At 45.4% G+C, this 144,179-nt stretch overlaps 2 protein-coding genes across 2 annotated transcripts; both read right to left on the bottom strand.

Moving 5' to 3' along the window:
- Positions 1 to 29,642: 29,642 nt before the first annotated feature.
- Positions 29,643 to 58,373, bottom strand: PPP4R2 (protein phosphatase 4 regulatory subunit 2). The gene is made up of 9 exons (XM_066596709.1): positions 58,108 to 58,373; positions 47,039 to 47,120; positions 44,260 to 44,430; positions 38,812 to 38,905; positions 38,423 to 38,460; positions 36,696 to 36,770; positions 35,949 to 36,089; positions 33,989 to 34,239; positions 29,643 to 32,360 (listed from the first exon to the last, which is right to left on the bottom strand). The coding sequence occupies exons 1-9, from the start codon at positions 58,139 to 58,141 to the stop codon at positions 32,050 to 32,052; spliced, it is 1,197 nt and encodes a 398-aa protein (XP_066452806.1). The 5' UTR covers positions 58,142 to 58,373; the 3' UTR covers positions 29,643 to 32,049.
- Positions 58,374 to 71,649: 13,276 nt separating this feature from the next.
- Positions 71,650 to 141,745, bottom strand: GXYLT2 (glucoside xylosyltransferase 2). The gene is made up of 7 exons (XM_066596708.1): positions 141,339 to 141,745; positions 108,142 to 108,322; positions 100,566 to 100,697; positions 92,364 to 92,615; positions 85,904 to 86,027; positions 85,383 to 85,555; positions 71,650 to 82,829 (listed from the first exon to the last, which is right to left on the bottom strand). Exons 1-7 carry the CDS (start codon positions 141,602 to 141,604, stop codon positions 82,647 to 82,649), a joined length of 1,311 nt encoding a protein of 436 aa, XP_066452805.1. The 5' UTR covers positions 141,605 to 141,745; the 3' UTR covers positions 71,650 to 82,646.
- Between the last annotated feature and the right edge of the window lie 2,434 nt (positions 141,746 to 144,179).

Raw genomic sequence — 144,179 nt, 5'->3', positions numbered from 1 at the left:
GAGCACAATTTGAAACCCTGGATGTGACAGCATCCAGGGGTTTCACAATCAAAAAACACCGATGCCGCAGTTACCTACGATTTCAGAAACGGTGTCCTATAATTTTCACCGCAGGAGTTTTTCCGCATGTAAAATTCGCTCATGTGACCGCTGCCATTGAAAAGCATTGGTTCTATCTAGTGCGATTTTTTTTTTTACGTGAGAAAAACGCCCATTAAAATTCCTGTGTGACTGAGCCCTCAGTAGATGTTTTTCATCGATCATTGTCGGTATACTCTCCACACTGCTACACAAGGTGGGTAGTGAAATCCTGGCCCCGGCTAGTCTAGCACCGATGACCAGACCTCATTAGAAGTCGCTTAGATCGCTGCATTTTCCCATCTAATGTGGATTCACACTGAAACTGATCCACGGAAAACTTACCACGTGATTTTATGCTGCACTCCATAGTCACAGCTCTGATGTCTATACAGGGAAGCACCAATCGCGAAAGCCCTTCTGTCTGTACCAAAGAGGCCCTTAGTGTATATAATGTTTTTTTTTTAAAGTGGGGATCAGTTTCTGTATTTTTAACCCCTCTAAAGAATGACCCATGGGCATCTTAGTATCACAACATACAATGTAACCTTGTAAAGCAACACGTTTTGATACATTTTCTTCCTTTTATTTCACACAGCATACAACAGGTAAGCAATCATCACACAATGGAAAAGATAAATTCTTATTGGTGTATTTGGCTCCTTTTTGAGATCTATTTTCCACAGCTGAATGTTCACAACCAGAACAAAACCCAGCAGCGAGCAGGAAAGGGCAGTTTATTAAACAAATGTCTGGTCCCCAGTTAATTTTCCGGTATGGCAAGTGAGGATGAGCACAGCTGTCCTCCAGTCTCGTGTCTGGTAATAGGGCCTATTTGGCTTCTGTGGAAATGTCATGTCAGAGGATGAAGCAACCTGTATTTGATGATCCGGCCCCTAGGGCCCTTGTTTATTACGGGGGCCCCCAAAATCTAATAAAGCTAAGATAAAATTAGCATAAACCTCCGGTAACGATGCACTGAGAGAGCGCTATTATAGCATCCATCAAACGGGTCACAATGTAATCAGACAACACGAATGGCGTCACCTGCTGGGAATGTGCCGCTATCTGTATTCATAGACATCATAATGGACCGCCATGCTGCGGGATGATAAACTGCCCTTGAAGTTCTATCGTTCTGTGGAGGAACACAACGGATAATTGGGGACGGGGACCAGAAAGTAAACGTAGATCTCGTCTGGCTCATGCTAATGAGAGGTTCAGAGGTATCTGCAGATTTTAGGGAATATGTGCTTTTGCAGGTCTCCGCCCATCTTCAGAAAGAAACGTGCGACAAGAATTTAAAAAAATGTAAAAAATGCAATATTTTAACCGATGCTGGGTGAGCCTTATATACCAGACACCATCAGGCAGTTTTCAGTACATGTTAGTATCATCGCTATTACATTTTTATTTGCTGAGCTAGCGGCATGACTTTTGCGCCATTTTTTTTTACTAAGACTGTCATTTCATACGCCAGTTTATGTAAAGTATTCATTGGTGTAATTGTGACAATTGTATTAGTCCTTTAACTACCATCCATTTTTCAGGTTTTCATTTTTTTCATCCCCGCCTTCCAAGAGCTCTAACTTTTTTTTTTTCCATTGCCATAGATTGTTTTTTGCAGGACAAATTGTATTTTTAATAGCACCATTTAACGCACCAAATAATGTAAAATGGGTGAAATGGAAAAAAAAAAATTGAAAAAACATTTTTGAGGGGTTTTGTTTTTGTAGTGTTTATGTTGTGGTAAAAATGACAAGTTAAGGGGTTTTTCTAAGGTTTTAATACATTTTTACATTACAACCCATCAGTAGTTTGCAACTGAACAATCCTTTAAATACATGGCAAACCCTGGGAGCCTTCACTAGGTCCAGGGAGACCATGGCAATCATTGACACCACACAATCTCATCATGGGTGGGGTTGATAAGGGGAAGAAGTACACCCCCTGGTGTTCTTATTTCGGATTTGGTGTTACATCGGCTTCCTAGTACTGCTGTTATTAACATCTGCCTATTTGCAACCCCCTTTTCTATCTAGGGACAATCTAGACAGTCCCAGATTTTCATATAGTGTGTATCTCTATGATTTTGGACAACTGATAAGTCCGATTTGGACATCTGGTATTTTTTTAGCGTCCACGTACCAACGGACAGGGAGGAAACATACAGAATAAGGCTTGTACATCTGTCCACCCGCAAATGGGTAGGACAAACAGAACAAGAACCGGGCGTCCAATGACCATTCGGATGTGTGGATAAGACATAAACGGATAAAGATGAGCAAACAGACTTACAAACCGAGAAGGTTCAGCATGGCATATATGCAACAATAACATAACAGACAGAACTGGATCCAGACAGACACATAGTAACATTATGTGTTAGGCTGAAGGGAGACAATTGCCAACCAGTTCAGCTTGTTTCCACCCCCCTTGTTGATCCAGAGGAAGGCAAAAAAAAACCAATGAGTTAGAATCCAATTTATCCCTTATTATTAACCAACAAACTAGAAAAGATTCCTTCACGACTCCATTATGGCAGTCAGTATAATCCCCGGATCAACATTTGAAAAGTTCCTACCTGACTCCAAGACCTGGATCAACAACCCGCTGGTCATTTAATATCCATATCCTGTAATGTTGTAGTGCTCTAAGAAGGAAGCTCTAGTCCCCTCAAAAAATCCTCTATAGATTTTACCATCAACATGTCCTCAGGCAAAGATTTCCACAGTCTCACTGCTCTTACAGTAAAGAACCCCATTCTATGTTGGTAATGAAACATTCCTTCCTCTAAACGTAGATAATGCCCTCTTGTTACCGTTGCAGTCCCTGGTATAAACAGATCACGGGAAAGATCCTTGTATTGTCCCCTAATGTATTTATACAGTTATTTGGTCGCCCCATAAGCATCTTTTTTCTAAGGTGAATAATCCCAATTTTGATAGTCTCTCTGGGTATTCCATTCCTCCTATTACGATTATTTATTTAGTTGCCCTTCTTTGAACCTCCTCAAGCTTGAAAACAGGTGTCCAGAAATGTACACTGTATCCCATGTGAGGCCTGACAAATGCTTTATATAGTGGAAGAATAATGTTCTCATCCCTCACCCCTATACTTTTTTTAATGCACCCCAAAACTTTATTTGCCTTTACCACAGCTGACTGGCATTGACTGCACCAGTTAAGTCTACAGTCCACTAGTACCCCCAGGTCTTTTTCCATATCACTTTTCTCTAGTAGTACCCTATTTAGTGTATATTGTTGACATCTGTTTCTCCTGCCCATGTGCATAATCTTACATTTATCAATGTCGAACTTCATTTGCCATTTTTCTACCCCAGCTCCCAGCTTATCTAGGTCAATTTGCAGTCGTGCTGTTACGTTCAACCTGGATGCACTGGATCTGTCACTCGCAGATCTACTAGAAATGCAAATAAATGACAAAACAATAATGGAACAAAAATACAGGAAGCACTGTCCCTATGCAAACAAACACTGGGAAGGGCCCTGCCTAGAAGCAGGATGATCGCCCTGATAAAGACGGCCCCCAACTGCATACTTCGGCCCCTAGTTGACCCTACATGGGGAAAAGAAACAAAACTAGAAAACCAAAATAACAATGCAAACACATGCAGTACTTAGCTTTTAGCTGCAGGAAGTAACTGAATGATCCAGCAGGAAACTTCTGACTGCTAGCCCAGTCAGGGAGAGACTGAGAATTAATCGCAGTTCAGCTCAGTTTCCAGCCAGGTTAAATAGCCCCAGTAGTCATCCACAGGTGTGACCAAGCACTGAGCCAGAAGATGTAGAAATATCTCCAAAACCAGAACTGGACTATCCGCAAAGTGGCAATCCCAGAACCACAGCAACACGTGCATTGTCCTTCATTTTATTAATTGTCTTGTATAATTTTTGTATCGTCTGCAAATATCAATATTTTACTGTGCAGTCCCTCTATCAGGTAATTGATAAATATATTGAACAGAATGTGGCCCAATACTGACCCCTGTGTCACCCCACTAGCAATGGCAACCCAAACAGAGTACGAACAATTATCACACTTTGCTTACTATCTCCAAGCTAGTTCTTTACCCAGCTACACATGTTTTCTACCAGACCGAGCTGTCTCATTTAATATATTAACATATTATGTGGCACGGTGTCAAATGTTTTAGAAAAATCCAGATATACTAAATCAATAGACACTCCCACGTCTAGCCTAGAACTTACTTCATTGTAGAAGCTGATCAAGTTGGTTTGACATGACCAACTCCTCATGAACCTGTGCTGATGAGAAGTTATACTATTGTTTTCCTTGAGTATGGCGTCTCTCAAAACCCCTTTGAATATTTTTCCAATTATTATTAAAGTGAGGCTTACCGGCCTGTAGTTACCAAGCTCTCTTCTTGACCCCTCTTTGTATATTGGGACCACATTGGTAATGTGGTCCCAACCCAGACTATATAGAGTCCCTGAATATTAGAAATAGCGACCTATCTATCACGTTACTTAGTTCCCTTAGGACCTTTGGATGTATTCTATCTGGGCCCTGCGATTTATCGATTTTAATCTTTTTTAGCCAGCTCTGCACTTAGCTGTTAGGCAGGTGATACTTAGTGGGGGGTTCATTTTATCCCCTTGCATCTCGTGTGACATTTCTTTTTCTCTCATGAATATACTTGAAAAAAAAACTATTTAACAGATTCGCTTTCCCCTCATCCTCATGTATGTTTTTTCCTGCATTATTTGTTAAAGGGCCAGTGCTTTCAGTGCAAATCCTTTTACCATTTATATAATTGAAAAATAGTTTAGGTGAAGAGAACTGGTGACACAGCGCTACTGCACTAGGCAGACTGTCTGCTCCCTACTTCCCATCCCCTTCTGGTCGCAGACCAGAGGGTACAGTGCTAGAACCTGCAGCCGTTGACCACTCTGGAAGCAGCTATATGCCGCTCTACACAGTAAGGGGGAATGCTATAACGTTATCCTCTTACATAAGGGTCATAAGAGCCTTGTTTTACAATTATGGTACATAGTTGTGTATCTAAGTACTTTTGAGATGTTTAAAGGGGTTGTCCCGCGCCGAAACGGGGTTTTTTTTTTTTTTAAACCCCCCCCCCCCCCGTTCGGCGCGAGACAACCCCGATGCAGGGGTTAAGAAAACAACCCGCACAGCGCTTACCTGAATCCCGGCGGTCCGGCGTCTTCATACTCACCTGCTGAAGATGGCCGCCGGGATCCTCTGTCTCCATGGACCGCAGGGCTTCTGTGCGGTCCATTGCCGATTCCAGCCTCCTGATTGGCTGGAATCGGCATGTGACGGGGCGGAGCTACACGGAGCTACACGGAGCCCCATTCAGAAAAGAAGAAGACCCGGACTGCGCAAGCGCGGCTAATTTGGCCATCGGAGGGCGAAAATTAGTCGGCACCATGGAGACGAGGACGCCAGCAACAGAGCAGGTAAGTATAAAACTTTTTATAACTTCTGTATGGCTCATAATTAATGCACAATGTACATTACAAAGTGCATTATTATGGCCATGCAGAAGTGTATAGACCCACTTGCTGCCTCGGGACAACCCCTTTAAGGCAAAATTAAAGGGAACTTTTCACTGGCTATAAGCACCTCCTGGTGCCCACAATGTCAGCCCGAAAGTTGGAGGGCAGACTATGCATTCAAGGTGCAGACTGTATCATTGGACTCAAAGATGCAGGCTCTGTGTGCACGCTCCAATAGAGATCAATAGGAGCGCGCACACACATCCTGAAACTTTCAGTCCGCTGACACAGTCCACACACGCGTAGGTATAAAAAATACCTTCCCGGGCATCTGGGAATCTTTACTTTTGTAGTGGCCCTGAGTTAACTGGGCCAGTTCATAAGTATGAATGTGTTTGTCTTGTGCATTTGTATTGTCACTGTCTTCCATGTGTATAAATTTGATGTCTATTGCACCTCTGCAGGACTGAATGGGTTAATGTCTGGGATATGTCTGGAAAATGTATCTTGTTGTGTGTCGCCTGATCATGTTTCATATATGTGTATGGAAGGATGCAATGTTAGTTAGTTAGCAAGTGAGTCTGCTTCTAGAGATTCTTGCAAACGTTAGTCTGCAAGTTGATTGGAGTCTGGGGAAGTGAGAGACTTTTAGTGAGTAGGACAAACTGTGCCTCATCCTAAGAGTATCCCCCAGGATGGAAGAGGCTGAGCGATGGCCTGATGACGGAACGTGATGTCACGAGTGACAAGGACTTAAGGTAAACCACATTCTGGGTTACCCTGTGAAACTCCCCCAGCAGTAACTTGGTCCGGTCCCGTGCTACCCCTAAGGGAGGAGATGGTAGAGCCCTGTGACAAGGCCTCAATCTAACCTTGCTATCTCCTCGGCTGTGGGGCCGCTCCTTGGACGCTGCACTATTAGCACCATAACATAATTTATGCAGCTTACAAGCCAGCGACAGATTCCCTTTAATGAAGAAGAAAAAGCTGAAGAAATCGAGGAGGAGGAAGACGAAGAAGAAATGACAATTTCAGGGTTCAGTTGAAACAAACCGCCTGAGGTTCAGGTTCACACCAAATGCTTGTAAAGTTCAACCTGAAATGAGGTTTTTTCTGTTGGTTTGATCAACACTAGTTATTATGGTTGATGAGAAGTGGGGATAATTGAACAAGGAATAGAGTGGAAGTCATAATCAGGGGTGTAGCTATAGACGGTGAATAGGTGGGGGTGCCGCAAGTCCCCCCTCTTTTTATAATTACTGTAAACTTTCCATTACCTAATCTTACTTAAGGCCCTTTTACACGCAACGATTATCGCTCAAAAATCGTTCAAACGGCCAAAAGTGAGTGATAATCGTTACGTGTAAACGCAGCCGTGCACTATTCATTCACTTGTCATTAGCCGCGGGTCTTTAGCTGGCATAAAAACCTTCATTCAGCCACTCAAAAGACATTTCGTTTGAATGGAATTTGTCCAGTCTTTTGAGCGGCTGCACAATGGTTTTTGTTTGCCTTGCATACACAATGAGTACATTGTTTACTCATGCTGGGAGAAGATAATGGAATCTGCAAGCCAGATAATCCCTCACATAAATACACACCCATTTGAGCAAACAGCTGTTACTGAGTTAACTTTAGCTAATGAGGGAAAATAGTGATGGTTAGGTGTGAGTAATTTTTTGCAAAAAGGTCGTCAATTCGTGGGAAGGAGATCGAGCCACAGAAGGAAACGCTGAAAGAGCGGTCAGAGAGGTAGGAGAAGAACCAAGAGAGAGCAGTGTCAAATGCAGCAGAGAGATCAAGAAGGATTAGTAGGGAGTAGTCGCCCCTTGATTTGGCCATCATTAGGTTATCAGAGAGTTATCAGAGAGAAAACGTGTGAGGCGGGAATAGACCAGGCGTTTGAATAGTTTGGAGATGAAGGGGAGATTAGAGATGGGTCAGTAACTGGCAGCGTCGGTTGGGTCAAGGGTCAGTTTCTTTAGCAGCGGGGATATGATGGAGTGTTTGAATGAGGAGGGGAAAATACCAGAGGTCAGGGAGAGGTTGAAGATGGTGGTGAGGTGGGTAATGACAGCCAGGTCCAGAAAGAGACCGGAGGGGGTGTGAGGGAAGAGGGTCATTAGCGCAGGTGGCGGTCTGGAGACTTCTTCCTCTGTCATTAGCTCAAGTATAGATACTGAATGTGTGATGGATGCAGTGCTGAAGAGACCGGGATCGAGGCTAGCTGTTTCTTTTTGGATGTTTTTGTTTTTTTTCTTTGAAGTGGGAGACTTGTTTTCCAGCACTGAGGTTCGTCACGGGGGCTGTTCTTTGGGGCTGAGGAGGGAGTGGAAGGTGTCGAACAGTCATTTGGGGTTGTGGAATAGTGAGAAGATGGGGGACGTGAAATAGACTTGTTTGGCATGATGGAAGGCGAGGTTGTAAGTTTTGAGCATAAAGTTTAAGTGGGTGAAGTCTGCGGGCTGTTTAGATTTGTGCCACAGTTGTTCAGCACACCTAGAGCATCGCCAGATGAAGTGCATTTGGGGCATGAGCCAAGGTTGTCGTGGTCTGTGGTGGATGACTCGGATGAAAGGGGGGCCGCTTCATTCAGGGTGTAACTGAGGGTGGTGAGTAGTGTTCGGCAGCCAGGTTGGGGGATGAGAGGAGAGAGATGGTGGACAGGGAGGACTGTAGGGTTTCGGCAAACTGCTGGATGTGGATGGTCCAGAGGTTCATAGAGGTGCAATAGGTGGGCGGGTCTGGGGAGATGTTAGAAGGAGAGGAGGTTGTGGTCTGAGAGTGGGAGGGGGAAGTTAGTGAAGTGGGAGGCAGAGGAGACTTAGGTTGAGTGTTGCTGTGGGAGGAAGGCTGAGGGAGGAGGTAAGTGTTAAAAACTGGGAGGCAGATGGGAGGATGAAGTCACCAAGGTTAAGGAACAGGTGGGTTGGACCCGGGGGCCGGTAGATGACTGTGACACACAGGGACAGGGAATGTAAGAGTCGTAGGGTATGGACTTCGAACAACAAGAAGGAGAAGGAAGGAGCTGGGGGAATAATCTGGAGCTGCAGTTTGGCAAGAGGAGAACACCTATTCCTCCACTACGCCTGTCGTCCGATCTGTGGGTGTTGGAGAACTGCAGGCCATCAATGGACAATGCAACTAGGAAGGCAGAATTGGACTGCTCTATTCACATTTTGGTGAGGGCGAGCAGGTTGAGATGTTTGGAAGTGAAGAGGTCGTGGATGACAGTTTGTTGCACACGGATTGGGAGTTCCAAAGGGCACATTTAAAAAGGGACAGGGGTGTGTGCGGGCTAATGGTTGGGCTTGGGGGGTGTTTTAGTGTGATTGGGGTGTGGTTTTGGCATGAAGCAGTGCGGGGTGGGCCAGAGTTGGGGGAGATGTCCCCCGTAGCTAAAAGTAGTAGGATAGCGAGGGTGAGCAGGTGATTAGGGAATTTGTGAGGGTGGCTGTGGTGTTTTTTGGTGGTGAGAGGGGAATGGAGGCATTTGAGGAGGGTGAGGAGAGCATGCAGGGGCTGATGTGGATGGAGTGTTTATTGTTCTCCTTTTAATAAACAAAATGTGACGAACAAACTAAGATGAGACAGATTCCTTATTCTCAGAATAGGCCAACAATAGTTGATTGGTAGGGTCTGCCACTTGGGATCTCCACTGATCAGCTAATATTGGGCCAGCTGTCATTGCAGACAATGCTGGAGGCAGATAATACTGTCCATAGTGCAGTAACCCAGGTTAGTAATGCTGGCACACCTCCTATTGAATCCAATGCTATACTAATCTGGGCCAATGCACTACAGATAGCGCTATCTGCTTGTGGCTCTGTTCGCAATAACAATAGGCACAGCGAACAGTTGATCAGCGGGGATCCTACCTATCAACTATTGATGATCTAGGCTCTACTACAGTCCTGGAAACCCCTTTAACAAACAAACTTTACTCTGTCCAGAAGGCATCAGATACAGTACAACAGATGAGGCAAACCAGGATGGCATGGCATGGTTTGGTTCTCTCACCAACTACTTGTACAGTCCACATAGTCATATTTCATATAAGGTGTTTTTCACTTACGACCTGGGTGGGGAAGGGCTATTTCACGCAAGCGCTATTGGTTCCATTTTCCTGCTTGGTCTGTCGCACACTACTTCGACCTCCACTAGATATATTAGACCTACCGCTTCGGGCAACATCAGTACTGCTACGATACATACTTGCACTGTGAACCTTCTTATACTCCTCACATGCTTCTCCCATTCAGTGGTCTACTCCTTAGCAATGCATGCTTGCTAGGGTTCACTCTACTATTATCCTAGAGACTGGTTAGTCCAACTTTCTATATGGTCATCATGCTAGGTCGGAGAGCTTAATCTCACATCAGACATCCCAAACCATGCCGCTGCACATTAGTCAACAATAAAAGAAAATGAACCCCCCAAAATTTACAACTCTAAGAGAAAACTATCCCTGATAGACCCCAATTTATTTTTCATTACTTTAGATGACACTAAATCTACACTTTGTTGCTTGCGTATCTACTAGATCTTCTTGCTGTATTGAATGGAAGACTTCACGAATTGAGTGCAACCGATAACATACAAGGTATCTCAAGAATGAGGTTCGTCAATTGAAAAATAATGAAGATGGGACACACAGCTAAGAAATCTCAGAGGGAAATGTCATAGTTGTGAAGAAATCAATATCGACCATTGCATTATCTCCTCGCAGCATCCTGAGTCATTGTGAGGGCACCACTGAAATAAGGTGAATTGCTCCGTCCAATTTGGTGACCTTCCACCTACATCAAATGTCAGGAAACTTTAATAAGAAGATGATGTTCTCTCAACGGGTACATTGTGACACATCCGAGGTCTCTAAAGACACAGCATATTCTTTAGTCCATCAAGAGTCTGACTCAAGGAAGATGGAAGTAATGGAGGTTGAGGACTGAGGTTACCGGCGAGAGAAGTAGAGGAAACATCTGGAGTAAATACATTTATAAAATGTCACATGCTGTCTGCAGTGTTCCACCTAGGGATTGTTTGCTAACTCAATAAAGCAACAATAATGTAAAAACAATATAACAATAATGTAACAACAATGAACAGTAATGTAGCAACAATGAAACAATAGTTTAACAATAATGTTGCAGCAATATAACAATGCTGTAAAAACAATGTAGCAATAGTATGACAATAATGTAAAAATAATTTTGTGACAAAGTAATAGTAATGTAGCTACAATGTAACAATAATTTACCAATAGTGTAACAATAATGCAACAACACTGTACCAATAGTGTGACAATAATGTAGCGACAATGTACCAATAATGTACCATCAATGTAATAGTAATGTAAAATAATTCATGTAAAAGTACTAAAAAAAGGTTTGCTACCATATTAGCCAGTAGAGCAAAATGTGATTTTTCTCAGTCAGAGAAACCAAGTACTCCTGTAGCTATGATACCTTTTAATGGCTAACAAAAATATATGATGATACTGCAAGCTCTCGGATCCTCTTATGATCCTTCCACATGCATAATGAAATAGATTTGCTCTGGGCATATATAAATACAAATTTACACACATGAAAAGGCAGAAATCTAAGACTAATTTCTACATAAAACAACACCAGACAGGATGAGCAGAGAAGTAAATACTTAATCAGTCCACTGGCATTAGTGCCAAGAGGTGACAGGCTTGTGTGTTATCTCTCCTACAGACCTGCACATAAGGAAGATGAAACAATACCTCTGCAGTGCCACCTGGCAGCATTCCTTCAAGTCAATGTATGAATTTTTAAAAATCTTTAAAGCAATAATTTGGAAAAAAGACCCCTACTTGCTGCCTTCCCCCAGGGGGAGAGAGACAATGCCCTCCCTCAACTCACCTACCCCTCAGAGGTTCCGCACATACACCCCGGGAGCGACCTCCCCAAGAATAACCCTCTTGACCTCCTTCAGACCTTTCATATTCTCCACTGATGCAAGAACCCTGCTCCGAGATTCATTTCATTCTTGAGGGTATTAAAAATGGTCCTAAATTTACACTCCCAGATTCTTCTGTGACTTGAAGTTGCCCTTTAGTATGATAACACTCATCTGTTCCATGTTGTGTCCATTACTAGAAAAATGTTTTGCCACAGATAATTCCATCTTTCCCTCTCTAATTGTGTAGCGATGAGAACTCACCCTGGCTCCCAGTTTTTGTCCTGTTTTCCCATTATAAAGCCCCCCAACAGGACTTTCCCTGCAATACACAATATTGGACGTGGAACCTGTGAATGTCCCCGGGATCTTATAGTCCTGCTGTGTGTTGGGGATTTGTATCCTGTCCGTGGTCAGTACATGTGAGCAGGTCTTACAGCTTCTTATATTGCAGGGAGAAGTTCCTTTTTATTTTGTAACAATACTGTAACATCAGTGTAACAACAATGTATCAAGTGTGACAATAATGAGGCAGTAATAGGCTTTATTCACATGACCGTTTGTATGAGGCAATGTACCCGTGTTTCACACCCGGCCAAAAAATGCAACCATCTGAGGCATTGGATTCCAATGCATTCATTCACATGGGCAAAATTGCAGCACGTAAAAACATTACACCATAAAAAATAGAACAGCGGGCGCTTTTACGCATGGCCGGAAAAGATAGTTCTGGATCTATCTTTCGACCGATATATGCTGCTGGCTGCCATAGACTCCTATGCGAACTGAAAAAAAAAGGGGGGAGGGGCAGTTTAGCAGCATTCAACACCGCGAAAAGCTTACAGGTGTCTCTATTTAGGCATTTGAAGGAATTCTGAGGATTTAGGGCTTCTATCCACTAGCACTTTTTTTAGCTCTGCGATATCACAGCGTTTTTTTCAATGGGACTTTCTAATGTTAAAATCACATCGCACAAAAATCGCAAAAGCGATTTTAACGTTAGAAAGTCCCATTGAAAGAAACGCAGCGGTATCGCAGCGCTAAAAAAAAGGTAGTGTGTAGAAGCCCTTCGGGTGCATTCACACGAGCGCATATACGGCGCGTTTTTGCACCCAATCGTATATACGTGACCATCTGAGGCGTTGGTTTCGAATGTATTCGTTCACACGGGCGATTTTACGGCGCGTAAAAACGGCAACCCGAAAAAAAAACGGAACATATGCGACCGAAATACGCGCCAACGCATATTCGATGGCTGAAAAGATAGTTTGCAAAGTAGGAACAAACGATGATACGCTTTCTAGCTCTGGTCATGATCGCCGAAAAACGTTCTTTCTGGCGATTATACGCTGCGGACGTGCGAACGTAAATACGCCTACGTTCGTGTGAATGCACCCTTAAACTGAGAGAGGGATTTCCAGGCAATGTATTTTTTCGCTAATACATTGCATCCAGCTGTGTGAATGGACGAGAAAATGCTAATTAAGCTCGGGACTTGATCGTGGAAAATCGTCCATTCAGGCAAATTCACGGGATGTCCGTGCGAACGTAAAAACGCATATGCTCATGTGAAGGAGCCCATATAGTGACAATGTAACAGTTCTGTAACAACAATGTAGCAATAATGTAACAATAGTGTGCCAGCATTTTAAGAATAATTAGGGATGAGCGAGTATACTCGCTAAAGCACTACTCGTCCGAGTAATGTGCTTTAGACGAGTATCTCCCTGTTCGTCCCTGAAGATTCGGGGGCCACCGCGGAGCGGGGAGCTGCGGGGGAGAGCAGGGAGGAACGGAGGGGAGATCTCTCTCTCCCTCTCTCCCGCCCGCTCTCCCCTGCTCCCCGCCGCAACTCACCTGTCAGCTGCGGCGGCTCCCGAATCTTCAGGGACGAGCAGGGAGATACTCGGCTAAGGCACATTACTCGAGCGAATAGTGCCTTAGCGAGTATACTCGCTCATCCCTAACAATAATGTAACAACAGTGTTTCAATGGTGTGCAAATAATGTAGTGACAATGTAACAATAAGATAATGGCCCGTTTACACGTAACGATTGTAGCTCAAAATTTGTTCAAACTAATGAATTTGAGTGATAATCGTTCAGTGTAAATTCAAACAAATCGCCCACTATTCGTTCAGTTGTCGTTATCGCTGACTTTCACTCAGCATAAAAACTATCGCTGGATTGCTGGCTTCTCATTACATATAAATGCTCCCCGGTCAGTGCTTCACTTAGATGGTGAAGCCCTGAGTGAGAAGCCAGCAAAAAGCCTGTGATATAGCAATACGTTTTTCAGTGTAAACGCTCTGCAGGAGCGCTAATGACCTTAGCGGTGACGTCAGTACTTGTGCAGTTGTTTAAACGACTGTCGTCCCGTGTAAAAGGGCCATAACAATACTTTACCAACAATGTTTAACTAGTGTGACAATAATGTAACAAAAATGCAGTGACGTAACAACAATGTAACAATAGTATGACAATAATGTAACACAAATGTATGGATAGTGTAACAATAATGTAGAAACAATAAATCTATATTGTAACAACAACGTAGCGACAACATAACAATAATGTGACAGCAATGCAACAAAAGCAATTCAGAGGCTTTAAATTTTATTCAAAAAGGTTAAAGAAGAAATTTTTTGGCACTGCGTTCTCTCGTGAGCTGACTGTACTTCATAGAGATTAAATTGTTGGCAGACAATTCTGTTCTCAAGTGGGGATAGATTAGATAGATGGATGGACGTACAGATAGATAGATAGATAGATAGATAGATAGATATGAGATAGATAGATAGATAGATAGACAGATATGTGATAGATAGATAGATAGATGTGAGATAGATAGATATGAGATAGATAGATCGATAGATAGATAGATAGATAGATAGGAGATAGATAGATAGATAGATAGATAGATAGATATGAGATAGATAGATAGATAGATAGATAGATAGATAGATATGAGATGGATAGATAGATATGAGATAGATAGATAGATAGATAGATAGATAGATAGATAGATAGATAGATAGATAGATAGATATGAGATAGATAGATATGAGATAGATAGATAGATAGATAGATAGATAGATAGATAGATAGATACATAGATAGATAGATAGATAGATAGATGTGAGATAGATAGATATGAGATAGATAGATAGATAGATAGATAGATAGATAGATAGATAGATAAATAGATAGATATGAGATAGATAGATAGATAGATATGAGATAGATAGATAGATAGATATGAGATAGATAGATAGATAGATAGATAGATAGATAGATAGATAGATAGATAGATTGCTGTGTGGAAAAATGCTATAAAGTAAGAACACTTCAATATTTGGTCTGACCACCCTTTACCTTCAAAGCAGCATCAGTTCTTCTAGGTACCTTTGCACAAAGTCAGGATTTTGTAGGATTATAGTCGCATGCATGATTAAAGGGGTTGTTCCGCGCCTAAAGAGAAAAAAAAAATTTTGCCCAGTCCCCCAGTACCTGTAAAGGAATACCGATGACATGTGTTATTGAAAAAAAAAAATTCCCTTACCTGAACCCCCGTTCAGCAACTTTAAAAAATCTTCTGTCCAAGATGGCTGCCGCTGGTCTTCTCCCATGGTGCACTGTGGATGTTCTTCTGCAGTCTGCGCTCCACTGCCGATTCCAGCCACCCCATTGGCTGATCGGCACCACGTGATGGAGGCGGAGCTACGCGATGACGCGGAGAAGAGAGAGGAGCCAGGACGCAGCTCGTGAGCCCGGACCATCAAGAAGAGGAATCTTCAGTGCGCAAGCGCGACTGTTCCGGCAACCAGAGGAGAAGTTTGGTCGTCGCCATGGAGACGGGGACGCCAGCACCGGGAGGGGGTAAGTATATAACTTCTGTATGGCCAATATTTAATGCACGATGTATATTACAAAGTGCATTAATATAGCCATACAGAAGTGCATAACTGCACTTGCTTCTGCGGGACAACCCCTTTAGGGCCGCCTGCACACGGACGGGTCGGATTCCCGAAGCAGAGTTCGACCCAGTGCCCAGCCGGTGACCCCAGCTTACCTCTCCACCGTCTTTTCCTCTGCTGCGAATGTGTCGTTGAGAGGTCACTGCGCCATCGCTGTGATGATTGCAAAATGGCCACGGGAGGAACGACTTCCATTGACTTCAATGAAAGCCGGCCATGCGTAGCCTGCACAAAATTGCAGCATGCTGTGATTTCTCCCCCGCGAGCGGAAAATTGCAATAGATTTCCACTTGTGGGCAGGAAATCGTGTTTTCTCATAGCATGCTATGGGCTGGATTTGTTGCAGAATCCAGAGGCAGAGTTCCGCTCCGGATTTCGCAATGCAAATCCGCTTGTGTGCAGGAGGCCTAACCAATTGTACCAGACAGTTGATAATCATCATCATGTAGGTTGAAACACAGTCATTAACTGAAGCAGAAACAGCTGTGTAGGAGGCTTAAAGGAACCGCCAAACCCGGCTCCGAAGGTGGGGTTGTGGAAGACAATTTCTTGTCACAGATCATACACCATGGTAAGACTGAGCACAGAAACAAAACACAAGATAGTTATAATGCATCAGCAAGGTCTCTCCCAGGCAAAGATCTCAAAGCAGTTTGTAGATAGATATGTTTAATGATTCTTTTCTTTTGTCAGAGGTAGAAAAGAGACTTGTTATATCCCATGATGCTTTGTGTTTAATTTTCCTTTACATACTGAAGAAAAAACGTTCTCCTTGATAAGATAAAAGTCTACTTGTCCTCATTTTGATAATTTCTTTCCACTTCAGTGTTATTTCTGAGATCTCTTCACTCCTGAAGTGTTTCCTGAAACATTTCCTTAAATTCAATTTCCTTTCATTGCCATTTAATCTGCACACCCTGTCCTCAGATCCTCCATAAAACATCAGCGTGCAGCGCTCTGCATCCTGCCACACACAGCGTACATTATCATATCACTCGCCTTCTGGCCACAACCAAATATGTTTTGAAAAAAGGGATCATTGCATAGTGTTATAATATCCAGTAATGGCCCAAAGAAGAAATACCCAAAATATAGAACTCAGGGTAAAAAAAAAACATACATAGATTTTTATATGGAATCAATATTAATCTTGATTTAAAGGGTGTGCAGACTTTTGCAACCATTTTTTAAAAATTGGAATACCACTAAAAAAAAAATTCAAGCAACGTTACTAATAGTCTTCATTAAAACCACCAACGGTTTTGTGTGTACAAAATCACTTGACGGACTATGGGAAGATTGTCGGCTGTCTTGAATGTTTTCAGCTTGTGAATAATCTTAATCACCGAAGAATCATGGACTCCAAATTGTTTGGAAAAGGCCTAATAACACTTTCTGGATTGATGAGCAGCAACAGTTGCTTCTCAAAGATCATTGCCGATGTCTTTCCATCTTGTCATTGTGTTAACACACGCCTGAATGCTCCAGACCAGCAAACTGCCAAAACTTCTGCTTTTGTAGATTTGGTCACATTTACTGGTGATCCATTAATCAGGGGCATTTAATTAGCAGCATGTGACTGCTATGTACTCTCTTAATTCCTATGGAAGCTGTAAGTCTGTACTTAATTTTTCACACGTTTCTTCCACATTTTGGCTTAGTTTTTGTTAAATAAATAATGACAGTGTAATTTGTTGCATGTTGTTCTTTATCTGAGGTTGTATTTACCTAATTTTAACACCTTCTAAAGATCAGGTGTGTTTCTTATTATGTCTTGATGTGTAAAATCATAAAATTTTACGAGATTGTATTTAGTTTTCTAATGACTGTAGGTCTGCATGAGGGCTGTATACCCAAAGGCAGCAGGACAGGGTTAAAGCGGTTGTATCAGAATTTCTAGTTATCCTTTATTCACAGCATAGAAGATAACTTGTTGACCGTCCTCCTAACTGCGGGCTTACTGCTCAGGTAGTTCTATCAACCCCATTAAAATGAATGGAGCGCTGACCATGCACGGCTCCATTCAGAGTGATGTAATTGCCAGCAGAGGAGTGACTCCCGCAGTAACAGGAGAGCGGGACACCGGAGTCCTGCTTTCAAGATTGTCAGGGGTCTCAGCAGTGAGACTCCCACCAATCAGCAAGTTATCCCCTATCCACAGGATAGGGGGTAACCTGAAATTCTGGTAGTTCCCCTTTAAGCGGCAAATTCCAGTTAATACGCAGCTCGATGTCTGTAAGCAATGAAGAATCTAGTGTAAATAATTTGCTGTATTCGCATACCCTGCTGGGAATTAGTTAAGAAGTCGTTATATAAGCGCTTACTATTAGATATTTTTTTCAGTTTTGAGAGAGACTTTTGTCAATATCAGAAAATAGTCCCCCGCGCTCCTCCAAGTAGGGATCAAGGTGGCACAAGTGGCACTTCTCATGTGTCACTAAGGACGCCGAATGAGCGTCAGAAGTTAGACCGCCCATGCAGCTCTGCGATCCTTGAAGTATACGGTGTGGACCAATGCCGACTGCGTTCGGGGACAACATGTGTAAGTCAATTGGAGATGATATATAGGTGTAGTTATGTAGAATATGTGTTATGCTTGAGAAAGACGCCAAAGAGCGTTGAAACGCGTAGCATTCGGTACTTGCTATTGTGTATGATATAATAAAAGCATTTATACTAGATACTTGGGTGCCACCTTGATACATACTTGGAGGAGCGCCGGGGACTTTTTTCTGATTCTGGATACATTGGTTTTACTTGCCGCTTCATTGCAAAGTGGGCAACATTCCCCAAGCCAGCTCTCCAGGAACCACAGGATAAAGACGGGTGTCAGAGGTCCACCACGGATCGATAAGTTTACTGGAACTTTGAGGTGCTGGTGGAGTCCTCCTGCCGGAGCCTCCGCTAGGCACCGGGTAAGTACCCCATTTTTTCCTCTTCCAAATATATTTGAGTTTTTTGCTAGAAGCGAGGTTTTAATGTAACTTTCTAATACGGAGCGCTGCAACAACATTGTTTTTCTTGTGCTTTTGTCAACATAACGTTAAATACATGGTGGAATCATGTTGTTTCCAACAGAGGTAGAATAAGAGGCATAAAAGAGGTTGTGCAATAAGATAAAAATCACTATCCAATCACTGTAGATACAACTCCTGGAACCTGTCAGCTACCGTAGTTGAATGAAGTGCTGTGACACTCATTTTTTACTAAGGCACAGCACCATACATTTGGTTGTGGCTCTGCCAGCTACTGCATCTAACCACAGCTGGGCCCATTTCAGTGAATAGGACCGAGGCCGATTTCACACAGGCGACAAAATCGATAGCAAGAGAAAATGCATGTTTGTGAAACCCATTATTTTCAATGGTTTCCTGCACATTAGCGATGTTTTCACTGATGAGATGTTGCAAGAAAAAAAATTGCAACATGCTTTATCTTTCTGCGATGTGCTATTTTTTATCTCCCATGTTTCCCTATGGAGCCTCCTTGTTTATCGCATCTCAAAGCACGACCTTGTGATTTTCGTCCAATGCGTTTTTAACATTAGGAAGTCCTATTGACTTATGCAATAAAAAAAGTCGTGCAATTTTATTGCGGGTAGCAGCGATGTGATGCAAGATTATTCACAAGAAAAAGCATCACTGATGCTCAAAAACCGTGGGAACAAAGCTGCGATATCGCCGCGATTTTCTCACGGCGATATCGCGATCACCGATGTGCAACTAGCCTGAACTGCAGTACTCAGTGCAGCTACTTCTAAATGTGTCTGGCATTGCACGTGCAAGTTAATAGGTCTGAACTGCAGTACCAAACACAGTCAACAGATAAGAGTAGCATATTTTTTTTAGGGAGGGGGTAGGAGACCCTTATTTCAAATTCCAGGCAACCCATTTAACCCTGACATTCTAGAATAAAGAAAGACCCTTGTACAATGCTGCATTCGAGCATGCAAAAGTAATAGAGGGGAGACCCCCATCCCAATGCAGCACCCCTTCCAGCAGTCAACAGCTGCACTTGCTTTGGAGGACCTCTAATGCTTTATTTTAGCTTCACCATGAATATGCACATTGTAGCCGCCATCAATATCTGCTCATAATATGGTGTTCCAGCAAATCAACGTAAACCAGTATAAACCAAGTGGCTGATTATCCATCAGAAGTTTCCTGACCCCAGAGAACGGTGACTTTTCACCTCCAGATTAAGTAATTTAGGATCATGTCAGATTCCAGGTAGACATCCTTGGCAGATGTTGCTGTACTAATGGTAGGAGACATATATAGAATCCTTTGGGGCGCTGCCGGGACATCGACACTCTCCAGAGCGGCACTTTCCAATTGCTTCTATTAAGATAATTTGCAAAGCTTCAAAGTAAATCTAAATCCTAGTTATATACACTTTCCTACCAAAAATAATTGGACACCTGATAAGAATCACAAGTATCATTTATATCCATATGTTAATACTTAGTGGGGGTCCTTTGGCCCTAATGACATCAGATACTCTCTGTTACATACTTTCTACTAACGTCTGATACACTTCAGCTGGTATTTCCCTCCATTCAACTTGCAAACGTCTGACGAGTTCTCTCAAGAGAAGATGGACGCTGTTCATATTTCCTGACCCAACGTTCCAGTTTGTCCCAAAGATGTTCAGTAGGGTTCAGGTTGGGACTCTGTGTAGCCAGTCCAATCGTGAGACATCCATATCCTCAAACTAACATAAAACAGCAATGGATTTCTTCCACAGCCCCCCCAATAAGAGCAATGTGGGTGGAGGAGCTGAACGATCTTATGCGTTTTGACGAGCTGGGAGCGGGGGAGAGCAATACAAGGGGAAAAATTTTAAAACACCTGGCAGGTCTTCAGGGCCTCTGAGAGACTCAGGGGATGGGTGGACTCGGGCCGACTATAGATCGGCGGGAAACTGCCTCTAAGAGATCACAAAATGGGTGTCGCTCCCTCCCGAGACTGGCTCTATCACTGCAGCCTGCCCCCCAGCTTATTACCTACCCTCCCCCTATCCCACCCACACCCTGCGTCCCTCCTGCCCTTTGTCTCCTTGTATGTCAGTGTTGTCCTTGTTCCTGTCCAATTGTTTATATGTTTGGTTGATGACCAATTAACCTGTTAAAAACGTACCGGAGTCCATAGAGAGTGGATACATTATTCTTTATTGTTTTCCAATCACACTCATATATACAAATGTATGTATGGAAATCTGTGAATAAAATACTTTTGAACGAAAAAAAAACAAAAAAACAGATGATGGATTTCTGACAGCACTTGTTGTCTTGTTAGAAGTATGGCTGACCATTCCCAGAGTATTACCACATTGTCGGCAGCACATTATTGTGTAGAATGTCAGGGTACACCGCCGTCTTAATGGTTCTTGTCACTACAATCAACGGGCCGAGACCATAACGGAACCTCCGCTGTACTTACCTGTTGGCACAACACACTCAGGCAGGTGGTGTTTCCCAGCATCCTCCACACCCAGGTACCTCCATCAGATGTGATGATGAAGTAGTGGGATTCATCACTCCATAGAAAATTCTTCCATTGCTTGACTGTCCAATGCCGACTCTCCTTGCGCCATTGTAGACGGGCTGATGCATTGAGCTTCGGGATGGATGGCTTGTGTGCAGCGACATACCCCATATATCCAATAGTGTGAAGTTCCCATCACAACCTATGGGTGCGTTCACACGAACGTATATCGGCTCGGTTTTCATGCCGAGCCGATATACGTTGTCCTCATGTGCAGGGGGGGGAGGCTGGAAGAGCCCAGGAGCAGAAACTCAGCTCCCACCCCCTCTCTGCCTCCTCTCCGCCCCTCTGCACTATTTGCAATGAGAGGAGGCGAAACGGGGGCGGGGCTAAGTTCCGGTAATTAGCCCCACCCCTGTTCCGCCTCTCCCCATTGCAAATAGTGCAGAGGGGCGGAGAGGAAGCAGAGAGGGGGCGGGAGCTCAGTTTCTGCTCCTGGGCTCTTCCAGCCTCCCCCCCCTGCACATGAGGACAACGTATATCGGCTCGGCGTAAAAACCGAGCCGATATACGTTCGTGTGAACGCACCCTATAGCTGATACCTCCATGGGTCTGCCTTTTATGTAGCATGGTTTAGGACACGTGACATGCTAATAAGACACCATGCATTCTACTTCTAGGGATGTCCAAATACTTTTGGTTGGATAGTGTATAATGCAGGCTGCGAATACTGTATGATAACTCCCAGCAAGAGAAACCACTTAATCTTAAGTGCTGCGGAATAGGTTGGCGCTATACAAATAAAGATTATTATTATTGTAGATATGCTGCCGTATATGAACCTGTGATGTCTACTGGCACACTGCAGCATCCTCCGGAGTGCACAGCCAATGGCATAGCAATAAGGGCAGCAGAGGTTATAAGCAGGACCAATTCCTTGCAGTTCCGTATGTAACACCAGCCATAGATGGATGGATATATAATTTAGATACCTGAAATAGTTGCCGGAAAAAGTAAGTGAATCCTTGGGAAGTCTCTAAATACATTTATCTTATTTGGCGGCACCTCCATGAGACAGATGGAAACCTATGCCAGGTACAAGCTGGAGATTTTTGCTTGCTACAATCTACACCAGTTTCTGGCATAGATATAGTAAATGTGATGGGCTGCGCGCAACCATGCCCCCTAAAGCCGAGCCTCACCCACTTTTTGAAAAAGTGATGGGGTGTAGTCTAAATTACCAAAAAATAGCAGTTTTCACATGCGTGCCAAAATTGCGTCTTTCGGATGCCAGAATTTTGGCAACCAAGTCATAATAATTATGTCCCAATGTTCTGATTTGCATAAATTTCCCAGAGGAGCATTGCCTTATAAGTCTCCTTACTTAGCTTTTAGGTGTCCCCAGACCCCTTCTGGGTGCTCTCCTTGGGGAGAGACTATACCATCCCCATATCCACTCACCCCATAGGTGTCCCCACACACTTTTTGGGAACTCTCCTACGGAGACACAACACCACTTCTGACCAATGTAAAAAATAACACACATACAGCTGTATTGTTCATGTCTTTTATTGAGCACATTAAGTAATCAACCACAGTGTGGGAAGAAAAAGTAAGTGAGCCTTTAAATTTAATAACTTGTCGATTCTTGTTTACTTAAATAGGATTTGTACAATACTGAAAAGGAATTTTGGATCATTCCTCCCTGCAAATGTGTTTCAGTTCCTCAATATTTCTGGGATGCCTTCTTCATGTCACCCACAGCCTCTCAATAGGGTTAAGGTCAGGACTCTGACTTGGCAATTCTAAAATAATAATCATCTTTTTCATCTACTCTTTAGCTGATTTACTTGTGTTCTTTGGGTCATTGTCTTGTTGAATCACCGAACGTCTTTTCAGCTTTAGGGCTTAAACACATGAGCATGGCTTTGTCCCGTTATGGGGCTGTGAATTTCATGGCTGCATAATTTCAATGATTTTGTTTCCTCTATTGGGATTCTTAGGCGTTAATACTACACCGTGCAAGAAAGATGGGGCAGGACCCATGTTTCTTGTTTGTTTTTTTTAACTCACACAGAAGAGCGCGGCGTTTGAAAGGTTAAAAAAAAAAAGTTTTTTTTCTTGTTCATGCGCAACTATGCTCCGTAGCCACGAGCGTAGTTGTGTATACACTCATGTGAAGAAGCACTTAGCTCATGGACGGCTGCCCTTGCATTCTCCAGTAAGATATTCTGATCCCCTTTAGAATTTATTGTTCCCTCAATGATCCCAAGACATCCAGGTCCTGAGTTAGCAAAGCAGATCCCCAATAATGCCCACTGATGATACCCTCTGATGCCCCCTCCAGCAGGCTTCATAATTGGATGAAGTTTTGATTTCCAGTGTTCATTTTTCTCCAAACAGCATTGTGCATTTGTGCTAAAAAGTTCCATTTTTACATTGTCTATCCATAGAACATTTCCCAGATGCATTGTGGAACATCCAGAAGCTCTCAAGCAAACGTGAGACAGGACACAATGTTATTTTGGGACAGCCATGGCGTCCTTTGTGGTGTCCTTCCATGGTTTGTAGAGTCTTCTGTAGGTCTTGTGCTGTTCCCTCCAGATTCTTTCTCACCTCTTCCAGGATCGTCCGATTGCTCTTGGAGTGATATCACAGGACACCAACTACTAGGGAGAGTAGAGCAGTCATGAATGTTCTCCACTTGTAGATAATTCTTCTAACCAAGGACTAATATACACCTAGGTCTTTAGCTTTTGTAGCCTTTTACAGCTTCACGAGTCTCCATAACACATATTTTGAGGTCTTCTGAAAGTTATTTGCATGCAGTCATGATTCAGGCTAACAAGTCTTTCTGGAAACCAGCAGATTTATCAGTAACCAGGCTTTATTGAGAAGAACACATTTGTCATTAACCAGGATTTGTGTGCCTTAATTTAATGAGCAAAGCACCTGTGAAACCACCACTTCTAATCGTATATCCTTCATTGAAACACTTCTTGTGAATTAGTGTAGTTCTTGGAAAAGTCATTTACTCAGATGTTCACTTACATTTGCTCCGGCACTGTCGGTGATCACTCAATATGCTCAATAACAGACATGAACGGTGCAGCTGTGTTTGTCTATCATTGTTGTTTAGATAACGCTCAGACTACATTTTATTAGCAATCAGTTCAGAATTTCAGGTTATTTCAAAAGGTTCACTTACTTTTTCTTGCAACTCTAGATTCTGCTGCAGGATATGTGCTAACTCTGTGTGCTCATCCAGTAAAAGATAGACATGACTCCTAGCTCAAGGCTGGACTGGCACTGTTTAGATAGCAGCACTGGTAAGGGTGCTGCAACTGGGACCCCACAAATGTGGGATGCAGGGTGGTCCCAGCTTTTATAAGATAGGTAACTAAGCAGATTATCCTTTCCTCGTTGAAATCAATTGGACAGAAAACTGTGTGTTCTCAATAGTATGGATTTAAAGCAACCCTCCGTCACTGGACAAGCAAAGACGGCTGAACTTCTTCTCTAACTACCTGATGCACATTGCACATTAGTATGCATCATTAGTCTCGTAGGACATGATTTGCAGACCACTCACCAACTTGGAGCAAGTTCATAGAAGAGTTACCAAGATGCTGAGCGGTCTGCAAATCATGTCCTATGAGGAACGGTTGAAGGATCTGGGAAAATATTGAAAATCATTGGCTTTTGTAATTCTGTGTTACTTTCGCACAATTTTATCGCCAGTGTGAGAGTGCCATAAGACACATCATATTGATCTGACTAGCCCGCATGTGGGCAGCATTGGGCAATCAAAGCAGGTGCAGTGTCTTAGACTGATGATGCATACAGTTTGGCCAACTTTGTTTGTCCAGGACCGGAGGGTCACTTTAATGTCACACACATCATTTGCAGCAGCAGATCTAGATTCTTCACATGTTCAGTGCAGATTGCAAGCTCTTCAGCACCAAGATGATAAACTATTTCATCAAATCTGATGTATTGGTTGTGTACTGTATGGTACAATACACCAAGTATGGAAGCCATTCCCAAACCCACAGCACCCCCTAGTGGTGGTAAGTAATGGTGCAGCCCCAGAATCCTAGTAAAAAGTTGCTGGTAGCTTTATTGCCCATTTTATCGTCATTCACATAAAATCCAAACTCTTAAATGTCTGGGCGGTTCAGCTGCACAGTTAGGGACCTTTTACACACTGCTGCTTCTCGTCTAGTGAGCTTACAGTTTAATATAAAACCAAAGTTTTCCAGTCCTTTAATAAATAGTGTTGAGTAAACTGAACCGTGTTTAGGATCAAACCTTGCTAAACGTTCTGCTCAGCATGAACCCAATCCAAACTTTTAGCAAAGTTCTATATGTTCGGCTTGCTCAATGCTAATCCTGAACACTGGTGTACAACAATTCCTAAGAGCCATACGGTACAAACCTTGTAGAATACTCTCAGGGCTTTTATGGCTCTTGGACAGTGGTATACACCAGTTCTTGGAGTTTTAGTGAACTTCCGGTCCGGTTTGAACTAATTCAGACTGAAACAAACTTTTTGCAAAAGTTCGCTTAGCACTAGTAATAAGTATCATGTACATCCTACAGCAAACTGTGCCATGTCCTACCCATAGAGGTACTGCTATAGATGCCAAGTCATCAGCAAACTTGTGGAAAATGAACTATGAACTGGTTTCCAGTCCATGGATATACTGGATGTCGAACAATCAAGACTCCTCCCGATACTAAGGACTAATAATTTTAAAATCTGAGCATATGTTATGCCAACTACTCCTCCCAGCTACCATTTTTTTGTGTCCACCCAGTTTACAAATCCACGTCTTTCCAGCAGAACTACAGCTCCCAGCATGCATACATCTGGAGAGTCACCATTCACAGATGCTCTATAAAGATGACTGCTGAACAGTAAGGCCGCTTTCACACGGCTGAGAAAATCACGAGACTTGTGTGTTGCAAGATGTACAAATCTCGCTCGAATATGAACCCCACTCTTTTGAATGGGGTCATACACATGGCAGCATTCCTATCTTTTTGTGTTCCCTTGGAACGCCTCGCCCATTGTTTTCGCACATTGGAAAGCGCAATATTGGGCTGATTTTCATAGCCTGATATCACACTCGCCCCCATGTGAAATTTGCCTAAATCTATACTAGTCTACTAAAAGTATTTGGACCCCCCTATCAGTAGACTGGATTGGGTCTTATTAGCATGTCACGTGTCCTGAACCATGCTACACAAGATGCAGACCCTTGGAGGAGTCAACCATAGGTTGTGATGGAAACCTCAGGCTGTTAAATATAAGGGTTATGCCGCTGTACACAAGCGCAATGCATCATCTACAATGGTGCAAGGAGCGTCGTTATTGGATAGTTGAGCAAGTGGAGAACGTTCTATGGAGTGATGAATCCCACTACTCCATCTTCATATCAGATGGATGTACCTGGATGTGGAGGATCCTGGGGAATACCGCCTGCCTAAATGTGTGTTGTGCCAACAGGTAAGTACAGCGGAGCTTCCATTATGGTCTGGGGCTGTTTTACGTGGCATGGTGTCGGTCTGTTGGTTGTAGTGACAAGAACCATGAACACGGAGGTGAACCCTGACATTCTAGACAATAATGTGCTGCCGACAATGTGACAATATTCTGGGAATGGTCAACCATACTTCCAACAAGACAACACACCTTGTCACAAATACTACGGCGTATTACATGTTTGGTGGATATGGGTGTTCCACAATTGGACTGGCTGCAAGTAGGAGTCCCGACCTGAACATCTTTGGGATGAACAGTGTCCTCCTTTGGGAGAACTCGTCAAACATTTGCAGGATAAATAGAGGGACATACCAGGTGAAGCGTATCAGGCGTTAGTAGAAAGTATGCCATGGAGAGTATCTGATGTCATTAGGACCAAAGGAGCCCCACTAAGTAGTAATATATGAAAAATAAATACTATTTCTAGTTCTTCCTCAGCTGTCCAATTACATTTGGTAGCATAGTGTAGAAAGCAAGATCTATAATGCTGCAAAATGCAACTATGCCAAATGCTTACCAGAGACTCCTTTACCGAATGAAAAATTCATCATAGGTGGAGGGGTTTCATTTTGGCAGTTTCCCTTTTATTTGCACCCCATGCCTGAAATTCCATTCAGTTGTCAACAAGAGGCAAAGCTGCATTTTAAATGCTAATCAGTCAGTAGTATAAGTGGCCAAGTTACTAGTGTAGACTGCCTATACTCAGTACAGCCATTAGATGGCAGTGTTTAGCCAGAAATCTTATGCAAATATCAGAAATGTTTACAGGCTCGCTGTTTATATCTGCAGCCAGCAAACTACATATACTCCAAGACTATGATGCAGCAATATACATGAAATGTAACAATGTCAAGATTGTACAAGGATTATTTAACCTTTTAAGGATGCAGCCCATTTTTTTTTCTTCCAACTTTTGGTATTCCCTCCCCACTTAATGGAAAAATAAGTTGTTTTTTTTTTTGAGGGAGCTAACTGAGGGTTTTTTTTTTGTGGGACGAGTTGTATTTTTCAGTGATACTAGTTAACCATATAATATACTGAAAAACTTTTAATAATTTCCAAGTAGTGTGAAATGGAAAAAGCAGTAATTTTGTAATTTTGGGGAGGGTCTTGTTTTTACAGTATACATACTGCAACAAAAATGCCATACCTTTATTCTGCAGGTTACAATGATACCCAATCTAGTGTTCACTGTGCTACTTAAAAAAAAATTATACATATTTTAGCCAAAAAATTATTTTGCCCAACCTACCTATTTTTCTGTTGCTGTAGCTGAGGGGGACATTTTTTGTGGGACGTCCTGTAGTTCCCATTTGTACAGATGACTTTTTCATCACTTGGCAATATCAAATAGGTTATGGTCTTTTTTTTTAACATAAATACAGGATAAAGGGTTACAATACCAAAAACAAAAACAAAAAAACCTTCCCTTTTCCTTTTTTTTTTAGTTCTCCTGGGGGGACTTGAACTTGCGACTATTTGATTGCTTATACCATGTACTGCAAGACTTCAGTATTGCAGCATGTGATATTTCTGCAGGCAGTACATTAAGAAAAGCCACAGGCCTGTCTTAATAGGCAGAAATATATGGCAGACCTGGGAACCTTCAGAACATCTGCTACCATGACACCTGGACAGCAACTCAATCTCATAACTGAAGCCCCGAAAAGCCCACTGAAATAAATGAAAAGTAAAATCGTACCAATTTTTACCCAATGTGGCGATTCTCTGATGGAACAGAGAAATAAAAGACAAAACTGGTGATGTGAAGGAGCCCCAGTGTGTATTATAGCAAGTTTTGCTTTTCCTTCTTTCAGGAATAGCACCATGCTTGTACAGAGGTGGTGCCTGGCATTGCAGCTCAGCCCCACTCAAGTGAATGGAGCCCAGATACTATACCAGACGTGACCACAACTGCAAAGGTGGTGCTCTGAGATTAAACTTTTCTATTCTCAAGCAACCCCTTGAAAGAGCCATTATGTCAAAAACCATTTTCATCCCAGCCACCTTCACCTGATTGTCACACTCGACGTATTCTATGTACATTGCAGTCATTCTATGCAGCATAGCCTCCTATCTGATATTTATCATGAACCAGCTTGATCTGTAGATTTCTCCCTGCTTTGCCTGTCACCATTCTGTACTATCAGTGCTATGATACATCAGCACATCATCGTGAGTAACTAGAGCCTGTACCATCTCTGCCTGTAGGGAGGACACTAATCATCACTTTCGATATACATCTAAATAGCTATGGTCCATAATTGTACAGTTTAGAGGCTGAGCGGTGCTCTCCATTATAAAAGCTGGTCTCACACAGGGCGTAAATGCTGAGGAATTTCCGTTGCGATTTCAGCACAAGGCATGTGGATTTTGAAAATTTCCACAACGAATTAAGCAGTATTTTTGAAAATATCTATTTATGCTGTGGAGCTGAACCTTTGATATAATGGGTAAATCCTGCAGCATTTCGGCAAGTCAAAAAAAAAAAAAAAGCATCCAACTCCAGTACCACTTAGTTGCATATTTGTGGCAGGTTTTCCGCTGCAAAAAGCTGCAGCAGATACACTACATGTGAAAGTGGAGCTGCTGATCATCAGTAGTAACTGTGATAGAAGTGTGTCCCCTCTAAAGAGCTTCTGCGGTAGACTCCATGCACTAAATCACACAGGAGTTGTACGGATTGAAAACTGCCTTCCTGAGATAACCAAGACAAGTAATTCCCAGGTGGTCAAAATTCAGATCACATGACCACATCCACCTGAGAAGGACTCCAGAATGGAATAACTAAACAAGGTAATACTAGCCAACATATATACTGGAGGGATAGCTACATAATAAATGCAAAAAAAGAAAAAAACTAACATTTCAGCAAAGTGGCCCATTAAAAGAACCTGAAATGCAATACCAGATATGGCCCCGAGCAAGGGTGGTGCTGGAGAGTAGACTTTCCTATTCTCAAGCAACCCCTTTTAAAATATTCTGCTCTTTACCAAGACCCCAATGCCACTTAAACTACCATTCAGCCCCTCATATAAAGCAGCTTACACTCGCTTCTTAGAATTTCTGACTTTTTTTTATTTTTCGGTGCATTATATATATATATCTGATAAAAATGTACTCCATCACTTATAACATAAATATTTATTGCTTCATATGAATACTGTATTGAAAGCCCAAAGCATTCAGTTTTACACACAGAAATTATACAATTAGATAACGTTCCACAAAGGCAGTGAACACTCGTTACATCCTACAAAATCTACTTTTACCGAAATTTAAAAATTCTAAATATCAAAAAAGCTATTACGTCTGAAGAAAAAACAGGTAGAAACTTGGCAGCCAGGAATTGTGACGCTCCATTATACCGATATTGTTGGATGGCGTGATGTTAAAGAGCGGAGTGAGTTGCTGAGGGGGTTGTGCTTTGAAGCTGGTTGAAAGATGTTCTTCATCCGCTGGCTGTCAAAAAAGGCGAAATTTGAAGAAGAGAAGAGAAGAAAAAAAAAAAATTGACCTTGAAAAATTAAAGTTTTATAAATGATGATCTTGATGGATCTCAGATAGGTCAGCCATTCAGTCCAGGTACATACGGAAAAAAATATTCTCTCTCGCTGCATTCATATACACAGACGATGTCTGAAGTCAAGTGACGAGGAAGATGAAAGTACCTTTTTGAGTGTTTCTGTAAATCAAGTTTCCCAGTATTTACACTACAGAGACTGGTCTGCAACTGCTTCCAGTGCGGCAGCTCACAAGCGCACGTCATCATAAATTAAAAAATATATATATATATATAAAGGCGATTCAGTCTCTTGGAATGTTAAAACAAAAACGGCAAGACCTGCACTTTCCGATGAAGAGTTTCGCACTATTGCAGTATGCCCTGCACTGGCGGCCATTGGAGGGCCCTATCAAATCATACGAGTAGGTTCAATTTTAACCACCACCTTACATTTAGCATATGTTACGCTTTAGTCACATCCAAAGCTGCATTCAAAGTGAGCTGCAAGAACCTCAAAGCTACCAGATGCCCCCTGCTGGTTAAGTGCATGTACAGAGAAAGTTTAGTGGATTACACCAAGTGGAAGGGGTGACTTCTTTACAATGTAGTAGGCATAAAATGATATGTGACAAACTAGAATTATTTTTGGAAACCTGCCAAGTGTGAACAGGGCCTTGTATGATCTCTAGGGACGTCCGGCAGCACAGTGCTGATTATTTGATGCAGCAATGGAGTCTAAGATCTTGTGCACAGCGCTATACAGAGCCATATTATGACTGATAGAAATCTGTAGGGCCTTTACAGCTTCCCGTTACCTCTGTGCACAAGACATGATATAAATCATGTACGTAATAGGTATCCCAAAACAATTTACAGGGTTGTTCAGGTGAGATAATTTTCTCAAACTTGATGCAAGTCTGTGGGGAAAAAAGCCGCTGTACTCGCCTGTTCGTTCACCAGGAGATCCAGTGCTGCAGCCTATCTAGGTCTTTGTTTTGGAACAACCACCAGCTGACAGCTGCAACCAATCAGAGGAAGCAGCAGTCAGGTGCCATTGTCTTGGTGTCATGGCTCCCAGCACCTCAGAGATGCCAGGAGAACATTATCTGACTGCAGCGGTAAGGTGCTAGCAATTCCAAAACAATGACCAGGACCACCGCAGGGCTGCAACATTGGATCGCTGAGAGGGAGTACAGGTAAGTACTGCTGGTTTTATGCTTTTCACAGTTTTGCATCAAGTCTTTTTTGCTTTAAAGTCATGTTGCACCCAGACAACCACATTAAACATTATATGCGGACTGTATCAAAGCAGTAAGATGCTGCTTAAAAGTGAACCAACACATTGAGGATGACAGCGTCTGATAAATTTGTCAGCCGTCCCGATATGCCCTTCATCGTGAACGTAAGTCAGGTATGCTTTTACTTTTGGTTGAGGAGTCGTAAAACAGGTTTTGAGGAGCTCGACGCTAGCACATTCACTGCCAGAGGAATTAGTGTGGAGAGGAAACAAGGTTCCTATGAAATCTTCAAGAAAAAAAAAAAAAAAAGTAAAAAGTTTAGCTGAAATTAACTTCAATAATGAGGGGGACGAGAAGCTAGAGAGAATTCATTTTGCTTTTTTCCCCCCCACTTCTAACCAAAAACGAAAATGTGAGAGAAAAAAAAAAGGGTGGGGTGTGGGGGGGGGGGGGGGTAACAAAATTATAACCTTCCAGTTTAAAAACCTTTCTAAATAAAAAGAAAAAAAAAAATATCTATACACGAACCACTGATCTGACCAAAGCAACAAATCAGCGGGGAACAGAACCTGAAGGGTTGAGAGATTCACAGTTCTGAAATGGGGTGAATAAAGCTCAGTTTCTATTCCAGAAAAGTTTTTTTTTTGTTTTTTTTTTTTTCTTTCATAACCTGCCTTTTGTAAAACTAAAAGGTCCGCTTTTTTTGTTTTTTTTTTATTAAGTAAAATTTGTATACAGTGTAAAAACAGAACTGTCTGGAAAATACTGTGTCTCTAGGTGTCAGTGTAGTTAGTCTTGTTCCATAGGTTCCTCTGCTACATCTGTGGCCCCCTCACAGTTATCCATGGGAGACTCGGGAGGGATTTCAGGACTCTTTTGAAAAGTTTCTGGGTGCTGGGGTTCAGTGCACACCGTGTCAGCTTTACTTGTCGAGGTCATGGTCTCGGATTCGTCTGTACTCAAGTCGCTCTGAGGTTCAGATGCATCCGACTGCTCCATGTGATTGGATTCCTCGGGGGTCTCTTCACTTACACACAAGCTGTTGGTGGTTTCCTTGTCGGCCTCTTCAGCCGCAGATTCACTTGACGTCACTAAAGATTCTGCATTGGAGAAAATACAGTATGATAAGCAAGTATTCCAGGTCCTTCAGGAGCAGCTACAAGTCGATATGCAAGCTATATATTATTTTACATGTACAGGGTGTGTGGCAACATTACAACCCTTGCCCATGCGCCCTATTAAAGGAGATGTCCCGAGGCAGCAAGTGGGTCTATACACTTCTGTATGGCCATAATAATGCACTTTGTAATGTACATTGTGCATTAATTATGAGCCATACAGAAGTTATAAAAAGTTTTATACTTACCTGCTCCGTTGCTAGCGTCCTCGTCTCCATGGTGCCGACTAATTTTCGCCCTCCGATGGCCAAATTAGCCGCGCTTGCGCAGTCCGGGTCTTCTGCTTTCTTCTATGGAGCCGCTCGTGCCAGAGAGCGGCTCCGTGTAGCTCCGCCCCGTCACGTGCCGATTCCAGCCAATCAGGAGGCTGCAATCGGCAGTGGACCGCACAGAAGAGCTGCGGTCCACGAAGGTAGAAGATCCCGGCGGCCATCTTCAGCGGTAAGTATTGAAGTCACCGGACCGCCGGGATTCAGGTAAGCGCTGTGCGGGTGGTTTTTTTAACCCCTGCATCGGGGTTGTCTCGCGCCGAACGGGGGGGGGGGGGGGTTTAAAAAAAAAAAAAACCGTTTCGGCGCGGGACATCTCCTTTAAGGTGCTCTCACACATAGCTGAATTGCTGCGAATGCAAACCAAAAATGGTATCAATATAAGCACCACGCGGTGCGGATCTGTTACCTGATTTTCTGTAGCTGAAAAAAATGTGTAAAGGAACCCCAAGTGCATATGAACATCGGAGCAGGAAGCCCCTTTATAACCCCCCACCCCCCACCCCAAAATCAGCTGTATGCTAGGAGAGGGACCCATGGTGATCAACCGATTGCCCCAAGCTCACATTCTAAAAAAGGGGCTTTGCATGTTGGCAGAACCCCTTTAAAAGTGGTATTCTCTCCCTATAAAGTGATGGTGTATGGCTAAGAGACTATTTTATGATGAGTGGGGGGGGGGGGGGGGCTCCATCTGGGAAAACTAAAAGGGGGCGATAACGCTACATTAACACTGCATCTCCTAAATTTTCCCAGTGCAAAGACATTTCTGGGCACCCACTGTGCAGGGAAGGGAAGAACGGTGAGGGGGTGTAGTGCTAAAACAACGCTGCGGTCCCATCATTCTTCAGTTACGGGTCTCAGAGGTCAGGTCCTACCGACCAAAGTGATGGCATAGCTTAGTGATAGGTCATCACTTTACAAGATGGGAATACCCCTTTAACCTTCAACTGTGAACATGATCTGTGAATGCGATTCTCGGAAATCTAGAATGGGTAGGGGTCTGGGAGATTCCACGTCCACAGTTAAAAGGTTAACACTGATGAACCATCAAAAAAAAAAAATGTAAAAAGGTTATCAAAACGCTCAGGGAAAGGTTAGCAGCTTAATGGGGTTGTACCAGGATCACAAGTTATCCCCTATCCACTAGTTACACCACCCAGTGCAGTGACAGGCAGAGGGCGACAGTGGATCCCCCAGTCATTTCTTGATGGATACAGGCAATACAATTCATGGATGTAAGCAGATTTTCACATAACATTACAGTGCATAGAAAAAACCCACCTTCTGCAGTAAGATCCGAATCACAACTGTCTTTTTCAGTCTCTTCACTTGTGGATACGGCTTCTGCTTCGTCAGCCATTTCATTGGAGGACTCGCTGGAGGAAGGGTCCTGTGGGGCAGGCTGCTCGTCTTCCTCATCTTCGGTGTCAAATTTGAGTCTCTTCACCTCATGTTCTTCTGTGGGATCTTCCTCCATATGCTTATTTTTTACAGTACTTGATGGTGAACTTTCATCAGGAGACAAGGAATCGCTGTAAAGACGCACAGTGTAAAGTCTTTTAATGGTAAGGATGGACCCAATGAACGATCAAGAAAATTAAGCACATCAAAATGCTTTTAGGCGATGACAGTCATAAAAGATCTAATGCATATCACTACCACCCAGTGTCTTAAAAGCTTGAATTGGAATGGATGCTGCACATTCGGACTCATTTTCCAGAAACACGGATAAACCTGGACATTTGTTTCATCTTGAATAATTAAAGGAGTTATCCAGAAAGCGCCCACCGGGATACAGAACTGCAGGCTGGTGTCCCATTGATTTCAATGAGAGCTGCACTTGCAATTATGAGCACCAGCGACTACACACGGGTCAGAGCAGCGCTAACGATCCAACACCGATGTATCCCGGATGCTTCCTGAATAACCCCTTTAAAAAGGGCCATGAACCCCTTCAGTAGATTTTGTAGCTATAGATGCTTCTAACCGTGCATTACACCAGCCTTAGTAAGAGTGTCGTAATTCTTTCTACTATGAGCCCAAGGCAGATTCGTTGCAGAAATTTCTAAATTATGTATGGATGTACAAATGTGCGCACACATACAATAGTCATAGTGATTGAATTGTCAAATAGAGGTGCCTGCGTTCTGCAAGGCAGAAACACTTGTGTAATAGTACACTAACGGCCCATTCAGATGTGCGATTCTCCCATCAGAGTGATGTCTGTATTTCATGCACAGCACTTGGACCCATAATAGTCAACTAGGCTATATGCAAGTTGTTGTTTTGTTTTTTTTTTAAATGCAAACAAATAGCCCGCCTGAAAAAATATAAATTATCCATCAGCATGTCCTATTCTGGTTCGATTCACGGACCAAAATAGGACATGCAATGTCCGCTGCCCCCCGGGGTATTGGACAGCACACAGATATCGAGTTAGAAAGCAGAAGCGATTGTGAATCAGTTTTGCTTGCTTTGGTGCTCGTGAAAGTGGCAACAGGTACACTGGAGAGGCAACAGCAAGATATCCCAAAAAGGAAAACGGAAATAATTAGTCTCTCCTCCTTTCTGACTGATTCTACTCTAGTGTTGCTGGTGTCCTTGTCACTACTGTAGCATGAGGTGCTATCTGCAGCCCTGCTTCTTCAGGATATCACATCCATACATGTCGTAACAAGGTTTATGGCGTCTCCCAATAGTCTCCAGAGCATGGAGCAGATACCAGGATACGGTCGTTAGACGAGGAGAGCTGGACAGGGCGGTAGAGGAGCATCAACCCAACATCAGGAGTGGAGGAACACTACCAGAGATCTACAAAATTACTTTCTGACCAAAATATCAGACTCCTGTAGTGCAACCTGATCTCAAAGCCCAGCACCGCACAGCTTGATTGACATTTGACAGAGAACATCAGAATTAGTAGGTCCACAATTGATGCCCCGTTCTCTTCACAGACGAGAGCAAGTTCAACACTGAGCATTTGACAGATGTGAAAGTATGGAGATGCCGTGGTTCATCCTATGTATGATTTAAGTGTTACCTTATTTTTTTTTGAGCAGTGTTAATCTTTTCTACACATCTAAATTGTTTCAGCATTTAGGTGTGTTGAACAGCAATCCCCCCAACAAATCTGGCTCGCATGAGCGTAGGCTAAAAGCTTCTGCTGCTATTTGGCTGGACACAGGCCGAATACACTAGCTGCTCATATTTAGCACTTTGGTATGAAAAAGTGATTAGTAACCTGTGATCCTCATCTTTCTGTTGCACTTCTGAGTCTTTGTTTTCACTGCCATCAGGCAAACCATTAGTTGTCATGGGAGTGGAAAGGGATAGCTTCGGCCTGCTGAGTGGTCTTGGGGTCCCTGGGCCATTAACGTTTGATCTGAAAGACAAAAGTAATATAAATTTACTTATAAAACAGAGGTTTAGTGCAAAACCATAAGTAGTAAGAAACGATACACATGTAAATGTACCTCCACCACTGACAAGCTGCCATAGTTAAAGGGGGATTCTCATCTAATACTTTTCATGGCATATATTGTGGCTGTGGGTCCTAACTCTGGCACTAACATCTATCTCGTTCTAACTACCACAGCTGAACACAATGGCCAAGAGTTATATAAACAGCCAAGAGGCTGTCTTACACAGTTTCTGTAACTCCCATAGAAGTTAAAGAAAGCGCATAGCACAGTGAGCCACCATGGTCTCTGCAACTCGGGAGCTGCAGAAAAAGCGCAGCTTGCTGTACTATGCAGTCTCCATAACTATCAACAACCCCCAGTCACCACATTCAGCCAAGCCAGCAGCAGTGGGGACCAGAACAAGAGACAGGTTGGGTCCCAGAGGGGAGACCCGCATCTGAAACTTATGGCATGTTCTGTGAACCCCACCCCCTTCCAATCACAGACTATGCGCCTTTCACAAAAAGATGAGCAGGGCAGACAAGAGAGGAACTGATGCGGTGTTTTCCTAGCACGGCTGATAATACCTGTCGGTGTAACTCTGGGAGTTTCCAGGAAACATCACGCCATTCATTCGGTTTATGCTACTTGAATTATTTTTCCTGTGAGGGGAAAAAACAAAAACACATTTTAAACTTTCAAAGCGGATGCAAAAAATTCCCAACTTCATGACTCCTGCAGAAAACTCAAGCTTGCTGCTGAAGTCCAATACTGTCTGAATAGGATTTAGACCGCAATCCTTCAAAAAGTAATCTGCTGATGATGTAGGGAGGCCGTAGGGACTTTCTGTACTTCACTTCCAGGTACATATTTTTAACACTTTCAACTAAGGTAACACAACTGATACTAGGAAGATGTACAGAAAGTTGGTCTCACACTCCACAACATCAGTGGAGAGGAAGCTAAACACCGATCCTATTCAATGCATTTGGATTAGTGTCAGGAGCATCTCAATGGAAATCTGATCACAGTTGTGCTTTTCGTGTGTTATGTTTACATGTTCTTAGTAGGATTCACAATATCACCCTACAGTACTCATGAGGCCTTGAAATATTGTTTACGCATCAAGCCTTATATCACAGGTGCACCATGAATGGTTTTCTACGGACCGGTTGTTCACCTGCTAGACAGCAAAAAACACCTGCTGTTTCCACCGATACGTCTGGTGTGGCCATCTTTGTTTGTCCAGGACCGGTGGGTCACTTTAAAGGGGTTATCAAGTTTGGAATTGGATGTCCTAGCTTCAGGATAGGTCAGCAACGTGTGATTAGCGGGGAAACAACTCCTGGCACACCCACCAATCAATTGTTTGAAGAGGCTCTGGCACTCATGCGAGCACTGCGGCCTCTTCAATGCTTACATGTATACTTTATTATAAAAACAGGCAAAAATGTATAGAAGCTTATGGCTATCCATTTAATGTATGCAAATTTAAAACAAACATACAGGTATGCTTAAAGGGCCACTCCGGCAAAAAAAAAAAACCAAAAAAAAAAAAAAACAATCACATGCTATTGTTGTATTTTCTGTGTTCTCCCATGCCTGAAAGCGCTGCGGAATAAGGTGGCGCTATACAAATAAAGATCATATATATATATATATTTCAGCCACTTTCCTGCAGTGCAGCCCCGTCTAATACTTAGCAACCACATCAGGAATGAGAATTATTTTTTTTTTACTTTTAGTTTCACATCTATCCCATTATGCATCAGAGCAACATTAGCCGAGGCTATACCATTTTGCCTGTCAGGGAACAGTTTAATTATTAGCTTCTATATTCACCTAAACAAGCTACAGCCAAAAGTACACAGTCAAAATGATGAGCTGTGATCTTTATTATACCTGTGTGACAGGAGCTGTATGATGATCATCATTAACAGTTATAGGGATCACGTAATAGTATCAAACTGAGAAATGTGCTAGTTTTAGAATACATAAACCCAGGTAGATCTGAGTTGGTCAGAACTGAGATCACATGACCATCTGAGGCACAAAGAGGCCAGGAGTTTCAGACAGAAACTAACCAAAGTAACAGTAGTTCACATATATACTTGAGAGGATAGTCACATAATAAATAAGTAACTAGGAGTGGCCCTTTAAAATCAGCATACGTGCAACGTATGGTATTTTCATGAACATATAACGTATACATTAAACATACATGAGAATCGTAATGTGAGCAGCCCCTTTATCAAGCTTACAGTGCTAATTCACGTCAAGGCTGTTAATATGATTTTAATACAATTACACTTACTCAGAAGAAGGGTACACGCAGCTTACTACCATGACATTCTGAAAGAGAAAAAAATATATATATATATAAGTTACAATCTCCAGTGCACCCATGCTTCATTCATGTTGGGACCTTCAAAATCCCTGTCCTAGAGATCAGCGTGGGTCCCAGCAGTCAGACCCCTACCAATCAAAGTTATCCGCTATCCTAAGGATAGAAGGTGACTTTATAGCTTGGCACAACCTCTAAGACATTGTTCCTGGTTATCAGCCATTTAAGGCTAAGGAGAGTGATTTTCTCCATTGGCAATCATTCCAGGGAGTCCATACAAAAGTTCTGCCTTCCACGATAAGTACTTTTCCCTCACATCTCTCTAAATCTAAAAATGTTGTCCAAAACACAAAAATTACCTTTTCCACTCCTCTGAGAAATTTGTCAGTGCCGGTGTAATTCCTCCGAGGGTCAGTAACTAATTCACAAAGCCGCTGTATAGTGAATGGTGTCCTTCAAGATAAAAACACAGGTTAGAAGTAATACCCATGTATTTAATGTCACTGACGACAAGTCGAAAACTAGTGACCGAATGTAGCAGTAGATTAGATGACAGTTATGACAAAGCTGACATCATTTTGGCCTTCGTGCAATTTTTTTTTTTTTGCGCTTGTGAACATTGATGGATACAGCATTAAAAAAATTTAAAAAAACACGGATGCAGAAGATTTTGGGAGACAGTGAGACCAAACCAGGGATGTGGTTGCAATACTTTCAGTTGAGGAGTTTTGTGAACATAGTGACGCCACGAGGGAGTGAGCTAAAACCCCTAAACGAGTTTGAACGCCTATGGCCGCCTGCACACGAGCGGGTCGGATCCGGCAGCGAGAATTCTCGCCGCGGGACCCGACCCGAGAGCCTGCAGGGACGAGCACATACTCACCCGCGCCTGGCGGCCCCAGCTCTTTCATGTGCCGGCTGCCGCGCAGCCGGCGCATGTGCAGACCGGAGCCGGCGGCCGGGTGAGTGCGTGCCCCGCACAAAAATAGGACATGCCGCGGTTTGCCGCGCAAGATTTCGCGCGGCCAAACCGCGGCCGTCTGCATAGGAGTGCGTATTGTAATGCACTCCTATGCAAACTTTCAGTGGCGGAAATCCCGCGGCGGGATTTCCGCCCGTGTGCAGGCGGCCTATATCTTTCAACCACGCCCCTTAAACATATGATTTCCAGACTGTACGGGATGCTGCTGTCTCAGGAGACGGAGGGCGAAGACCCTGGGTATGTGGGGGCCTGAGAAAGGGAATTGGATAGAAGCTTCTCGTCTGAAAGCTGGAGCAGAGCGTGGCTCCTGACACAAACTCTCCTTGGCGGGTAGAGTCCAGGACCTAAACTTTAGAATAATGTCCAGGTGGTACAGAACACCAGATCAGCTCCAGAGGATGTTCCCCCAGATCCCCCCCACCTGCTGGAGATGTAATGACAGTAAAGGCACAATGTTACATATCTGGTGGGAGTGTCCTCAGGTGTTGCACCTATGGAGAGAGGTGATAGAGCTATACAATCATGTCTGCCATGGGGAGGTGTCTCCTACCCCAGAACTGGCCCTTCTCTCTATCCTACCAGGATCGCTAAGCAAAATCAAGAAGGGCCTTCTCAGATTCTTCATCATTGCAGTTAGGAGGATTATCCCGAGGCTGTGGCGTTCCAGCGTCGCCCCAACCCGTGTAATGTGGGTTGAGGAGATTCACACCCTAATGCACTTCGAGGAGCTGGGAGCAGATGGGCCAGAAGCTTGGGAGGAGTATCACCATACATGGCAGACCTGGATAACTTTTAGGTCCTCAGATGCGCTGGGAAGGTGGCTAGAAACAGGTACCCTCTAAAAAGGAAAAGCGAGCCCTGGAGAATAGACCAGGGGAGTGTCAACATTTCCAAGGACCACTGGTTCCTCCCACTCCTGCATCCCTTATGTGTCCAACCCCGGGGGTGACCCCACATTTTTGGTGTACAAATTATCCGGGAGCTTGTTATGTTTTATGTTTACATGTTTGTTTTGACTCCAATCCTAAATGTCGCCTTGGTCGAGTAAGAAGGAAAGGGAGTAGGAAGCAAGTGAAGGAATTGGATAAGCTAAATGAGAAAGAACTAGATAATTAAGTCCAACAGTTGGAAAAGCAAATAGATATAACTCAACCCAGTACAGAGAGATTTTTTTAACCAGGTTCAGTGGCAGTGCACTGAACAAGACTATCCTCTAGGTAACAAAGTATAAAGTTTAAGGGCTGGCGATATGTGGGAAACAGCTAAAAGGTTGAACTACCGGACTTTGGAAGCCGACCCAGAAGATGCTCGTACTGTCCTAGCCACATATTGCCATCGAACTCAATGTACTGAATATAGTTCACGACTACCCTCCTGTCCCCCCCCCCCCTTTTTTTCACCGCCCCTACCCAACCCCTCCTCACCCCATCTCTGTTAACCCTTCTTCATTTTGTTAATATATATTTATTAAAAATGCTCAATAAAACATTTTGAACCAAAAAAAAAAAAAACCACACAGAAGCACTACATATACATGTATTGAAAATTGCTTTTTTCGGACCAAAATTGTATGCACCTGTGTGAATGAACTCCAATACATGTGGAGACGCTGTCAGGCCAATACACACACTTGTGTAAGCAAGACCTACAGTTATAATCTGAATGATCATTCTAGCCAACACATTGTGATCGTACCAAGTGACCAACACAATAGTGATAGAAACAACCATTACCACAAGGAAATATACAGGCTTTCTTAATGCAAGAGCAGGATAGAAGCTGATAATATATCCATACCACCAGCAGAAGCTGCAGCCATTAAAAAACCATCTCCACTAAAACCAGTACCGGCGTTTTCAGATTTTGTCCTATGTACATTTCTGATGCATTTTTTGAATCCAATCTCAGGAGTGGAATGGAAAGTACAATGAATGGTAATTTTTTTTTTTTATTATTATTTTTTTTTAAAGAGCCCTCTCATGATTGGCGCTTCGCTGCATGGAAATTCTCCCCGTGACCCCGGAGTGCAGCATAAAGTCAGGTGACAAGTTTTCCGTGGATCAGTTTCAGTGTGAATCCACATTAGATGGGAAAATGCAGCGATCTGAGTGACTTCCAATGAGGCCGAGTCATCAGTGCTAGACTAGCCGGGGCCAGGTTTTCACTGCCAAACTCAGGGGACATCACTAGCCCCAAATCCTCTGCCAATGCCCCAGATCTCCAGGATACAGCAGCTACATCCTCAGGATGCTTCTACATGCCTGCAGCCTACGAGATGCTGGGAACGGTCTCCTACACTAGTTGATGCAATGTTATCATTACATCACATTGGCTCTGCTGAGAGCCTGAGGGCCAGGCAATGATGTGATCAAGGAAACACAGAGTGAAAGGGGATCCTGTGGGCAAAAGCAACTTGTTACCAAAAGGGGTCAGAGGAGGATGTCAGGAATAGTTCTGACCAACAGGAGCTGCAAAGACAACAGCAGCCAAATACAATGCTGGTGCTCCAACATGTCAGATCATACAACTTGCCATTCCTGAGCACGGATGGGCTATAACAGCAGACGACCAGCTCCAGCACCGTTGCTGCGTAAGAGAAACTGAAGAGGTAAGACTCCAGGGGGCAAAAGAGCACAAAAATTTATCACCAAGCGGTGAAAAACATCGCTTGGTCAGATGAATCCACAGTTCTGTTGCACCGTGCTGATGGGAGAACAGAGTTTGGCACAAGCAGCATGTATCAATGACCCAGTCAGGCTGGTGGAGTAATAGTGCAGGAAATATTTGGTTGGCACATGACTAGTCTTCCAAAACCTGTGGATGGACGCCACAATGAATCGTTGCTGTTCTGAAGGCCAAGAGGTTGTACTACATGGGGGAGGTCTCTAACAAAGTAACCAGTGTATACAGAATGCTCACAAACATCTTCGGCCAACAGCTGAGGATCCTCTAGAGCAGGGGCACACAATGTTTTCTGGTCTGAGGGCCACATTGAACAACTTCCAAGGGCTGCAAGGGTATTTCCGTCTAAGACATTTATGGCATATCGTAAGTATATGCCATAATGAATTGAAGTTCCACTTCCAGGATTCCAGCACGCCAGAGAGGACACAATGAATGTGGCTCTCCATTGTAGATGACAGATGTTGATGTAACCGAGAGAGCTGCACGTATGTACGATGCTTCTAACTCATCTACTCATTTCTGGAGTGCCAGAAGGGAGAATAAAGTTTACTGACCCAAACAGATGGGAGATCCAGACATGACTACTCAGTGCACCCTTAGTCCATTCGTGTGAGCAGATATTTCTGGGATGATTGGGGTGGCACAGGATGGCATTGTGGTGCACCCCTGCTCTAGAGCAACAGTTTCCAAAGGTGCGGAAATCCAGCTGTTCCACGACTAGGACTCCCAGCCCTCTCATAGCCTATGGCTGTCGGGATATGGCCAGTATATGATGGGAGGTGTAGTTTTCCACTATCTGGAGAGTCATGGGTTAAATACTACTGCTCTAGAGCCCCATAGTATAAAGCACTGCTGTATACAGCCGTAATCATGTCCTGAACCCCAGAGGGAGGAGCTGAAATAAAACAAACAAGGTTTCTGGCTCCATGCAGTTGTAAACCCTTGGAAACAGCTGTGTCGCTCCTCTGCAGGGATGGAGAGCAGCGTCCTGTGTACACAAGCCGTGTGCAATACTAAGTAATACTGTCAAATCAGTCTAATGTGACCATTACCACACAGATGAAGAGCAGCGATGCATACGTACAGTGGTCTGTAAGTTCAGGCATTCCAGTGGCTATGAAACCCAGCATCATGCTAGGAGTTGTTGTTGCACATCACTGAATTGGTGAGAACATTTATGAAAAGGGTCAAGATTATGGTCTTAGTAAAGAGTCATCCCCATCATAGTAAGTTATCCCCCAACCAGAGGGTAGGGAATATTCTGCCTGATCACTGGGGGTCTGACATCTGGGACCCCACTGATCCCGACATGTCAGCCCTGGCACATTGAGAGTAGAGTCCGTGCATGTGCACCTCTCTTCCCTTCAATGAGCCGCCTTAGATAATGAAGTTCAAGGACTCCGCTACTTCAGGTAGCCCCAGTGAAATGGAGGAAAGGTGCATACTGCCTCCACTGCCAACCTTCTGGAATACGTAGGGGCGGAAATTGCAGGATCGGCTGGACCCCCACTGATCCAGGAACTTATTCCCTATCCTTTGGCAAGAGTACAACTTACTGTGATTGAAATGACCCTTTAAATCTTCTGAGATAGTGGTGTAGAGATAGGAAGAAGAATGCCCATATCCCCAGGATAATAACTCCTGCTGGTATACCACACTAGGTCCATAAGATGAGGTCACCTAGTTATTTCTTACCCTGGCTACAGCTTCTTACTTTCTAAGGGGCCTGGGCTGAACATTTAATAAGGACTTAGTTAATGCACATTCAGTATCACAGTTCATTTGTTCTCTCAGTCACCCGCTGTGCAGTGAACTGCAGCACAACCCTATTCAAATGAATGGGGCCGTCTGTAGCTCCCTGCACAGCCAGGAGTGCGGCAAGGGAAATCAACACTGCAGCCCCTTCATTCTGGGGAGGTCACAGGGCTCAGGACACCCACCCATCATACACTGATGGCATGTCCTAGCGTTATGCCATCACTTTATATAACTGGAAAGCCCCTATAAAATAGTCAGTTCCATAGAAGGGGAGGCACTGGTGTGAGAAACTTGCTGCTTTATTGTTAAAAAATTGTGCATATTTACAGAAAAACAAGTATAAAATAGTCAGCTGTAGCGGTATGAGCGATTTGATACATACCCATTAAAACCAGTAACAATCTTTAGTATTCTTTCCTTCATCTCATCAAAGGGGATGTACTCCACGTTGGGGTTGGGTGGCCCTCTGGGCTCTGGTGCAGATGTTCGGAAGTCGTCCATCACCTTCTCGAGTTTGAACATAAAGTAATCTTTAAACTGGGGCCACTGGACTCTGCAAATAGAAAGATGAACAGCCTTTAATAAAACTGCACACAAGCATCAGTATAGGACAACATAACATGGAGTTTCAGTTACAATAAGAAATAGCAAGAGTTTAGGTAACTTACCAGAACTGCTAAAATGCAAAATGGAGTTGCTGCTTATGGCAATCAATCATGGTTCAGGAAAAGTAAGGGGGTTGTCTAGCTGTCAACTAGCTATGGCCTATCCTCAGAACAGCTCATCAAAAGTAGATTGATGGATGTCTGTCATCCAAGACACCCACTGATCAGCTCTTCACTGGGCTGCTGCACTCCTACAGGAAGCAGGCATCTCCATTCTTACTGCAGTGGCCAGGCTTTGTACTGCAGGCCAAGGTCCAATTCACTTTAGTGCCTAGAATACCAACCCTAGCAACTACAGTAATAATGGAGCGGCCTACTTCCTGCAGAAAGCAGCACGGTGCACCAGCAAACAGCTGAGAGTCTTGGGCGATGGACACCTATCTATTTACTATTGATGACTTATCCTGAGGATAGGCTGTAAATAGTTCACAACCGGAGACTCCCTTTAAAAAACAAACCAAAACACAATCTCATTGTTTGAGCATCTGTGCCACTTTTTTTATAATAGATGTGACAGATCTCTGTCAATCTGTTTTACAGATCCTTTTTACCTGTGCACGGGTGTCAGTAAAGCTGGATTTAAAAGTTTTTAATGACAGGATCAGCTCAGCGGAAAGCAATTTTAAAGACATTTGTAAGCGTTGTGTCACACACGTCATTCCCCACCGTCCAGCTTGTTCATAGTACGGCACTTTTGGGCGAGAGACATTGTTGCTCAGCAATTTCTGGACGGGATCCAGACAAGTAATATTTCACTACAACGAAAACACAGAGCTCAGTCGGAGCCAAGAATCCGGACGGTTTAGGCTTCAGGTTGGGGGGAGCAACAGAAAGGCTCACACATGGAAAGCCTAAGAACAGAGACTTATCCACAAGTTATTGGGGTTGGCTCACAAACACACGAGTCTGATTTCTGTAACCGCCAGCAATTACTTATGGGTGGGATAAGCCGTGCCTAGCCATACATTTCACATGCAGTTGCCCACTGCTGAACAGGGTAGGTTTTATGGTGCCAAAGGTTGCATGTCAGACACTGGCACAGCCTAGATTATGATCATCAATGCATGAGGCGGCCACACAGGTTCACAGAGCTGCAAGAATCTGCATTTAGCTTTACGGAATGGAAAGCGTAGCAGAGAGCACATCCCCATGCCAACTAATGGGTCACTGAAGCCTGCGAGTCATGAACACAACAACAGGCAAGTATAACTATAAAGCATGGAGGCCATTCTACGGCAGCTGTGATAGAAAAGTTAGGATCCAGCGCACTTTTATTACAGTAAATAAACTCCATTTGTACATAGTGCAGACTTCCCGCTACTAGTGAGCAGCAAGACCTGACAGCTCACTACGCAGAAAAGATACTACAGGCATCTAAAGCACAGCAGCACAAACTCACCCAAGCTGAATGATCCTTTTCAGACACCCGCAATGTCTGTATAGCGGATGCTAGATGTTCGTGCATGGAACAGCACCAACACCTGGCTGCAATGGTCAGGATCAAAGATAATTGATCCCCCGTGATTAACCATACAGATGCCGCGGTCAATATTAACAGCAGCATTTAAATGGCTTGACAGAGTGAGGGGCTCCCTCTGTCCCCCAAACAAACCCCAGCAAAAGTGCTGTTCATTTACCATAGATGGCTTCCTAGTAAGTACTGCATGTGGCAGTATTTAATACAATGCCTGCAAGGGTACAAAGCACTGCAATACTCAAAAGTTAATTAACTTTTTTCAAACTTTTGTCATGCTATAGTGACATCCACAGTTTTGCTCAGTGGGGGGGTTGGAAGCTGAGAGCCTCCCCTCCCCCTCCTTACCCCCACCCAATCAATTACTAAAGCATGTAGAAGTGCTCAATCAGCCATTTCTGTCACTGTTTTGAGAAGTATACAGGCTCCATAGAAAGTCCATGGAGCCCATATACCGCTTGCAATGACAGCTGACCAGGCACAGCACTCAGCTGAGTACTACCACGCTTTCATTTTCACAATCAGAGGGGGTTCTAATATTCGGACTCTCTGCAATCAAAACTTCTGGCATGTGACTATGATACTTCAAAAGTTGTGTTATACTTTAAGTATTACTGTATGTTGCACAAGCAAACAAATAATTGCCAGTTCAAGTCCCCTATAGGGACAAAAACAAATAATGAAATAAAATTATTTTGTTTTTTGTTATAAGTAACTTAAAATTGTTGCATAAAAAGACTTTAAAAATAAATAAATGGCATGACTGCTGATAAAAGCCCAACTTAAGTTATCCCACTGTTTTTCCTGCACGTGCTGTTCATTTGCGCACGTTACTGCTCAGCCGATTAGAGGCTTCAGAAACGATTGTCACAAACAGCACCTGACTGCGGCAGCTTCTCTATGTGATGGAAGCAGCAGGGGCTCCAGCGCAAGAATTGCTTATTTTTCCTATTACATTCTTTGCAATATAATAATGAAGTGTTGCGCACATAAAGGATGACCCAATTCCCATCCCCACTTACATGGTCTCTCCTGTTTTCGCCACGTGACACAGAAATTGATCCAGTTCCGGACATACTTCTTTCTTCCCTTTTTTTTCAAAGTCTAAGAAAAAGAAAAACGTTGAGCTGGATACAACAATTCTTTCTTCTAAAACCTTAAACGTGTTGGACCATCAAGTTTCTACACAAGTCCTCCTACCCAGTAGAGATTATGTGTCATTGTCTGTGCGCCACTGCTGCAGAGAGGAGGAAAGTCTGGAGGCTTGATTGCCACAATCTGCCCGCAGAGGAGCCGACCATTAGAGAGATCCTGTCAGCATGTTTGAGTCCCAAACTACATCATGGGGCTCAAATGTGAAAGAGTGAGGAGTCAGGGGAACTGCTTTTTATACTCGCCGAGTGCCTCCGTTCCTGCGCGGTGTCCCTGTGAGGTACGTGCACATCGCTCTGTGCGCATGCTCTCCCATTCATCTCTAGTGCAGAGCATGCGCAGAGAGCAGTCTGAAAAGAGTCAAGCTGTGTGCATTCCGGCTTCCAGGGACAGAGCGCAGGAACGGAGCACCCAGTGAGTATGAGACAGCTCCCTGGACTCCCCATTTCCTCACATATGAGCCCCATAATGCAGTTTATGAGGCTCAAATGTGTTAACAGAATCCTTTTAAAAAGTTGTCCATCTCCTCAGCTATTGATAACCTACCTGGAGGACAGCTCACAACAGCTGATTGGTTATCTAGATTACCGGCCTGGACTTCTGCAATGTGTACATAGCCATCTACTTCCTGCCCTGAACACACTGACAGGCGGCCAGAGAAAAGCTGATAGGCAGAAGCCCCAAGCAGCACATCCCTACCAATTGTGTTAGAAGTGGCATTCCAGGCCATTAGATCTCCAAACTTTCTGGCACGCTCCAACGCAGGAGAAATGCAATACTCACATAAACTTGAAAAAACTCAAACCAAGAAGTCACAATTTTGCAATAAAGTCCCAGATATACGGGCATACGTCTTCACAAGCAAGAAATCAATATGGATTTAACGCATAATCTGCGGTCTGTTCATCTGAACATGTATCCGTGCGGCAGTTTATACGTCGCAGATTCCTACACACACAGGTTTGAAATCCATGTTGCAAAAGAAGTGACATGTGACTTCTTGACACGGAAGCCATGACGGGATGTCTGCATGTGGATTACCACCAATGTTCATGTATGGGGCTAATCCACGTGTGGATCCACAGCTCTAAATACAAATCCATGGAGGAAATCTAAGGCTGAGCCTGGGATTAAGTGGCAGATCCACGTCATCTTTTACTGATGTGGATTATCCCATGTCAGCCTGCCTTTGGGCCTCCAACACACTACTATTTTTTTCGTCCGTGTGGCATCTGATTAAAAACCAGACTCCACACGGACGGCATACAGCCTCATATTAGTCAATGTGGCAACACAGTACAGAGCTTACCACACACACGGACTGCGAGAAAAAAAAAAAAAAACGTCATGTACTATTCTCATCTGATTTGCATTGACTTCAAGTGTACAAAAGAAAATAAAAAAAAACAGACAGCACTGAGAGGCCGTCCGTGTTCTTGCAAGTGTGAAAAACAAGACACTCAAGTTATAAAACGGACATACGGACTGCATAAGGAAGTGCACAATGATGGAAAAAACGCCACTTTTTGCACACAATTTAGTTGTTTTTCTTTAAATGCCAATGTGCACCAAGCCATGGGCCATGTTCTCCCCTGAAATGAAGGTGCTGCGGCACCCGCCGGTACCCTGTGCCTCTTCAGCTGCCTTAGTTGCTTGTTGGCTGCCCTCAGCAGCTGAAGACGGACACATAGACTTCTTTAGACATCCATTCAGCCTACCGTAGCTATCGAGAGAAGCTGACCGGCAATGAAGACAGCCAAAGGGGCACAGAGCTCAGGCGAGTGCTGTAGCCCCTTCATTTCTGCAATCAGCGGGGTCTCAGCACCCAGAGCTCCACTGATGAAACCGTTCGACATGTCAAAAGTTAAGAAATGCAGTTACTCTTCACCAGAATATAAAGTTTATAGCTGGGTTTCATTACATGACAACTTACAGCCGTGTGCAAATCATGGTGAGTGCAGTGATGTCAAAGCCCATGACAAAAACCCTCACCATGTGGTGCAGATTTTGGTATGGATCTTAACGTGGAGTTTGGTGTGAAATTCCCCCCCTCATTGAGAAGGGGTGGAACCCACAGCGTATCTGGTATTAAAATGGACATGCTGCAAACTTAAATTCCACACCACATGTTAATTACTGATTTTTTCTGCAGCGTGGATAAGATTTTGACAACCTCATCCACTGATCCACGGATTTTCCGTGTGCAGGGTCCACCTGAAAAATCCAGAGCAAATGCGCCCGGTGTGAACATGCCTTGAGGTACGGCTAGTGTGCTACCATTTCTGTACCGAAAACTTGCAAAAAGAGAAACATTGGTAGATCAGCCAGGTGGAATATTTTGATAGTTGACAAAAATAAATCTGAAAACTTAACTGCATAAAATACACAAATGTTTTTTTTCTCCCAGTTGTAAATGAAACAGAAGGATCTAAAGCAAAAAGCAGGACTGTGCTGGGAGTGCGGGCACGGTGGCAGAAGACGACAGTCGTCCAACGGCTCGCAAAATGCCCGTATCTCCTGCATGCGGTCCACACAATCACGCCCAGCTGACACTTCTGTACGGCACACCCCGCTCAGTGCCCGGATGCAATTCCCTCCTGACATCTGCCTACCAGCCCTGGCAGGAATGACAATTAAGCCAAACTGTTCTCCAAGTAGGACAGAGAACTAGCTGTGCTGGGCAAGTGAAGAACGCCGAGCCAAACCTTTACTTTGTCATGTGCAAAAAGAATAAAGATAGGAAGCCCATTTTTCTTTTTTGCACACCCATTGACTAGAATGGGTGACTGTCATCCGAGAAGTTCTATTAAGATAGGACCTGCTGCCATTTTTTTTTTAGCTCATGTAAAAAAAAATAAAGGCATGCCTGTATAGCCCCACTGACTGCAGTGTGTCAGCGTGCTGTCCAACTGCAGTGAGATGCAACTATGGATAGTACACGGGTGCGAAAGTCAGCTGGGTAAATAAGCCTCTAAGAAAAAAAATTAAAGGGGTTGTCCCGCGAAAGAAAGTGGGGTTCAGCACTTCTGTATGGCCATATTAATGCACTTTGTAATGTACATTGTGCATTAATTATGAGCCATACAGAAGTTATTCACTTACCTGTTCCGTTGCTAGCGTCCCCGTCTCCATGGTGCCGTCTAATTTCAGCATCTAATGGCCCGATTAGACGCGCTTGCGCAGTCCGGTCTTCTCCCTGGTGAATGGGGCCGCTCGTGCCGGAGAGCTGGTCCTCGTAGCTCCGCCCCGTCATGTGTGCCGATTCCAGCCAATCAGGAGGCTGGAATCGGCAATGGACCGCACAGAGCCCACGGTGCACCATGGGAGAAGACCCGCGGTGCATCGTGGGTGAAGATCCCGGCGGCCATCTTGGTAAGGTAAGTAAGAAGTCGCCGCAGAGCGGGGATTCGGGTAAGTACTAAACCTTTTTTTTTTTTTTAACCCATCCCTTGGGTTTGTCTCGCGCCGAACAGGGGGCCTATTGAATAAAAAAATTAAAACTGTTTCGGCGCGGGACAACCCCTTTAAGTCCAGCAATCTCCTACGTAACATCCAGCCCAGAATTAGTCAACTTGTGGTATCACACAGCAGACTTGTCCGGACCTGTACTTGCTGGTTATCCATAGCACGATGGTAAAGTGCGGGGGCCCAAGAACTACTTGGTACAGCACCCAATGCACAGAAGTGCGCGACTGGATCAGGAACCAGACAGCAGAATGGTGATTTTTGTTCCAGCACCCCTCTAGGACCTTACACAAGATCAGGCACAGCGTATGGATGCTGAACTAGAACCTCCGAGTATGCCGACACAAGTATGTCAGGAACACCTATGTTACTCACCTAGTCGGCACTTTCCCTGTAGCACAATTTGAACTAAAAACTATGGCTTGTCTGTGCAAGGGCCCTTTTACACGGGACGATCTGTTGGGTACAGATGCCCGACAGGTCGTCCCAATGATAATCATCCCTGTGCTTTCACAGTGTAACAATCATCGCTAATGAATGAGGGTGGAGATCATTCCGACCCGCCGCCTCCATTCACAGTAAACAGGCAGTCGTTCAAATGAACAACTGCCTGTTTAAATGGGCCGTTCTGACGTTCAGTTTTCTGCATGCAGAAACTGAATGAATGAGAAGTGAATGAATTCTCGTTCATTCGGGCGTACACTTACCCTGAGAACAATAATCGTTCAGATTATCGGTCCAGGTAAAACAGCCCTAATACACGGATGTGCCGAGTCCTCTGGACCGAGAAACTCGCTTTGTAGGTGCAATCTGCTCTTGCACATCGCAGGGTGTCCAATTAACCCTCTTAAATCTATTCTGGGGTGTGCCCAACATAGGAAGGCAAGCATGCTAACAGTCTGCTTTACTGAACACACTAATTGGTGGGACTATGGAAAACATTTTTGCCACGTGCCAAGTTACATCATGCCCTGCTGCTCCACCACCTCTTCAATCCCAGGAAGCTCCATGCCAACGTTGTACATTAGAGGGAAAATGTCAAACCAAGTGATGGTGCTCTTAGGGCAGGTGACAGGGAGACGGGGGGTATTTTTCATACTCGCCTGCTTTTTGGAGCCCGCTGCGCCCTCTTTGCAGTCTACATTCTGGACAAAAATCTGACTCTTTTCAGAGTCCATGCACACACTCTCCTACAGACCCGTTTACGAGAGCTCGCACACAGGACTCAAAAGAGTCAGATTGTGGCAGGCGGGCACCAGGAAGTGGGCAAGTATGAAAAATGCATCTCCCGGCTCCCTGGCACCTGCCCTAACAGCACCATAAGTTAGTCTGTGGCGCTTTAGACAGGGGACAGCTTTGGTATCTTGGTTAAAGCAAACCTAAGACTATGTTCACACTTTGCGTAGTCCTGAAACACAGCAAAAACTGCGTGGTTTTTAAAAACCCCATGAAGTTTCTAACAATGCACGCAGTTTTAAAAAAAATGCGTTAGTTAATACACTTTTTGCTGTGGTTTAGAAGTGTAAATTCAGCCTGAAACGGCATCTACAGCTGATCAATGTTGGGATAAATTAAAGTTTACTCAATTAGTTTTAAAGGGGTTCTCTGGGTCTGAATTATTGGGGTTTGCTTCTCGGGACCCCCAGCGATCAGCTATTAGACCCTCTGTCAAGATGGACATTACCAGAAGCTGACAGCTCCACACACCACAGCATCCCAGGGTGGTAATGCAGGCAGATCCTATTGAATTCAATACCAACCGCTGCAATGTGAGCAGAGCTGTCAGCGACCAGCGGACCCCCATCAGTTTTTAAGAGCTTTCCTGAGGATGGAGAAGCAATAGCACGGAGTTATGCCCCCTTTAAATGGGATGACCGTTGTCTAAACGATCTGCGTGAGCGGGTGACGTCACCACTGAAAGGGTGAAACAAATAAATTTGGGTTTGTGTTTAGACGTTTTTCGTTCGACCTTTGCGTGATAATCGTCCCATGTAAACGCCCTTTACATCCAGAGGGATGACTGGTGATGATGAAACAAGAGGCTGCAGACTCCACACCAACATCTGTTCTGGGTACAAAGGATTTAGACAGCAAAATAATCTTCCTATCCCGTTAGCCGTCTCTGGGGTCTTCCGACCAATTACATACATCCTGCTGACAAATTGATTAAAGGAGTTGTCCACCTTTGAACTACTGCTGACCTCCCCTCAGGTCATCCATAGTTGCAGACCGCCCCGTAGACGCTGCAGCATCCCGGCTGGTAGAGCAAGCTCTGTTCCCATTCAATTCAGAATGGGTCATCAACAGTTCAAACACGGACACCCCCTGTAAATGGACCGCATTATCTCGCCGCCTCAGGTGTAGCCTTCAAGTCTGTGTCTAATCCCACGGAATCATTTAAAAACAGTTTACAATGGTGCACAATAATAAAAGCAGCCGTTCTGGTGCCGCCTCTTTCCTGTCAGACTCCAAGGATGATGTGAGGACACCACCACTGAAGATGCCATTACACCCAGTGACGGGCCGCAGTGGTCACGTCATCGCTGGAGCAGGAAGAACAGACCAGTGGCGAACGGGCGAAGTGTCAGCACCAGAGTGGCAAATATTAGTGCTTTTGTTATTTTGCACCAGCTGAGAAAACCCGTCATATCGTCAGCCAAAGCCCCGCTGATGGCACCGCCATCTTTATTTCGTACTCCACGCCGTATCAGCTCTGGGTGCTGCACATGCACCAAATGGGCTGTCTGCAAAATCTGTCACCCATTGACAGCGAGTAATGGGGACACCCACTTGCCACACTGATAGTGCCAGGAGCCGAATCCAAGAGTCCGTACGAGGTAAAGGGGGCGAGTGTCCACACAAGACAGACACCGCTGGAGTCGGCGGGCCACAAAGCTGTACAACCAACCCCGCTGACGTGAGGATATGACTAATCCCTCTTAACACTAAATAGCCCCTCAGGGTGAATCCACAGCTGCAGATTTGAGACCGCCCTTTTCATCTGAATGGGACCTGCAGAAATCCATGGACCCGACACCAAAACAGCCTCATTCAGATGACCGGAGCGGATTTTAAATCTGCAAAAACATTTGCCGTGTGTGAATATACGCCTGGTTATGTCCACAAGCGGTGGATTGGCAGTGAATCTAAAACGTGGACCTCCGCATGGAAAGGCCGCTGCATTTATAGCAGCAGAATGGCATTTTAAAAGTCTTGTTCTGCGGAAACAGACCAGTGGTGCGGGAGTTACATCTGCGGCACATCAATCTTACCTGGGGATCTTTAGTGTGTAGAGATGAGCGAGTATACTCGCTGAAGGCGATCCCTCGAGCGAGCATTGCCTTTAGCGAGTATCTCCCCCGCTCAAAACTGAAGGTTTGGGTGCCGATGCGGGGGAGTGGTGAGTAGCGGCTGTCAGCAGGAGGGAGCGGGGGGGGGGGGGGGGGGGGGGGGGCAGAAGGGGGGGGGGTACAGATCTCCCCTCCGTTCCGCCCCGCTCTCCCCTGCAGCTCCGTGCCCGCTGCCGGCACCAGAACCTGCAGTCTTGAGCGGGGGAGATACTCGCTAAAGGCAATGCTAGCTCAAGGAATTGCCTTTAGCGAGTATACTCGCTCATCTATATTAGTGTGTAATCCTCCTCTTCAAATGGTGAGGCTTTTGAGCCACAGAATATCTGCTGCAGATCCGTCCCGCATGGACATATCCTCAGGGGACAGTCACTTGTGTCGGGACTGCTGCAGATCCATCCCGCATGGACATATCCTCAGGGGACAGTCACTTGTGTTGGGACTGCTGCAGATCCGTCCCGCATGGACATATCCTCAGGGGACAGTTACTTGTGTCAAGTGTGCTGCAGATTTTCTGCGCTTAAGGTAGCCGGCTTGCTGCGGATTTTGGTGCCGATCTGCAGCAGATTTCACCCCTTCAATTTGAATTCAATGGAAAGCGTGAAATCTGCTGCAGATCCTTAACAAACTCCTCAGCAAATCAACGATGTGTGATTGCACCCTGAGGGTACGTTTACACATACCGGAAAATGCTGTGGGCTGTCCGTAACAGACGATCTGAAACTAAATCTGCATCACAACTGCATAAGGCTGAGTTCCCACACAGCGTATTCCCGGCGGAAATCTTTGCGCCGGGAAAGAGCTGCTTCAAAAACCCGCGGCACTTAGCCGCGCGCTTTTCCGTTGCGGCCCATAGAGTAGAGCGCATCCGCAGCGGGAAAAAAAAAAAAAGTACATACTGCGGCCAGTGAATCCGCACCGCAACGCCGGCTTCTGCCGCGACGGATTAGCCGTCCCGTGTGGGAGAGATTTCTGAGAGATCTTGTCCACATGGCTTGCTGAAACCGGGATTAGTGGCCGCAGGCGGATTTGCCGGAGCTAAATTTCGGACGGAATTTCCGCGGCAAATCCGCCCCGTGTGAACCCAGCCTAAAAGTCTATGTGGATTTTGACTGTCTTTTCTTGCACATAATTTGGTGCGGACTGTCTGCGGTGGACAATCAACATCGTCCGGTACGTGTAAACTTACCCAAGGGTGCAGATTGTACTCTGCAAATAAGTAACATGCTTAAGATACAAAATCCGTGGTTCTGTAATGTTTGTATTTTGTCTTTCTGTATCCCCTGTCTATGTAAGCGCTGCGGAATATGTTGGCGCTATACAAATAAAGTTGATTATTATTATTATTAAAAAATCTAAAGTGCTTTCAGACGGGACAATCATTGGTCAAGAAATCGTTCAAATGAGTGAAAGTGAATGATAAACACGAGCCAACGGCTCAGCGATAATTGTTCACTTTTCGCCCATTCATTTTATGCAGGTGTAAAGCCCACCGTCGGCTCGTTCCCTTACCGTTTGGTTTGACCAGCGCTCGTTCAGTCCTTCTCAGTCACTTTTACAGCGAGTGTGAAAGACTGAACGATTTCTCGTTTGAACGCGCCAACAATGTATCTGCCTGTATACACAGGCTGCACGAGAGCCGACGAGTGAACGATACAATAGCCCATCTAGAAGGACACGATACAAACTCCACCCCACGTGGCTGAGGTTTACAGAGAACCAGTCAACTGTAAGGCGTTGTGGTATCCACCACGGGAGCCGCCGCCGGGGAGGAGCCAGCTGACGGATCTCTGCAGTGAGCCTATCGCCGCGGGGAACGCAACGCAAAAACGCCTGTGGACAGGCAGCCTACAGCTGGGTTCACACGGGGCCGAATTGCCGCAGACTTTCTGCACAGAAATTCCGCCAGCAATTTTTATCCCCGGAATAAAGCAGCAAAGTGAACGAGATTTGCAAAAATCTCATCCACACGCTGCGGCCAAGCCGCGATGAAACCGACATGCCGTGTGGAATTCAAAGCTACGGCATGTCAATTTTATGGCCATCTCCGCTGCGGCCTCTCTCCTCTCTATGTGGGCAGTGAAGCCGCTCCAAAACCTGCACCAAATGGAGCGAGTTTTGAAGCCGCATTTCTGCCGTGGAAATCTTGTGATATCTCCGTGCGGTCATTCCGCCCCGTGCGAACCAGCCTAAATAGGCACCATAAAGTTATGATGCTTGGAGTTTAGGTGACGTGGAGTCCCTTCTCACACTGGCCTGTTCCCCCGTTCCTGCAGCGTCCCGCGCTGTGTGTGCCGCTCTCAGAGATGAACGGGAACGCACACGCAGCCTTCTGAAGAGTCCCGCTGGCTGTCTACAGTCTGATTTTGCCTGGTGACACTGCAGGAAGGAGGGAGCGGGCGAGGCACAGCTCCTCAGACTTTATGTCACCCATGACCTACTTTACAGTTACCGTTAACACGCGATTTGTACCTTAAATTCAGCAGGCTTTCCATGCGAAAATACCATAGCATTTACATCCTGTTTAAATACACTCTAAAGGCCCCCGCTGGACTAGAGGCATCCAAACCCACCGACTATGGCAGGACCGGACAACTCTCCACTCCCCCGACTCCCCTTAACAGACAACGTTGTAGCGACACAGGATCACTTCCTGGTTACAGGAGTCATAAATCCCGCCTCTACAAAGCAATTGTTGTGATTGGTTCTTAGAGTTGCAGTGATTGGCTGAGGCGTAGCCTGCAGGATCTGCATTAGGGCTCTGGAGAGCAGCGGAAGGACCTGGACCGAGTCTGCTGGGTAAGTGCCTCAGCTGACCTGTGTGAAAAGTGCTGCAAAATGTAGTAATTGCGTTTTTATGTCCCTTTTCACACACTTAAAGCATTTCTATCAACTTTTTTTATGAACTGTAACTAGGGCTTATATCTCAAGCCTCCCTAAAACTCCTGAAAAACCATGCTAGGGCTTATTTGCAGGAAAACAGGAGTACATCCCTGCATACCTGTCCCCATGCCATCTCCCCCCACCCCCCCGCGTACGCAACTCCCTCACAGCGCAGCCTCATCTGTCCCTCCCTGCAGACTCACTCCACCCACAGCCTTATCCCTTGCCCAGACTCCCTGTCCCTCACCCCGCGGCCTCGTGCCTCGCCCTCACCCTGCGACCTCCCCGCGGCCCCCGTGCCTCCCCCAGAGACCCGGACCCTCGCCCCCGTCCCTCGCCCAGAGACCCGGACCCTCGCCCCGCGGCCTCCTCGCCGCCCCGGCCCTCGCCCCGCGGCCTCCTCGCCGCCCCCGCCCTCCTCGCCGCCCCGCGGCTTCCTCGCGGCCCCCGTCCCTCACCCTCCTCGCGGCCCCCGTCCCTCGCCCCCCCCCGTCCTCCTCGCGGCCCCCGTCCCTCGCCCTCGCCCAGAGACCTGGTCCCTCGCCCCGCGGCCTCCTCGTCCCTCGCCCCGCGGCCTCCTCGCCGCCCCCGTCCCTCGCCCCTCGCCGCCCCCGTCCCTCGCCCTCCTCGCCGCCCCCGTCCCTCGCCCTCCTCGCCGCCCCCGTCCCTCGCCCCGCGGCCTCCTCGCCGCCCCCGTCCCGCGGCCTCCTCGCCGCCCCCGTCCCTCGCCCCGCGGCCTCCTCGCCGCCCCGCGGCCTCCTCGCCGCCCCCGTCCCTCGCCCCGCGGCCTCCTCGCCGCCCCCGTCCCTCGCCCCGCGGCCTCCTCGCCGCCCCGCGGCCTCCTCGCCGCCCCCGTCCCTCGCCCCGCGGCCTCCTCGCCGCCCCCGTCCCTCGCCCCGCGGCCTCCTCGCCTCCCTCGCCCCGCGGCCTCCTCGCCGCCCCCGTCCCTCGCCCCGCGGCCTCCTCGCCGCCCCCGTCCCTCGCCCCGCGGCCTCCTCGCCGCCCCCGTCCCTCGCCCCGCGGCCTCCTCGCCGCCCCCGTCCCTCGCCCCGCGGCCTCCTCATAGCCCCGTCCCTCACCCCGCGGCCTCCTCATAGCCCCGTCCCTCACCTCACGGTCTCTACATTCACGACCCCCAAACTAGCACATAATTCCCCCCATTCAGCCTCCCACTGCACTATACTGCTCCCACCCACCACTCCCTCCATTACCACAACATTCAGAGCCTGTAGAAGATCATTGACCTTTCAGAGCCTCCTGGAGCCGGTCGACGTCCATGGCCGGAAGAGGGTTGTCGCACACCGGCTGCTTCCCGAGCCTCTGAGCCACACTTTCACCTCCAGTACCAGGAGACCCCTCTGTTCCCCAGCGCGGGGTCCCCTGCTCTTTCGCCTCTGGCAGAGAGAGGAGCTGCGGCCGGTAACAGTCTCTAGGGCAGCGGCGGAAGCAGCTTCAGGAACGAGAAGCTAAAGCCGTCGTTCAATATGGCGCTCGTGACGTCACCGGCGCCGCGCAGAGGAGGAGGAGGCGGGGCGGGAACGCGCTTCCCTACAGGGAGCGTCACGTACACGAGCGCGTCAGGCGGCGAGGGCGCGCGCACGTCGTGTGTCAGGGGGAGGCTCGGAGAGCGCGCTGATTTGTGACTGCTTCAGGCCGGCTGCCTCCTGATTGGTGGGGTTTAAGTGACGTCATGGATGTTCAAGGCGCTGGAGCTCCTGCGAGCTGACTAGTCTCACCGCTGCTCGGTGGTGGCGGGTCACTAGACCCTGCGGGGAGCCGGCTGAGGGGGGACTACAACGCCCAGCGTATCCTGCACGTAGAAACTGACTAATGAATGGTCACCAGTGTAATATCTGACTCCATTGACCTCTATGGCGGGCAGGTGTCGCTTTCTTCACACGGGGTTTTGTGGCGGTCTCCCTGCTCTCTTCTTGCCTTTTTACATGCAGTTTTGGTGTATTTTTTCCTTTCAGGCAGTAAATTTTCCTATAATGAAATCTTTAAGACATAAAACCCCCAAAACATTACATTGTTAAGGCTGCATGCTGAAAACAGCGCAACAAACCCCAAACCAATCAGAAGCGAGGAAACCGCCGCAAGCGGGACACAATGCAGAAATGTAGGGTGAAATGAAAGCGAGAGCGCGTCAATGGGCAATATGTAGGTAGCGCTGGATGACACCAGATAGTAATAGCTTACGTGCGGACCTTGCTGAGTTGCACACAGCCACAACCATTATATATTGACGTATCAGTCAGAGCTCCAAGAAACCGCCGGATGTTCCATCAAAGAGGAAGAAAGACGCTTTTTCGGGGTTCCAAGCGCCCAAAGATTCCACCAGAAGGGTTCACAAAAATAGAAGTTTATTGAACCCTGCCTACAAGTAGGGGCTCCTGCACATTTGTGTTTTTTTTCACGCAATTGTCAATGGGATTATAGCCCCCTGCACACGGGCGGGAATTCCGTGGCAGGATTTTTCGCAGAATTTCCGCCCGTGCCCGCTGCCATAGGATTGCATGCATGCACACAATCCTATGCACACAGCTGCGATTTGTCCACGTGAAAACAAACCGCGGCATGTTCTATTTCTACACAGAAATGTCAGTAGAGACTCGCCGGCTCCGCTCTGCGCATGCACCGGCTGGGCGGCAGCTGGCACATCACAGAGAAGAGGAGACGCCGGGAGCGGGTGAGCCGCAGGTCTCTGCAGGGCTTGGGTCTGCATCCCGCTGCGTGGATCCGACCCGGCCGTCTGCAGGTGGCCTTTCTAATGTTAAAAACACATCACGCAAATTGCAAAGCACCAACTTGCAATGCGTTTTAACATTAGAAAGTCCCACTGATAGGCCGCCTGCACACGAGCATTCTGGATTCCGCTAGCGGATTTTCACGCGCGTATGGTACCTAAATGTGCTTGCAGACAGGTGCGGATGCGTGAAAAATCACGCGCGGATATACGCGGATGTGTTGCGGAAAAAAACGCGCAGAAAAACCAGCAGACACCCCTTATTGTAAACCCAACCCCTAGAGAACTGCCCATTCCTTGGAAAACAGCTTAAGAACCAACACCCAGACTCCGTTTTGTCCCTCTTGCTTGTGCGAGCACCGTTAAATTATTCTGGCAACATGCTTTCACCCGGTGAGCAGATGTCTCTGTGGGCATGGTTGATCCATGTAACTTTTTTCGGGCGCTTCTCCAGCGTGACTTTATTTCAGTCACTGCAAAAAAATTCACAAGAGGAATTCATTACTACAGATTTTGCGTTCTTACATCCTGCATTGGCAAGAAATACTACCTATCTCCCTCTACACATTGCGGGTGTCTGCTGAACAAGGCTATTAACCCAATAAATGCCGCTTCAGTGGCACCAGTGGAAAATACAACTGTTCCCGCAAAAAACAAACAGGGAGGGCTTGGTAACTTGGACGCATCCTGGCGGCTGATGCACCCGTCTCCTGCACAAGACGGCCGCAATGCAGGATGGACGTCTTTCCACAGAGCTGGAGGAAAGAACACAAGTCCGGCAATGGAGCCGGTCATGTGCTCTTTTCTGCCAGCGTTGCGGAGAGTCGTCCGTCCTGCAGTGTGACCGTTTTGGTATCGCTGCATCCGTAAAAGTCTGATCTATCAAAGTAATGTATGATTTACCCTGCACGGTGAATGTGGAAAAAAAAAATAAAGAAACTACGCCCGAAATGTACTTTTTCGGTCACCCTATTTCCGAGAAAAAATGTAATAAAAGGCGATCAAAAAGTCAACTGTATGCGAAAATGATACCAACAGAAACGTCAGGACATACCGCACAAAATGAGCCCTCACACAACTATGTCGCCAAAGAAATAAAAAAGTTATTGCACGCAGAAAATGGACACAGAAAATAATTTAAAAAAATTAAATATCTTAAAAAAAAAATACAAGTACTACAGCAAAAAAATACTATATAAGTTTGGTATCGTAGTAATCGTACTGACCCATAGAATAAAAATATCAGGTCGTTTTTGTTGCACTTTGCGCACTGCAGAAACAGGACGCACCGAAAGATGGTGGAATGTCTTTTTTTTTTCTCTCCGATTACAATTTTTTAAAGGTTTTTCAGTAAATTATATGGTACAATAAATAGTGCCATTGCAAAATACAACTCGTCCCGCAAAAAAACAAGCCCTTATACAGCGACGTCGATGGATAAATAAAGGAACTACGATTTTTTTAGGGAGTAGGGGGAAAAAAAGGAAAAAAGCAAAAAAGCTCCGTCACTAAGGGGTTAAAAGTGGGGATGGAAAAAAGCACAATAAAAACAAAAGTAAAACTGCTTGGCCACTAAGGGGTTAAAATGGAAAAAAAAGGACATTTGACGCAATAGCGAATAATACTCACGCAAGTTCTTCTTTTCCGCTTTTATTGCGTTCGTCCAGGCATCCCCATAAACCTGAGCGGAGAGTTGAAGCCAGGATTGTTCCTTTCGATTCTTGTTTAAGTACTCTGGGCAGTTACTGTCCCATATGCTAGGGAAGTCCTGCATCATTGCGACAAGTTTGCCCATGTCGATCATTATTCGTTACGCCTGGTGGCTGCAGGCTGGTGGCTGGTGGCTGATGGCTGGTGGCTGCAGGCTGGTGGCTTGTGGTAGGCTGGTGGCTTGTGGCTGCTGTCTGGTGGATGAGGTGACTGGAAGGACAGTGCTGCTGCTGAAATTTGCCTGTGAAGCTCTGTGCTGTGTGTTGGGACGCCTCCTACCATGCCTACTTCCTGTAGTCATAGCAACCAGTGACTCCATCCGCAGCTGCACTGCGGATGTACTGCGTGAAAAAACGCACCCATTCACTTGTATTGGAGGCTTCACGCGCAGAATCCGACCCAAATTAGAACAGGTCGCAGATTTTTTCAAGCGCGTGAAAAAACGCGATACAAATCTGTCCGTCTGGGGACAACTGCGGATCCTCATAGGAGTATATTGGCTGCGGTCTGGGGCAGATAATGTGCCTAAAATAACACGCTAGAAATTCCGTTCGTGTGCAGGCACCCTTAGGCCGCCTGCAGACGAGCGGGCCGGATCCGTCAGCGAGAATTCTCACCGCGGGACCCGACCCAAGAAGCCTGCAGGGACGAGCGCGTACTCACCCGCGCCTGGCGGCCCCGAAACTTTCATGCGCCGGCTGCGGCGCAGCCGGCGCATGCACAGACCCGAGCCGGCGGCCGGGTGAGTGCGTGCCCCGCACAAAAATAGGACATGCCGCGGTTTGTTTGCCGTGCGAGATTTCGCGCGGCCAAACCGCGGCCGTCTGCATAGGAGTGCGTATTGTAATGCACTCCTATGCAAACTTTCAGTGGCGGAAATCCCGCGGGAAATACCGCCGCGGGATTTCCGCCCGTGTGCAGGCGGCCTTAATCGTGTGCGAAAAACGCAAGTGTGCAGGAGCCCTAAGGCCTCATTTCCACGGGGAAAATCAGGCCCGCTACGGATTCTCCATGGAGAATCCGTAGCGGGTCCCTCCTGCCCCGTGGACATGAGCGCTGAAAATAAGAATAAACTTACCTGCAGCGGGCCGGGCACGTCTTCTCTTCTTCGCGGCCGGATCTTCTTTCTTCGGCCGGAGGATGTACTCAGCACGTCGGCAGCGTGCCGCGCACATGCGCCGGGCACATGCGCCAGGCCGAAGAAAGAAGATCCGGCCATGAAGAAGAGAAGATCTGCCTGGTCCGCTGCGGGTAAGTTATTCTTATTTTAGGTCTCCCGCGGATCCGGACGGCTTCCATAGGCTTCAATGGGAGCCGTCCCTGTGGGAGACCCGCACGAAAATGGAGCATGTCACGTTTTTTTTCATGCTCCATTTTTTCAAATTCACTTTTATTGACCATCCGCGGGTATTTATCTACCTGCGGGTGGTCAATGCATCCCTATGGGGTGCGGATTCGCATGCGGGTGATCCGCTGCGGATTTAAAATCATATTTTGCCCGTGGAGATGAGGCCTAAAGCTGCTCCACGCCTGTGCTAGGGTCAGTTCAGGGATTACGTCCTCTCCGTGTTTGGAGGAGAGAAACTCGATTTCAATGGTGGTTCAAAAAAACGAAAAGGCTTCCGTTCGCTTCCATTCCCTTTTTTGTACAGAAAAATAAGACTGCAGACTGCGCTATTTTTCCATATAGAAACCTGACGGAATGAAGCGAACTGAAGCCTTTTTGTTTGCTTTCCGTTTTTTATTGAAATCCATGGGAAAAAAACATCAGTTTATTACAGTTTAATTTCAGTTTCTCTCCTCCAAAAACGGCGCAGAGAGACGCAAACTCTGAACTGATCCGAACGCCGGGGTGGAAGCAGCCTGAGACTCTTCAGTGAAGTGTTCTCCCTCGTCTTCGGCATAGACTAGTGGTACACTAGTGTATCTGCAGGTTGGGCCAAGACAGATAGGAATAGGACATTGCGGGAGATTTTTCACCTGGACCACCAGGTAAACGGGATCCAGCGGATCCCTCTCCGGACGGACGCTGTTTACTATAATGGGGTCGGTATTACTACAGCTTGTGTCCATTGGAAAGCATTGTCATTCAGCAGGTTTCATTAAAATCTGGTAGAATAGAGAATCCGCTTGTTTTTTATTCACACGAGTGGCCACAAAATCTGTGACGTGCCGCGCATTTTTCTCAGTATTTCGTTTTTTATATGGCCCCAATGGGATTCAATACGCTGGCTGTGGGCACCTGTCAACGGGGCAACAACATTTTCAGAATGATTCACGGTTTGGCGAGTGTAATTAGAACCGCGCCACATGGATATGTTCCTATAAACTTTCCACTGATCTGAAGTTATCGTAGTACCAGACGCTACATTGCAGTTTCCGGACTGCGCCGAAAATCCAAGGCCCTGCAATATGATGACCATACTCATGCTGTAGTAATCCCAATGGGGTCTGCTCACTTCATGCACCTGTCTGGCATTTTTACTGGACGAAAAAGTCCAGCATGCACAACTTTTATGTCCGGCATGTCATGCCGAATCTACACAGGAGGCTCTGAATGGAGCCTGTGATGCAGATGTGAGCAGAGCCTAATGGGGCCATATCCTTCCAGTGGAATTAGGGTGCTTTGACACTTGTGCTGGGGATTCCATGTTCTTGCTCCGTTCATCGAGCAGGAAAGGGGAATCCCTGCAGCCAAACGGTTCGGTGTCTGGACGGAACTGAACAACGCTGGGCTGACCCCATTGACTATAATAGGGTCTGCCCACTTTCCGCCCGGCTGGTTGGTTTTGGGACCAAAGAAGAAGCGCTGCATGCACCTGTCACCTGTCTAGTCCCACAGCATAAGCAAACAACAAATAAAAAAAACAACTGACATGTCGGAATCACTGTGGGTCGGACGGCTTCCATTGACTGTAATTGAATCAGTCCGTGCGAGTCCCACACAAAAATAGGGCATGCTGCGATTCTTCCTTCATGAGCGGTAATCGCAAGTGATTTCCACTCGTGTGAGTGGAAGAATCATCTTACATTGCATGCTATTGACGGACATTGCTGCGGAATCTGCCACCCGTGTGCATTGGGCCCATTTACACTAAAAGATGATCGCTCAAACGTCACTCTGTCCCGGGTGTCGCCGCAGCTTCTCCCTGGTCTGGCACGTTTTCTCTTCTTCATCTTCTGGCTGGGGACTGAAAAACACCCGCCCCCCTGAAGTGCTGGCTGTGATTGGCTGACGCTTAGCCAATCACAGCCAGTGCTCTATGAATGACTGTGATTGGTTCAATTACAGCCATTCATTGAGCACTGGCTGTGATTAGCTAAGTGTCAGCCAATCACAGCCAGCTCTTCCAGGAGGCTGGGATTTTTGAATCCCCAGCCAGAAGAGAAGAAGAAGAGCAGTGTCGGGACCCGGGGAGGAGATGCGGCCGGGCTGACAGCACGTCTAAAGTGATGTATGTGTGTTTTTTTTCCTGCAGTTAGGGCTTAGATTATAGCTACTGTCAAAGTTGCATCGCACCACACGAAAACCGCGTTTTCGTGCGATGCAACAGAGAGGAAGGCTCCATAGGGAAGCATGGGCTACAAAACCTCGTGAGTCGCAGGCATATCGCCGGACCCGTGGGGTTTTTGTGTTGGGTTGTCGCATGCTACAAAACATCGCATGTGTGAAGGAACCCATAGGAAAGCATGGGCTTCACATACATGCAATTTGTAGCAACGCGACAATATCGCATGACTTTGTCACCCGTGTGTCAGCCATCTTTGACAGCTGAAAATAGTCACAGCTTTTGGGAATAACAGATGAGCCCATGAGAGTCAACTGGATCTGTTTTGTTTCTGCGTATCGGGGCTCCTTCACACGACCTCGTGGTGACAGCGTATTATACGCATGGGGTTTGTGCATGTAATACGCTGTAGCAATCTGCTATAGGCTCCCATGTTGCTGCTGACACATATTGTACGAATAAAGATCACAGCATGTTCTATCTTGCGAATTCCGCTAGTGTGAAGCCACCCTAACTTTCATGTCTTAATGCATTAAAGGGAGTGTCTTTCTACAACCCTCTATTTGTTAGAAGGGTCTCCCCAAACTAAGCTGATCATGGGGGTCCAGCTGTTTCTGGATCCTCAGTGAGCAGTTTTAATATCTGTGGTAATCCAGCAGAAAGTGTTCAATTCTACAGTGCCTCCACAGGAGAAATGAAGCATTACATGCTGCCCATAGAAATCAATAGGCTGCCGTGTAATGAATCTACATTCTTGGTCCTCCACACTATTTTTTTCACACTCTGCTCAGTATAATTGATGAGTTGGGAGTGTGAAGGGATGAGTGTTGTGTTCGTGTTTCTCAAATGCAACACTCATACAGCCGCCTGAATAAGCCCTTACGAGAACAAAAGGATTGGGCATGTAAAAGTCAGCATGCCTAATCCTTCCTTCCGCCAACATAAATTGTTGGGGGAGAGAGAGTTGGCCGATCCTACTAAGCACAGCCGACTTTTCTTTGAAGTGAATGACGGCATTAAGGAGGTCAAAAATGCTATCTTTTCTCCTTAGGGGGAGCACATAGACTCAAAAGGCCATTCATGCTCCTATGGGTAATATTTAAATAAGGGAGATGGAATAATACCTCCACAGTGCCACCTATTGGAAGGCAGCATTCCTTCAAACAAAAGGCAGACTCTTTATACAAGCCTTGTAACAATGACTGGGAATTAAAAGCAAAGCCAGACTCCATGTACAGACGTCATTAAAGCATCATTCTAGCTGACATGGGAATACCTATGTGTATGCGGCGGCCAGGATTACCGTAACAGCCAAGTGGGCTGTGCTACTCCATTTCTGTAGCTCCTGAGTGACTGCAGCAGTATAGCTGTTATGTAGTCCATAATCCTGGCTGCCACATACAGACGAGTGTTCCTATCTTGGCCAAAATTTTCAGAGATGGCAATAACCCTTTAAGGAAAAGAAAAGAGGTGGCAAGGGACAGGATGGAGAAAGGTTTTATGAGGAGTCGTATTTTTTTTAGAAGCTCGCAGCAGTAAAATAGTGTAATCGAGTCATCTTAGTGAAGCCCAGAACTATATTACACCATGACGAGCACAAATTGGCTTCTGTGCACACCATATATTTCCCCTGTGGATGGCACATCATTACGCTGGCACATACACACAGTATACTGGCAGCAGACTGAGGATACTAAACTACTGCTGTACAAAAAAAGAAAAAAATAGTTTTCAATAAAGGGGTTGTTTAGAACCTAAAAATGACCCTATGGTTTTGGGACAAAATTCTGTCCCAGGCCAGGAGGAGGAGGTGTATTACATGCAGTTATTCCCCTCTGCCACCATTCTAATCCGTCTGTTCCGTGCCCTGTTTTCGATAGATAGCTGCTGCAATATTCCAACTACCTAATGCACACGGCTCGCCGATTGGCCAGTGCTAATAATGTGTGCAGCTCTGGCCAATCAGAGGGCAGGTATAGTGCATTAGTAGTCTAACTGTGGGGATTAGGTAGTCTAAGGCCTCATGTCCATTGGAAAAATATGGCCCACGTGGCTTTCCGCAGGGGGAGATCAATTGAGATAGACAATTGAGCCCATCTGCGTGTGATCCGTGTTAAAATGGAGCATTGTATTTTTTTTTTTTCCCATCGCTTAAAATTACCATCCGAAGCTATTTAATTAACCGCGGGTGGTCAATGATATCCTATGGGCAATTTTATATGCAGATTACACGTGCGGGACACCCGCGCGGATTTACTACATCTATTTTCTACATTGTGGCTAAGGCCGCCTGCACACGGGTGGGTTGGATTCCGCAAGCGGAATCCGGCCTTGGCAGCAGAGGCGTCCTTGAGTACCTGCTTTCTTTTTTCTTCATCTGTACTGCAGATGGTCTGCACGGCTCTGTCAGACATGCACAGTACAGACTTTTTTTGAACTTCTGCTTTACCGCAGGTTGGATGGCTTCCATTGACTTGAATAGAAGCCGTCTGTGCAGAATCTGCGCAAAAATAGAACATGCTGTGATTTTTTTTTAAAGCCATTTTCATATCCCCTATTAGAGAAGTCTGTCACTTGATTTTATGAGTGTAGGCTAATCCTGTTATACATGTGCCGAAATATCATGCTTCCTGTGTGATATGCAACTGACAGCAAATCCATCATCTCCTGCAGTAATCCAGGCTCTTGCCACCTTCTTCAGTCTGTTAACACACTCCTCAAAACCCTCTGCACATGCGCCATCCGGCACATGCGCAATGACTCTCTGATAGTTGTCCACATCACATGCATGCGCCAGAATCCAATTAGCATCTCTGCGGAGTACCAGGGGATCCAGCACATGCGTATGATGTCATGTATGACAAGGACGGCTACCAGAGATCACTGCGCATGCACCAAATCCCCTAAGGCAGCGCAAAGGCTTTTTAAATGCTTTGTGTCTTGGAGGGGAATTTATAGAAGAAAGCCGAGAGAGCACAGACTGTTACAGGAGAGTATTGGCTTATTGGACCAATTTGCTGTCCTACACATACCATACAGCAAATGGGATATTTTGGCATTGGAGCAGCTGATAAAAATATAAAGGGTACAATTATCATCCACTTTTTTGCAAATCCTATAAAACAATTAGCTTACACTGGTCAAACCAACTGACAGACTTATGGCCCATTTACATGCAATTATCACTTTACATATAAACACTACCAAATAACCCAGCAAACTAGGGAAATGGCAAGGATGTCAAACGATTATCTTTAAGTGTAAACACTCTTAATTTGAAAGCAAAAAACTTGTTTGTTTGTTCCTTTGTTTGAGGACAATCATTGTGTGTAAATGGGCTTTTACTGTAATGCCCCATTTACACGCAACAATAGCTCAAAATTTGCTCAAACAATGTCTTTTGAGCGATAATCATTGCGTGTATAATGCTACCATTGCTTGCTTTTCATCCGAACAATGATTTTCAAGGTCCATTTACACACACAGATGATCGCTCAAAATTTGTCAGAATCTTACAGTTTTGAGCGATCATTTTACATTAGGTACTAATGGATTAATCAGCCCATTAGTTACAAAGTAGCTTTATTTGCATGTATTTATAGAGCAGCAGGTGATCTGTTCTCTAAATACATCACTATTATTCTCCAGCGGGACAGCTGCTGAAAGAATGTTATCAGCGCTGCCCACGGAGAACTCAGCGTGCGGTCCCTCTTATCAGGCCAGATGGATTTTAAGCTGAGCTGAACTCAGTGATGGACGAAAAGTGCACGGTACGTGTACAATAAGCACGAATGTGCGCGCAACGATTATCGCTCAAAAGATGGGTTTTGAGTGAATTTTGAGTGATCGTTGTGTGTAAAAGGGCCTTTAGTTTAGTTTAAAATCCATCATTGGTACAGAGAGCTGATTGCAGGAACCGCACACTGTGATTCTCCATGGGAGCACTGATAACATTGTATTCAGCTGCAGTTCCTTGGCAGAGCAAAGGAGCTGTATGCAGACAAGAGACCACCTGCTGTTCTCTGCATACAGCACAGGGAGGCTCATTTACATGCAAATAAAGGTAATAAGCTACCAATGGGCATCAGTGCCCGTTAGCAGTTTATGCAAAATGATCGCTCAAACGGTCATTCTCCCTATCTTTTGAACAAATTTTGAGCGATCATCTTTGCGTGTAAATGCGGCTTTATAAGGAGCGTAGGACTTCTCTGTTCAGGAAAAAGAACATCCGTGCTGTGGAGAAAAAGGGATGAGCAGGACTGCAGTCCAAAATAAAAGGAATAGTGCAGGATAAGGTTAATATGTTTAAACTTAATGTAATAGACAAGAGGTGACTCACCTTCTATGAGGACCTGTCCTGTCCTGCATTAGGCGGAGCTCACACAAAATGATTGGATTTCGCAGCGGAAGACCTGCGATCATTCGCGGAAAGTAATTGTGAATGATTGTGAAAAATCACAGATGCAAGTATTTGTCTGCACGGATGTACACTATGCACAGCATATCGTCCGCATAGAAGAATAATTTCTCTCTCCCATCCAGCCGGCATTCCTATCTATTTTCCTGTGAAGTTGCGAGTACTTCCGCCGCTCAAACGCAGTGTCAGTTGTATATGGGCAACGGAACACTCGCATCTATTGGCTACAATGGTGGCCGTCCACGCTATAATAGAACATGCTGTAAGTTTTCTTCCGCTTGCGGAATAGAATATGTAATTCCCATCCACGAGTGTGAACGAAAAATCGAAAATGCCTGCCTTTCAATGCCCATGTTTTACCATTGATCGTCTGCGCTAACGGCGATTGCAGATTCCACAATTAAAATCCGTTCGTCCAAGACCCATCCCTTCCTTAAGCAGACAACCTATTTAATTGAATGGGCACCGTGTAATTATACATTTCTCCTGTGGGGGCACTGCAGGGAAAGTGAACACTTAGGCCTGTTGCACACGGCCGAGAAAATTGCGTGAAATTTGTGCGTTGCGAGACATACAAATTTCACACAAATATGAACCCCATTCTTTTGAATGGGGTCATACACATGAGCAATGTTTTCCTGCATGGCACTGCGATGTGATGCCACGTAGGAAAAAAAAATCGCGGCATGTTCTATCTAGCTGCAAGATCGCAGCTAGCAGCCCCGATTGAAAACGATGAGAGAACTCTGCGATCCTCTGCAATGCCTGTGACAGCCGGGCGGGGATTCCCTTCATCCCTGGGGATGTGAGGATGTTTTCACGTAAAAACACCACACATTCGCGGGGCTCTCACATGGATGGCGAAGGGGAATATCGGGGTGGTGGTTCATGGCCTAATATTGCCCACACTCATGTGAATCCAGCCTTACTGCCAGGTTTCACCCCACCGATACAGCTGCTCGCTGCAGGATACCTCGTGATTGGCGTAATATCTAAGGACCTTTCTAACAATGGTGAACTTTTTCATGTCCAGAATTCAGTTGCTGCTGAAGGTGGTCATTTTGGACTGTGTTTTCAATGGACCTCTTGCAATAGGGCACAAAGCTTATACCTCTGGTTTTATACTTAAAGGGGATGTATCAGAATAGACTTATCACCTATCCACAGCATAGGTGATAAAAGTCTGATTGGTGGGGTCTCACTGAGAACTAGGGTTCCATGTCCCCCTCTTCTCGTCACTGTAGGCTCTCTACGCCCACCCGCAGTGACGTCACACTGAATAGAGCGGCAGCAGAGCATATGAGGCCACCGTTCTATTCATTTCACTGGCGTTGGGGGAAATAGCAGAGTGCTTGTCAGTCTGCCCCATTGAAAATGAATGGAGCAGCACTGCATATGTGTGACCGCCACTTCATTCAATCTCCTCACTGTGGTGGTGCAGTGAACCATTGAGGAAATGGGGACAAAGGACCTCCATTCTAGAAACCAGTGGAAGTCTCAAAGGTAAGACACCCACAGATCAGACTTTTATCACCTATCCTTTGGATAGTTGATAAGTCTATTCTAGTACAGCCTTTTAAAGGTGGTTTTCTGGGACTAACATACTGATGATCTATCCTCAGGATAAGACATTAATATCAGATCAATGTGGGTCCGCTGCTTAAGTTAGCTCTCAAATCACTTCATTGCATATCAGGCACAGTGCCATACATTTTATAGTGGCTATGCCTGGTATAGCAGCTCAATCTTTTTCACTTGACTGAATGGGACTGAGATGCCCATAGGTCATATGACTGATTAACACGAGGCCCTTTTACACGCAACGACTATTGCTCAAAAGCCATCTTTTGAGTGATAATTGTTGCTTGTAAAAGTGTGCCCATAGTGCACTTACCGTGCAATTTTCATCCATTGCCAAGTTCAGCTCAGCATAAAACCTGTTTTTCCTGATAAAATGGACCACACGCTGAGTTCTTAGCAGGTAGCGCTAATAACATTCTTTCAGCTGCTGTCCCGTTAGAGAACAACCGTGATGTATTTAGAGAACAGATCACCCGCTGTTCTCTAAATACATTCAAATGAAGCTAGTTAGCTACTAATGGGATGATTAGCCCATTAGTGCCTAATGCAAAATGATCGTTCATGTAGATGAACAGAATCAAGTCCATGAATCAAGAAAACATAAAACAAGAGCCAAATTGAATGAACCACAGCAGATTATCCACAGAGAGTCCCTCAATCTAGACGACTTTGCATGACCTCATATTAAATGGCTGCCCACTGACTTTAATGGGCAGCATGTCATATTACATTGGGGGAGGAGCCACAATAAAGGGAGGCGGTCCTAGTTGGACAACCCTACCTCTGTCAAAAACCTAGAAATAAGGAAGCACCTGACAACATCTTAAACAGTTTACCATTTTTTATTCTTGACCTTGTGTTACACATGAGGAGTGGTTGAAAAAAAAAAGAAAATGACAGGAAATCAAAAGAAAACCAGAAACAGACATTTAAAGTGTTAATTTCCTGCAAAGATCCGGCATTTTGGGTGCAGATCCTAATTTACTGTGCTGAATCCATCCACAAAATAGCCTCCTCAGTTATGTGTAGGTGATTGGTACATATAGGTTAGCAGTCTGCCACCTGGTGGTTCTTCAGCTATCATGAGACTACATCTCCCAGCATGCCCTGTCTGCTGGGAGTAGTAGTGCCAGAAGAGTTACCATGTTGGAGACCGCTGCTTTATACAGAAAAGTTGGATAGCAACACACTAGCCAGCAATGTGTAGTACCCGGCCGTTCCGTAGGTCTCTAAATGATGCGTTGTACGTATTTTCACAGCGACTGTCTCCTTGGGAGACATAAATAATCAATATGGAGTTACCTCAGGAAGTCACGCTGAGCGTTTTATGGTTCCAGTATAATATAATGCACATGAATAGAAATACAAAGCAAACAATAAAAACAGTAACATGCTAATGTGTATTACGTTTTAAGCTGAAGTAACATGGGAGCCGAGGCGGAGATATGGACCAAAACCATTATTTACGTAGAAGTTCTGAGTGGTCATTGGACTCAGAACCCAAAAGGCACATTGTAACACTGACACGAATAGAAGGGTAACACATCTCTATCACAAGCAGGGTTCTGGAAAACTGTAAGTGGTGCTGAAAATCAATAATAAAGGGTTAATTTAAAGCATATACTTAGTAGGGACTGGTGCCAGTGCGTCTAAAATTAAAAAAAAAAAAAAAAAGAAACTTTGTAAAGTAGTCTTATTTAAAAATCTAACGTTGTATGTATACAGCTCCTATAGAGGCGTATGTGTTTCCATGGTTACAGACTACAAACAATCCTGTGTGTAGTCTGAACCTGCAGTCGCGTGTTACTCTGCTACTTTACGAACCTGAGGAGACAGATGGAAGGGGGTAAAACATATGACTGCAGGATTAAACTATACACAGGATTTGTTTAGTCTGTACCACGGAGATACATATGATGGTACAGGAGCTGTATACACAAAATGGTAAGACTTTTGTAATCAAGACTATTTGCAATGCTGCTTTATTTTGTGATTCAATATGCATCTGTACAATGAAAAAAAATTATTGTAAAAGTGGACATATCATTTAACAAGTATGGAGTGCACCTTCTGCTTAATCCCTTAAATATGAGTCTTAGGGCAGTACACTATCAGCTTACTAGCTAATATGGAGGTCCTATAGGTTAGTGGATGTTGAGTTATGAATACACTTGGCCTCCTTTACACTAGCCCACCTACCTCACCAGTTTAGCTGGTAAGTCAATTCCATGACCCCAGTCTGGCAAGAACTATATGCGGACAACAGTACAATGGACACATAGTATTATGGTTGCTTACATACAGGACTAGCCTTAAAGGTGAAGTGACCCACTTAAAGGGACACCGCCAGTGTCCTGACACCCGATGTTTGCAATCACCAAGAATCTTTATAGTAATCTATAGCAGCAATGTTTATGTTGTGTGGCATTGTTATTAAATTACTTTATGTATGGATCCAATGAGCACTGTATGGGGGCAGTCAATTAAAGGAATTCTACCAAAATCTAGTTATGCCCTATCCACAGGGTAGAAGGTAACTTAATGATCAATGGAAGTCTGATCGCTAGAGCCCCAACCGATCCAGAGAATGAGGCGCCCGGAAGGTCCCCGCATGAATGTAGTGGAGGACACACACATGGGCATTGCCACTCTATCCATTTCAATAACACCACCAGATATCGACAATGTTATCATTGAAATGAATGGAGCGGAGGGCCCCAAAGGTCCCCGCATGAATGGAGCAGTGGTCAGAAGGGAGAGCCACTATGTATGAGCACTTTTACTTTTCCCTGTATTGCAATTCTTTTACACTGTATAGCAATGTAATTTAGGCAACTGTATGGCTGCTGTTACACAGCTGGCATGGACCCACTTTCACCGATTAATTTAGCTACTCCTGAAGGCTGCTCTACGGGGTTGTCCGGTTTGCACCCTTTAACCCTTTTCTGAGAGATCTGTTTTCTACTGCAGTGAACCCCCATGTTGTCTTCCCAGAGTAGTTTCAGTGCAGCGACAGCTGATCTAGGTGGGCCAAAAGGCACGGAGCATGGTTCCAATAGAATAGTCAATGATGTAGCAAGAATAACAGGCTGAGGTTGCGGCAAAGTTCAGGAAAACTGGGTAATCAGGGAGATGGACATAACAGACACAAGCAGGATGCAGATATGGAACCACTAGGAACCTATTGCTCAGGCATCATTCAAAGGGGGAGGATGCCTTAAATAACCTGGGAAGTATCTAGATGAGATGGGGATTGGAAAGCTGGGTATGCACGCTGGCCCTTAAAGAGGTGCATCAAGCATACCCTAATGGCACAGAAGACAGCTGGAAGGGCAGTGTGGTGTCTACCGAACAGAAGACCTGGAGGTACAGATGGCTGCAACTGTGGAGAAGGGGAGGTGAGGAGAGACAAAGTTGGACATAGAATCAGTGTTCACATAGAAAGTGATGCACTGAGCAAGAAGCCCACGATCCAGCAGTGAACTCCGCCTGCCTAAACGCTCTGCATGAGTGCTAACTACCTTAGTGATGACGTCGGCGCTACTGCGGTTATTTTAGACAACTATCGGCCCATCTAAATGGGACAATAGCAAATAGGAAATCTCCTACTGTCAGTCAGCCCCTCTGTGTCACCTTAGCCATGATTGGCAGAAAAGAGGTTCAGCCAGAAGATGCTAGAAGCTTCTGGAAGGGGAGGTAATATAAAACTCTAAACTTCCTGTTTGGGTCAATGTAGTGGGGCGTTAGAGTAGAGAGTGTAGTGAATTATCTGCTCATGCAGCGTACAGCACCCAAAGCTGCAGGATTGTTACCAGCCCAGGAAGGCCCCCTTTTTGTGTGTGAAGACCAGCAGAAGTAAAGTCCACTTGGACTGAACCTAAAGTGAACCCCAAGGTCCTAAAAATATACAGACCAGATGGTTTCCTAATATATCACTACTGCCTATGTAGCCAGCTTAGGATCAATACACGACTACTCTATGGTGCAGCAATTGCTGAAGAGAATGCTGTTTACTACCAGAGGAATACGAAGAGGTGTTCTATTATGTTTACACTGGCCACTAGGCTTTATTAAGGGTTCATGCCCACAGACGGAGCAGGATACGCCTGCGGATTTACGCCACGGGAGTACCGTGGTGGTACACAAGAAGTCCCTGTTGGTGGTCGTGGAAAACACACGTTTTTCCACGGTTTCCATTAATACTATATTAATGGAGACCTCCTCTGCGGAAAAACATGGCGAAATAGAACACGCCGCAATTTTTTTCCAGCAGTGGAAATCCGTCCATGGGCATTAGCCCTAAACAGAATTGCTATCTTATACCTTTCCCAGGAAGCATTGCATGGCCTATAAGACTTTTTACATCATCTTGGCGGTCTTCACAACACAGTACCCCCTCCCAAACCCACATCAATGGCCTTTAACCAAGTCAACCAGAACCCTACAGGGTACTGATGAAGTACAAGAACCCCCAAACTGCTATCTGTAGTTCGGTGTCTTATAGGAAAGACTCTTATATCCTTAGTCACGTTGCACGGCCTGTTATAGGGGTATTTCGGGCTTTTAGAACTGATGACCTATCGTCTAGATATGCCATCAGTAGTTGATTAACAGGGATCCGCTCCTTGGGATCTCCATCGATCAACTGATCGTCCGGCCCGCTGTCAGTGTGTTCCTGACTGTAATGAGGAGCAGGACGTATAACAGAAACACAGCACTCCCATTGATTTCAATGAGAGTAAAGACGCTGCTTACACTTCCTACCTTAAGCACTGATTATGATGTTCGGCCCCGCTGCAAGATCAGCTGATCGATGTGGATCCCTGTTGATTAATTACTGATGACCTATTCAGAAAATAGGTCATCAGTTGTAAAAGCCCAGAATACCCCTTTAAAAGATTGGACATGGACTACCTTCCAATAGGTGGCACTGTGGAGACATTTTTCCATCTTCCATTTGCATACTTATACAAGAGCGCCTCCTTCAACCAAATGGCTCTGCCTAAGTCCTTTACTTTTGAAATGCCTTATATTGCAATCTACAATGGTGCATTCCCCTTTAATAATCTGTTGCCTTATCAACTGAAGCAGGTAACACATCCCACTGATGCCTAATGCCAAAGCACCGCATAGTACCAAATAATGGATTTGCTGTCCGACACCCTAGTGGCACTATGTGGTGAGGAGATGATGCTGATGCAGGACTGCAATCACCAGACATCTGTGTGTGGCTCTATTCCCAATGTATAACATCATACACACTGTACACATTGGACAGGTTTTCTTTAAAGGGGTTGCCCTAGCTGTTTTGCTGCTTGAAGCTGACAGTTTTGTACATTGTGCAGTGGCTAGAATTGGTACTACAGGAAGAGTTCACTATTGAAGTGAATGGGACACAACCTGCAGTTCCAACTCGGGCCACTGCACAATGTATGGAGCTGTCAGCTATAAGTGGGACAACTCCTTTGAGGAATACCTTACCTATGACTGTCGCGATTCACTACATTTTTATCTAGTATAGAACATGTCTATGTCTGAACTCCATAAATTAATCTACATAAAATGTAGGAAACAGTCAGCAACCTTATCCTCAAGCAGACACTATAATGCTGAAAAAACAGTTTATGCAGTATAAGATCCCTGCATAGTGTTGGGCATAAGATAACACTTTCCAGAATGCACATAAGCAGCACAAGAACTCTGCAGATACTGAACAAGCAAGGAATACTGATAAATTTCAGCTCTGAAACTTGTAGAATTGTGAATGCAGCTCTGGAGTATAATATAGACTGTAACTCAGGAAGAATAGCAGATCAATGTACAGTATTCAAAACATTCTTAAACTTTGCATTTCCATTATGGTTCTTCAGATATGAATTGGATGATTTAATTTCATCGAAAGTCCTAATTTTCTATTGTGTACTGCGTGGGTTTTATTAAAAAAAACTGGAGTCACGGGTACAAGCAAAGCAGCCCTCTACCCCCCGGCTGCTATTTATAGACAGTTTTCCTCATAGTACTGCCACATAGTGCTAAGATAATACTGCCAGATACAGCACACATACCGGTACCATCATACAATATCCAAATAATATGCAATATAAAAAAATACTCTCTTGAAGAGGTTGTACAAAAATTCACTTTTATCGCCTATTTATAAAATCCTTTACTCTTACTTAGGGTGAGGTGACTGCCCATTGGTCGCCCACTCAAATTGGCTCTAAAGGTAAAGTCCCCTGGTGCATGACTGACTCCTTGGGTAATGTCACATTGTGACATTTTCTAGGCACTGTTTTTGTGGGGTGGTTTGCCATTGTCTTCCCCAGTCATCTTTTTACTCCCCAAGCAAGCTGGGTACTCATTTTATCGACCTTGGAGGGGTAGAAGGTTGAGTCAACCTAAGGCAGGCTATCTGAACCACACAGGGATTGAACTTGCAACCTTCAGGTCGTGAGCGAGAGCTTAGGACTGCATTTCTGCTGCCTTAACACTCTGCACCACACAAGGCTTTTCATCTATCAATCGGCTCTGTTACTTTCTGTTGTGCTTGATATGGGCCCCACGTAGGGCATTCCTGCTACACAATCCTAGTACCGTCAATGCCTGGCTCCAGTAGGCATCACCACGTCTGATGCCAACTCCCCGTGAATCAATAGCAGGCTCCTTACTGCAATTGCACTGAATCATAACCTGTTTGACAACAAACATTTTAATCTACCCTCCTTCCAGCGCGACGCAGTTCATCAGCATTACACAAAAGTCGGTTAAGTGCGAATGTATTGGATTTCCTGCTGTAGTCGCAGTACTATCAATTACTACATGCTGAGAAAAAGTGGAGACGATGGGCAGTAATGAAACTGTATGCGGAGAAACTGCCAGACTTCCAGCCTTGGTGGTGAAGACTGAATTACAATGTACTGCTCTTTCTCTTAAGTAAAAACCACGTTTGGAATGACTTAATAATCCGATACAGAAACCAATCAAATAAAAGCGTTAGCTGCCCGTACATATTTTCATGGGTGAATTCCTTATGTTCCAGTGAGGCCATTACCTAGCTAATCAGTGACCCTGACATGTCTGCCTTATTAACTACTTCTATGTACCCTGGAATTCTGATGCATCATCTATTTAGAACTCAAGTTCTGTGTTGTTCCTCTGTTGCTCCTCTTGGAAATTTATAAATAAATTGACAACTGGGTGCCACCACTTGCTAATGAAGAGAGTGTATCTCTGAGCACTGATTGGACAGTGACAGATTGTGTAGTCACACCATATTGCCAAGGGGAATGACATCACCCATTTGTCAATTTAGGCTAGGGTTGTCCGGCAACTTTAGTCGTGTGACATGAAAATCACGATGCTGCTCTAACAAAGGGGGTATTTACAGTGGTTTATGTGTCTTTAAATAGGGATGGGAACAAATGAGAAGGCTGTAGAGACACTTAGGTGTGAAGGGGAGTGGAAGTAGTGGGTGGGATGCGGGGAGTGGCATTGTGGGGTATTACCCTGTGCTTTCACACGAGTGAGGATCGCTCAGTGAATGGAGGCAGGGTGGCCGGAGATAACTTCTGGTCGCCTGCCACTATTTACACAGAACAGACCGTCGTTCACAGATGACTGCCCGTTTACAAAAGGCCAAATCGTTTTTTTTTTACTTTTCTGCCTGCACGCACTTACATTGTTGCCTATGATGGCAAAATCGGATGTGACTCGCGACAAAAAAAATCTATTGGATTTTTCGCACCTGATGTGTCGTGTCACACCGCTACCCAACTGACAATCATTAGATGTGATGTTGCAATGCTACGTCATGACCTTAATGTTGCATGGCCAAAGTCGCTGGAGAGCCCCAGCCACAACTACTGGATCTTTGGTCACAAGCCGCATGTGCCTTCGCCATCACAGACCGCAATGCAGCTCATTTATGACTCTGGCTTGTCTACGACCTGTGTTCGATTTCAATTTTTTTTTTAACAGGAAAATCTAAAACAGTCATAGGACGGAAAGTCCCAGACAAGTCGCGTAGCCCTAGGCGTATTCATACATCTCCAAGAATGACAACAGAGGAAGAGCACACTTCCAAGAAAAGATACTCCAGCACTGTTGGTTTACAGCAAGTACACGTATTTACTAAAACAGACACGCCGGGTAAACCGTCAGGTTCTCCTTACATATGTAAAATGTAAAATCGGAAAAGTTGAATTTTTTCTGTAAAGCTATTAGTACTCACAAAACAATTGGCGCCAGAGGTGTCCGATAGCTGCATATTGTACATTCAGTGGCAAAAAAAATGGCGCCCCAAGAAGGAGTTGTTGGAATCGGATGAAACTCTCTATGTACGTATGAATGTAACGAGGATATAGATGTGATTACAATATTAGAAGAAAGGATGATTATATTGGGGAAAACCGTACAATTCGTAGGAGACTCTAGTATCCCGATGGCCACCTCAAGCCTGGATACATGATGAGATACGATCGGGTATGGAGGCATACAGTCTGCATATGGTATCCTGTGGCACATTTGCCAATAGATGTTGCAACTGGGCCTCTAGATCCTGCACACTGGTAGGCTGTCGAAGCTGGCGTTTCAGCTGGTCCTAAAAAAAACTTGGCAATAAATCTGCCAACTGAGCAGGGCAAGGAAGCGTGGCAAGCTGGCGGAGGCATTCCTGGGAAACTCTTGCTGTAAGTGGGCGAGCATTAACCTGCTAAAAAAAACGTGTTGGAAGCCCTACCATGAGAGAAACACATGTGGCCGCAGGATGTCCTGAACATATCGCTGAGCTGTCATTGTCCCACAGACCACTACTAGGGGTGACCGACTGTCATATGTGATGCCCCTAGGCCATCACACCAGCAATGGAGGCAGTGTGCCACTCTAGAGCAAAGGCAGGATTGAAGCGCTCACCATGAAGTCGCCATACTCTAACATGACCATCATCGGCTCCCAAACAGAACCTTTGTAGTTAAAGACATTATGGTTGCAGTCCAGGTTTCTTGTTCACAACACCACTGCAAACAAAGGCAAAGGTGTTGGGGTATTAATGGCAGGACATGTAATGGCCACCAACATCAAATTTCCTTTTGCTAAGTGCCTGGAAATGGTGCAGAGAGAGACAGAGGCCTGTAGTGAAGGTGCCACCCATGTCTGGATGGTGGACCACAAAGCTATTGGATCTGCTTGTGCTTGTCGGCAGATCAAACGATCCCCTCTACTGGTGGTCTGTATGGGCCGTCTGGAGCCTGTTCGCCATATGTACGTGTCCTCATGTAACCGCTGCTCCCGGCATCTCCTAACAGCTTAGTCAGAATGACCTTAAGGGCAATTTGTGGAAATGGCCATCCTGCTTCTCCCAGTCCAATAATGGTCCCCTCTCAAAGACCGTTAACTGGGCAAAAGGTCTTCAAATCTAAGGTCAACGGTCTCTCAACAAGAGGTACAATACACAGAAGTATGCTCCGAGAGCCTTTTAATAGGGCAACAGGGGAAAGACCGAGTGACTAATCAGACCACAAGTGAAATCATTCTGCAGCAATCCAACATTTCTATCTGGGTGCATGATTTTTTTTTTGTCAAAAAGTGTACAAATAACGAGTGTTCAGCTGTGTTTAATATGGGAATCGTTCATTCTGTTAGATATACACAGACCATTTGTCTGCAAAGGTGTATGTGATCCCGTAGGTTCATTTATATAGATTTTTTTTCATTATTTAAAGCTTAAAAACACATTTAAAGCTCTTGAAGCACATTTTAAGAACAAATTAGCAGAAACTCTCTTAATTTTTTTAGTCTGAAAAAAACGAACATCTGATTGGCTTCTAAGAATTTGTGCGCAAACGTACTACTGTCTATGTCCACCTTCACTATCATTTTTTTCAGTGCTCTAAAATGAAAAACAAAGCAATTTTGCACATAGTCTTGATTACAAATCTCCTATCGTTTTGTGTACACAGCTCCTATGTAGTCCTATGGGTCTCTGTGGTAAGAGACTACAAAGAAACCCTGTGTTGACAGCAAGTTCAGACTAATGAGAGTTTATCATCTGTCCCCCATTTCTTGCTAACCTCATGAATGTATGGAAGGGAGTAGGACTGCAGGATTAGAGAACAGAGGGTTGCAGTCTGTTACCATGGATAGACATAGGTCTACATAGGAGCTGTGGACACAATGATGGGGTTTATTCTATATTTTGGATTATCAGATGGTCTTGGAAAATCTTCCTAAATGAATTGTCATATCTGTTTTTTGGGAGATACCAGGTGGTCATGCACTTCTGTGCTGGATTGTCAGACTTCTCAATTATTGGATATAGCATGAAAGGGGTTGTCCAGTTACTGGAGCTAAAATAATAGCTGCAGCGGTCACCTGGCTTTAGGTGATAGCCGCTATCACGATAAAACACAGGGACTACAGTGCTGGATTCTGGCAGCAGTGGGAAGTATATTTGGATGCTGTCCGGTAACTGAACAACCCCTTTAAAGAAGTTGTGCCATGACTGAAAGTTATCCACAGGACAAGGAATAGCTTTCTGCTTGGTGGGGAGACTGGTCGCTGGGACCCCCACTGGTCCTGAGAACATGGGTCCTGAAGAACCCCATATAAATGGATGGCAGGAGAGTATGTACACCGCCACTTACTTTCAATGGGACTGCCAGAAACAGCCAAGCGCTTGAGCTAAGCAATCCCGGGCGAACCCACTAAAATGAATGGAGTGGTGGTGCACAGACTGGACCGCTGCTCTACTCGTGAAGGGAGCTTCAGGACCTCCGTTTTAGGATCAGTGAGGGTCTCAGTAGGGAGAGCCCCACTCATCAGAAAGTTATTCCCCATCCTGTGGATAACATTCAAGCATGGCTTCTTTAAAGGGGTATTTCAAATATTGACATTTAATCACCCATCCACAGGACAGGTGGTAGCGGTCTGATTGTTGGGGTTCTCACACACCGTTCCAACATATGGGGGTCCCATGTCTCCCCTCCTCCTCACTGCACCCCCTTCCTTGTGGATAAAAGTCAATTGTGAGATACCCCTTTAGAGACATTTTACCACACAAATCCCATCATACGCCCATTTTTCATTTCCAGTCATCACCAGAATTTGATTATTGATACGCATCGTCATTATCTGGAAGTTGTCTATAGTGGTCATGTACAAAAACAAACATGGAAATAACCTAAAGTGGTGTCCATGGCAATCAGCTGCCATCTTGATTTGTTGCTACGGGCAACAAATCATTATTTGCACTAGTTTCTATGCATGACCTGTGTGTAGCACACAAACTCTTCCCTTCCTGGGAATACCACAATCATTCTTCACAAGAAATAAACATTAGTATACCCCATATAAAAAGTGACGCCATTAGGCAGAAAAACTGCTGCAGGACAAACTGGACTTGTTGTCCATAGCAACCAATCAAGTGACTGCTTTCATCTTCAGTATTGACCTCTGATTGGCTGCTATTTGGCAACACCCACACTGGAAAAATATAAGTTGATTTCTGATTGGTTGCTATGGGCAACACTTCCCAATGTTTGTCCACACCAGTTTTTATACACAAAGCCCACTTTTTCTGTTAGGGTTTTTTTGTATAAAAGTATACAGACAGACTTTTTTGTATGCCGAGAACCATATAGTCATTCCAGTTGGGCCGAAGATGCACGAATACCTCTATGAAGGGTTTCTGAATCTTGATGTCCGGTCGGCTGCCGTTTATTTTTTGCATAGCTTTAAACTTTACCAATAAAAACTTTATCCACATAAAAAAATGTATTTTAAATAATTTCCGTAAAGCAAGGAAAGCTGCCACCGTCAAAATCCTCAGCTTCGTACTCGAGATCCGGCGTAGAAGATCACTCGCCTCTCGTACACCTTCTTCATTGTATTCTCGATCTGCTTGAGGAACACCTGTGGGACCCGACCACATAACGTATGGACGCTTTCCAGGAACTTGGTCTGAAGAGGGTAATACATCGACTGGAAGAGGTTGCCATCAAATGGATACTGCGGGGAGGGGACAATACAAAACTTGTTGGTTAATATTGTAATATATGCCCTAAAACGTGGTGTGCCTCTACAACTGCAAGAGATACGGCCGCCATAGGGAAGCGCTCAATTAGCTTACTGGCCCATTTACACACAAAGATAATCTTTCAAACAATTGAAAGTTTGGTGATCATTTTGCATGAAGAGTTGATGGACACTAATGTCCATTAACACTATCATCTTCATTTGCATGTAAAAGGGGCCTCTGGGAGCTGCTTGCATAATACAATGTAATCTTGTAGGGGCTGCAGGCAGAATACAATGTAATCTACCGACTCCTGTGGAGAACACAGCATGCAGTCTATTGAGAGATACTTTATCTCTCTGTGACTGAATGATGGATTTCAAGTTCACCTTAAAAACATCGTTTAGAGGAAAAGTGCACGATGGCCGTGTTAGCACGCAACAATTATTGCTAATTTGCGGTCGTTTGAATGAATTTTGAGCGATAATCGTTGCTTGTAAATGGGCCTTAAGTCAGAGGGGACGCAATTTTATTGGTAAAGAATTTGTATTGCTTACCGCTCCTCGCCCCGGATAGTTATCCACTGTTCCTAGACACCAGTGCTGCACTGCAATCAAACGGTGCCCACATCTGTTTTAATTATGGGGGCGGCTCTGGGTTCTGTTTCAATTGTGGGTTCGGATACAGGCTCTGTATTAAAGGGGTTGTCCAGTTGCAAATTATTGATGGCCTATCTGCCTATCTTAGCAGAACATCTGTATGAGGACTGAGAGCAGTGCAGCAGCAGTGAAGGTTGAGAGGAGCAACTGAAGCCTTAAAAGGGATCTCGGCGGCCTTTACCCATGGAGAGGGCCAGCAAACTGCACAAAAGATCTAGCAGGGCGCTGGAAGACATGAGACTCTGTATTTCAACTTAGCGTGTGATGCTGCAAGAAGCAATTAGCATGACTGCAAATGTCCGATGCTGCGGCAAAAGAAACTGTGCGATGCTGCGGCAAAAGGACTGTGCGATGCTGCGGCAAAAGACTGTGCGATGCTGCGGCAAAAGGACTGTGCGATGCTGCGGCAAAAGGACTGTGCGATGCTGCGGCAAAAGGACTGTGCGATGTTGCGGCAAAAGGACTGTGCGATGCTGCGGCAAAAGGACTGTGCGATGCTGCGGCAAAAGGACTGTGCGATGCTGCGACAAAAGGACTGTGCGATGCTGCGACAAAAGGACTGTGCGATGCTGCGGCAAAAAGACTGTGCGATGCTGCGGCAAAAGGACTGTGCGATGCTGCGGCAAAAGGACTGTGCGATGCTGCGGCAATAAGCTGTGAAAGAGAATCAGGACGGGAAGAGACTATACTGCAAATGTCAGAGAGCGATGGCACCATGGAGAATCTGTACTAAGGACTGCATCTGGACTGCCTGGGAGGACACCGGGGTCCAGTGAGAGTAAGGGAACTATATGATACAGTAAAGGATCAGCATACTGATGTTCATATGGGGCGGGCCGATACCGAAACTTCTACATTGTGTTGTAAGTCGCGCCATAATGTAATCACCCACCTGCAACATGTTTAAATCTCTTTCATTATGAAAGTAGGGTGTTTTTTTTTAATGAACTCTAGGGGTTGGTGGTCCGAGATACAATTTTGCCTCATCTACCTAGAGCACCAAAATCATCTTGTCCCGACCCTGAGAGAGAAATGGGAGTTACAGTCTCTTTAAAAGCAACTTGCGCAGCATGAAATCTCAACAGGCACCTCATTAGAGCTGTGCTATACTCTGAAATGCTGCGGATTTTATAAAAGGCATTTGAGCAAAAATGTTGGGTTTTTTTTGCCCGGACTCTGGTACACTTTTCTAAGCAGTGGGTGGAGCTTAGCAAGGTGTTGTGACTTCTGCAACCTGACAAATTCTAGAGCTATGGTTCTAGGTTCCAATCTGACAAAGAACAACATCTGCATAGAGTTTGTATGTTCTCCCTGTGTTTGTATGGCTTTTCCTCCCACACTACAAAAACGTACTATTAGGTGAATACAGACTGTGAGATCCAATTGGGACAGAAAGTATCAAGTGCTGTAAAGCACTGTGTAATATATATGTGCTATATAAATAAAAGGGGATTATTCTAAAACACAGGGAGAACATACAAACTCCATGCAGATATTGTCAAATTTGAATCTAGGGCCGCAGCACTGCAAGGCAACAATGCTAACTGCTGAGCCACAAGAGAAGAAGAACCACCATCACCAGATTCGTCTGGGACGAACACCGTAAGCTGTGTATTGGAGGTTTCGATCCCCAACGCATACTCCTTGATTGCCGAGTCCACGGAACACACAAATACGTGTGGACACTCGCTAGTCACCAGGTTGGTTGCCATGTTTACACCTAACAACTGTCGCTTACATTCGCTCTAATGTGTGACTATTTGGACGATAGTTGTCCCGTCCAAGGCCACCTTAACCTGCATCAAACCAACTCCCAACCATATATATATATATATATATATATATATATATATATATATATATATGTGTCAGTATATATAGACATACATCACGTATCACTTCATAGAAAGCTTTGAACGCCGGTTGCTTGTCATCATGGTAGACGCCCCTGTTGCCATGGAGAATGGATACGCCATCTTCCTCTGCAGATTTACAGTTACTCCCGTACATGCAGTGATCAGGTCGATAATTCCACTGACACGGAAATACAAACAGATTCTCTAAAACAAAAAAACAAGTAAATTTGGCAAAACCTGCTAGGTTTGTTAGACAATGTTCGCATAATGAATGGCGTGCATGTGCAGCAATATTTCATAGGGAAAAAAAGGACACATTTAGGAACATTTTTTGTAGACCCTTTCATAAACTATCATAGAAAGAGTCTAGAATAGAACTTGTGCAAAACTGCACAAGCAGAACTGCAGTGTAAAGCATGAGGGAATGTAAAAAGTAGACGTCTCTGATGAAATGGGAGGTAGATTTCAGACTACCCATAGGAACTGTGAAACAATATGGAATTTCACGAAGCAGAAAGCACAACTGTCCACAGAGGGCCCCGCAGTTCTTACCTGGGTTGAAATAGAATATGATATTCAGTAAGTCCTGGTCCCCCCATGTGATGTAGTTTTTGTATTTCTGATATAACGGATGAAGCATCTCTTCCCACGTCAGACCAGCGGGGATCATATTATTCTGCAGGCGAAAAACAGAGTAGAACAAATAGACTTGTTACAAGAGCGCAGAATCGGTTTGTTGCAACCTCCGTATATGAGCTGTCCCTGCTATTGGGAGCGCCAGCAAGTAGAGATCTTGAAAGGCTGAAGAATTGAAAGCTGCAGAACAATCCATTATACACTGAATGGCCGCTTTATTAAAGACCCATCTAGTACTGCGTTGGACCTCTTTTGGCCTTCAGAACTGCAGCAATTCAGCGTGGCATAGATTCCACAAGGTGATGAAATGGTTCTGCAGGAATATCGGCCCCTGTGGACAGGAAGCTTCTTGTAGTTGCTGCAATTTAGATGGAAATAGGGACCTATTTACACCAGATGATAGGAAGGGGGTCATTGATTCATGCTGCTTGTGTCAAATTCTGACCTCTTATCAGCATGGTGAAACAGAAATCGGGATCCATCTGAGTAGGCGATGTTCTTCCACTTTTTTTCCACTTTTGCCCACAGGAGTTTCGTCTTTCTCTTAAGACAGCAATGCAGCTGTAACTGGTTGTCTGCAGTTCTAGCCCATCCGTGCTAAAGAACAACAAGTTGTGCATTTGGACATGTTAGTTGGAGCACTAGTGTTGTATTCAGTTGCAATTTCCTTAATTGTGTGATGCCTGTTCATTAGAATGATTCTTGACATCCTCCTCTGACCCCTTTTGGTGATGAGTTGTTTCCGCCCTCACAATCTCCTTTTCACTAAATGTTTTCCTCGATTACGCCATTCTCTATAGTCTCCACGCCACTGCATAAGAAAATCCCACAAGTTTGGCAGAGAGATCCTGGCCCCGGCTAGTCTAGCACTGATGACCAGGCCTTGTTGGAAGTCTCTGAGATCGCTGGATCTAATGTGGATTCACACTAAAAATGATCCAAAGAAAACTAGTCACGTGATTTTATGCTGCACTGCGGGGTTACAGCTTTAATTTCCATACAGGGAAGCTCCAATAGTGAACGGGCGGGGGCTCTAATAAAAGGGCCATTTAGTGTATAGTGGTTCTATTAAAGTTGCCTTTAATTACACCAGAATATAGATCACTGTGCATTATTACGCTTACAGAGGTCATAAACGTTTGCAGTTAAAAACACATTTAATCCCATAACAGTTTCCCTTTACTCTCCAGAGCCCGGGTGGCATTGGGTGATATATTTCCACTGGTTATCTCCCTACAGGCCTCGCATATCCAGTAAACTATTACCCTGTGCACTGCAGTAAATAATCGGGACAGCAGTGGAGCCAGCGATGTAGATCTCCCCATTGTTCTCCGCTGACATTCATGTCTCAGATCAGTAAGGACATGAACATTGCTGTTCACCTTGAGAGAGGATCCCACTGATCCGGAACACGGCTGTCACAATGTAGCACTGACTGAGTGACTTAACACTGAGATTCATTTGATTTACGATACCACGTAAGCGATTTGTCAACCTTGTAGTCACAGTCGCAGCTCCTGTGCACGGTTTTATTGTAGCGGCACTTATAAGGCTCTTTATATTTACACTGATGAGTATCAACCTATCAAAAAGCAGTTAGAGAGACACAAAGGGTGAAAACTAAACTGGTATATACGCTAGCTGCATTTACCCGGAATATATGCCCTTTGAATTGAAGCTCAATGGGCTCCGGTATAAAATCTATTAACAGGGTCTCCAAATATGAAGCATCATTAATAGAACTTGTCTCCGCATATGGGGCAGAAGGACCTACAAATCCACGGGTGCCCCTACCATGAGGTGACGTGAGCCTGCCACCTCAAGCAGCAGTCTACAGACCTCAGAGGAGTAGCGATGAGTTGCCACCCAGCTGGGGAGTTACCAGCTCGGCTGGTACTTATTTTTACCATATTAATGGCCAGTCAAAAATTATTGCCTGGCCGAGCAACAACATGACCTCTGTAGCTCCACTCTGGCCGCTGCTGTCATCAGTCTGTGATACCTGTTCTTTCCACTTGGCATCTGCGTTCACAGGGGTCACAGACAGATTATGGCAGCGGTGGTCGGAAAAAAACTTAGATGGGAGCGAATGAAATGCTTGTTGGGTTGCTGCCCCACTGGTGGTCCACTATGGGGCACTTTTACTACTGGGCCACTACACTGCACTATTACTACTAGGGCCACTACGGAGGTCACTTTTATTACTGGGGCAATTAAGGGGAGTCACAATTACTATTGGAGCCACAAAAGGGGACACTTAGTATTGGGGTCACTGATGGGGTACTATTACTCTGTCACTTCAGACAAGACTCAATGGTTCAAATATGTGTTGGGTATCTTGTGTATCAAGACATCAATGCAGTCAGCAGAGCCATGGCTGCAAAGCTATGCAACTAGCCCCGCTGACATGAAGACATGACAGGTCCTGTTGCTGTCCACTTGCTTTCTACAAAGGAGACCAAGCAAACACACCAAGCAGAACCATTCTGACTTTTTTCCCAACAGTTTCTTTTGCTTTCCTCTGCTTTCCTCGTGGAGCGTGCTCTAAAAAGTTGGTGTGAGATTAAGGGGAAATTGTACATTGCCTAATTGGGGTGATCAGGGATAAAAGCAGGGTGTATGAATAGGGGTAACCCCTCTACATATTTGTTATACCCGGGTTCCACTAAGAGGTAGAGGTGTGGAGGTTATGCCATCTAGTGGCAAAAGGGTTATACAAGTTATTTTATAGTAACAATTCGTGTTAAAGTGTTGAACCAGCTAATTAGATGGATGGGATCAGGTGACGGGGCAGCATGATCACGTGAGGCGTGACGCACGTCACCCTAAGGCCTCTTTTCCATGAGCGTATATTGGCCCGCCGTTTTCACAGTCGGACGATATATGCTGTGATCTGATGCACTGGATTCCAATGCATCAGATCACATGGCCATATTCCCGTGATGTAAAAGCGCCCGGCTAGCCAATATACTGCTGGGCGTTTTTACATCGGGCCGAAAAGATAGTCCTGGAACTATCTTTTGGGCCGGAATATGTCGGCCGCTGCATGGGCTCCTATGGGAGCCAATGACAGCGGCCAGAGAAGGGAGGTGGGAGGGAGTTTAGCAGCGTGACTGCTAAACTCCCTCCCTCTTCTTTCCAGGTTATTGCAATGGGCAGGGGCGGAGCTAAGCACCACCCCATCCCACCTCTTCCCATTGCTGGCTGTGGACAAGGCGTGGGACTGGGACGGAACTAATTTCCTGCCCCCTCCCTGCCCCTTATCCGCAGCCAGCAATGGGAGGAGGCGGGACGGGGCGGTGCATAGCTCCGCCCCCTCCCATTGCGATCAGCCGGTGGGGAGGAGATATGCACTACGATCTGGCTCACCGCCTATCGGCCGGACGTGAAAACGGCGGCCAATATACGTTCATGGGAACAAAGCCTAAGGCTGCTTTCACATGACCGAGAAAAATCACAAGAGATTTGTGAGCTACGAGACGCACAAATTTAGCACTAATATGAACCCCATTTTTTTGGATGGAGATATATATATAAGTCGTGTCACCAGACATTTGCAGGATGAATGGAAGAAAATACCAGCTGAAATGTATCAGATGTTAGTAGAAAGTATGTTACGGTGAGTATCCAATGTCATTAGGGCCAAAGGAGCCCCACTAAATATTAGCACATGAAATAAATACTACTTTTGATTCTTGCTCAGGTGTCCAACTACTTTTGGAAAGGTAGTATAGATTGAAATTACCTGGACCCATTGTAAGATCTGTTCCAAAGCCCCCCAGCAATCATGTGTCATCATACCTGGCAACGGGGCCTTTATCGCTTCGCAGGCAGTAGGAGTGAGTCTTTGAAACGTCTTATAAATGAACATTAGGCCCATTTATTTAATTGGGGGGTCACTCCTTATATACACTCATTGTCAAAATAAACAATCCCTCCCCTAGAAGCAATTGTTGGAATTGAATGAAACTTTCTCTGTGTGATTGTAACATTGATATAAGTAGGTAATTACAATATCAGAGCAAAAGGAGAATTTATTGTGGAAAACTGACCGCTTGAAGGGAGGCTCTAGTACCCTGCTGTACCGCCTCTAGCTTGGATACAAGATGTGATACGGGCGTGCATGGAGGCTCTAGTACCCTGTTGTATCGCCCCTAGCTTGGATACAAGATGTGATACAGGTGGGCATGGAGGCTCTAGTACCCTGTTGTATCGCCCCTAGCTTGGATACAAGATGTGATATGGGTGGGCATAGAGGCTCTAGTACCCTGTTGTACCGCCTCTAGCTTGGATACAAGATGTGATACGGGCGTGCATGGAGGCTCTAGTACCCTGTTGTATCGCCCCTAGCTTGGATACAAGATGTGATATGGGTGGGCATGGAGGTTCAACTACCCTGTTGTACCGCCTCTAGCTTGGATACAAGATGATATACGGGCGGGCATGGAGGCTCTAGTACCCTGTTGTATCGCCCCTAGCTTGTATACAAGATGTGATACGGGCGGGCATGGAGGCTCTAGTACCCTGTTGTATCGCCCCTAGCTTGTATACAAGATGTGATACGGGCGGGCATGGAGGCTCTAGTACCCTGTTGTATCGCCCCTAGCTTGTATACAAGATGTGATACGGGCGGGCATGGAGGCTCTAGTACCCCGTTGTATCGCCCCTAGCTTGTATACAAGATGTGATACGGGCGGGCATGGAGGCTCTAGTACCCCGTTGTATCGCCCCTAGCTTGTATGCAAGATGTGATACGGGTGGGCATGGAGGTTCTAGTACCCTCTTGTACTGCCTCTAACTTGGATACAAGATGTGATACGGGTGGGCATAGAGGCTCTAGTACCTTGTTGGGCTGTCTCTAGCTTGGTTGCAAGATGTTACATGCGCAGGCATGTAGGCATACAGGTTCCATATAGTATTCTGTGGAATATCGCTCCACATTTGATGGGCCTCTAGATCGTGCAAACACGTAGGCTCTCGAAGTTGGCATCCCAGATGGTCCCATACATGTTCTATTGGTGATAAATCTGGTAGCTGGTCAGCCACAGGGGGCGGGAATGTGACAATGTTTTGGGGACATTCCTGTGACCCCCTTGTCTGTGCAGCCGAGCATTATCCTGCTGGAAAATGCCTCTTGGAAGTCGCCATGCTAAGCTGTCATTGTCCCTCGTACCACTACTAAGGGTGACCTACTGTTGTATGCGATGCCCCCCAGACCATCACACCAGCAAGAGCAGTGTGCCGCTCCACAACAAAGACAGAATTGAGTCGCTCACCCCGAGGTCTCCAGACACAAACATGGCCGTCGTCAGTGCACTCTGTAGCAGTCCAATTTTGTCATTCATAACACCACTGCAAACGGAGGCGACGGTGGGTGTCAAAGTCAGTACACGTAATGGGCACCATGAGACCAAATGTCCTTCAGCCAAGCGCCTGGAAATGGTTCTGATAGACACAGGGGTGTAACAATGGCGCCACCTGTTTCTGGATGGTGGACAACGAAATAATGGGAGCGGCTCATGCTTGTTGGACGATCAGATGATCCTCTCTACTGGTGGTCTTTTGAGGCTCCTGAGCCCGGTCACCTTGTGTGCCCTCACACATCCACTGGTCCCAACACCTCCTAACAGTCTGGACAGAATGGCCCGGTGGGGGAAAATTCGTTGATACGACCATCCAGCTTCTCCTATCCCAATAATGCGCCCCTCCCAGACTCTGGTAACGGGGTGACATCTCTTCTCTGCAACGTAGAGGTGTCTAGTGGTCAACAAGCTCTACACAAGCAGAATAAGAGGTCACTGCACACAAGGAGCCTCTGAGAGCCTTAATATAGGTCAAGGGGGAACCACTTTAGGGCCTCAGGTGACAAGACCGTTCATCTAATTGCACCACAACTCAAATCATTTACATATCTGCCTGAGATGTAACTGCATGCCCAGTTTTGCTGCAAAACTACAACTCCTTCTAGGTGCTTACATTTATTTTGACAATGAGAGTATATGCTTACTTGGACACATTTTATCATTGCAATATGTACACCAACAAAAACAAAAAGAAAAATTGTGCCATGTCCCTTTAAGAAATCACTGTAGCAACATTGACCTCTATAAAGGAAACAAGGAGACTTTCTAATATTGCTAATATATTTTTTCTAGTAACAGTCCTTGTATGAAAAATTTCATTCCATTATCTTTGTTCCCTCGAAGGACCATCTCCCCCCTCCCGATGTAGAGACCATTAATATGTCACGGATTTTCTACTCCCTTCTCCGCCGGGCACATTAAGCTCACTCATCCATCCAGATACATTTTATCCTGCAAGTCATCAAGCGTCCCGATTTATATTCTACGTAGTTAGAGTTATTAACCCCTTTTACCTTGAACTGCTGCTTCCTAATACGTGTCAGATTCATCAGCATGACCCCGGAGTTGACACCCGTTGCGCCATAAAATGGGTGTCGGGCAAAGCGGCTGTACCAGCCTATCTTGGGGACCTCATGCTCAGGAGCCATTGCTGCCAACTGGGTGTCATTGAAGTGCTTGAGAAAGGCCCAGATGTCGTCCAAAGGTCTCAAGAAAAGAACATCCGTGTCTACGTACAGCAAGGAGTCCACGTCTTGCAGAATCATCTGTCCGTGAAGACAAAGTGGTTTATTAAGCAGAATACTGTAACAGAATCAGAGGTGTGGCTAAGTACTTATGGGCCCTAGTGCAGACTGCCACCTTGGGCCACCCTGCCATGCCTGTCATAATACTCATCTTTACTACTGCAGCATATCTGCGATGTGATCCCTTTCAAACTTACCCCCCCCCCCCCATCAAACCCCTTCCTCCCCCCCAAAAAGCAGCAAAACAAAATTGACAGCATATCCATAATGCAACTTTTATAGCACGGTGGAATTAGATAATCGAACTAATGCAGTCACCATATAATAGACACCAATTCTGGTAAAGGTATAGTCCCCTGGTGCAAGCATCGAGTCGTGACTGACGTCACGTTGTGACGTTTTCTTGGCAGACTATTTTGCGGGGTGGTTTGCCATTGCCTTCCCCAGTCATCTTTTACCCCTCACAGCAAGCAGGGTACTCATTTTACCGACCTTGGAAGGATGGAAGGCTGAATCAACCTTGAGTCAGCTACCTGAACCACATAGGGTTTGAACCCGCAACCTTCAGGTCATGAGTAAGAGCTCAGGACTGCATTTCTGCTGCCCTAACACTCTGTAGGTATAAAAATGAGTTGATTGGCTTGTATGAACGGGCAAGTGTTGATCTATGAGCGACTGCCTGTTCACTATGAATCAAGGTGAGCAGCCCCAGTAATCTCCAGCAGTCTCTGCCTCCATTCACTGAGCGATTCTTGCTACTGTCTGAAAAGGTAAAAAAAAAAAAAAAAACACACCAAAAATATAAAAAAGTGTTTAGAATGAATGTCTGTATGCCCTTTTGTGATGGTACATTCCCTTTACAGGTTATCACAATTTAAACAGATACATTTTAGTTAGTTCTAATTGTACAACTACACCCAACATCTCATAAAAAAATGCCTAAGGATTTCATGGACCTGATTACACAACAGACGAATGATTAGAGGCGTCGGATCCAATTACAATTTTTATTGGCTGGAGCGTTCACCTAATTATCACCGTGTCCCAGTTGTAAGGTTCATTAATATTCATGAGAATGCAGATGAGTTTCATACTAATAAATGTATAACTATATACACATTATATGACTGTATAGTTTACGTATTTTGGGATTTTTTCTCTCATTGGAAAGTAATAAAACAAACATTTAAGTTAAAGGGATGTTCTGCGCATTTACCATTGATGACCTATGCGTAGGATAGGTCATCAATCATTGATTTGCGGGATTCCGCTGCTCTGGATCCCCACCAATCAACTGATTTTATTGGTCTACTAGACAGCTTCACTCCTATTGAAATCAATGAGCGCTGCCTCCTATTACACTCCTCATTACGGAGCTCGAAGTGTAATACAAGGAATGGCTCCGATCGATTTTAATGGAAGTGAAGCAACGCCAACAACATCCAGCCTGCTACACTGACAGCGGCACAGACGATTAGCTGATCGGTGGGGATCCAGAGCGGACCGCTATCAATCAAGTATTGATGCCCTATCCTGAAAATAGGTTATCAATATTATAAGTCTCAGAAAACCGCTCTAAACTTTGAGCTAAAGCATCTTTTACGTTACATCAGGAAATTGCATAACTAGCGCTATAGAGCGCCGGATCTAAAGCATGTTACTATACAGAGCCGCTATTGGAAAGTCAGGAAGCGCTCTCTGCAGAGCCCTTGTGACAATAAAAACAGATTAGGGGATTGCTCGTCATGCAGGTTCCTTGCACAACCTGTAAAAGTGTCACTAGATGCACAATACCTATATGCAGAACACAAAAAAAAACTAATGGCACAGTTAAAGTAATCCTCCGGTTTCGGGACAAAAGTCTCCGGATCAGAGGAAGATGGGGGTATATAGAACCTGCAGTTGTTCTTCCAGTTCTGGGCCCCGGTTTTCAGCCATCCAAGATGGCTGATTAAAGTTTCGAACTACCTAATGCATACTGTGCACTGCGCTCTAATTGGCCAGCACTAGGGTTGCGAACCACCGGCCCATCTGATAATTTACTCTAGAGGCCAGTGCTGCTAGCTATTTTTTACCGGCCATATTAATGGCCGGTAAAAAATTATCTGGTGTGAGGTCCTCCGGCTGGGCAGCAACCAAGTCATCAAGCACTACAACTCACTCTGAAGTTACTGTTGGGACGCCGCTGCAGCGCTCACAAAAGTTCCTCACTCCTCCTCTTGGCGTCTGGCAGGAACACCGACACCAAGGCAGGAGTGAGGATCTTCTGTGAGCGCTGCAGGGGCTATTACTACAGGGGCCACTATCCCTATTGGGGCCTCTTAGAGGGAGCACTATTACTACTGGGGCCATTGAGAGGGGCCACTATTACTACTGGGGCCACAGAGAGGGGCAACTATTACTACTGGGGCCACTATTACTACTTGGGCACCTAAGAATAGGCACTATTAGTACTGGGGCCACTAAGAGGAGCACTATTACTACTTGGGCTACTGAGAGGGGCCACTATTACTACTGGGGCCCCTAAGAATAGGCATTATTAGTACTGGCGATACTGAGAGGGGCCACTACTACTTTGGCCCCTAAGAATAGGCACTATTAGTACTGGGGCTACTGAGAAAGGCCACTATTACTACTTGGGCCATTGGAATAATGTAGGTAAAAACATACATTGTGATAAGCCACAGCCCTAAACCATGCCCCTTTTTACTTTGGCCAGTATTTTAGGTGATAAAAGGGGCAACCCTACCTAGCATTGATCATGTGAGCAGTTCTGACCAATCAAAGAGCAGACACTGTGGCGCATTAGGTAGGGCAATTTTTTACCCCAAAACCAGAGCGTTGATCAAGTATCAGGGATTTTTCTGATGTGAATCTGACACTTAATCTGCACCGAAATGTGAGGCTGCCCCTCGGAGTACTGGCATGGATTTACAAGTGGATCTGTTTGTGGATTTAGTCGCAGCCCATGGGGCTATTAAAGTACGGCCGCCTGATGTGGAGACAGCGTTCAGCGTTGACACGTCAATTCATTTGTTTTCCTATGATATGGATTTAATTGAATGCAGGTTTCATTAAATGCTCTGGAAGTCGCCCCGTAGTATATATGGTGATCACTTCCGTAGCATTCAGTGGAGTGATATAAAATGGCGCAGGCTTTGGTACAAAATCTGCGCTGTAAGTATGCCATGCCTAAGGGAATGTTCACATGCAGCGTAAATGCTGCACATTTTACACCCAGAATGTTTGGATGGAAATCCCACAGCATGTACAGTACAAATCTCATCCACATGGAGCGCAATCTGGAGCAGAATTGACAATCATGCTGGATTTCAAATCCGTAGCATGACAATTTATGTTGTCAATAGAGATGAGCGAGCGTACTCGCTAGGGCAAACTACTCGAGCGAGTAGTGCCTTATGCGAGTACCTGCCGGCTCATCTCTAGAGATTCGGGTGCCGGCGGGGGAGAGCGGGGGAGAGCAAGAGGAACAGGGGGGGGGGAGGAAGAATCTCTCTCTCACTCTCTCCCCCCCGCTCCTCGCTGCTCACTCCCGCAACTCACCGCTCTCCCCCGCCGGCACCCAAATCTTTAGAGACGAGCGGGCAGGTGCTCGCATAAGGCCTTAGCGAGTACGCTCGCTCATCTCTAGTTGTCAATCTTCAATGCAGATTTCATCTCTTCAAATGAGGGGTGAAATCTTCATCAAAATCTGTCCCAAAATCTGCATATAACCCTCATTCACATGGGTGTATGCAATTTTGGTCCGTGAAAAAACGACCGATCTCACTTCGTGCGTAAGGCACATGGGTTTTTTTATTGCATATATGCATTTTCTATGTCCGTGTGTCATGCGGTTTTCACACACAAAAATAAAAAAATGCAAAAAGGCCCAACTGATGTCATTTTTTTTTTCTCATTGCAACATGTGTAAAAAACTGCAATACACCTGCATTTGCTGCGGTTTTTATGCTCCCATAGGCTATTTTGGGCTGTAAATAGGACATGCTGCGATTTCATTTTTTCACGTGCGACAACAATCTGCATTTAAAAAAAAGTACGCGTTTGAATGCGATTTCCTTTTAATGGGTCGATGTGCTATCCGTATTCAGTCAGTTAAAAATACGGATTAAAACATGGATTAAAAAATGCGCCCGCGTGACTGGGCTCTTCCCTGCAGATTTTCTTCTGCACTAAGCGCGCCACGTCCGAACCCAGGCTAATAGGTAGCACACATAATGCATCCAAATTACACACCAGCAATGACCCAAGCCGTGATACCGGCGGCCTCCAAATACACAAGACAACAATTTTCATTAGAAAAGGTGACAACGATAATTAAATAGCAGGAGTCCTAAATTGAATAGTTGCAGAAACGCGTTAGCCCCTGCTATTTAGCAGGCAGAGAAGTGAGAACTTGTAACACAGTTCTGTACCTTAAAATGAAGGCAGATAAAAGGGTGCAATAGCACTGGGGAAAACACTGTAATTAATCTCTGCGCACTCAACCTAACAGCTGCTGCGCGCAGTGAATCACTTCAACGCACTTCGTAATTATCTGTAACTCGCCACGAGATGTAATCTCGCACAGCAATCCCTGGTTGAGAGATGAACATTTAACATTTAATACACCCCAAAGGACGGACGCACTCCCCACATCCTGCTCAAGAAGTCATTTAAGGCTAAGCAATTTCATTTTGTAATCCGTTGTCGCTACTTTTTCACCTAATGCTTATTAAATGGTGTATTTACGACGCGGTATAAAAGTCAGATCCTAGAGGCAATAAAGGGGTTGTTCACTTTTTGCTAGGGATCTCTATGCGATGAGCTATATAGTAAGGGCAGCTTCGGTCCGTGAAATACGCAGCGTTTTCACGGACTGAAGCTGCTTGGTCCTTGCCAATAATTTCTCCTGTCCTCTTGGTAAATATGCAGTGAACGCGCATGTATCGTGCATATTCACTGCGCAATTTTAATGTTCCTATGGACTTGCACAGGCGATTTTGAACCGTCATACGAACCAAAATTGGACGTACTATTTTTTTTCCGTGCATGATAAATACATGCTTGCCTGCCCCAATGCAAGTCTATGAGCTTTATGCTGTCCGTACAAAATACGTGCGTAATTCGGATAGCAAATATGCCCATGTGAGTAAGCCCTAAATCTCTGGAGAAATCTGATGGGAAGTTTTCAATTTGTCTGCAGCACCACCATAGCGAAAACAAAGCATTACATGGTTCATCGTGAAATCAATGACCTGTATGTGTAACGCACAGACATGCCAGGTCCTCCGGAGCGAGACACACTCTTGCACACTGTAGAATGTCCAATTTACCCTCCACTACAGACTTTGCAGAATTTCTATTTGATATGTATAGACTAACAGCTCTTTTATACGGAACGATTCTTGTTCCGATTCTCTAAGGATTATGGTAATGCCGGAATGATCTGAACGGCGAATGATTATCATTTTTTTGTTGTTCGTATTGTGCAGGCCTTAAAAAAAAAAAATTGAGCAATGATCGGTCCGTGTAAACAGGCAGTCATTCATCTATGAACGACTGCCTGTTTGCTGTGAATAGAGGCAGGCGGACCGGACGATCGCCAACCCGCTCCGTCTCCATTCACTGAGTGATGATCGCTCCTATGCAAAAGCACAGGAGAGATAATCACTGGGATGGCTGTTGAACGCTATAGTGTCCAACATTTGTCCTATTTAAAAGGACATCATGAGTCCTTTTACACCTCACGATGACATCCCAATGACCAGCACTGATCAAAGAGATAGGTGTTTGTTTATTTGGCCTTTGCATAAGCTGATTCAGAGTATATGGGGACGAACTATCATACATACAATCATTCGGTTTCATCATTGCAGCAGATACCCTGTGGTGCACAAAAGATGCAATCAGCCGATCAATGAGCGTTTTTTCATGTGTTGGATGACAGGATGCAGCTTTACATCACCCGATGATCCAACAAACGAACTATGCCCGATCATACGGCAATGTAAAAGGGCCTGAAAAAGGCTTTGTGTTTTCAATAAAAATATTTTTAAATGGCTAGGCATGCGTTAAAATAAAAAACGAAAGCATACTCACCTGCCTTCGGACCCCCAGGCCACTGCCAACTGGCTCTTACTTCTCTGTCCCAGTCCTCTGCTGCGGCAAATCAGAGGCTGTAGCATTGCCTTCCGAACTCCTGGCATCAGTCCTCACATCCTAAGCGCCATGATGCCAGGAGTTCACTGCGACCTCTAATTAGCCACAGCGGTCACTTGACTTTTGACAGTGGACAAGGTTGGAGCAATAGGAGCCGAATAGTGGTGCGCCAGGGGTCTGAAGGTAGGCGAGTATGCTTTAGTTCTTTTTTTTTTTTTGTTTTAAATGCATGCTCAAACCTTTCCATGCCTGCAGGAAAGCTTCACTTTGCCAATATAAAGTACATGCAAGAAGAAAGCTAATGTCATTGCAGAATGGAGAGAGTTAATGTATAGTGGAGGGCTGCAAAGTATTAAGAAATCAGCTTGATTTCTAATGCCTGGATGTTTTCCGTCAAAGTGAACAACAGGTGCTCCAGCTAACTCTCCCCCCACTCCCGAGTCACACATGGCTCTGATGTTAGGGGGTCCGGAGTGTCCCCTTCCATCAGGGGATTAAATGGTGAAATAATAGACATCTAACACTGTGTAATGAAATCAATCAAAGTATGTTCCCACGGGCACAGTCTTACATCCCCGAGACATCTGGAACAACACAGGACTAGAAGAATCAACTGTCAGGCTCTGTGTTCAAAATACTAAGCTAAGCCCCTCCTACCTACGGCCCACCCCCTCAGTTAGCCTCAAGCTGAAAAGGACAATATTAGAAGGATCTGGCCTCCTGTTTTCATTGCAATATCACTTCAACGCCTTTGTGACCAGCCCGTTATGTACCTTATACTGCAAGAATCTGAGGTTTCTCCACATCTGACTGTCAATCAAGCCACCACCTTAAAATGATATAGAGAAAGCAGGTCGCCAGCAGCACAAATTGTATATCCCTCCAAGGGCTGGGCATAGATTATGCAGTAGCCAAAGAAACAGGTGAATGGATCCTCATCACCAAAATCACATGCAGCAATGAAAAAAGACTTCGGCAGCATCCAGGGTGCAAATTGATATCCAAAGTTTTATTACCCCATCACAGAAAAACAGGCAACGTTTCGGCCATGTTGGCCTTTGTCAAGCTCGAGCTTGACAAAGGCCAACATGGCCGAAACGTTGCCTGTTTTTCTGTGATGGGGGAATAAAACTTTGGATATCAATTTGCACCCTGGATGCTGCCGAAGTCTTTTTTCATACCTTAAAATGATATATGTGGAGGTTTAAAGCCTACTAGTGAGATCAATAAAAAGGCGCATTGTGGCCACGAAGGGGTTACGTTTTTTTTCCCCACAAATTTGCAGAAAGTTTGGTGAGATGATCACGGTGTAAGTCTCTGCTTTCCGTGTCTTTGTTTCTTCCCTTCATTCATTTCTAGGTTTACTGTCCCTTTAAGCAGAACAAAAGTTTCCATAAACACCCCGATGAAATCTAGTGCACAGTTCAAGGGCCAGCACAATCCTGCACATTCACCGCAACCTTTTAAATGGTCCCATTGTTCCTCCCTTGTCTCTCTCACGGGGACACACTTTCCTCTTTCAATAGGTCGGCTATTCAGACTACGGGCATTAGAATCAGTATTCCATGCCGTGGCATACTCAGCTCTCCTGGCACAGTGACTAAACTTGTGACCAGGTCTTCAAAGAGAGCGAATCACACGGCGAAAAGATCAGAAGCAGAAAAACATATGTCAGCCAGGAGAGTCTTAAGCAACCATAAAACATTCCTTGCTGGAGGGAGAAAGTAAAAGTTGCATATAATCCAGTCTAGATGACCAGATGTAGAATAAGGTGGTGAATAAATCTGAATCCAATCACAGACTACTTACCGGAAGAAAGAGCCGCTGAGCCGCGCAGGGTTTGAATAATTTCTTCCATTCCTGAGCGTTGCCAACAGAAAAAGTAATTGGGTATATCTTGTAGTCAAACTTTCTGGACAGCTGTTGTGGCCATTCTTCAAACTAGAAGAGAAGTGATACATTATTATTACTGTTACTATTATTATTATATCTTTCTTGATAGGAATGAAAACCTTAGGGCTGCCTGTCCACGGGCGTTGCGAAATCCCGCGGCGGAGATCTGCTGCGGGAGCCGCCGCCCGGGAGCAGGAGCCAGCAGACGGATCTCCGTGGTGAGCCTATCTGACAGATAGGCTCACCGCGGAGAATCGCGCAATTCGCAGCATGCTGCGAATAGCCGGCCGTGAGCAGAGAATCGCTATGATTCTCAGCTGAGGGACAGGGGTGCTGCAGGGAAAGCAGTGAAAATTTGCCTAAGTGAGGAGTTTCCATTGCTAGTGCCCAGGATCTGCACTGAATGGCCCCTTTACGAGAGCCCTGTCCCTTTCATAATTGGTGTTTCCCTGTAATGAAATTACCCCCGTGACCCCGGAGTGCAGCATAAAATCAGATGACAAGTATTCTGTGGATCAGTTTCAGTGTGAATTCCTATTAGATGGGAAAATCCAGCCATCTTGTAAGGAGGCCTGGTCATCGGTGCCACACTAGCTGGCGCCAGGATTTTACTGCCAACCTTTGCAGACTTTCCTCGAGCAGCGGTGTGGAGAGTCTATTGAAAAAAATGTCGTCATCGAGGAAAAACATCCAGTGACAGGCGATCCTGTGGATGGTAACAACTCATCAACTAAAGGGGTCATAGGAGAATATTAAGAATTGTTCTGATGAACAGGCACTGCACAGTCAAGTAAATGACAGCCGAATACAGCGCCGTTGCTCTAATGTGTCCAAATGCACAACTCTCCTTTCCTTAGCACGCATGGACTATAACAGCAGATGACCAGTTCCAGAAAAGGTCAGAATCCAGTGGGTAAAATTGTGCAATTTGCACAAAAAATGGATCACTGAGCAGAGGAAAAATATTGCTTTGTCAGATGAATCCAGATTTCTGTTCCCATACTGATGGGTGGGTAGGAGGGTGTCTGAATTTGGCACAAGCATCATGAAATCGATGAACCCTTCCTGTCAGCTGGTCTAAACATGTCAGTACCTTCATCTAATTTGCAGCAACTACAAGAGGCTTCCTGTCCGCAGGAGCCAAAGTTTTTGCAGAATGATTTCATCACCTAGTGGAATCTACGCCACAACTAACTGCGGATATTCAGAAGGAGGTTCAATGCGCTATTAGGGCGCCTACCCACGATTTTCGCGCGTGAAAAACGCTGCGTTTTTTGCAGCCCTCCATTGACAATCATGGGTGCATTAAGAGAAAAATAAGGACACATATGCAACTGACAGTTCCTATGTGAAAAAACCCCACGAAACGGAAAAAAACCCCAGATGGACAAGAACACATTCTATACTAATTGCTCTTGAGTAGAGATGAGCGAGCGTACTCGGAAAAGCACTACTCGCTCGAGTAATTTGCTTTATCCGAGTATCGCTGTGCTCGTCCCTGAAGATTCGGGTGCCGCTGCGGCTGACAGGTGAGTCGCAGCGGGGAGCAGGGGAGAGCGGGCGGGAGAGAGGGAGAGAAAGATCTTACCTCCGTTCCTCCCCGCTCTTCCCTGCAGCTCCCCGCTCCGTGCCGGCACCCGAATCTTCAGGGACGAGCATAGCGATACTCGGATAAAGCAAATTACTCAAGCGAGTAGTGCTTTTCCGAGTATGCTCGCTCATCTCTACTCTTGAGAAAAAACGCAAAACATCGCAGGAAAAAAAAATTCGCCAGTGGGTAGGTGCCCTTAGATGGATGTCTCTTTCATAGGGACCATCCAGTGTACTTCTATCAGAACTGCTTGCTGTATATGCAGGAGACATGCGTTATCAGAGTCGTAGCCAGGCTTTCTTTCACCGGGAAAAAGATTCAGTTTGCTGCCCTAGCTTTGTACCTAAACATCGTGGCAAGTAAAATGTCATGTTGGCGCCACCAATCACAATGGCCCAGCTCCAAGGTACACAGCCCAGGAGCCACTGCTTCCGATGCCCTTGTTCTACATTACTATGCTGGTATAAAACTGATGGGATCCTGTTCCCCATTCATGTAAGGTCCCACTCTATGAAGTCATTGGGAGATACTTCTAAGCACTTGGGCATGCAGGTCATTGGGGTCATCTCTAGAAAAGCCCTTTAATTTCCTTTCTGATGTGTAAGGGTTTCTTCCCCCTCCTGAACACACTGGGTATTGTGTGTATCTGTCCCCTTCCTCCTCTTTGTCCTTTTAGTTGGTGCTTAATCTTCTGCCAGTTCTACAATGCAAAGTCAGCACTGGACAAGGTCGTGCAAGGTCACAGCAGTTGTCTCTCATAGGCAGCGATTATGTGGTTTATATACAGCGTTTGTCATTAACCCCTGCAAGCCCAGACAGCCAGAAGAATTTTTCAGGACACAAAACAGTTGCAACATTATATACCACATATACACAGAAACACACAATAGTGGGCATTGCTGACATGTTGCAGCGTCTCATTACATTTCCTTTAAGGAGATCTTTTTCCATTGATCGCCTCTCCTCAGAATAGGTCACCAGTAGTTAATTGGCAGGGGGTCTGTTGCTTCAGATCATGATGATCAGCAGATCACAGCCCACTGTCAGTATGGACAGCGCTGGAAGCAGATGATGCTGTCAACACTGCAGCAACCCGGTTTGGTACTGCAGGCACACCTCCCATTGAATTGCAGTATCAAAGTAGGTGGCTGCAATATGGGGAGCACTATCTGCTTACTGCACTGACAGCGGGTCGGTAATCAGCTGATCAGCAAGGAACCCGAGCGGTGGACTAACACCTTCCAAAACTTCCAAAACTTTGTTCTGTGGGTCAGTACAGCGATACCAAATTTATATAGTTCTAGGTTTTTGAACTTTTAAAAAGTAAATGACTTTTTTTTAAATAAAATTTGCTTTCCGTTGCAATATTTTGAGACCCGTAACTTTTTACTTTTTGTCAATTGGGCTGTGTGAGGGATCGTTCTTTTCCTCCGTGAGCAAAGTAGTTGTTATTAGTAACACTTTGTGGTAAATACGTCTTTTTGATTGCTTTTTATCCACATTTTTTGAGAGCCAGGATAAAAAAGAAAACTAATTCTGGCATTCCGCACATCCGCGCCTGACAGGTCATTCCATGTAAAATGGTCCTCAGTAAATCTGTCCTTTTAAGAGCTGTCACAAATTTGCTTTGCATATCCGGTGGGGGTCCCAGGAGGCTGATCCTAGAACAGGTCAAACATTAATGGCCTCATTTATAGGTAAAGGCCCTCTTTTAATGTCTCACATAATATAGTCCTTGTGCTGGCCTAACTCTCAATGGTGCTCGGTAAGGAGTAGGATTCAGTCAGCCATCTCACACCTATAATATACAGGGTGATTATCTCACTAGGAAACCCAAACATTACTTAATAACTGCGGCATTTCTATCTGGTTCGCTATGAAAACTGACATGGATGAAGATTATGGAGCGGATTTATGAAAACTGCAAAGGAAAAAATGTCTGTTGTCCATAGCAACCAATCACAGAGCAACTTTCATTTTACCACAGCACTATGTGGAATGAAAGCTGTCCTGCGATGGTTGCTACGAGCAACAACAGTTTTTGTTTTAGACTGTGTAATAAATCTCCCCTATAGAACCATCACATTTCTCACCAAAATGAACTGTATCCATGACATTGAGACATGACAGCCAAACACATGCCACAAACATGTAATCATTTGAAGAGCGTGCACTTATTGTTCATGAATACTGACGATCGGGTCCATTTAAACAATGTCAATGCCGACATGAGGTTGTCACTTTTGTCACCAAAAAATACTGGTTAATGTAAAGGGGGGGAGGGGGTTAGGGATTTTTTACCTCCATTATTCCAGCAATAGTAACAATGCCTCCTCCCAGTGACCCTAGTAGTAATAGTTCTCCCTCTTAGTGCCCCAGCAATAATGACCCCCATTAATGACCTCAGTAAATGCTCCCTTAAGTGGCCCCATTAACAGTGACCCCCTTAGCAGACCCAGCAATCACAGCTCCCCCCCTCCCACTTAGCAGACCCAGCAATCACAGGGCCCCCTTCCTTAGCAGAGCCAGCAATCACAGGGACCCCGCTTAGCGGACCCAGTAATCACAGGGCATCCCCCTTAGCGGACCCAGCAATCATAGCCACCCCCCCTTAGCGGACCCAGCAATCACAGGGCCCCCCCCCTTAGAAGACCCAGCAATCACAGACACCCCCCCAGCGGACCCAGCAATCACAGGGCCCCTCCATCTTTAGCGGACGCAACAATCACTGGCCGCCCCCCTTTAGCAGACCCAGCAATCACAGGGCCCCACCCTTAGCAGACCCAGCAATCACAGGGCTTCCCCCTTAGAGGACAAAGCAATCACAGGGCTTTCCCGTTAGAGGACAAAGCAATCACAGGGCCCCCTCCCCCTTAGGGGACCCAGCAATCACAGGGCCCCCTGCCCCTTAGGGGACCCAGCAATCACAGGGGCACCCCCCTTTAGCAGACCCAGCAATCACAGGGCCCCACCCTTAGCAGACCCAGCAATCACAGGGCTTCCCCCTTAGAGGACAAAGCAATCACAGGGCTTTCCCGTTAGAGGACAAAGCAATCACAGGGCCCCCTCCCCCTTAGCGGACCCAGCAATCACAGGGCATCCCCCTTAGCGGACCCAGCAATCACAGGGCCCCCACCCCCCCCTTAGCGGACCCAGCAATCACAGCCCCCCCCCCTCTTAGAAGACTCAGCAATCACAGCCTCCCCCCCCCTTAGCAGACCCAGCAACCACAGGACCCCCCCTTAGCGGACCCAGTAACCACAGGCCCCACCTTAGCGGACCCAGCAATAACAGGCCCCCCCTTAGCGGACCCAGCAACCGCAGGCCCCGCCTTAGCAGACCAAGCAACCGCAGGCCCCCCCCTTAGTGGACCCAGCAACCGCAGGCCCCCGCTTAGCGGATCCAGCAACCACAGGCCCCCTCTTAGCGGATCCAGCAACCACAGGCCCCCTCTTAGCGGACCCAGCAATAACAGGCCCCCCCCCCCTAGCGGTCCCAGCAACAACAGCCCGCCACACCCCCCCCCCCTTAGCGGACCCAGCAATCACAGGGCCCCCCCCTTAGCGGACCCAGCAATCACAGAGCCCCCCCTTAGCGGACCCAGCAATAACAGGGCCACGCCCCCCTTAGCAAACCCAACAATCACAGCCCCCCCCCCCCCCGCGGACCCAGCAATTACAGGGCTACCTCCCCCCCCCCCATGAGCGGACCCAGAAATCAAAGGCCTCCCCCCTTAGCGGACCCAGCAATTACAGGGCCTCCTTAGCGGACCCAGCAATCACAAGTCCCCCCTCCCCCCCTTAGCGGATCCAGCAATCACAGGGCCCCCCTTAGCGGACACAGCAATCACAAGCCCCGACTTAGTGGACCCAGCAATCACAGGGCCACCTTAGCGGACCCAGCAATCACAGGGCCCCCCCACCCCCTTATCAGACACAGCAATCACAGGGCCCCACCCCCTTAGTGGCCACAGCAATCACAGGGCCCCCCCCCTCCCCCGCTTAGCGGACCCAGCAATCCCAGGGCCCCACCTTAGCAGACACAGCAATCACAAGCCCCCCCAAGCGGACCCAACAATCACAGCCCCCCCCCCCTTCGCGGACACAGCAATCACAGCCCCCCCCCCCTTAGCGGACCCAGCAATTACAGGGCCCCCTCCCTTAGCAGACACAGCAATCACAAGCCCCCCCCCCCCTTGGCAGACACAGCAATCACAGGGCCCCTTTTCTTAGCAAACCCAACAATCACAGCCCTCCCCCCCCCCCCCGCGGACCCAGCAATTACAGGGCCACCTCCCCCCCCATGAGCGGACCCAGAAATCAAAGGCCTCCCCCCTTAGCGGACCCAGCAATTACAGGGCCTCCTTAGCGGACCCAGCAATCACAAGTCCTGATCCCCCCCTCAGCGGATCCAGCAATCACAGGGCCCCCCTTAGCGGACACAGCAATCACAAGCCCCGACTTAGTGGACCCAGCAATCACAGGGCCACCTTAGCGGACCCAGCAATCACAGGGCCCCCCCACCCCCTTATCAGACACAGCAATCACAGGGCCCCACCCCCTTAGTGGCCACAGCAATCCCAGGGCCCCCCCCTCCCCCGCTTAGCGGACCCAGCAATCACAGGGCCCCACCTTAGCAGACACAGCAATCACAAGCCCCCCCAAGCGGACCCAACAATCACAGCCCCCCCCCCTTCGCGGACACAGCAATCACAGGCCCCCCCCCCCCTTAGCGGACCCAGCTATTACAGGGCCCCCTCCCTTAGCAGACACAGCAATCACAAGCCCCCCCCCCCCCCCCCTTGGCGGACACAGCAATCACAGGGCCCCTTTTCTTAGCAGACCCATCAATCACAGGGCCCCCCCCCCACCTTAGCGGAGCCAGGAATCACAGGGCCCCCTTCCTTAGCGGAGCCAGCAATCACAGGGACCCCCCTTAGCGGACCCAGCAATCACAGGGCATCCCCCTTAGCGGACCCAGCAATCACAGGGCCCCCCCTCCCCTAAGCGGCCCTACCAATCACATGGTCCCCCCCTTCCCCTTAGCAGCCCCAGCAATCACAGGGCCTCCCCTTAGCGGCCCCAGCAATCTCAGGCCCCCCCCCTTAGCAGCCCCAGCAATCACATGCCCCCCTTAGTAGCCCGAGCAATCACAGGGCCCCCCCCCTTAGCGGCCCCAGCAATCACAGGGCCCCCCCCTTAGCGGCCCCAGCAATCACGGAGTCCCCTCCCCTTAGCGGCCCCAGCAATCAGAGGGACCCCCCATAGCGGCCCCAGCAATCACAGCCCCCCCCCTTAGCGGCCCCAGCAATCACAGGGCCCCCCTCTGTCGGACCCAGCAATCACAGGGCCCCCCTTTGGCGGACCCAGCAATAACAGGGCACCCTTTAGCTGGCCCCAGCAATCACAGGCCCCCCGCCCCCTTAGTGGACCCAGCAATCACAGAGCCCCCTCCCCCCCCCTTAGCGGACCCAGCAATCACAGAGCCCCCCCCCCTCCCTAAGCAGACCCAGCAATCACAGCACCCCCCCCCCTCCTTAGCGAACCCAACAATCACAGGGCCCCCCCCCCCACTTATGGGCCCCAGGAATCACAGGCCCCACCCACGCCCCCTTTAGCGGCTCCAGCAATAATACTGCGAGTTACAGTGCTTGATGAGGTTTGCTGTCCAGCTGGAGGTGCTCACACCAGTCACATTGGTAAATGTCTTCGCCGATATACAGATTCACATACAAAAGTGCTTGGATGATGGAGGGGCCATTTCCAGTTGATGTTTAAGGCACATACAAGGTAAATACAGATTAATGTTCATAGGTAAAGAGACAGAAATTGCAATTATTGAGGAGGAATGTTCAGGTTTGCAAGTGAGAGATTCACCCCATAGATCATCCCATTCAATTACCTTTTTGTCGAATTCCGGTTTTAATGCGTCCTCAGCGAATATGTGGAATCGAATTTTTTTCATGCTGAAGAGCACAGCAGATTTCACCATAGTGACCGTCTCCTCTACACGATCTCCGCAGGCCACCACTGCCAGGTGCATCCATTCCTCAGGGGGGGCTTTATGTTTTTGTTCTGGTACTCTGGAAAAATGGAGGAAACATCATTACTGCCAAGTTTAGCCGAATGAAGACCAGGATCCGAGTCTTGGTACGGCATTTTTTACTACTCTTAAGCCTCCCTCACACAAAATCACCAAAACATAGGCTCTTGGTATTGAGCAGAAAGGACAGGTCTGTTGGCTTAGTGCTGCAACCCAATTACTAGGATGCCGCCATCACCACCACTACTGATTTTTTTCTTTTTTACTCCTACTCATTTTAATAGAAGTCAGAATAGGGAGTCCCGATTCACAATTGATTTTTAAAAGCAGGTTGGCCACTCCCGACCCGATTATTTCGATATTCGCTCAACGCTATTTAGGAAGAAAGCCTTTTTTCTTAAAATTAGTGTTGAGCAAACTGAACCAGTACAACCCTTTTGGGGTCAAACTTTGCTACAAGCTTGATCCAGGTTCATGTCGAACTAAACTTTTAGCGACACTAGTCCTGAACACTGGTGTATAACACTGTCTAAGAGCCACAAACACCCTGTATAATACTCTGGGTGTTATATGGGGCTTTTATGGCTCATTCACACAAGTGTTTATACGACGCATATTTAAGCGCGCTTGCGTTTTTTTTCCGTGTGCAATTCCCATGAATAGAACCCATGATTTCAATGGGTTCAGTCACATTTGCGCATTTTCACAGTGTATTTCGGCCAAACTGAACTTTTCAAAAGTCCACTCTTCATTACTGAAAATCCAACAATTGTCTGTAAATATAAGTCCTTCCATCAGAGGTTGTAGACATCACCCATTGTCTACAATGGTAAAAAAAAGTGTACTGTGCAATATACAGTATGTTCTTTGCAGTGGCCAGGAAAGCATCGGGTGAATGGAGCCCTATGGATACTTTGACATACACACCAGTAGCTTTTCCAGGTGTAAACACAAAATGTAGGGCTCAAACGCAGAGTGCACAGAGCCTAAAAGCCCATTTACATGCAAAGATAATCTTTCATCTTCATTTGCATGTAAAAGGGCTTCCAAGAGCTGTTTGCAGAGTCCAGCCTGTGATTAATCACACGCTGAGCTGTGCAAACAGCTGCATTGTTCTCCTCCAGGCTGAAGGCAGATTACTATGTTATCTGCCGACTCTCATGGAGATAACAATGTGTGTTCTTTTAAGAGACACTTTATCTCTGTGTCTGAACGATGGATTTTGAAGTTCACCTTAAAATCATCATTCAAACAAAAAGTGCACAATGCCAGCATTTACGTGTAACGATTATCGCTTATTTTTGGTCGTTTGAATGAATTTTGAGCGATAATTGTTACGTCTAAATGGGCCTTAAGAGGATGTTCACAAGGCGGAATTCAATGCAGATTTTTTTTCCACATGTATTCCGCCTCTAAAAACCACGGCAGAAATCTGCATCTGAGCTGTGGATTTCTGCCGTGGCTATGCAAATATATGCCCTTTTCAATTGGCAAATCTATGTGTGGATTTGTTAACACAGAAACTGCATGGAATCAACATCAAGAAGTGAATTGAAAGGAATGGGACCCAAAACCAGTGCAAATTTTCCACTATGTGAACAGGGCCTAACTGTCAGATCCACGCTGGATTTTTCCCAACAAGGATCTGATACTCAATCCGTGGCTGAGTCTCTTCTGCAACTGATTTAGCCCAATGCAGAATCCATGTCAAGTATTGACACATCAGTTCTTATTTTCGCAAAGTTGATTTAAAGATACATATGGACAGAAAATACGCCTTTGTGAAAGGGCCCTAAGCTGTGAGAATGGGGCCTAGTACCCGTCCTGGGAAAGCTGGGTGAAATCTAATATGGCCATCACTACAGGTACCACAGGGGTTGTTACACACAACAGAAATCCCTTTAGGACTTGTGACTGAATCCACATTGATTATCACCCAGTTTTCCCAGTAATTAACTTTTTAACATGGCTGCTTTCTTCAAGAAACAGCGCCACTCTAGGCTGTATCTGGTATTGCAGCTCAGTTCCATTCAACTCTCATACAACTCCTTTGATCCAATATACTGATAGGGGTGCAGAGGGATGCAATTATGGCACCCAGAGCTAGCAGTCACACCCGGGCCCCGATATCCTTTATATCGGATAACTGTCCCAGCGACTAGCACTAAGGGGGCGGTACACAGGAGAGATAGCCATTCTGTGAATGGAGGCGGAGTAGTTGGGGATCGTTCCTGCTGCCGGCCCGCCTCCATTCATAGTAAGTAGGCGGTCGCTTAAAGATTGATCGGCTCCTGTCTACACGTCCAACAGTCTCTTGGTTTTCAGTTCTGCTAAAAACCAAGCGACTTCGAAAAATGAGCGATTAGTTGCTCAGTTTCTTGTCAGCGGCCATGTGTATATGGGAAGATGATCTCCTGAATCTGCCATTTCCAGGGATAATTCAGGCGATAATCACCTTAAGAGGTGCTAAAGGCCTTCTGCCACATGAGACGACGCCAGCCTTTTGAATGGCACATGGTAGGTTGGGTGGGGACAATTACATTGGGGCCAAGAGCTTCCAGTTACACTAATGGGGTTGCATCAAGGAGCAAATTATACTACAATGTGTGCGGGAAGGTGGCTGTGTACTTGTTAAGTCAAATTTGCATGGTTCAGGTAGCCACCTTGGTGTAGCCTAAGGGTTCGCTATAATCTGCATGGTGTATGCACTTTCGTACCTCTAATACATTCATATACCACCCATATACAAAGACATCATCCATAAAGGGTCATCACAACACCTCGCTCATGTCTCCTCCGATCAATTACATTTCCTTTAAGGGCACATCAGAGTCCCACTACACTACATCTCAAGAGACAGGAAACATTTCCTTGCCTAAAACTTTCTACATGTTGTTTGCATTCACAAAGATCAACAATAGATGCAGCATTTCCTCTCCAACTTGGCCACGCTCATTACTACTCTATTGTTGTATCAGTCAACTGAGGCTTTCTGCTCCAAACAGGAAGAAGTAGACTTAAAAACAAAGTTGTAAGGAAGACATCACTACTCCGTCCTTGCTTCCAAGATTAACACCGTGTTGGAAGAGATTAACAACACAACGTGGCTTCTTGTCTTTATAGTTTGAAGTTCTTTTTAATTTGCATAATTAAAGTTTATTGAAATACTAAGACCGCCATTGTGGCTTCCACACATCCCTCATACTCAGGCTGTCTACACATGGGCAAACGAGAAATCGGGTCGGGAAACTCGGCCCAATATCACGCTGGCCAATGTGTGTTTTCACGCCGATGCAGGGTGGTTTTTGACAAAAATGCCCCCCATCACTTCCTTGAAATAGTAATCCTCTGCTTAGCTTTCAGGCACGTTAAAGTGTTTCCCATTGTTTTCAACAGGAGAGCTTGCATTGCACTCACGTGGACATCGCACGGCATTCGATGTATTTTACTGTCCTATTGAAAACAATGAGTGTATGCGTTCCAAGGAACGTGACGATAGGACATGCATCACTCATGTATATGACTTGGCCCGCTGCACAAGGCAGAGTCGGATTCTGCATGCGGGGTTCCCACAGCGGATTCTGGTCTGACTTCAGCCGGCGACCCTGCAAACCTGCTTTTGCTGTACTGTGGACGCTCGCCATCGGTCATGCTCAGTACAGATATTTTTTTCAAATGTTTGTTTTTCCCATGCAGTCGCTAAGCGATGACGTGGGTACCCGCGGCCTATCCGCAATGTCAATTACAGATGGGCTGCTTACATTGACTTCAATGATAGCTGCCTGTACAGATTCCGCACAAAAATAGCTAATATTTCTGCTGCAATTTTAAATCCACTCACGGAAATCGCACTCACTATCCACTCATCTGAGAACTAAGACAACAGCTATTTAGACAAGTTAATGGATGCCCTAATTGTCCAGCTCCTGGAGAAAATTTCTATGTCTTGGCACCATTTGAAAATAGGCTTCTCTGGCTGCTGTTATACAAGTTAGATGATACTAACTTTCAGTGATGTGATTAAAGGGCTTATTCCCACGGTGTATGTATTTTACACATTAGCAGCCATACACGCTGCCAGCAGAGACCACATATGGCTGCGAGTGCTCTGCGAATGGCCGCGTACCGTTTGATAAGATTGTGGGTTGCTGTGCGGCTGCCATGGCAGCCAGGGTGCCTTCTGAAAGGCTCCAGGGCGCATATATTTATATTCCACAAGACTTCTGCTTTATTCACAACAAACAACCAATCAGGTTGCTGGAATTGTGATTCAGCCAACCCAAACAACCAATCACTATGAATCAGTCAACCCAAACAACCAATCAGGTTGCTGGAATTGTGATTCAGCCAACCCAAACAACCAATCAGGTTGTGAATCGAGCAGAAGTGTTCTGAAATATAGATATATGCCTCCAGGATTGCCATTGCAGATTGCCTATCAAGTCATGCCTGTAGGGTGGCTTTATAGATTGCCTGTCAGATAGCAGTTTAATGTAATGCTAAGATATTATACTGCAGGAGCCATCAAACCATCACAAGTTTTATTAATTAGTAAATAAAAAGTTTAAGAATAAACACTTTTGCCACGATTATAATAAAAGAATCCAAATATTAAAACAAAAAAACATATTTTGTATCGATGCGTCCATAAAAGTCCGATCTACCAAAGTAAGGCCGCAGCGGGACCCGACCCGAGCGTCTGCAGAGAGCAGCGCGGGCACTCACCTCTCCTGCGGCCTTGGCTTTTTCATGTGCCGACTGCCGCTAAGTGACGTTTCTGCAAGCCCCACACAGAAATAGAGCATGCCGCGATTTATTTGCCGTGCGAGATTTCGCGCGGCCATCTGCATAGGATTGCGTTTGTTAACGCAATCCTATGGTAGCTTCCAGGGACGGAAATTCTGCGGGAAATCCCGCCGTGGAATTTCCGCCCGTCTGCAGGTGGACTAACTCATTATTTATCCTGCATGGTGAACATCGTCAGAAAGAAAAAAAATAAACAATACTAGAATTGCACTTTTCTTGGTCACCCGTCTCCAAAAAAAATGTTATGTCATATGTACTCCAAAATGGTATCAATAGAAACTACAGGACGTCCCGCAAAAAATGAGCCCTCACACAACTATGTCGACAAAAAAATAAAAGTTATTACTTTCAAAAGATGGCAACAGAAAATAATTTTAAAAAAATTGAAATATCTTTGGAAAACAATAAAAGTAGTAAAGCAGAAAAAAAACAAACGCTGTATAAAATTCTTGTATCGTAGTAATCGTACTGACCTATAGAATAAAGTTTTTCATGTCATTTTTGTTGCATTGAGCACATCGTAGAAACAAGATCCTCCCAAAGATGGCAAAATTTCATTTTTTTTCTATTTCACTCCACTTTTAGAATTTTTAAAAAGCTTTTCAGTACATTATATGGTAAATTAAATAACACCATTGAAAAATACAACTTGTCCCGCAAAAAATAAGCCCTCAGACAGCTACGTTGATGGTTAAATAAAAGTTATGATTTTTTAAAAAACGAAATTGGGAAAAAAGAAAAAAAAAAGGGGGGGAGGAGCTGCGTCCTTAAGGGGTTAACCCTTTCCAATCCACTGTCTGACGTCTAAAGACATTCTGATTCAAGGCTGTACAGCTCCAATGTTGGAAGACATCTGGCAGGGTATTCTTACTGTATATTACTGGCTGTTCTGTTGTCGGGGGCCTCTCCAGCATGTCCCATACCGCAGTACTGGCTCTAGCCTGAAGAAGGCGCCATTGTATAATAGCAGTAAGAGAAAGCCCCCTAGGAAACCCTGAATCCATAATTGGATTGCAAAGGGTTAAAGCTGTATCCGAACTTAAGTCTTGCTTGGGGAAATTCATCCCTAGTCTGCAAGGCTAGATGCATTTCAACATTGAAAACCCATTTTACAGGCTGGCGATCTTGTCAAAGTAGTTTCCTTCGTCCAACTCCTTTCCGGCATTTAGCTAAAAATGGAGCAGAGATATTAATGGCACCGAAGGCCCTCTCTGCCACATAAGATGCCACCAGCATTATACATGGCACATGGTAGGTGAGGACCCAGGAAGATATTGCATTGGGGCCCAGAAGTCTCAAGTTACCCCTTTTCCCCCCACTGTAGGTCATACAAAGTACGTTACCCAGCAGGTGGCGACGTTGAGTATAGGAGAATTACGCGGCACACACAGTGTAGGGGAAGCGCGCACAAGTAATTTCTTTCGCAAAGTGTAATTTACATAAATATGAGAGTCTGAGAAATACCAAGCGGGATCCATGAATAAAATGTCACGACGAAAGCTTTACCGCTGGATTTAAAAGAGTTACTACTATGCAATGATCACGCAATGCGCGTATCAATAAGACTTGAGAAGGCTTAGGTCTTAATTAAATTCTACTTTCAGAGGGGCATAAATATTGAATGAACTCATTTATGTGAATTAGTATTTACCTTCCAGCTTTTAATGTAACACCGTGAATTATTGAAGCGAGCTGCTGCGTGTTAAAACCCATAATCTGAGCCGCTGGATTCACGGCTTCCACATAATATACTTTATTTTCAAGTATTGTGCCATCCATAACTAAGAAGGGAGACCACATAAAAAATACCAAAAGACATTCGTATTAGGAAAAATGTGGCGGAACTACAAATTCCAGCTGTTATCAAGACCCCAGTGAAAAAGCACAGAACTTCAGAAATACGGTAACTTGCAATCGTGGCACAACCGCCTTAAAGGGGTTGTGCCATGATTGAAAGTTATTCCCTACCCACAGGATAGGGGATAACTTTCAGATAGGTGAGGATTCGACTGCTGGGCCACCCCAAGAACAAGACTCCAGGCAGGGGCGTAACTATAGAGGATGCAGGGGATGCGGTTGCACCCGGGCCCAGGAGCCTTAGGGGGCCCATAAGGCCTCTCTTCTCCATACAGGGATCCCAGTACTATGAATAAAGCATTATATTTGGGGGCCCCGTTACAGATTTTGCACTGGGGCCAAGAAGCATCAACATATGCCTCTGACTCCAGGGCATGCTGAAGCGAAGGCAACAGCAATTGCGCATGAGCACCACCGCTCTATTTATTTCATTGGAACTGCTGGACATAGTCAAGTTCAAGCGCTCAGCTATTTCCATAGGTACCACTGAAATGAATGGGGCGGTGGTGTGCATGGGCAACAGTCATTGCCCTTGCTTGAGGATGTGTCCGACCCCTGAACTGCAGTCAAAATCCCACTGATCTGAAAGCTATCTCCTATCCTTAAAGGGGTTTTAAACTATTAATAGCATGTTCTAAAAATAGGTCATCAATAGATCACAGCGGTCTATCATTCAAGATCCTCGCCGATCAGCTGTTCACAGCGCTCTTGTACACTGAGAGAGGCCCTTATAATGTGATTCTCTGGTATAATATTACGAGAATCACTCAAAAGTGATGCAAACCTACTGCAGACTTCCCAGGAACTTCCTTGTCTATAGGTCATAAATCAGTCTGTAGTCTGGACGCCATGTGCGGATTGCAAATTAGCCTGGAAAGCAACAAACGCAGTGCGTGACATTTAGAAGTTTCATTATGTTCTGTACATAAGGCAAAAAATGTGGTGTTCGTGTTAAGGGCTACCCCTAAAGGGTTAAAATATTGCCATGGAGGTGGACTGAAAATGCACCAAATCTAACATGTATGCCAAATGTTGGCACATTGGTAGTATTAGCATTAGGGATATTGGACTTTATGCAAGTTTCAGGGTGCTTTAACCCAGTTTAATAACTGTGTAATTTAAAGGAAAATCATACGGACAAGTCAATGATAATAGCCAATAGTGTACTTTTATAAACTTTGTATTTTAGGTTACTGGCCCTTTAAGACTTCAAAAAAAAGCCCCTCAAAAACATTATGAAAGCAGCAGTAAGACATAAAAGCACATTCCACTGACAGATTAGCCATCCAGAAAGCTGCCTGCAGAGGCTTTTGTGTGCGCGCAACAGCTATTTCGTTTTAATACAAAAAAGTTTACGGCATTTACATGACAATAGGGGAACAATCCGAAACTCCTCTGCTTTTCTCAGATTTTTCAGATTAGAAGAGGATTAAATGAAGTCTCAAAACCTGCCAATGGCAGCGCAGCCTCTCATCCATCCCATAGATATAGTTTACCTCTCCATAAAAATAAAGATTTAGGACTTTGGCACAATACTACTTAGAGAGGCCATTACTGTGACCCTTTCAAAGGACGATAGAGGTAATAATATTTTATAATGACTTGACCATAAATGATGATCATTAAAGTCTAATGGTCCTTCTAGTCCGCATTCAGATGAGCGATGTTTTTTTGTGTGCCTATGTGCGCAAAAAAAAAAAAAGGTTCCCTATGAAGTGTTTACATGTCCGTCTTTTAGAGGTGCAAAATACTCGCACCTGCAAAAGATAGAACATAAGTGTCTGTAAGGTCCGTGCTGCGCGGAAAGTTTCAGAGGCAACAGGGAATGAGGGAAATCCTGGAGGGTTCCATTATTCCCCACGGGGGTCCCCTCATCACTGAACACTGTTACAGCACTGTCACAGTGTTCAGTGATAAGGGACTCCCCACAGAGACGAAAAAATCCAGTCACAGCTGTGGCAGCGGACCGCGATGCTACCCCATTGCTTTCAATGGGGCCGGCGCTGCTGCCGCCCCATTGAAGGCAATGGGATCAAGGCAACCCCCGCATGGATTTTCGGGGAAGGGCCTGAAATATAAGCCCTTCCCTGAAAATAAGCCCTAGCTGCTTGAAAAAACAAAAAATATATACATCCCCCTCTCCATCGCTGTCCAGCTGTGGCGCATCTTCTCCCTGGCTCCCCGGCACTCTTCTAAAGCATTTTTTCCTGGTCGGAGATTTAAAAATCCCCACCCCCTGAAAGCGCTAGGTCTGATTGGCAGAGCGCTGTGACCAATCACAGGCAGCGCTCAACTGTCATTTATTGAATTCAGACAGAAAGAGGCATCATTGGTTCACTCAAACGAGAATCGTTCAGTCTCTGTATAAGTGACTAGAGGGACTGAACGAACGTTGTTTAAGCTGAGTGATAAGCGTACGAGTCAACAATGATTTTTATGCCTACAGAAAATGAATGAACAAAAAGCGAACGCTTTTTGTTAGTCCAGTTGTTGGCTTACATTTTAGTCTGAACGATTATATATTTATCGTTCACATTAGCTCGTTTGAACAATTTTTTGAACGATGATAGTTACGTCTAAGAGCACCTTAAAGGGGAAGATTTACTTATACTATCATACAATTAAAACAGCGCATGTTTAATTGCTCAAACAAGCGATTTCCAGAAAAAAGTTGTCCAATTTAAAAGTGGGACCCAACAGGTAGTCGTTAGTCGCTTTGTTTCAACTCACTGAAACAAAAACTAATGAGCGATTTCTCGCTCATTGTAAGCAGGAAGTCATTCATCTATGAACTACTGCCTGCTCACAGTGTATGGAGGCGGGCAGCTAGTAGAGATCTCCAGCCCACTCAACCAGCATCAGTCCTGTGTAACAGAACTCAAGGCACTGGTTCAGGATGGGCATGGCTGTCCCTGGAGAATGAACCTACTGCATGTTGTAGGAGCAGGTCTAGTGGTCCAACACTAGTCAGTGATCTGCCTCTGCAAGGTAGCTGTATTCCGTGGGCTCTGGCTACAACTACCGTGTTTCCCTGAAAATAAGACACTGTTTTATATTTATTTTTACCCCAAAAGATGCAGTGTCTTATTTTCAGGGGGCATCTTATAATGTTTACCTAGCAGCCAGCATTCGGGTCACTCGTGCTGGTCTTTGGCGCTGCTGCAGGCTTCCGTGTCCTCCAGCACGCAGACAGAGTAGTTCTACCTGGTAGTGGGGCTTGAATACCCCACCTCCAGCAAGCTAATGCTCTGATTGGTTAATCAAGCGCCACGTCAGCCAATGAGAGCCAGCGTTCGATTAACTAATCATAGCCATTTATTGAATGGCTGTGATTGGTTAATCGAGCGTCGGCTCTCATTAATTGAGCACCACGTCAGCCAATCAGAGCATTAGCTTGCTGGAAGCGGAATATTCAAGCCCCACTACCAGGAAGAAATGCTCTGTCAGCATGCTGGAGGACATGGAAGCCTGAAGCAGTGCCGCAGCCCAGTGCGAGTCACCTGAACACTGGCTGCTAGGTGAGTATTGTTTTTTTTTGAGCTTTTTTACATTTAGCGTAGCTAGGGCTTATTTTGGGGGGAGGGCTTGTATTTCAAGTCCTGCTGGTGTATTTGCTGAATAACTGTATTAAAACAGATACCACAATCTGGATTCTTTGTGCTCCGGTAGCAATACTGGGGCTCTGTTTTTGACGCGGTTTTCTTAGGCACAACAAGATAGCAGAGTCCTTGCTTAATCATCTCCGGTCTCTATGATGGGAATATGACCAGTGTGACGTATGTAACAGAAATGAACAGTCTCTGTTCAGCAGTCTGTAAACCGTGGGCTCGTAGAGCAGTGGTGTGTTGCTTCCGCCAGCTAGCAAGGAGGTAAGACTCTCCCAGGCATGTGCGAAGAGAGGAAAACTCCTGTATAATATGCAAAGACTTTGCAGTGCTTCAAATTCCACCGCTGCATAGACTCTTCACCTTCTCCTAGTTAGGAAACCCACCTCCAGAATGCTCTCTCGTGCAGCCTGTTTATAAAGGCAGATTCATCATTCGCTCATTCAACGAGAATCCTTCAGTATCTTTCAGTGTTTCACATTCGCCATGACGTCACTATCTCGTTCACTCGTGCAAACGAGATTTGCTAGTCCAAAAGCACCCTTAGCCACTGAGAGGTGTGGTCGCCCTTATCAGGGCAGGTACTCAACCTGTAGAAAGTGAGAAGTAGGCTAATAACAGGGACTAGTTTTTGTGATCCCCACCTGCTGACCTTTCCTCTTGTGGATTGATGCAGCCGAGCAGTTGGTAAGAGCATAATCCTCCTCACCTGATGATAATATCTCGATGACCGTATTTATTGCATTTTGCATCTTGCCCTTTTTGTCTGTTGCCTGCAGTCTTCCATTTAGCAGTTTATATTGCAGCATTCTTATGGCAAAGAGAACAGGGGTGTAATGTGAGCATGTGGCAAGGAGAACAGCGGCAGAGTTTGATCATGTGGGGGTGAACAGAGGCAGAGGGCAGATTGTGAGCATGTGGTGGGGGTAACAGGGCCAGAGGGCACTGAATATAGAGGCAGGATGGGGAGAGAGGAGAGTAAAGAGACAAGTTAAGGTTGAAAGAAGTCCTCATTACAGTCTGCGCCTAGATAAAAAAGAAAAGGGAAAGTGGACAACTCAAATCAGGGATGACGCCACCTGTGATCACTTGAAGTAACTGCACTGTAATCACTATCACTGTGTGGCGCTTATTGTTTAAAGATACCATATACTAGATACATGAAGCTGAACCAGTGTATCCAAGGTGGGGGTGGGCGCTTGCTGAACTTTTGTAGGAGGGCTCATGGGCCTTTAGCTATGCCGTTGACACAACCCCTTTAACAGTGGCCAAAATCACCAACTTCTGTAGAATCATTGTATTATCTATGGGGACCCCCTAAACTCTTCTCCCCAAAAACCATGTTGGAGGAAAAAAGGTCTGGCATGTTGGATTCCCACATATCTAATCCTTTGTCCTCGTGGAAAATAAGCCGCTGCCGGAAGTGCCTAGCAGCAGTTTATTCTCTGCCGCTGAGCCACATTTTTTTAATATTAGAAAGAGGGTGTCTTTGTGAGGCAACCCATTTAAATCTTCATAAAGATCTACGCACCCCCTTTAATCATCAGCATCTCTCAAAAACGCCAACCGCCTGCACAGCTGTAAATGGAGGTCACGATATTAATTTTACCTGCAGAATAAAAAGTCCTGCCAAAAACAGAGGAAAGAAAAACCCCGCCGCCATCTACTACAATCATGAGTAGTGTCTTTTATTCCAACCATTACCAAGAGGGAATAAGAAAATCAAAAAGCGCATTTGTATCCATTTTCCCTGTGGCAGATCAATCAATTACGGCTTTATAAAGAGTTTCTTGCCTCACATCTGCTTAGACAAGCTGTTTATCAAGTGTCATTCTCTGAAGAGACGCGGCGCAGCAACACCATCGATTCCTGCACGGATAAAAAGGGTTTACTGTCCATCTTTATTTTATGGATTCGACAACTAGGAGACAATTATCTTCAAAGTTAATAAATGATGGTTGTCGTAGCCGCTGAGCGGAACAAGAATGTTGAGTCACGCAGTCCTGTGATGGTTTTTGGTTGATTGATCATTCTTACAGAGTTCCTGTCAATTATAGATCGATATTACATGGTCTTCTGGTCTGTATGCTCTGAAAAGGGGGGAAAAAAGTATTATGGGCCAAGAAGAGGTCAACTTAAAAGTGACTAAGTGTTCACCTTTAACACCACGCCATTTTCAAGCTTAACATTTTATACTGATTAATCTCTTACAATAGCTTTACAGTGGTCGGATACACAGCACCAAATCCCCTGCATAGACATAGAATTAAATTATCATATTCTGGCTACATGCAGCCCCCACTAAGGGACATCAGGAACTTACTGCATACTGTTTGCACATTAAACTCTATAATAATGCAGTATACAGGAAGCTCTTGAGCTCCCCCAAGTGGTGGCTGCAGGCAGACAGAATTTCAACATGTAACCTATGGTGATGCTATAAAGAAATTTTTAAAAATTAGTTATCTCACTAAGAAAATGACAGCACAGACCTAAGTAGCTGCTGTAGACCATACCACTTTAGTTCCTTTCCACAAACTAATTCTCATCAGCTCTAATGTCTGTTTCATTGGAATAGTAGTTTCTTGTGGTTTCTGTTCTTGGTATAAAAAAAAAGACTTTCTAGAGAATCTGTGCTAGAACACAGCAGTGAATCTGAACAAGTATAGATGCAATATGACTCATAGTAGTGGAGGGGGGGGGGGAGAGCAGCAAAAGGGGCTTGAAAGGGTTATCCTGGGACATTTTTGTCAGTATATTGATACAATACCAGGACCAAGCTCATAGCATAAATTCAGCAGCAGAAATAAACAATTGTGTTGTAGGGGCGCTGTGGGCTGACAGCAGAGCCTCAGAACATCAAAGAGAAGGCGAAAGAGGAGTATGATTTATGTAGCTCCCACAAGATGCTGGAGCAAGTCAGAAGATTATCTGGTCGGATGGACTTAAGGAGGCAATTGCCCCCAGCCTATATCCACCTTTTGCCCTCTTACAAGCTGGTTGCCAGTGCCCTGTGTGACTGCCCTGGTTGCAAGTAGCTAAGACCAGCCATGGATATAGTCATCTTCCCATCTCTCCCACTGGTCTTCACATCAATGACATCCCAACGCCAGGTCACATGACTAGCAGCAGTCACATTGCCCTGGTGTTAGTGACATAAACGCTGGCTCCCTGCAACCGAAAGTGAAGACTAGCGTGGACCGAGTACACTGGAAGAGCAGAGAAGACAACTATATCTTCTTTTATGTTGGATCTGCATGCTGAGCCAGTATTTGAAAAAAAATGACCACAGGTAACCCCTTTAAAGAGGTTGTGCCATAAAGGCAACTCCTTCTCCTATGCCCTATTAGGATATATAAACGTCATAGAGCAAGATTCCCCGAGTAGGACCCCCCTCTATGACCTGGACCTGTTCGTTCCGACAGACTATGTGCCATCTTCGGACGAATAACCATCATGTATTAACATGTTTTCCCTGCCGAAATCAGACAATGCCTTGAAATACAAATTTTTAACCCTTTCCAATCCAATTTGTATCCTGGTTGTCCTAGGGGGTTTACTCTTTTTCTGCCGTTATACAATGGCGCTATATGCTGGCTAAAGCCAGTACTGCATGAGGTGACACATTGGATAGGCTCCGACAGCAGAGAGGCTGGCAATACACAGTAAGAGAACCCTGACGGATGTCTTCCAAGATCGGAGCTGTACAGCCTTAAATCATAATGTCTTCAGACGTCAGACAGTGGATTAGAAAGGGTTAATCCTCAACAATAATTCTATTTTTTGTCCTAAATATGACCCCATAAGTACAGAATTGTTGTACTCAGCTCTCTCTCTAAAAGTGACCTCTGTTTTTTGGCCAAAATTCTGTCCCGGGACAGGAGGGGGAGAAGTTATATTGCCTGCAATTATTCTTCTCCTCTCCTCTGATCCGCCAATTTCAGGTCCTGTTTGCGGCCATCCAAGGTTTCTAACTACCTAATCAACAATGTGCACTGCCCTCTAATTGGCCAGTCCTAATCATATGACCAGGCCTGGCCAATCACATAGCGGGTATAGTGCATCAGAACAATGCACTGTGGGAATTAGGTAGTCTGATGACTGTGTCGGCAATCTTTGACAACAAAAACAGGACCCGGAACCAGTGGATCAGAAGGATGGCCAAGAAGATCAACTGCAAGTCATATATCTCCAGGACAGAACTTTGTCCCGAAACCACAGAGTCACTTTAACCTAGGTTGACTTTCTAACACAAAGACTATGAAAGCCTAGAATAATTTAGTCGATAGAACCAAGGAAATTGTCTCATAGCATATACAAAAACTTGACCCACCAATGATGTAAAGAAACTTTGTACAAGAACAGCGACCTTCACAAGACTGAGTCACATGACTTATTTGGGGTTTGAGTCCAAGCATCTGCCAGGAAGCCAAATGGAATATTTCTGAGATTACAAAAAGCTGTTTTAATTGCTCTGCTGGAAACATAGAGCGGTAATACGATCCAACAGAGCGGAGGGAATGTATATACACATCAGTCCCAAGCTAAACAATGTGCTGAAGTACAAACTGGAAACTTGTTTTGTGGAGTTAATTAAATGTGTTCGGAATAACTTTCTTTGACAAAAAAAAAGTTTTTACAGATCCAACGTGAGCTGCACTGAGACTACGCAGACTCGCTTCTAGAGCCAAAATTCTTTGCCGATTAATTCACTAATATGTCTTTAGAGGGATCAGAGCCTCATATTTCTGATACAGCAATCCAAATCCCCTGCTGCTTCTCACATAAGTTGTAGAGTAAAATTTGCGAATTGTGGCTACTTGCAGTCACCACTAGGGGGAGCTCACTGAAGATGGATGCATTGAATACAATATTACATCTGCATACAGTAAACTTCCCCTAGTGATATCAATTATCCCTATGTCAAGGCAGGCAAGGGTGCATGTGTAGTCAGAATAGAAAGCTGCTGCCGGACACCTCTGTCGGCTTATGTGCTGAGAACGGTAGGGTAGAGTCGGGAGGCCGCCAAACATATTAAATGATTGGCAGGTTCGGCTGACCTATATCTAACGTGTATTTGTAGGCTCAGAACTGCATGGAGAATTTTGGTTTTGCGACAGTCACAGTAAATATGCAGGTTACCCAGACCATTGGCAAACCTTAAAGTGACCCTCTGTTTTCAAGACAAAACTTTGTCTCGGGACAGGAGAGGGTATGCTAGCTGTAGTTCTTTGCTGTTCCTCTGATATACCGGTTACTGGTCCCGTTTTTGGCTATCCAAGATGGCCGACGCAATTTTCAGACTAATCCCCACAGTGCATTGGTAGTGTTAGGCTAGCCATGCACTATACCTGCTCTCTGATTGGCCAGCACTGCTCACCTGATCAGCACTGATCAGTGGTAAATCTAGTAAAACTAACTAATTGATCATATGATGAATTATATTATTTTCATTGCTTTCAAAAACCACTGCTTAAAAAGTAACCTTACCTCCCAAACTGTTGTTATCCTCGAGGTAAGCAGTGGAATATTGTAGATAAGTGGCGCCAAGCTTCTCAAACTAGATGCAAAATATGTAACAAGACACTCACTTTCCATAGTAGTAGTGTCTTCTGATGTGCTCCTGGGTGCCGTTGCTCTTCCTTGACCATCAGACTGTAGATGTGACTGAAATTTCTGCATTTCTTATACATTGAGCAATCACTGCATTAGGATAGCTGGCACATGACGTCTTGCGATCAGTAACGCGGTACCATGTGATGGTCATGTCACGATCCGCTCTCAAATAACGTCCTGACCTCTCCTCTGAGCAACAGAAGGCAACAATTGGCAGTTATGGGTAAAAGTGGTGACTCGAGTAACTTTGACCACGGACAGATTGCTGGTGCCCAGAGGTGTGGTGCCGGTATTTCTGAAAGAGTCCCACTTGTTGGCTGATCCTGAACCACGGTACCAAGAGTGTACCAAGACTGGTTGAACCATTGACAGAGATCTGGCAGAAGATCACACAGCGGTAGGCCATGTGTGCTTGATCCTAGAAGAGAGTATCGGGTGGCATGTCTGGTATCTCAACAACTATATGCCACAGTGGACAAACTGACCCAGCAGAACCAAAGAAGTTACATAAATCTCCACAATAAACAAGCAGCGTACCTTGCTGTGAGCAGGGTTCAATAGCCGAAGACAGAAAAGGGTGTCCCTGATGACAACACGTCATCACCAACAATGCCTCGCATGGGCCCAGGAAAGATATCAATGGATCCTAGACACATACAGAAGCGACATGTCCCATTCCTGGCTGAACCATACAGATGGCTGGGTCCTCAACTAGAATGAGCAGCATGAAGCTGCATCCAACAGGTACACCGTTGCGGTTCGACAGGCCAGTGGTGGCAGTGTCATGGTCTGGGATGTCGTAAGTCAGTTTGTCAGCATACCACAATCCTTGAATGGTAAGCACTACAGGGACTTATTAGCTGACCATCTGCACCCATATCTTCAGGAAGACTTTCCCAGTCACAGTGCTATCTTTCAACAGGATAGCATTCTGTGTCATCGAGCTTGGATCACTAGGGAGTGGTTGGAGGAAGACGACAAAGAATTCTCCACACTGCCTTGGCCGCCAAACTCACCGGACTGTAACGCAATTGTTTAGGATATGCTGGTGAGATCTGCTCCCACTTACCAATTGATGGAGCTGCTGCAGTGGATATGTGTCCAGTTGATTACGGAGGATGTTCACCACCTTGTAGAATCCGTTCAACATCTGAAAGCCATGATTGCCCAAAAAGGTCAACTGACCCATCATTGAGTAGGTGTTCCTAATGCATTGATTGTTCAGTGTAATTATAAATCACCGGTTCCACGTATATCTAGGTTAGCTTGTCTTTTCCCCAGGATAGACAGTTCTTGGCTGGATGATTATTAGTCTGCCAGCTATCATGGGTATACAGCACGTGTCAAACTCAAGCCTCGTGGGCTAAATCTGTCTTGCCACGTAATTTTATGTGGCCCACGAGATTCAGACGCAAAAGAGCCTCTTCTAGATCAGAGGGTCCTAAGCTGTGTCAGAAAGACCCCCTAGCACAGTGTGATTCATGACCGCCATCTTGGTCTTATACTGTGACGTCAGGTGCATGTGGACTGAGCCTTTGGTGCGCATTCATAAGGTGATGCAGCTTGTACATCCCAGATAGTCCTCGCTATCATCCTGCAGAAAACAGTCCATTCCAGCCTGTGTATCCATATCCTGTGAGCCAGCGGCACGGATCAGACAGGATGGTGTGTTATACTGATGCCTATACTGATTAAGGACTCGCTCATACAGGCGTATTAAAAAAAAAAAGAAGCATGTCCCATTTTGGTACATAACACGCACCAATAGAGGCTACTGGGATTTAACAAACACAGCAAATACGCATGTGCATGCGTATTTTCTGTGAACTGTGTACTTTATGCGCATAGTACATGGGACACATATGCCCGTATGAGTAAGCCCTTAGGGCTCTGCACTAAATAATTTTTTGGGAACCTTTCACCAGGTTCTCCTAACTCACATTATTTCCCTTTTCTCTGACTACCTGGCAGGTTAGAGTAGTGTCTGTGCTGAAGGACTTGTGCCCCAATTTTTCTAGACTAGACCTCTACTCTGGTCAGTCTCCCCCCTCCACCTTTATTATATGCTTTAAAATACAGTCTTACAATTACAAATGGCCCTTTGAAGGCAACCATAATGTTGATGTGGCCCTCGGTGAAAATAAGTCTACAGACTTAGCGGCAGCACAGGCAAGTCACATCAGCCCGTCTCCTATAGTCAGTGACTGACAATTCGCAATCCTGTGATCTCCAGCTTCTGCTGCTACAACAACCCCTGCTGAATACAGGACAGATAACTTATTCTGCCAGCGATGGGGGAATCTGTGTCACGTCTACTGATGTAACCCTCCAGAGAGCGCAACGTATTAACAAGACAAGCACAAGAGGCCAAGAGAGAATAGAGTCGCCGAATACTGATATATTATATTCATCAGAGCTGGTTTTGTGCCTTGAAATCTCTACAGTAAAATTTGTGTTTTTCCTCTTTACTTATAAAGCTGTCAAAACTCACAAATCCTTTTTATACAGCGCATTAAATGAAACGTGGAGACGTGTACAGTTCTGCATTATATCGCTTGCCAAACCCTACAGAGACATGGCACACGCAGCCAGCTCGGTAACAATGTATAATTGAAACTTAAAAAGTATCTGAGCAGTAACAATGCAGGAAATTCCCATTTATTTTCTGCTCGCCGGCTGACATTACCCGCCGTAACGCACATTTAACACTTCTATTAGAAGTTAACCTCCAGCCAATATAGTCCTGCGTCTAGCCTCTATGAAACGCTGGCTTTTTATAGTAATCATATATAATTGCTACATAAAAATGAAAATAACACTCAATTATAAAGTCCCAAGTACAGCAAAACATATGAGCGCAGGGAGCTCTGCCAACAGGATTACATAATTCAATACAGCGGCCAGATAATGCTCTTGGCAGGCAAAAGCTTTACAATCTTACAATCATGTCTCAGAGACTTCTCCAGAGCTGCACCTACACAGTGGAATGTGCTACCCACCCTGAGCTACTTTTTTAAAGGTTTTTTTATACATTCTCCAGGACTATTAAACTGATGGCCTATCTTTATCAGATCATTGGGGGTCCAATTTTTGGCACCACTGCCAATCAACTGTTTGAAGGACCTCCATAGTTTTGGTAACGGCTGTGCTTGATGTTGCAGCTGAGTCGAATGGACCGGAGATGCAGATGGCTGCAATACCAGGCACAGTCGCTGCCCAAAGTTATACACCTGTGCTTGGTAAATAATAAAGATGATGCGAGGCTCCAGTTGATCGGTGATGGTGCTGAAAATCAGACTCCCACTGATCTGATATTGACAGTCTACCCTATTAATTTTTGAAGTGCTAGAAGATCCCTTTCTAAGGTTTTTTTTACAGCAAAAAAGTTATAAAAATTGTAAGGGCACAAATGGTCCCTGCCCCCGATCCAGCGCAGCAGCCCCATTGGTTCTGCAAGAAGCTGCAGCCGTCCTGTGCCATTCATTATACATGTGACTGCTCAGCCAATCACTGGCTAGAGTGGTGATACTACCATGAATGGCACATGACCGCCGATGCCAGTGATTAGCTGAGCAGCTATGTTTAAGGCCCATTCACATCAGCGTCATAGGTTCCGTTTGGAACTTTGACACCGATTTCCACTGGAAAAAAAAAAACACAGGACAAAATAATGCTGCATGCAATACTATTCATCCTGTCAGATCCAGCATGATGCCGGAAGGACAGAAACCAAACGGACTGCATTGTAATCAATTGGGTCTGTTCGGCGCCGTTCGGTTTCGTCATATAAGGGTTCTGTACAGCCAAGGGTTGCCATTTTCCTGTTCCCTGAATGGAGCAGCAAAACAGAATCCCCTACCTGTGATGTGATTGAGCCCTTAATCTAGACAGCACATGACTACAGAAACTTCTTAAAGGGGTTTACCAGAAAGTAGGGGATAATGTGCAGTTCGGTGAGGGTTTTACCAATGAGACCCCTGCTGATCTCAATATTGGAGGTCCCATGCCCACCATCCTTCTCACTGCACCCTCCATAGTGAGGAGGAGACTGAGCGCTCCATTCCCTTTCATTGGGACTGCCACTCCCATTTCCGTCAGCCCCATTGCAATGAATGAAGTGCATGCTCAGCCAGCACTCCCTTCATGCTGACGTCGCTGCGGGGGAAGAAGTGCCCCCAACAGTGACAGGAGAACGGGACACAGGAGACCCCTGGATCATCACTAGATCGCTGACTTCTCGCTGCGTGTAAACGCTCCCCGCTAGACACAGAATGTAAAGTACTGAGCGAGAAGCCAGCGGTGATCTGCCTGCCTAAACGCTCTGCATGTCAGCGCTTGTGCACTCATTTAGCTGACAGCTGTCCCTTGTAAATGAAGCATAAGGAAGAGGACACAAACATCTATTTTAGCCTATTTCATGTCCTCACAAGTTTTTTTTCACTCTTTAGGGATTTTTGGGACTAAACTATTGATGACCTTTATCAGTACAAGTTATCAATAGTTGATCGGCAAAGGTCAGCTGCTCCGGCTCCCCACTAATCGGCTGGCAGAAGAGGCAGCAGTGCTTGGGTGAACGCTGCTGCTTGTTTTCAGACCTGTGACATCACATTGGATGGGTCCTATGGCCCGAGAGCAGCTCAGTCCCATTCAAGTGAACAGGCTTGAGCCGCTATACCCAACACAGCCACTACATAACGTATGCATAGAAATGGGAGCAGGCGCTCAGTTGGAATGTGTGTGGATACAAAGTTGGTAACGTCTACTCTCAAAAAATGATCGACTTATATCCATTGTGAGAGGGAGGAGGAGAACAAATTCTCACCCAACTATTTGCAGAAAGAGGCCCAACAGTCAAATCATGAGTACCTTGAAGTTTATTGAGAGGCGTTTCGGGGGTCTATAGAGCAGATACTCCCCGCATCAGGAAGTCAGTACAATAAACATATTGCATACATCCATTTATATAGACTTATTAGGGCTCATGCCCACGGCCGGGTCGGATTCCGACTGCGAAATATTGCAGCGGAATAAGATCCGGCGCCCCCCAGAGACCCCATACTCATCTCTCCAAATCCGTCGGGAGTGTCTCGCCTGGCGAGCCGGCACAGTGCAGCACATGACGCGGCGGCACTAGGCAGTGAGGCGGATTCTTGCGGTACTTCCGCTGGGCACGCAGCAGGAGCATAGCGGGACATACAGCTTCCACTGACTGCAATGGCATCCGTCCGCACTATTTTTCGCATGGAATAGAACGTGATGCGATTCTATTCCGCAAGCGGGGGGAAGAAAAAAAAAAAATCACAGCTCATTTCCACTTGTGGGCATGGGAGAATTGTTTACCACAGCCTGTCTATGGACGGACATTGCTGCGGAATTCGCTGTGGGTCTCTGACCGCCAATTCTGCAGCGATTATCCGTCCGTGGGCATTAGCCCTTAGATTGCCGGCATCATTGGAAGTGGTAAGCTGATGCGGTCCAGCACCCAGTGCGATTGAAATAATAAGAAAAAATCTTTTAAAAACACTTTGCAGTTGGGAATCGGTTTGGATTTTGAACAATGGACCAACCTAAACGCCAAAGTTGCCGCTTCACATACAATACTGTGCAAAAGTTTTAGGCAGGTGTGGCAAAAACGCTGAAAATTAAGAATTATTTTTCAACAGAAGGCGTCTGACTGACTCTAAAATTTATTCTGCAGCAGGACAAGGATGTCAGACATCCAGTCAATGTCATTAAGAACTATCTTCAGCATAAAGAAGAACAAGGAGTCCTGGAAGTGATGATATGGCCCCACAGAGCTCTGATCTCATCATCATCCCGACTATCTGAGATCACATGAAGAGACCGAAAGATTGGACCAAACTGACGTCCTCAGAAGATCATTGCTTAGTTCTCCAAAGTGTCTGGAACAACTGCCCTGCCGAGTTCTTTCAAAAACTGTGTGCAAGTGTATCTAGAAGAATTGATGCTGTTTTGAAGAGAAAGGCCGGTCACACCAAATACAGATGAGATTTACATTTCTCTTTTGTTCAGTCACTTTTTAAATTTAGTTTATAAACAAATTAACAACAAACTAAACTATTAAGACTTCTATCTTTGAAAGCATTCTTACTTACTTTGCAGCATTTTTTTCCTTACCTGCCTAAAACATTTGCGCAGAACTGTACTTTATCACTGGAAGAGGGAGGCAAAATGCAGACCTCCTGAGACACACATAAGGCATTTCATAAGAAGTAATTATCTTTCCGAGGACACGACTCACATTCGTACGCAGAGAAGCAGCTGGAAATAATTATCAGACAACAGATAAAAGAAGTGGCAGCAGCCGCCCAACTCTGCGCCAATGAACCTTTGTAGCACCGAGCCCCGATGTAGGAGTATACATGTAACCATAATAATGCATTGTTATAATAACCACAGAATGGAACCTGATAAACGAGCGCAGAACGCCGGCCAAATGTTTATTACGCAACCGGGAAGTCTGGATAAGAGAGTACAGATCAAAATACGAAACCGTTCCCAGCACAGCGCAAAGCTGGAGCAAAAATGAAATTACAGCATGACCCTTCCACCGAAGCTTTGTGTGTACGAATCTCCTCTGCCAAACACTTGGCGCTCTGCGTTGCTCAACTTTATTGGGCCAAATCTCGCGGAGAAGCCAAACCCTTGGGGTACGAACACACATAGTATATACCGAGTCTCCTCTGACAACCAGGTCGCTATGTGGTCTGGGACAGTTTTCAAACTGATTGTTACTGGATTGGATGTGCGGTTCTGCGAGTAATAGTGCGGCCATTAACCCTTTCCAATCTGATCTGTATCCTGGTTTTCCTAGGGGGTTTACTCTTTTTCTGCTGTTCTACAACGGCGCTATCTGCTGGCTAAAGCCAGTACTGCATGAGGTGATATGTTGGATAGGCTCAGACAGCAGAGAGGCTGGCAATATACAGTAAGAGAACCCTGACGGACGTCTTCCAACATCAGAGCTGTACAGCCTTAAATCATAATTAGAGATGAGCGAGCGTACTCGGAAAAGCACTACTCGCTCGAGTAATTTGCTTTATCCGAGTATCGCTGTGCTCGTCCCTGAAGATTCGGGTGCCGGCACGGAGCGGGAAGCTGCAGGGGAGAGCGGGGAGGAACGGAGGGGAGATCTTTCTCTCCCTCTCTCCCGCCCGCTCTCCCCTGCTCCCCGCTGCGACTCACCTGTCAGCCGCAGCGGCACCCGAATCTTCAGGGACGAGCACAGCAAAGCAAATTACTCGAGCGAGTAGTGCTTTTCCGAGTACGCTCGCTCATCTCTAATCATAATGTCTTCAGACGTCAGACAGTGGATTGGAAAGGGTTAATAGAGAGATCTCTAATGACCACACGAGTTTACAACCATGTGGTTTGAAACTAGCAGGCAAACCAGGATGTCCTGATTTTACAATTTTTTTTTTGATACGTGAAATAAAGCTGCAGTTTTATATACTTTTTATATTTAAATTTAGTGTTACTACGCGCTTCTGGCGCGGGACCGTCTAGCACCACCAGTTTTTTAAAGACCTTCAGAGATTTGATGGATTCAAGTGAATCAAGTATGTTGAGCAGTACTGCTGCATCTGAATTGTGGCGCAAACCCTGTGGAGTGCTGCGCCATCTAACAAGGCCAAGCGGACCAACCAAGCAAGAGCAGTGTGTGCCATTTGCCACGCGCTGCTGCTGCCCTTTAAGCCCACGGGTATTGCTGCTAATGTTCAAGAAACTGTTCACTGTGATCACTACTGGCTTAAAGTTCTTCCAAGTCAAGTTCCTTTAGATGCATCACGATATGCTTCACCACCAAACAACCTTATATACCCCTGCAGTACCAGTGACCAGTATGTCTTCAGCCACCCGATCCCTCAGCCGGATGGGTAGCTGATCCTGAGCCAGCAGCTTTAGCTGATCTCAGCCTCCCTAGCCCATCAGGTTAGTCTGGCATGGCCTTACACGTGCCCCAAACTCAGCGGGACTCATGTATAGGGCTTTAGAGTTCATTTACTATATGTAGTCAGAGGCAGATTGAGGATGGAAGGACCCCAAGCCCCCATTGCACTTCTTAGACCCAGACATCACTTGAGCCCCTATGGCAGTTACATACAGGATGGGTCGGTGTTGTAAGTCCCTTAGCCCAACATGGCACATTCCCTTTGTGCCCTACCTATCAATCGCTTCCTAGAATGCAAGAACCAGTGAAAAATGGCACAACTGGCACTAAAGTTATCAAGATGACGAACGTGGCATAATAACTTTGGAGCAACTAGCTAAGGGTGCTTTCACACCTGTGCTAGTGAATCTACTTTTCTGCTCCATTTCAGGAGCAGGAAAGGAGAATGCCCGTGGCCAAACGGTTCCATCTGTGGACGGAACCGAACAGCGTGGAACCCATTGACTACAATGGGGTCTGCCCACTTCCTGCCCGCTACCCGGTTTTGGGATGGAAGAAAATATTTGCAGCCACATCTGTGATGCAACCTCTGGCTGGAAGTTCCAACGCAGATGTGAAGCCACCTTAAGTATGTTATATGGATCTACGCAAAAACATGTCAAAAATTACGCACACAGCTAAAACCGTGTCTGGATAGAAGTCAGAATAGCGGTATATTTTTGATGCGGTTTTAGAGGTGGAAGCAATGTAGAAAATGTTGTGGTGGTCTCTGCCATGTGAACATACCCTTACAATATTGCGATTTATGCGCCATTCACACCTGAGCCCCGGGGTCCAGTTGATTTTGTTGTTTGGATCCTAGGACTGAGCGGAACAATGAAAAATACAAGAATTGCAGTAACCAGCACATGCCAGAGCTAAACTGACCCCATTGACTATAATGGGGTCCATCTGGCTTCAGGCATTCCAACCGGCATTCTCACAGTGCAGCATGCTGCGCTAATTCTTCCAGGAATTTCTAACAGATCTGTGCCGAAGGATCCAAATGGAACCTTCGAATCAGTTGTGAATGTGCCCTAAAACAGTCACCTTGGACCAAGCGTCCCAGCGGTGGTCTCCACTCCACAGAGCGGAGGGTGCTGAGATGTTATTCTCTCCAGGGGCATGTATCATTCAGTGGTTGATAGCCTTCACAGTTTTTGGCGCAAGTAAGATATAACCTGAAGGTACAATTCACTGGGGAGCTCCAAGGCGTTATCAGGCTACCCAAAATTTCCAGGGTGACTAAACTTGAGAGTAAGCCCGGCTTCACACAAGTGAATGGGTTCTTTTCTCAGCGTATTGTGCATACGCAAATATGCCTAAGGCCGCTTTCACACCAGCTGCTTTTCACCGCAGTTAGCATAGGGCTCGAGACAGTACAACGCTGCATAAGTGACTGAGAACGACTGAACAAGCGCCGTTTTAACCGAAAAAGCCAACAATGATTTTTAGTCCTGCATAAAATGAACAACGAACGCAAAGTGAATTCTTTATCGTCCGGGCATTAGCTGCATTTAGAATGAACGATTATCATTCACTTTCCATCATTGGAATGATTTTTGGACCGATAATCGTTCCGTGTAAAAGCGCCTTAAAATTAGCCTCCATTTAAGGGCGCCCACCCACTGGCATTTGCGATTTCCGTGCATGAAAAACGCAGCGTTTTCGGCGCATTTTTTGCGGCTTTTTCGCGGCCTTTCCGTTAATTTCCATTGACATTCATGGGTGCATTAAGAGAAAAATAAGGACACATATGCAACTGACAGTTCCTATGTTAAAAATTGCAACGGACTGAAAAAAAAAACGCCAGTGGACAGGAGTACATTCAATTCTAATTGCTCTTGAGAAAAAATGCAAAACGCAAAGGAAAAAAAATCGCCAGTGGGTGGGCGCCCTTAGCATAGGGCTCGAGACAGTACAACGCTACATAAGTGACTGAGAACGACTGAACATGCGCCGTTTTAACCGAAAAAGCCAACAATGATTTTTAGTCCTGCATAAAATGAACAACGAACGCAAAGTGAATTCTTTATCGTCCGGGCATTAGCTGCATTTCGAATGAACGATTATCATTCACTTTCCATCATTGGAATGATTTTTGGACCGATAATCGTTCCGTGTAAAAGCGCCTTAAAACTAGCCTCCATTTAATTGATAGGAGATAATATACAATTTACTAACAGGCTTTAATGCATCTACTTGACACTGTGAAGAAATTAGTAACTGCTGGCACTGATATGGCCCTCGCCACGAGTCCCACAGCCATAACTCTCCTCAGCATATGACTATGCTACTAGTTCTGCGCGCTGCTTAGTTAACCTGTCCCTGAGAGTCTCGGCGCAGGAACATCTGTGTTGGCTTCTCGCACAGATGTGGATGTTGCTGCGCTGGCTCAGCATCAGGCGTAGTATCGTAGCGAGCTGAACTTTATGCCAGAACCCAACTTTTTACCGCGGCTCAAATTAAAACTTGCTCTTCTATTAAAATGATGGCACTGCCGAGACGTATAAACTAATACATTACCGCGCAGATCAAGCGAATCACTCGCTAAATGCAGCCGTAATCATTCTCTGTACAGCAATTTAACATCAAGAGCGTCGAGAGCACTTTATAGCTCCGGCGCCTGGCAGGAAGCATATATTAACGAAATGCTACACGTACCGCTGAGATACAGTGCTCTTCAGCTCCAGGGGAACTACAAGTCCCAGGAGGCCAAGATGTCAATGCTGCCACCTATAATGTAGAATCCTTGTGTCACGCTCAGCTCCCTTAAAGGGGTTATCCCAAGAACTACACTTATCCCCGAGGCCACTGAATAAGGCCCCTTCACCACAAGCGTATGCGTATCAGTGGAATGAATGAGGCTTATTTACACGTGCATCAGCGTATTTTATTGTACTTTTTGAGCCACAAGATATTCATTTGGGCATGGCAAACAAAGATGCACCTATTTAATGGCCAATTAGTCAAATGAGTTCCAGATGTGTCCTTTGCTCTGCACAAATACGCAGTGTTTCCCGCATCTCATAGCATATTGTGCGCACATCTACATTGACTTCTACGAGGACTTTTGATAGAACGTTGAGCATGCTGCGCTTTTTTTTGCCACAACCAAAATGCGCAGGAAAATACTTTCGACACTTACAACAAAGGGTTAAATTCCTCGAGAGGATACATGTGTTAATGTAGAAGTATGAGAAATTTATAGAACAGATAACACTCTGGCCTGGTGACCCCCTAATTCAGGGACCATAAAACCTTCACATCTTTATCAGTGTACCTTTTAAGTATATTTTTAGCTCTTTACTCATCCTGTTGCAGTATCCTTTCAAATGCAAATTAATCACATCATGTCTGTGCCTTGTCATATGTATGTGTGTATATATAAAATGTGACTGTTCCCAGTAAGTGAAACCAAGTAATCTTGTAGGTATGATACCTTTTAATGGCTAACAAAAATACATGATGTTACAACGAGCTTTCAGACTTTTACTCTCAGTCCTTCTTCAAGGCATAATGAAATGGATCTGAAGAGACATGCATATTTATACACACATACTTAAGACAAGGCATATACATGGATGCAAATAATTTGCACTTAAAAAGATAGTCACTGAGGGCTCCCGCACACTTGCGTTTTTCTTGCACGTTTTTTTCACGCGATATCGCTGCGTTTTCTACACACGATTGTCAATAGGACTTTCTAATGTTAAAAACGCATCGCAAGTTGGTGCTCTGCAATTTTTGTGCGATGCATTTTTAACATTATAAAGTCCCATTGACAATCACGTGAAAAAAACGCAGCGATATCACGTGAAAAAACTGTGCAAGAAAAACGCAAGTGTGCGGGAGCCCTGATAGGGGAGTGAAGGTTTTATGGTCTCCGAGTTAGAGCCCATTTACACACAAAGATGATCACTCAAAAGATGGCTTTTGAGCGATCATTTTTCATGAACTACTTATTGGTACTAATGCTAATTAGTAGCTTATAAATGCGTGTGAGCCGCTGGGAGCTATATTTTGAGAACAGGTGGTCTGTTCTCTGAATACAATCCCTTTCTTCTGCCGTGGGGCTGACAGCTGAGACAATGTTATCAGAGCTCCCTACGGAGAACACAGCGTGAAGTCCCTGCTATCAGCTCTCCTGCCGAACGATGGATTTTATGCTGAACATAAAATCATCATTTGGCAGAAAAGCAAAAGATGGACACATTTACCCGCAATGATTATCGCTCAAAAGATGGCCTTTGAGCGAATTTTGAGCGATAATCGTTGCGTGTAAAATGGCCTTTATTGAATCCAGGCACAGAAATACAAACCTCTTTAAGATGTCACTTATAGAGGAGTGAAGGTTTTATGGTCCCTGTGTTAGTGCTAGGGGGGGGGGGGGATCACCAGGCCAGCAGTGTTATCTGTGCTATAGATTTCTCATACTTTCCACTAACGCATAAATCCTTGTGAATATTTTAGCCCTCTATTAAAAGTGTCAAAAGTTGTTAAGAATTTATATTCCCAAATGCTTTTATGGCTTTGTGACTTGAAATTGCCTTTTAATATCATAACTTTTATATCTTCTATGTCATGGCCATGACTAAAGAAATGCTCTGCCGCAGGTAATTCTGTCTTTCGCTGTTTAATCGTGTGGCGAAGAGATCTCATCATCTTTCAGTTTTTGTCCTGCTTCTCCAACATAAAGATCCCCAACATGACATTCCCTGCACCAGATCAGGTACACAACATCGGACGTGGAACATGTGAATGTCCCCGGGATCCTATAGTCCTGCTGTGTGTTGGGGATCTGTATCCTGTCCGCGGTCCGTACATGTGAGCATCTTTTGCAGCTCCTTACATTACAGGGATAAGTTCTTTTTGTGTGTCAAAGGGCAATGCACTCCTGATTTTAAGGTTCCTCAAATTTGGGGGTTGCCTGTAACACAGAAGTGGAGGGTCTGGGAATATGGTTTTCAGACGGTCATCCTTGTGTAGAGTATGATGGAGTTTCTTTGCAGTTTTCCTTAGCACCTCCTGCTGTGAATTGTAGGTCACTACTGGAGGTTGTTTCCTGTGTATGTATGTATATATATTCATGCCCTTTCTGATCTATTTCATTTTGCCTGATGAAGGACTCTGAGAGGTTCGAAAGCTCACTATAACACCATGTATTTTTGTTAGCCATTAAAAGGTATCATATCTACAAGATTACTTGGTTTGTCTTACTGAGAACAATCACATTTTAGTTCCATCTGTATTGCTATCGGACGGAACTTGCACACCAAACATGCCTAAGAGATAAGTATCTGAACGGTGTTGTCTGACCGGTGAGATCGCTAATGATCAGTTCCGTGTCCCCCTGTATGAAATGAGCGATGGCCCAGCATACACAGTGCCGCTCCATTCATCTCTATGGGACTGCAAAAGAGAAACCGAGTACAGAGCTGGACAATCAACCATCATCCCCTGGAAGATGAACGGAGTGACAGCGCACATGCTTAACTACCGCTTCATTTGTATGTGTGCATGTGGGACCCTTCTTCTTGTGATTGGAGGGGATCCGAGCATTCAGATGCCCTCTGAAAAGACACTTATCCCCTATTCAGTGGAGAAAGGATAAGTTATAACTTGGGACAACCCCTTTAAAGGGGTTTTCCAGGCAAATTGATTGATGACCCATCCTCAGGATAGATAATCAATAGTTAATTATCCAGGACCCGCAGTGATTAGCTGATCGTCCTGCCCACTGTCAGTGTAGCGGTTTGGATGTTGTCATAGAGGGCTTCACTCCCACTGAAATCATTGGGAGCTGAAGCCTCCTATTACACCTCCAGCACGTCCGCCTCTGCTTTATGTACTAATCTAAAAAAATGAGTAAGCAATCGAATTACTGATTTTGACACATAAAATAAGGGCAAAAACATGAAAAAAAAACAAACTTATCTATAGCTTATTTTGCGCCAAAAATGCTGCAATTTCCGCATAACACAACTACATCCAGCAAAATTGCGCCTGTTTGCAATTAAAAATATGTTTTGCGCCAAAAAAATATTATTCTGAATCATCTAGTTGTATTTAACAATTAGTCAATGTCAAAATAAGGGTTAGAACTAAAATAGGGGCAAAATCAGGAAAAAAAAAAAAAGATTTATGTAGTTCGATTTGCACCCAAAAAAAAAAATTGCGTGTGCCAAAAACTTGCATCAAATACCTCTTTATTTACACCAATTTCCATTAGGTTTTATTAGCGCCACTTTGTACTAACACGTTAATACTTCATAAATGTGTCGGTAAAATAGACAGACGCTTGCCACGCTCACTTTCGGGGGGAAAAAATTTTTGAAGAGCTTGTCGCATCTTTTTTTTTCTTGTTTGTGGTTACCTTCTGACATGTAATTGACCCATGTAAGATGTTAACATATATAGGAAACCATCAGCAGGTTCCACCGCCCAGTCCCAGAATGAAATGTCAGCGGTACGTAGTAACACACTTTAACCCCTTCAGCATTGTCCATTACGCAAAATCCAAATCTATGTGTTACGTGTGCTGCTGGGATCTGTAGTTCTAAGCTTTCTAGCAGCACCGACCTCACAGGGTTAATTGAGCTGGCTGGGTGTGGTACTTCCTGCTAGCCAATCTCCTAAGTTTGTGCTCACATATAAACCAAGCTCCTGGTCAGTCTCTGTCTGGTGTTCAGGGTGAGCAGTCATGAATCCTTGGCTGTTGTGTGATCTGTGCCTTGCGGTTCATGTCCGTTTGTATGTTTATTTTGTGTCAGTTTGGTCTGCTGAGTTTTTTGCTATGTCTGCGCTAGGTTGCCCCTAGGGCCCTCTAGTAGATGTGTCTTGCTAGTGTAGGGACTGCAAGATACGAGGGGCCTTGCCGGGGCTTGCAGCTTAAGTTCATTGGCCAATGTACGAACTAACAGCTCGCATTTATATTCAGCTAATCATCTGCTATTAGTGTTTGCATTGTGGCTGCTGTATGCTGTGTATTCTGGCTTTGTGTGTCCTGTTGTTCAGTCCCAGTTATGTGGCATGTTAATGTGTCCTGTTCTGGTGCGTGGCTCCTAGGATCAGCTAGGACCCAGATCCGAAGACCGCTGGGCTGCCCTTATTGGGGCAATGTCCCCGCTTAGGTAAGGCTAGATCAACCTCCCCGTAGCACAGGGTCAGTTTGCCAGAAACCCGTGTGCGTACCCAGTTGTCTTTGGTCACGATCGTGTAGGCCCCGTGCTTAGTTTGCCCTTGGCTAGATTGGCTAGCAGGAAGTACCACACCCAGCCAGCTCAATCAATTAACCCTGTGAGGTCTGTGCTGCTAGGAAGCTTAGTACTACAGATCCCAGCACCACATGTAACACTATGGAGGCATAGCTACAGATAGGCGGCGGTTTACCACCCTAGCCCTTTAAGCGGGGTAGTTTGTTAGCAGAGACCCCCGACACCCAATATCCATGCTGCGTAACTATGCCCATCATTTCAATGGTGTCTTACAAATCATGGGTGAAATAACTATTCCAATCGCTACCCAGCGCAAAAGATCCATGACCAATCGCTGCAGTTCTAGACCCTAACCAATGTTATCTTCTGACACGTCAGTGAGGTGTCAGAAGACGACTACTAAAAGAGGAGAATCCCTTGAAGAAATTAAAGAGGTTTTCAGACTGCGACTGCTGTCAGTCCTGGACTACACCAGGGTCGGAGCAGAAGCCGCTGCGCCAACTCTTGTGTAGTGGGTGGCTCTCATTGATTTTATTGAGACCCCAGCCTGTAATTACAAGCGTCGGCCACTATACAGGGGTCAGTGCTCTGACCTTGCAGCACCCCAGCACTGACAGTGGGCGCAGCCTGGAAAACCACTTTAACTTACTGCAACAGTCAACGCATTGCTGTGGGATAGTAAAGAGTAACATAATGTAGTTCATTTTCGAAGTGTCTGTTCTATTTTCGTGCATTTTCGCGTTTCTTTTTTAACGCACCCCACCACAATGATAGGGTGCATTCAAAAATGCCTATTAAAATCAGGTAAATTGCTGCGTTTGAAGCACGCCATTTTACAGACGCTGTGTGTGAGTGTAGCCTTATGGTGCGTTTACATGGGCGTAAATGCGTTGCGGATTAAGCGCGTATTTTTTTGCGAGCGCAATACAGAATGGGGTCTTTTGACATGCGGGTTCTGTTCATCTTGCAATCAGACAGAACACACCTGTATAAATACAGCCTGAGGGCTCACATGGGCGTATGTGTCCTGCGTATTATGCACGTAAAACACGTCCATTGGGTCATTCACGTCTGCGGTTTTTATTACACAGGTGTAAAAAGGCTCAGTGTGTCCTATTTGGCTGCGTAAGGCCAGGCTGTGAAGCCAGCCTATCGCCATGTATGGCAGCGATATGGTACTGCGCCTGACAGTGTATTTCACGCATGCCGTCATATTTCCCACACTGTCACTTCGCAACATAATTACGTATGGGCGGTGTTGATTATGGGACCACAAAGAACAATGGGCTCTCTCATGCTTACTACACCGCAAAATAGAACTTACTGCACTCGTGTAATAACGCAATTCTTACACACAAATGAGCTGAACTGCGTAAGGCCATCGATTGAATGCCTGCGAATTACCGCATATCACGCACGTATACAGTGCACACGTAATATGCGGTAATCTTACCTTCGTGTTAGCCCGGCCTAAGAAGCACCAATATAGGCTACGGGATTTTAACGTGCGTACCTGCATATTTGCCGCGTTCTGCGTATTTTACGTCTGTGTGAGCCACTAACGTGTATTCACATAGGTTAGTACGATATCGGACTTGCGAAACATGCGATTTGTCCACGTTTTGCGAGAAAAAAGCATTGCATCAGTGTATGTGCGTGATTTTCAAGTACGTGAAAAAATACCGCAATTTGCTCCAGCACTTTTAATGACAAAAGTAACATTGAATACGGCCTGCGAATACGGTGCGATTTTTGCCTCCCATAGGAAATAATGGACGATGTCACGCCAAAGACAGAACATGCTGCAAACTTTCCATCTCACAGCATCGCTAAGGGAAATAAATGCCACATTTAAATACCCCGCTGCATATAACGGGTTCTGTTCCCGTCCGAGCTTTGAGCATCTCGCAAACGCACAAAACTCGCACGATAACCTGACCCGTGTAAATACCACCTGAGACCGTATTCACACAGGGGACAGAATTGCGTACCGCCATCTCTTACCTGATCTTCGAGGGTCTCCCCTTGGCGCTGCTCTTCTTCTTCTTCACCCTGAGCTCTCTTTTTGGCTGGTGCTCCGCTACGGCTCGGAAATGCCCGGGGGCTGCAGTGGTGGGGGGCTGCACCTTGTCATGTTCAGAGGGGGCTGGAAGTTTGCTTCTCCTGGTTCCTTTAACAGGGGGCTCATCTGTATTCCCAAGGTAGAGATAGAGGATCAGAAGCCCCCCGAGGCAGAGTAAGCTGGCCAGGAGCTTGCAATGGATCCTCATAGTGCGGGGTCACTTGGGGTCTCCCTTGCAGATCATATTTAGGGGGGAAGGGGTCACCCCTTGGGGATCAGGCTTGCAGGAAGCATTGTGAAAAGCTTCCACAGGGGCTGCAGGCACCACGTATCCGATTGTCAAGGCAGGGGGAGGGGGTCAGAGGAGACAGAGGGGGAGGGATCCTACCGTAATGTGTGGAGCTCAAGCTCCCTCCCTCTACAGGACACATTACAGACCGGCATTTCCTGCTCTGACCTGCAGAGGGCGCACACAAAGCCTGAAGCTGAAGATACTTTGTAGCAATCCTGTTCTCTATACATTCTATAGACAGAAGTCTCCAATATGAATAAGATTTCACCCATAAATCACCAATCCATTGTCTCTCACTGACCTATCAGTATTTAACCCTGAAATGGCGCGGTTCTATTTTTGGTTTTTTTCATTAATTTTCAGTTTTTCCTCCCCACTTTCAAAAATTCTCAACTCTTTTTATTTTTCCAAAGACGCTGCTGTCTTGGGGGCTTGTGTTTTTGCGCGACAAGTTGTATTTTTCGATGACACTATTTAATGTACCATATAATGTACTGAAATGTTAAAAAAAAAGATTTTTAAGTGAAGTTTTTTGCTGTACTACTTTAAAAAAAAAAAAAAAAAAAGCTTTGAAAAAAATGGGAATTATTTTCCGCCGCCGTCTTCTGACCACAATAATTTTTTATTTGTTCGGCAGTAGTTGTGCGAGGGTTTGTGGTTTTTACAGGATGTCCTGTAGCTTCTATTGGTACTATTTAGGAGTACATATGACTTTTTGATCACTTTTTACTACATTTTTGCTTGGAGATAGGGTGACTAAGAAAGTGTATTCTGACAATATCCACTGTGTGGGATAAATAATTTGATAGTTCAGACTTTTACGGACACAGCAATACCAAATATGTTTTTGTTTTTTTGTTTTGAGTTTTTTATTAGAAATATAGAAAAATGTTTTTTCAATTTTTAAAACTTTTATTACCTTTTACTTTTCCTAAAAATTATGCTGGGTTCCCACGAGACGCTTTCACCGTGGAAAAAACATGAGACTTCCGCAGGGCAAGCAGAGCTTCAAAAGCCGCAGCACTTACCATTGCGGCCAGCTCTTCCAAAGAGAGGAGAAAAAAAAAAGAATTGACATGCTGCTTCCCGGGAATCCGCGCCGCAGCGCCAGCTGATGCCAACTTTGACACGACGGATTTTTCATTCCGTGTGGACATGACTGGCTAATCCATGGATTAGGGGCCGCAGGCAGATTTGCCGCAGCGAAATTCAGCAGGGAAATTCCGCTGCAAATCCGCCCTGTGCGAACCCAGCCTTAATATAACTTTTTTTTTTACTCATGTTTACATCTTTTTTAGCTTGCATAACAGACTTGCAGTCATTTGAGCAATCATACAGGATAATGCAATACTATAGTATTGCATTATACTGCATTCTGACAGGCAGTCTATCAGTCATGGCAGCCCTGTGGGCCTTCAGAAGGCCCCAGGTTGTCATGGAAGCTTAACAGCACCTCATGATCTCATCATTGGACCCCCAAACACCGATCAAAATATTTAAATGCCACAGTGGCAATACGCCAATCCAGTGGTACAACCCCGGTCTCAATAGAGTCCATAAATATAAGAAAGAGCAGCCTGTCAATTAGCTGGGTTCTCGAAACTATAGCTTTTCTGTTACGTGTGCTGCTGGGATCTGTAGTTCTAAGCTTCCTAGCAGCACAGCCCTCACAGGGTTAATTGATTGAGCTGGCTGGGTGTGGTACTTTCTGCTAGCCAATCTCCTGGGTCTGTGCTCACATATAAACCCAGCTCCTGGTCAGTCTCTGTATGGCCACCTAGGGTGAGCAGTCATGAATCCTTGTCTGTTGAAGTTTGCTGTGTGACCTGCTATCTGTGTTTTGTTGCAGCTTGCTGTGTGATCTGTGTCTTGCTGGTTCATGTCTGTTTGGTCTGCTGAGTTTGTTTGCTATGTCTGCGCTAGGTTGGCCCCCTAGGGCCCTCTAGTAGATGTGCCTTGCTAGTGTAGGGACTGTAAGATACGAAGGGCCTTGTCGGGGCTTGCAGCTTAAGTTCATTGGCCAATGTTCGAACTAACACCTCGCATTTATATTCAGCTTATCAACTGTTACTAGTGGTTGCATTTTGGCTCTGTGTGTCCTGGTGTTCAGTCCCTTTCAAGTGGCATGTGAATGCGTCCTGTTCTGGTGAGTGGCTCTTAAGATCCGCTAGGCCCCAGATCCGAAGACCGCTGGGCTGCCCTTATTGGGGCAATGTCCCTGCTTAGGAAGGGCCAGGTTAACCTCCTGTGTAGCACAGGGTCAGTTTGCCAGAAACCTGTGAACTCATCCAGTCCCTTTTGGGTATGATCGTGTGGGCCCTGTGCTTAGTTTGCCCACATGATCGTAACAATTTCCCTGGAAAACCGGATTTCTGCTGAGGATTTGCATTGCAGTGTCTGCAGATCTGCATGCAAATATGCCTCATTCAATGGAGTTGAGCCACGTGGAAAATACCAGACGTGGAATCCGCGATAAGAAGTGATAATTTTT

The sequence above is a fragment of the Eleutherodactylus coqui genome, chromosome 3, assembly GCF_035609145.1.
Source record: "Eleutherodactylus coqui strain aEleCoq1 chromosome 3, aEleCoq1.hap1, whole genome shotgun sequence".
NCBI classification, from domain to species: domain Eukaryota; kingdom Metazoa; phylum Chordata; class Amphibia; order Anura; family Eleutherodactylidae; genus Eleutherodactylus; species Eleutherodactylus coqui.
Note: the sequence above shows the minus strand (reverse complement) of the source record. Positions and strands in the feature narration are given on the sequence as shown.

Coding starts and splice junctions, on each gene's coding strand:
- PPP4R2 (XM_066596709.1), bottom strand. CDS start 58,141: ATGGACGTCGACCGGCTCCAGGAGGCTCTGAAAG. Junction 38,906..44,259: donor ATTGTTACTGGTTTTAATGG/GTATGTATCAAA, acceptor TTTATCTTGAAG/GACACCATTCACTATACAGC. Junction 34,240..35,948: donor CAGAAAGATGAGGATCACAG/GTTACTAATCAC, acceptor GCGTCTTTACAG/CGATTCCTTGTCTCCTGATG.
- GXYLT2 (XM_066596708.1), bottom strand. CDS start 141,604: ATGAGGATCCATTGCAAGCTCCTGGCCAGCTTACTCTGCCTCGGGGGG. Junction 108,323..141,338: donor GGGAGACCCTCGAAGATCAG/GTAAGAGATGGC, acceptor CCATTTTTCCAG/AGTACCAGAACAAAAACATA. Junction 100,698..108,141: donor AACCGGAATTCGACAAAAAG/GTAATTGAATGG, acceptor CTTCTCTTCTAG/TTTGAAGAATGGCCACAACA.